General features: G+C 37.5%; 5 protein-coding genes and 1 long non-coding RNA gene across 8 annotated transcripts; 4 read left to right on the top strand and 2 right to left on the bottom strand.

The window, feature by feature from the left end:
- Positions 1–31,101: 31,101 nt before the first annotated feature.
- LOC126818127 (fanconi-associated nuclease 1) lies at positions 31,102–44,230 on the bottom strand (the record flags this gene model as incomplete). The annotated part of the gene is made up of 10 exons (XM_050545337.2): positions 31,102–31,884; positions 32,582–32,687; positions 34,031–34,159; positions 35,065–35,163; positions 36,879–37,075; positions 38,250–38,409; positions 40,874–41,035; positions 42,561–42,789; positions 43,223–43,351; positions 44,205–44,230. Coding segments are annotated over 10 exons (1,284 nt in total), but the record flags the coding sequence as incomplete, so codon positions are not given.
- A 9,565-nt stretch (positions 44,231–53,795) lies between these two features.
- On the top strand, positions 53,796–58,524 carry LOC126818817 (uncharacterized). 2 transcript variants are annotated; one of them, XR_007679338.1, is made up of 5 exons: positions 53,796–53,877; positions 55,096–55,203; positions 55,880–55,955; positions 58,125–58,204; positions 58,415–58,524. It is a non-coding gene; the product is annotated as an uncharacterized LOC126818817 (long non-coding RNA). The 2 variants fall into 2 exon arrangements; XR_008787921.1 differs by lacking the exons at positions 58,125–58,204; positions 58,415–58,524 and adding an exon at positions 58,048–58,080.
- Positions 58,525–66,044: 7,520 nt separating this feature from the next.
- LOC126818126 (dolichol kinase) lies at positions 66,045–95,663 on the top strand. Its single transcript, XM_050545336.2, has 10 exons — positions 66,045–66,144; positions 79,264–79,431; positions 85,137–85,300; positions 85,595–85,639; positions 86,674–86,862; positions 88,016–88,231; positions 89,472–89,631; positions 91,925–92,023; positions 93,091–93,168; positions 94,016–95,663. Exons 1-10 carry the CDS (start codon positions 66,045–66,047, stop codon positions 94,156–94,158), a joined length of 1,362 nt encoding a protein of 453 aa, XP_050401293.1. The 3' UTR covers positions 94,159–95,663.
- Positions 95,664–99,810: 4,147 nt separating this feature from the next.
- Positions 99,811–111,571, bottom strand: LOC126818813 (la-related protein 6). The gene has a single exon (XM_056100065.1). The coding sequence runs from the start codon at positions 111,394–111,396 to the stop codon at positions 109,888–109,890; it is 1,509 nt and encodes a 502-aa protein (XP_055956040.1). The 5' UTR covers positions 111,397–111,571; the 3' UTR covers positions 99,811–109,887.
- A 2,127-nt stretch (positions 111,572–113,698) lies between these two features.
- LOC126818816 (dynactin subunit 3) lies at positions 113,699–124,981 on the top strand. 2 transcript variants are annotated; one of them, XM_050546412.2, is made up of 8 exons: positions 113,699–113,825; positions 116,941–116,961; positions 119,221–119,305; positions 120,066–120,152; positions 120,722–120,805; positions 121,745–121,803; positions 123,174–123,233; positions 124,236–124,981. In XM_050546412.2, the coding sequence occupies exons 1-8, from the start codon at positions 113,727–113,729 to the stop codon at positions 124,314–124,316; spliced, it is 576 nt and encodes a 191-aa protein (XP_050402369.1). In that variant the 5' UTR covers positions 113,699–113,726; the 3' UTR covers positions 124,317–124,981. The 2 variants fall into 2 exon arrangements, with proteins under 2 accessions (XP_050402369.1, XP_050402370.1); XM_050546413.2 differs by lacking the exon at positions 116,941–116,961.
- A 2,309-nt stretch (positions 124,982–127,290) lies between these two features.
- On the top strand, positions 127,291–137,153 carry LOC126818125 (alpha-aminoadipic semialdehyde dehydrogenase). Its single transcript, XM_050545335.2, has 11 exons — positions 127,291–127,517; positions 129,444–129,497; positions 130,018–130,083; positions 130,732–130,812; positions 131,324–131,447; positions 131,829–131,961; positions 132,838–132,882; positions 133,601–133,678; positions 135,076–135,133; positions 135,726–135,769; positions 137,147–137,153. Exons 1-11 carry the CDS (start codon positions 127,323–127,325, stop codon positions 137,151–137,153), a joined length of 885 nt encoding a protein of 294 aa, XP_050401292.1. The 5' UTR covers positions 127,291–127,322.
- The last annotated feature ends 7,026 nt before the right edge of the window (positions 137,154–144,179 follow it).

Here is a 144,179-nt window from a genome sequence, read left to right as displayed (position 1 = left end):
AATGGGCGTGGCTCTGCCCCGGGGGTCGGGCATGCACCCCAAACGATAGAAATGTTCCTTAGGGTACAAAGAATAAGTATGCATAGTTTCAAGATGATACGTTAAGAATTGTGGCCTGTAGACGACAAACAAACAAATACAAAAACTGGGGATCATCTTTAGGATATAAGGAATAAGTATGTAAAGTTTCAAGATGATCACTTAAGAATTGTGGCCTGTAGGCGACACACACACCCACACACATACAGGGGCGACGGCAATATACGTCCACATTATGAATGTGGACGTATGAAAACTAAAGCGAAACCTGTTCTAGTTAAAATAGGAACATTTAAAATTTATCTTTAGGAGGTCTTAGCACCGAACTTTTACTTTGGAACGTCGAAAATGATCTTGCATAACAGAAACAACACACTTTGAAACCTGTTTCAAAAATTCGTAAAAACTGTCAAATCGAAATCTCTCCGATTTATTTTCACAACGATTGTTATACATAATGATACTAGTAGTTATTTGAAAAACAATTGAATAGTTTCAGTGTTGGACTCCAGTCTGCAGGCCGCGTGGATTTCCGAGAATCCCAGTCTAGGATAACCGACGTTAACCTGTGACGGGAAAACACGTATCTGACGACGAGATTAAAAGTTTGCAAATTTTTTACGAGTTTTTATGACTTTCGCCGGAACATGGACGCAGATAAAACCGACGAATGCATTGTACATAGTAGTTCACAGGATATATATGTCGTATTGGTAAATGTTAGCGGGGAAAATTTTGGCAGGCATTCGTTGTAAAACTAATTCTGAGAGATTTTGATTTAACATTTATTACGTATTTTTGAAACAGGCTCAAAATCTTATTGGTTCTGTTATGCAAGATCATTTTCGACGTTCCAAAGTAAAAGTTCGGTGCTAAGACCACCTAAAGATAAATTTTAAATGTTCCTATTATTAATTAGAACAGTTTGATTTGAATTGACAAATAATTCGCGTTTTAAACGGGTAAGACTCTGCATGATATTGAGTTAAGAGACTTGGCTACTTTAAACCAAAGGTGTGAATAAAATATGTAAGTTCAAAATTGGAAGTACAGAAGGCGAAAATGATGATTTTAGAGGTGTAACATAATCATTTCATTTCTTAATTCCAACTTTGAATTAATCATCAGTTACCAATGTCCGGAAGGTCTCAGTTTAATATATGACGTGTATGAAGCCTTATTAATAAACACACATTTTTCATATTCTTGAGACGTACCTGTAAATTGAATGCGATACGAGTGTATCACCACCATTTAAAACGCTTGGTTAATTCAATGAAGTTAAAAACAATTCGGAAGAGATCAATGTTTTCTCCATTTAGAAGATTTTTTGTATTTTTCGAGTCTGCGTCCAATGTGTCGATTGTGATTTGTCTTTGGGTCAAATACTTAGGACACTTGAAATAATTGTGGTCGCAATTTTCAAATAATTTCCCACAAAAGCAATAAGGATCATTATACTTATGTGCATTAGGAATTGATGATGGTAGAGATGGCTTTTTGAGTTTCGCATTTTACAATGTATATGCTCTTATAGTGCATTGATAGTAGGATATGTGAGTGAAAAACGAAAATGTTGGTACTACGAGGGCTGGCTGAACAATTATAAGCCAGTGAACAACATCTTGACGTTGCTAGATTACATTACAATTCCCGAACTTTTAGCCACGTTGTCTCCATTAACTGCACGCACGTGAACAGTAGCGTCCAGTCAGAGGTTGTGACACATACACGCTCAAATCAAATATAGCGACCTACACGGAAACCCTTACATTGAACGAACCTTGAACTTTGCTATTCGATTATCACAGGTAGACATTTTAGCTGGAAAGCGCGAGACTTAGTATTTGCGTTGATCGAGGAATACCCAATCGAAACTAGGGTATTACGGGATGGGCCTCGATAAGATGCACTGAGTAAAACTGAGATCACAAGCCTTCTATTGAAGATGATCTTTGAAAGAACTATACAATGTCGATGGTTTCCATTTATTTTTCTACGTAGTCCCACTCTAGGTGTACACAATTTTTCCAGCGATTTTGCAAGGCCTGGGTGGCGGTCAGGAAGAAACGTTCTTCGGTCACCCTAAAACGAAATCGTTCACAGCTGACATAACGTCATTATACTAGGACATTGATCGAATTTTTGATTCTGTTTGAAAGTGATAATCCAATCTCGCCCATGGCGCAGAATGTCAGGGGAGGTCAGTAATCTAACACGTTTCTGATCTGCATCAAAAGCTTTGGCACCCATCTTGCAGAAACTTCTGTCATTCCTACCTCGTTGGCGATAATGTGTTCAGCCATCTCAGGATAGAGGCCCACAACACTGGCAATATGTCGAGTGGCCAATAGTCGACCAGCCATAAACATGCCACTCACACTGGTGATGTTTTCTTGAATGGTTGCTGTTGATGACCTTCAAGGCGGCTGTCATTGTCAAGGCTCTCTCTGCCACGCTTAAATTCCGCAGCCCACTACTGTACTGTGGAAAATGAAGGGGAATTATGTCAGCATGTATCTGTGTTGAGATTAGTCCTTTCAGTTGCCGGTGTCTGCCCTATAGCCAGTTTTGTCAATGTCTGGTGATTTCAATGGGTAGGTCCACAGGATAGTCTGGTACGAAGACAATAATAAAACTACAGTTTATGATCCATTCAATGATACGTCCTTATTGGTGGCCAAAGTTTGTTTCAACCCAATTGATATATCTTTTCAGCCAGCCCTCGTATCATTAATTCGCGTACCGTCATGAGAATGATTCACATCGTACACCTGTTATCTCGTAACATAAATGTTTATTTCAAAAATATTACAAATGCATAAATATGGCGAATTGAAATTAATTTATAAAACAAAAACATTAAATACCTTTAAGTTATATAGAGACCACAGGCATATTTCAGCAAGTAATGGTTATTCCTTTGGGTACCAATTGTGCCCCAATACTTAATTTAAGACGGTGATTAAGGGGGCATTATGGGAGATTAGATAAAATGCTGGAATTTCTCACTATAATAGTTAAAAACAAGATAATGGAAAGGGAATATGCTGAAAGTTTCAGTCAAATTGATCCACTCTGAACCAAGATTTCAGCGATTGAATTTTAGTTGAAGATACATTATGGGAGATTAGATAAAGAGCTGGCAGTTCTCACAATAATAGTTAAAAACAAGATAATGGAAAGGCAATATGCTGAAAGTTTCAGTCAAATTGATCCACTCTGAACAAAGATTTCAGCGATTGAATTTTAGGCCTAGCCTCGATCATCATTACCAAAGTCGGTAAGATAAAAACATAGTCTCGTTTATCCGTTTTTGGATTTAATCATCAATGAGCGTTGAGCAACAGATCGGAATCAAATCCAGTAAATATCACAGGCTAGCGATGACATTGAGGGTTGATTACGGTCTGGATAAGTTAATTAATGTCTAATTAATAATTTAGATAACATTTCAGCCCTAAAGAAAGACCTGCAATTGGCAGATTTAGCTCTTGCATAATGTATGTTTAAATTAAACTCACGGTCCCTTTTAGAATAAAAAAAAAGAAGAAAAACGCTTGATTTGTGAATTTTTACGTACAATATTTGTATTGCTGGTGGAAGTATGATTGACGACCAGTTACTAATTAACTACATCTGCATTTATTGTTATTATTTATTTTAGAAAAAATGTCGATCCATTCAGTGTTACTCTAATAAGGTACTTCGAGATGGATATTGTCGGTATGATAATATAACAGCATTGGGAAATACCTATCAAATGATGATTAATTTAAAGATACCAACCAGAGATCGGGTTCCATTTTTTAAACAAATGATAGGAAACCTGATGACATCAATGTCGTTAAAAATGTACTCTACTGATTATACAGTCACTGTTTCCAAACCAGTGTTGATCGGGGATTCTTCCTATGTCTATATGAATGTGTGGTTTATCGTGAACAGCAACATCACAGTAAAGGACTTCGAAACTTATTTCTCCTGGAGATATGATAAATACTACGAAGCTTCAGCTTTATCACTGTATTTTGAAATAAATTATACATACGTATCTCACTCGCAGCCTATTATACGACATTTTGTCTCAAACAATACCACGAAGTTGTGTTGTTTAGAAAAGTCTATTTCACAAGTTGGAGAAATAATCGACACCAAATACAACTATGAACCAATAAGCAATCAGATGTTCTGTTCATTTATCGAATTTTATAACAAAGAGTTTGATGTCGATAATGCGTTTGCATCTGTGGAACATCTCAATCTTACCTTATCTGTTGACGAGCTTTCACTGTTTCAGCATGACCTTCGGGTATGTTTTCCAACGTTTCTCACTAAAACCAACTTTACGCACACTAACGAAACCGTAATGTTCTCTGAGACCCACACAAAGTTTGATTGGATTCTCCGGTATTTAACTACTGTTTTAATCACCATTTCTTTAGTATCTATATGTATTACGTTAATAACATATGGTATGTTCCCAGAAATGAGAACACAGGCAGGCATCAACAACATGGGGTTACTGCTTAATCTGTTTCTTGCCCATTTAATCTTAATTACGGGCCTGGGTCAATCACAAAATAAAATATTGTGCAGAAGTATTGGAATAAGCATGCATTACTTTTGGCTCAGTATGGCACTATGGATGAACGTGTGTTCATTTCACATGTTCAAGGTATTTGTTTTACAGAAACTGGTAAGAAATTCTACCCCGTTTCACGGTATTCAGACACTGAAATACATTGCTTATGCCAATGGGTTGCCAGTGATACTGATAGTTTGTATAGTTATTACAAATGTCACGTTGTCAGGGGGAATGGAGATAGGTTATGGGGGTAATGTGTGTTATCTATCCTCTAAACAACTTGTTGGCTATTGTTTTGTTTTACCCCTATGTCTCGTTATTGTCCTAAATATTGTTTTCTTTTTGTGGACAATTATCTCCATCTCTCGCGTTAAACAACAGGGAAAACAATCTGGAGAACGAAACAATATTGTAATTTATACAAAGCTTTCTGTTCTGACGGGTCTATTTTGGTTGCTAGCTATTTTATCAAATTTTATCACCAGTTGGGCTTTAGAATATCTGTCTGTAATTTTGAATGCTTCTCAAGGGGTCTTCATTATGTGGTCCTTCATTTTAAAGAAATCTGTGCTTTCTAAGTGGAAGCAAAAAATAATAAGTGCAAATGAATCTTGCCCAATTGAACAGGCGACAACATCTAGACAACTAAAGTCAGTGTAAATCTGGCCTATAGGATAGAGTCAGGGATTTCATCTATCGTTGAAACACTGAAAGCTCTGACATATCAGCTATATGTCGGTCTGATTGACGTAAACATTTAATTCCATACATGGGAGAACGCGTGTGGGCGTATTATGTCGTCGCCCATGTCCGTCCGTCCAAAATTTGTTTGTGACACTCTACAGATCACAATTGTTATCCGATTTTGACCGAACTTGAAATATATGTATATCTTCCAAAGATCTCGGTTCCGTTTGATATTGACTTGTATCGGACCATAACGCCATGGATTATGGCCCTGATTGTACGAAAAATCACGTTTTTAGCCCGTGGACACTCTAGAGGGCACAATTGTCATCTGATTTTGATGAAAGTTGACATGAATGTTTATAACCCAAAGATCTCGGTTCCTGTCGACACTCGCGCATACCGAACCTCAACTTCGTGGATTATGGACCCCGATTGTACGAAAATTCCGTGTTTAGCTTGTGGACCATCTAGAGGTCACAATTTTTATTCGATTTTAAAAACCGTTGAAATATATCCCCTTTACACCATAATGACTTTCGTATAAATCGGATCGAAACTGCCCGCTTCTTGTACGCGAATAGTGTGGACCCTCTAAAAGTCACAATTTCTATCTGTTTTTGATATATCCCAAGATCTAGGTTGCTGTAGATATTCACGCATATCGGACCATAACGTCCTGGATTATGGCCTCTGATTGTACAAAAAATCTTTCTTTTTTACCTGTTTTCACTTGTAAAATGTGGGGGTATCGTGCATGGCAACCGCTTCTGTACTCTTAAGAGGTCCATTGATCCATGCTTTGATTACTGTGTGCTAAAGCCTGTGGAATGCCATAACGTTTGACATTTAAAATCTGTATTATATTTATATGTAACGTTTCGCATTTTATCAATTTCATTACTTATTATTATCCTTGAGGAGCCTTTGTAATTATTATCCTTACATTAGACTTATAATAGTTGATATGCTGTTACTATTATTTTTTTATAGGCCAACATTTTCATGAGGACGTATATTGTTGTCGCCCTTGTCTGGTCGGGCAAGCCGTCCGTCTGCAATTTGTTTGTGGACACTCTACAGGTCACACTTTTGTTCGAAAAATCGCGTTTTTAGCTTGTGGTCCCTCTAGGGGTCTCAATTTTTATCCGATTTAAAAAAAGACAGTTCACATATATCACCATTACACCATAATGATGATCGAGTTCGAATTTTGTGAAAATCGGACTGAAACTGCGGGACAACAGAGTACATAGACTAATCCTGTTATGAAATCCTCTATACATTTAAAAACATGTGCTTAGAATTTAAATATTAAATTTATAAGGACAATAAAATGTGACGTAATATGAAATCATATTTTTTGACCAGTTCCTACCAGTCGTAAATGCTTAATTTTCCCTGGGTGTAGGGGCTGATAAGAATATACCCATCGTATGTCCTGCGTGTCGTAAAAGGCGACTAAAAGGATCCCTGTAATGGCGCAACATGTTTGCCGTGCGTTGCGACCCGTGTCGGTGGAGAGTTAAATCGTGGTAATTGAGTGAGTCAACTGGCGTGGTTTCGAATCCCCGGTTGTACGTGACAAGGAGTAGGGTCGCCTGTCCAACCTCGTGGGTTTTCTCCGGGTCCACCGGTTTCCTCCGACTGCTAAAGACCCCAACGCGCAAGCGAATTATTGAAATAAAATTAAACCATATGTTAGTCCCGAAATGACCTAGTTGTGTCGAGTGGACGTTAAACCCCATTTCTCTCTCTCTCTTTCTAATTGAGTGGGGATTTGACTTGCGAGCCCTTTCTCTGCAACACATTACTTTGGCCCATGGTTCGCCTAGACGGGGGGGGGGGGGGGCAGTGTGGCCCACTCTGATCAATCGGCTTTGGTCGTTTGTAGCTCTGTAGAATGTAGGTTTTTTTCCAATTTCATTGCTTTGATTTTTTCACTCAGCATGTTTACCTTTGTGTATGAGTACATTCTACAGACGGCGGCTTGGGTCAATCAAGTTGACTAAGTATTAATACTTACTGGTTTGAGTATACCCCTCGTCGAGCCCGGAGGACTGGTATTCCGTGATGGTAAGCCCTCAAAAAATAAAATTCCCTGACAATGTTTATTTCCATTATTCAATGGAATTGTCGTGGTTTAAAACCAAATTTGAATGAAGTCCAATTATTAATTCAAAGGCATAATCCTGTAGCTATTTGTTAACAGGAAACGTTTTTACGCAATTCTTACACTTTGTCTTTAAGACATTTTGTTAGCTATCATTAATATTCAAATAATGATAGTAGAGCTCATGGGGGTGTTTCTATTAGTCTTCATGGAGATATCCCTCAGAGTCTAGTCTCCTTCAACTCGCTTTTACGGGCAGTTGCGGTATATCTTCCACCAAGTTGACATCTTAATCCCAGAGATTTTGTTGACCTTATTGCACAACGTCCTCTCCCATTTATAATTATGGGAGATTTCATTTCTTCTGGAGTGGTCCAGATGATAACAGCAGAGGTAAACAAATAGCGGACTTCATTAACCTTAATAATTTGTGTTTATTAAATGATGACTCGCCTACTTATCTACATCCTGCCATAGCTTCTTCTCTTCCATTGATCTCACCATTTGCTTTCAGGTCCTGTTTCAGGATTTTACATGGAGGGTAATTGAACATCTATATGGTAGTGACCACTCTCATATCTTAATTGATAATAATGGTCCCTCTCCAGTCGAAAAAACCCTAGAGGTGGAAGCTGCATAAGGCCGATTGGGATCTGTTTGAATCTTAGTGTCTCTTCTCTTTTGATGCAAAAGAGTTAGAAGATGCTGATGAGCCCATGGCTTTATTCACTCCAATTCTTCAAGATGTTGCTGAGCAGGCGACTCCAAAAGCCACGACTGAACCACAACTTTTCAATAAACCATGGTATAATGACGATTGTAAATCTAACAACCTTTTTACTGACCTCAAATGTGGATTTCGGTCCCAATGGATCACTCTTGATCATCGCGTCAGATTTGAAACGTTTGTTAGGGACGCTTTTATCCAGAATCAACATTTAGTTGCAATATTTTTTGATTTGGAGAAAGCTTATGATACTACATGGAAACATGAAAGCCCTGAACATATTGATAGTCTTATCAATTACTGACTGGGGAGCAGATCGTAAGGTCTTGTTTCGATTATATCGAGCGTTAATCCTATCAAAACTCGATTATGAATGTATTGTGTATGGGTCTGCCCGCGAAGTCTTATCTCAAAGAGCTTGACACCATACATATCCAGGGACTTAGAATTAGTTTAGGAGCCTTTCGTACATCTCCAGTGGACAGTTCATACGTCGAGGCGCATGAACCTTCATTGCACAACCGACGTGATAAACTGGCCCTGCAGTATGTTACGAAAATAGCATCTTTACCAAATCATATTTTGTTTAACACCATATTTAGACTCTATCATGAGCATTTATATCTGCTTAAGACTAACGTTATTCCATCATTCGGTATACGCATAGAACCGCTTTTGTCGGTTTTGAACTTTGTCAGTATAATTAGAGAGATACTATATAGCTAGACAGTGTTCCAATCTCTCTTTAGAGAGATAAGGTCTAAGTATGGAGATTATGCTTCTATTTACACCGATGGTTCTAAGGATGGTGATCGGGTAGCTTCGGCTACCGTGACGCCATTCGAGACCATTTCTGTGTGTCTTCACATATTACTTCAATATTTACAGCTGAGTTCCAGGACATTCTTCAGGCTCCGGAGTTCATTCAATCATCGCATCAACTACAGTACATCATCTTTACTGATTCTCTGTCTTCACCCATTAGTAGCAGATGTTTATGGTCTGCTACTATCCTATGTTTTCATCAGCAAAAATTCACGTTGATATAATGGGGAATGATCAAGCATATTTTGCTGTCACAGCTGCTTTAGATCTTCCCAAATCACCATTTTTAATTCTATATAAGGATTTTAAATGTGCAATAAACCATTTAATTTATAGCCGTTGGCAACGGCTGGGGATCTTGCAAGCACTAACAAACTTCGTCACATTAAGCCTCTCTTAGGAGATTGGCCAAACTCCTACAGAACCAATATGAGAGATGAAGTTGTTTTGTGTTGCTCTCGTCTAGTTCATACTTTTTAAACTCACATTTTCATATTAAAGCGCGATCCTCATGTTCCTTTGACAGTATAGCACATTCTGATCGAGTGCAAGAATCTCAAAGATGTCAGATCGCATTTTTACCGTTGTTAATCAGTACATCAATTGTTTTCCCAACCGGGTTTATATGGTAAAGGGACAGGTTTTATCATAAATTTTAATTTGTATATATAGATTATAGCCACTATTTTCAAACCTCTATGTAACCACGTCATGAGCTACATACGAGATGATATAGGTTTCTTGTGTAATTTACCCAGTAAAGCTGAACCAAATAGCGTACATGTCACGTTTGATGTTGAAAGCTTGTATAGTAATATTGAAATAGAACTGGGCAGGTCTATACATTTCTGGCTGGATAGATTTCAGTCCGAAATACCCACACGCTTCTCCAATACTGTTATCATAATGCAGTCATGACGATAGTCACTTCTAATAATATTTGTTCTACTTTGATGAACACTATTATGAAGAAATTAAAGGCGTGGGAATGGGAACAAAAATAGGCCCAACATACGCGACTTTAACGCTGGGCTACCTTGAAGAAATTTGGTACGGCAATATTGGAGAACGATTCACGTTAGAATTAATGTTACAGATTGAACATTCATGGAAACATTTCTTAGATGATATTTTTTTCATACAGTAGAATCTGTAAAAGCAGCCACACCTGAAAATCGGTGACAAATTCAGCGATAGATTTTTGTGCATGTGCTTTTTTGATAAATAAAATTAATTCATGGATTTTCTTCATAAAAATGGATAAATATTATCGAATGCATCACAATGGTAGACAGTAGTATCGATGTTGTTACAAAATGACACGGTCACAGAATTTTCATTTCAGCGACGGCCAAATTTACCGATGCAAGTATTGATGTTTTCTTCCAATGCATCCAAGCGTAATATTTAATTGATGTCAGCACAAAACACTGAGATTTTATTAAGAGGCCACTCCCGTTAAGCGGTCAGTCATGAAAATTCCCTTGAGTGGTTGCTTAATACAGATTCTACTGTATTTGTTAAGGACAATGTTTTATTAAATGAGTTAGTTGTATGTTATGGTTGTAAAGGGAAATACACTGGTAAAACAGAAGGTCAACTAAACTTTCGAATGAACCATCATAGATCACAAATTAAGATTCCAAGTAATCGAACAATGCCATTAAGTTTAAGTGCACACATCGAAACGTGTGGAGATGGAAAAATCAAGTACGTATTTCCCTTGTACAAATTGATTTTTTTTAAATAATGATTAACTGGAATGTAAAGAAAATTATTTCATAAAAAGTACAAACCAGGATTAAATAAACGGATATTATAGTAAGAGATGAAATAATTCTCTTTTTATTGATTATTTACTAAATGTAGAAATATGTAAATATAATTATTATGATGTATTTGATATATTTATAGTAACGTCATGACGTTGCGTCTATTGTTCTACCCAATCTTTCATAAAAATGGCCTGAAAATGTTCAGTACGAACAGAAAGCGCTAGCCGTTAAATTAGTATTTTGGTGTCTTTCTTTAATTTCATTCTTTTATTTAATATTTATATGCACAAAAGATGTATTTTTTTTTTAATGTTACTTACTGGGATATTGTCGGTTTTTTGGGGGGATTTTTTTGTTTTTTGGGGTTTTCTTTCATGCATGAAAGTTTTCTGTGATATAATTTCGCCTGTGTCGGAATAATCACCATAGTTTGGTGCAATATGTCCCGAGTGGAACTGGCGTGCCATAAAACAGCATTTCTTTCTTAATTTGCACCAACCCCACCCTGTTAATATTCTAATAATATTTGAACAAATCTTAACATGTTTTTACACTTTTTACTTCGAAACTGTTGTGGAGATTTTAAACCCTGTAATTAAGTATAATTATTATCGGTTTATTAGCCAGATAACATTGGTCTATGGATATTTATGTCATCTCATTACCCCTGTATTGTACTATTGTTAGATTATACCAGGAAGACTATGTAAATTAATGTCGTATTATATATGTATTGTATACTTTATAACCTACCTGATATTATTTATAACCATGTTCATGTAAATCTATTATTCTACGAATGTATATATGTATGATAATCTTTTAGAGGCATTTAGTTATGGAATAACAGCTACTTATTTATTTGGGCGACGTTTCGAAGAGTGTTCTCTCAACGTTGTCAAGCTAATACAGTAATACAAGAATTATGAGATCAATATATACCGAAAACCTACACTCTTCGAAGTGTCGCCCAAATAACTAAGTAGCTGTTTTTCGATAGGTATGTGTTTTTGTATATTTATGTATGGTTAAATTTTAATTTTGGTATACATTATTAATAACTGAAGACCCCCATAGAGGGCAGACAGCTAGCTTATATGATTTAATGTATGTCAGAATGAAGTAAAGTGGTGATTTGTTTTATTCCAAAATATATGCTTTCCTTAAATCGGAAAATTAGATAACTGAATATTTGTGGCACTTAGGGGTAGATGTGAATATTCTGGTAACGTACTCCAAATAAGAGATAGGCTGTGACACTATCGTCTAGGACTTTCTTTGACTTCACGTTGTGGGATCAATTATTTCAATCATCAATAAACTGACTTTGGAACACCGTTTATGTTGTTACTAAGTTTATATAACAAATACAGTAAACTACAAAGGGTAAATACAGACAAACTACAACATCTATTATAGATACTTTAGGAGTTAATAAAATACCCACGGTCTGATTTTAACATCCTTTATAACTCTGACCCAACAGCTTAAATATTCCATTTTATCACTATCTCAGCCGAGGCGGCTGTGGTTATGACGTTCCCCTAGGAACTCGCGGGGTATATCTTCTCTACGGTCTCATCATGATGTCTGAGAGTAAATCAAACCCGCTATTAGGGCGGGACAATTACCAACTTTGGCTAAGTGTTTCGTATTGGCATCGTTTTACGTCAACACTATTCTAGTTAAATGTACTAATCTGTGCACGAGATGCCTGGACGATAGTAACCGCCTTCCAGAAATGGATACTGACATAATTGTCGGTGAATTAGTCTAAGAAAGTAGTAGAATAATACAAGCTACTTCATTACCCTAGTTTTCGTTAAACATCATACAGGTAACGAATTTCTATATGAAACAGAACACCTTTCTTCGAACTAAAATAACCCCTATAGTATTACATATTAATAATGTTAGATATTATATATTACTATCTGGAATTGTTAATTAGATATGTTTTCCTGTTTCGTAACTATTCACTGTCGTAACGTCCTTGTCTTATATATTGCATTATATTATACCAGTATGGCCTGAAGTGGTTCAAGAGAACTGAAAAAGTTAGCCATAAACATGTGTTTATTTTTATTTCAACGTAAATTTATATATGATAATCTTTCTCCTTTTGTCAATTAATGGCAAGGACACTGTCCTTTGCTGGCTCCCCAGTCATGTTGATATTAAAGGGAATGATCAAGCAGACTTAGCTGTCAAGTCTGCTTTAGATCTTCCCATATCACAATTTCTTTTACCTTTCACCGATTTTAAATCGTCCATTAACTGTTTTATGTATGACCGCTGGCAACGGTCTTGGGATCTTGCAGACACAAATAAACTTCATCACATTAAGCCTCTCTTAGGAGACTGGCCCAACTCCTATAGAACTAACAGGAGGGATGAAGTTGTTTTGTGTCGGTCTCGCATAGGTCATACTTTTTTAACTCATATTTTCATTTTAAAGCGAGAGCCTCAACCAGAATGTGAACACTGTCATGTTCCTTTGACAGTTAAGCACATTTTGATTGAGTGCAAGCATTTCAAGGATATTAGATCTAATTTTTACCGTTGTCAGTCACTACATCACATGTTTGCCCAACCGGGTTTATATGGTAAAGTGTTAGACGTTTTAAAGGAGACAGGTTTTTATAATAAATTTTATAATAAATTTTAATTGTGTGTATATATATATATATATATATATATCATTTCATTTTTGTATTTAATATTTATATGCATAAAAGTTGTATTTTATTTCTAATTCTATTAACTGTGATATTGTTTTTATTTATGCATATAATGTTTTTCTGTGATATAGTTTAGCCTGTCTTGTAATTTTCACCATATGTTTGGCGCAATATAGCCCGGTTGGAGCTGACGTGCCATTTCATTTCATTTCCTTTTGTCAATTCAATTACTTGTAATTATTATTATCTATTATATATTGATGTTAATTGTAATAAACTTTAATTCTAACCATAAGATACGAATGTCTTTTAGTAATAGTAGTACCTTGGAACTTTAACGATAGCTTCCACTAAAGTGAGGGGCGTGGATGGCTGAATGGTTAGCGTGCGCGCGCTGTATCATAAAGTCTGTCATTGAGTCGACTGGCCTGGTTTCGAATCCCCGGTTGTACGTGGCAAGGAGTAGGGTCGCCTTTCCAACCTCGTGGGTTTTCTCCGGGTCCTCCGGTTTCCTCCCACTGCTAAAGACCCCTACGCGCAAGCGAATTATTGAAATAAAATTAAACCATATGTTAGTCCCGAAATGACCTAGTTTGTGTCGAGTGGACATTAAACCCCATTTCTGTCTCTCTCTCTCCACTAAAGTGATCTCGCAGACAAGAACTAGGAGAGCCGAAGCTTAGAATATATTTAGAATATGATTTTGTAATCTTTCCATTTACGGCCGTAGGCCATGGAGTGGTTCAGTGGCGAGTTATCTTCCCTTTATGTAATAAAATGCATATTGTTTGGTATTTGATCTATAGAGACAGCGTTTGTACGGACATATATGCGTCTCTTCTTTGTGTGTTTAGGTGCCACGTCTTATCGTGACCACCCCTTACTCCACTATCCGACTCTGCAGGTTTGGTGTCTATTTAGCGGATTAGTGCTGACCATGACCTCCTCTGGTCTTACTCCACTATCCTGCTAATTTGTTATCTTGTCTTGGCTTCTGTGTAGTTTTGTGTTCAGATGCCGAGCCCGTCTAACTGTGACCCCCTCTTACTTCACTATTCTACTTATTCGTAGATTAGTTCGAAGATTCACAGTTTTAGGTCTGGTCTCGGAAAGAGTAGGTTCCTGGTGTTGAGAGGCATTCTGTTGTTCTCTATCATCTCCAGTAGTTCCCTGATCTCCTCCTTGTATACTTTAGTCTAACAGCACATGGCTGGCGGTACATTGTTCGCCGCACTGTAACATTATTTTAGTGATAACAGAGATCAATTTGGTAAATATATGATTTATTTACATCGGATCAGAATATCAAAGTTACATAGATACAACATGATCTAAACTACATCGGGAACTAGACTACAACAGGGACACATATGTATAACAATATTAAATCCACCATTCCGCCCCTCTGCCAAGGCGGTCATTCCTCTTCGTCTCTCCTCTGCTAACTGTCAGCAAACTTTTGCTTATATAGCGTACTGCAATTAGGAATTGAAATGAAATGGGGTTTAACGTCCTACTGTTCTGCTCCTATGCTGGGCTAATGAAGACGGGCATATGCCATACAGTGTGCTATGAGGGAAATTTTGCCCGGGCAGCGGCACTATCGCCTACTCTTATATCGAATTCCAAATGCTAAGGGATCTTTTACATGCATTCCAATGTATACACGGGACCTCGGTTTTTCGTCTCATCCGAAGGAATAGACAGCTGTCCTTGTCAGGCCTTCCGTCCTGCATCACTGACAAGGAGGGGCCACGCCGGAAAATCTGGATGAACTTTCTCGGCCAATGCAGGGATCGAACACCCGACCTCCAGGCTAGCGAGCCGGCGTCTTACCCACTTAGCCACGTGATCCCCACGACAATTCGGGAAAATGGTTAAGAATAATCATCATATATGATATTGTTAATTTATCAGATTATGGTATCTGTAATGGCACTGCGTATTGTCTTTGAAGTCAATAACAGTGGGATGAGGTTAAGCGTCCACTCGACACAGACTAGGTCTTTTTGGGACTAACATAATAATATGGTGGTTCCATTTTATATTAATAATTATGTATACAAGAGAGTGAGAGAGAGTTTAACGTCAGCTCGACACATGTTATGTCTTTTTGGGTGGCTAAAATGGAGTTCAATTTGCGCATAGAGCTCTTTAACAGTTGGGGACCCGAAGAAAACCCACGAGGATGGACAGGCGTTCCTAAGTAACTGTATTATGGCCTCAGCCTAATATTGGTTTCACTATATGACACTATGTAATGCTATGTAAATACATAATATATTTATATATATTAAAAAGACTCATGGTTTAACAAAATACAGAGATTGGCTAGTATTGTCATTTCAGATTTATAGGTACAATGTATATATATTTTATTAACTCGAAATGAATAAACTACAAGATACATCTAAATTTTATAAATGTTAAATAACTCTTTAAGAAAAGTAATTACAAAGATACAAATCAACCTCTTAGCCTCAAAGGGAACTAAACCCACAAACCCTAACACACTATCATACACCCACAAGCTCAAACAAGGTATTTACACACCCATACAACCACACAGCACCCAGACATCCACAATCACAGTTCAGACAAAACCACAAACACTATCACTCACCCACAAGCTCGACTAAGGTATCTACACAACACATACAACCACCCACACACACACCACCCAGACACACACAACACATATACATCCACTACCATAGACACACACACCACATAGACATTCACAACCATAGACACACACAACATCCACAACCACACAACACATAGACATCCACAACCACAGACACATACAACACATAGACATCCACTACCACACAACACAAAGACATCCACTACCACACACACACACAACACCTAGACATCAACAACCATAGACACACACAGCGCCCAGACATCCACAACCATTGATACACACAACACGCAGACATCCACAACACATAGAAAACCACAACCATAGACACACACAACACGCAGACATCCACAACCATAGACACACACAACACATAGACAACCACAGACACACTCAACCCGCAGACATCCACAGCCACAGACACACACAACACACAGACATCCACAACCAAAACTATTCAGACACACACAACACCCAGATATCCACAACCATAGACACACACAGCGCCCAGACATCCACAACCACAGACACACACAACACATAGACATCCACAACCAAAACTATTCAGACACACACAACACCCAGACATCCACAACCATAGACACACACAACACATAGACATCCACAACCACAGACACACACATCACCCAGACATCCACAACCATTCAGACTCACACACCACACAGATAAATCACTTATATATGGTACACAAAAGTAAGTATTAATTTAAGTCTCTGTCATTAATATATGGGCCCCTGGCTGCAGCCCAGCCCTCCACCCCTTTTTAATCCGTTACTGGTAGTCGTATATGGGTTTCAAGTTTTTACTTCATTAGTCTATTTTAAGAGCCACGAAAGCATGTTAAATTTGTGTATTTTTATGCATTTAATGAAAATAAACAATAACTATTTCTGTAGCAGTATTTATATCCAACATTTTCACATTTCAAAGGCAGATAAAAACAGATTTCGTTGTTTTTTGACTAATAATTGTTCTGTGTTATTGAACTGCTAATTTTAGAGGCAAACAAAAACAGATTGATTGATGATTTTTCTGTTTTATTGAACAACCTGTACTAATTATTAACAGGTATTTTTCGCTATCTAACAAAACACTGTTGATTGGGTCGAATGTCGAGAAAAAGAGATGACAATAGATAGAGTATTTAGCTTCAAGGTATCAGTAGTCACAGTGACTTGGTGAGTAAGACGTTGTTTCTCTAGCCCTGAGACCCTGTGTTCTTTCCCTGCGTTGGCCGAGAAAATGGCTACTCCTTGTCTGTGGTGCAGGGCGGAGGGCCTGGCAAGGGACAACGTATAGTCTTTCGGATGGGACGAAAAAACAGAGGTCCCGTGTAGACATTGGCGTGGGTTTTCTCGAGGTCCTTCGGTTTCCTCCCACTGCTAACGACACCTACGCGCAAGCGAATTATTGAAATGAAATTGAACCATGTGTTAGTCCCGAAATGACCTAGTTTATGTCGAGTGGGCGTTAAACCCCATTTCTCTCTTCTTCGGGTCCTAAGTATCCAGGTTAATTATCAATATACTGAACAGTGTCACGATTTGTCAATAACATGTTTGTAGTGACCGTAGACCCAGTGGTTAAAGTTACCGGCCTACCCTCGTGGGTTCTGTACCGACTGGGATAATGACGACGGGCACACGCCATGCAGTGTGCTATGAGGGAATTTTTGCTCGGGTAGCGCACTATGGCCTACTCTTATATCGAATTCCAACTGCCAAGCGATCTTTTACGTGCACGCTAATGTATACATGGGACCTCGATTTTTCGTCCCATCCGAACGAATAGACAGCTGTATGGCGTATGTCCGTCTTCATTAGCCCAGTTCGGAGCAGAACAGTAGGACGTTAAATCCCATTTCATTTCATTTTCTTTGATCGAGTCCGAAACCGAGACGGAAACGTCGCCAGACCGAGTCCGAAAAGTCGTCAATTAAGGCTGAACCGTTGTCAAACTGAGTCTTTAACGTCAATGTTTCGAGTCCGAAGGTCGCGGGACTGAAATGTCGTGATTCCATCAATGGTGCTGACACATTAACCAGGGTCCTGTTTCACGAAATTTTAACTAAGATAAAATCCAAATTTTAGTAACTTGATTGGATAATACTAGACTGATTTTTGTTAAGCCAATCAAAATTGAAGTATCTACTAAAATTTCGATTTTAACTTTAGTTAAGATTTCGAGAAACAGGGCCCAGGTTGTTCAGAGTTCGATCTCCGTGTCGACGAGAATGTAACTCGGGATTTCCCAGCTTAGTTCCCCCCTGCCTGTGTAGGTCGTAGACCAGGAAACGATTCAAATTGCCCTCATTACACACTTCAAGGGCGTATGCTCGTGTTCATTTTCCCGGTTAGTGCAGAAGGAGCCCCACTCCCCACTTACCGGTGCTTGGAGTTTTGACCCCCACCCCCCTCTATCGAATACAAAACTGCAAAGTTAAATTAAGAGCTGTTTTCATTGCAAATTTCAATTTTCTCTGACCTCGTCAACTTCCTATTGTCACGACATAAAAACAACTTTTTTTATTCTAATATTCTCTCATTAGATTATCGAGTGACTATAAACTAAAGAGAAATTCTATTAAAGGTGAATAGTCTTTAACTCAATATCATCCACAGTCTTCGACATTGAAAACACAACTTATTGGTCAATTTAAATCAACATTGTGATGTTATCTTACTGTGAAAGGTTCGGCTTCTGTTATTCAATATTTAAGACATAATGGAAATTTTAAAATTGGCACAATGCTCTCGGGCGCCATTTGTAATGAAGCGACTCGATGAACGGGGCTAAACGTACCTCACAGGAGAACACTACTGGTGTAGACTGGAATAACCGGAGGCCAAAAACTGCCATCCGATATGGACTAATCGCGTATTTCGCCGAACATTACCTTTTAGAAATTACAATAAAAACAGAAACGTTTATATACATTCGTATTACATTATTATATACGTTGGTACCCATTTGTGTCAATGTCTAGGTGCCAAAGAAAAAGGATTTAGTTCCTTTAAATCTTTAATTGTTATTCCATGATATCGATATATGTACATAAAGCACATGGTGATTATTTGGAATGATAATATTTACTTTTACGAGAATCTGGTTTTTGTGTCCTAAGATTCTAGAGACCTTTTCGTTCTGAAGGTATGCGTCATTCCATGCAAAAAAAAAAACAACAAACGTTATCGAATAAACAATAGTCTTCTTTTGCAGGTATGCTGATGACGGTTTTCCTTACGTTCAAATGGAAGAATAGCACTGAGATCAACGCTTGGTGATTTTATCTGGAAAGGTTTAAAATGATCGTGAATCATAAAAGTTGAAGCATATGTTAACCAAGATCTGTGACAGCAACCTCCGACCAGACACGTCAAGCAGGACGGGAAGGATGAATTTGTGTATCTGCTTCACGGTTTTATTCCTGTTCGTACCCGTCCATGCAAACATTGAGATGTTTTTCAGACCAAAATATTGTCCGAATTCGGTGCTCCATTTATACGAAGCCTACGAAATTCATCAAGCGCGAAGTCTGGTTGACTGTTCCATACGATGTTCTTGGAGCAAAAACTGTTTTTCTCTTACGTATATAAAAACCTCGATAACTTGTCGGTTGAATGAAGGAGTTATGTCGGAGATTTGTAGCAATGGTGAAACAGTAGCTGATGGCGCGTACATGGAAAAGATTCAAACTGCTCCGGTAAGTTCTTATGTTAACTTTAAATCAAATAAAATGTTTTTTAAATTTCTAATGTTCTGCCCCGACTGGACTATTGAAGATGGACAAACGCCTTGGGTTGTGCTATGAAGAAAGACTTGACCAGACAGCGGCACTATGACTTATTCTTATTTCGAAATCCAGCTGTAATGTGCACGCCAATGTGTAAGTGTGGTGTGGCTCGCAAAGTACGGGACGCTTGGGGGAAAGGGGGGGGGGGGCGATGCCGGTCTCAGTACATAAAGCCTTAATTCCCTTGTCCAAATGCTCCTGTAGAACCCGAATGTGTAAGTATGGTGTGACTCGCAAAGTACGGGTCGCTTGAGGGGAGGGGGGGCGATACCGGTCTAAGTACATAAAGCTCTTCGGCATTTTTCAGCCTTATTTCTCTTGTCCAAATGCTCCTGTAGGACCGACTGGTATCCCCTTCTGTTAATGATGCAAGACAGAGTAGTGTGACATTGTTATTGCTCTCTCTCTCTCTCTCTCTCTCTCTCTCTGTTGTATTTAGTTATCATACACACATAATTATTGAAGAGTTGATGAGAGACAAATTGATAAATACAAACATACGTTCTTAAACCGAATTGCTGTCATTTGTTATTTTATTTACCGTTACGCCCTTAAAGTCATTGCTTAAGATATCACTGTTTGTAATAGTTCGTGATTAACAGAAATACAATTTGATTATATGTTAAAATTGAAACTTCAAATATTTTCCAGACATTTTCGATACCAAAAGGGCTACGTATTGTTATTAATGAGGTAAATTGCATTCGGAGAACACCTCTATTTTCTTTTTGATTTTGAGTGAAGCCAGCATCATTGCATGTCTTTACTACAATAGGATCTGGAAGAGTTGTTATATAACCCGCGTTCTGGATGATGTGAGGGATTAGCCAATGAACCGTATATTACCGCGAGTTTTGGGCGTGAGGTGCACGGAACTGTTGGTAACACGCTAGAAACATCAACGCTGATTGGTTAATCAAATTTCTGACGTCGTGTGACCTCTGACGCGACTTTCCACTACAACCGATCAGATCTTCATGTAGTGTAAGCCATCGACAGTATAAAAACAAAACGAAATATAAATCTGTATTTTAATCAAATTGATATCAAAGTAGGGTTATTTGGGGCTGGAATTTAGGTTGGTTGTCCCAGCAATATATTCCAATATCTCAGTTTCAGCCATTTGTGAACTCTGGTGATATAGAACGGAGGAGTTACTCTTTGCAATTTTAACATTTCGTTTTAGGTATGTTTACATGGTGGACAGTACGCAGATGGCAGTTGTGTCTGTGTAGATGGATTTCTGGGAACACGATGTGAAAGATTAATGACGGGTAAGAAAAGGAAATGAAATGAAATGAAATGCAATTGGGTTTAACGTCCTACTGTTCTGTCCCGACTGGACTAATGAAGACGGGCATACGCCATACAGTGTGCTATGAGGGCAACTGTGCCCGGGCAGCGGCGATATGGTCTACTCTTTTCGAGTTCCGACTGTCAAGGGTCCTTTTACTTGCACGTCTATGTGTACACGGTTTGTCGTCCCATCCGAACGACTATACATTGTTTCTTGTCAGGCCCTGTCCTTGCACCACGGTTGAAAATCCAGATGAACTTTCTCAGTCGCCACCGGGATCGAACAGGGACCTTCCGGTTAACGAGCCAACGTCTTACTCACTGAACCACCGCGGCTCCAAGTGTCGGATTTAGACGAAGAGGATGTTGACTTGGCCTGTAACAGTCAGTTGCGTTCCGATGATCTCAATTCAGTGTTCGGATTTAGATAGAGACCTTAGGCTACTCCACTTATAAAGCCCCTACTCCAATCCACCCCTACTCCAATCCAACCCTACCCTACCCCAATCCTTGGCTATCCCACTTATATGAACAACTAGAGGAAGGTGAGTGTGTTTTAAACACTATAGAGCGAACCCGAGGATGATGACGGATGTTTAAGACTTCAGTGTTTGTCGGAAAGGCCTATGACAGTGCCAAATAGATTATACAGCTTGCCACCCCAGATAGGTAAATCGTGCTCTGCAAGTAAGTTGATCTCCACTGACTACACTTAGCTTTGACATAAGTTTGATTTTGTCCCACGCAAGACCTTTCATTGAAATAGAATTTGATCGATGTTCTCAGTCCTATCTAATTCAATAATTAGTTTGCGTTAGACGAGTTGCCTATTTCTGTTTCAGATTGTAGTGAGGGTTACAGAGAGCAATACACCGATCCAGAACTGAACTTGTATACCGTGTTCCCCCCTGGTGCCCAACAACCATTTACGGTTGCATGTACCATGATATCACCAGGATGGACCATCCTTATGCGGCATTTTCTGCCAGAATTCAAATTCAACCGAACCTGGGACGAATATCAAAATGGCTTTAAGTTCAGCAATTTCGAGTATTGGCTTGGGTTGGAAAATATTTATCTTCTAACTCAATCCAATGTTGTTAAATTTTACATGGAGTTTGTGAAATCAGCCGGTCAATCGTACATTATGAAGGGTTCTGATTTTAAAATAGGAAACTCCTCCACGGGATACATGCTTTCAAATTGGATTTACGACTCGATGACGTCGAGTTTAGCAGATTGCATGACGGAACTGTTAAACTACCAGTTTGTAACGGTTGACAGGGACAATGATCAGAACTGTTCAGCTAGTCATGGTGCTGGCTGGTGGTTTGGGTCTAGTTGTGCCACGTGTAATCCAGCCGGAGACTTGAACAATCCTACTGGCGGAAGTAAGAAGAACATCTCAAATACTGCCTCCGCTGGCTCCGAGTCCTGGAGTCCATTGGCTGTAAATATTTGGATAGAATACTGAAGTGACATATTATGTTGAAATTGAAATGTTCCATGAAACTAAAGCAGCATCAACATATTGTTGGGAAGATATTGAAATATTTCATATATTTCCAAGGAAAACAATGTATGGGTCAGAACTATTATGTATTCTAAATGAACCCTGTCTTGATAACACTGTTCGAAATAAAATATTACGAAGTCTTTTAATATAAATTGACAAATGAGAGTAATTGTGTGTACGACTAACCATTCTAACAAAGTAGTAGCCAGTATAATAGGATTCGTTCAATTTTAAATTTTAATATAAATTGACAAATTGGAGTAACAGTACGTAAGATTAACCACTGAAGCAAGGGGCTTTAACGTCCACTCGACACAAACTAGGTCATTTCTTGACTAACATCTGGCTCAATTTAATCTCAATAATTCGCTTGCGTGTAGGGGTCTTGAGCAGTGGGAGGAAACCGGAGGACCCGGAGAAAACTGACCGCGTTGGACAGGCGACCCTACTCCTTGCCACGCACAACCGCTCTAGCAAGGTAGTACCCAGTATCAGAGATGGGGCTTAGTTTGAAATCTTGTTGTAAAACCCTTGGCCAATATATATTAGGAAACAAAACGAAAGCTGCTGATAAATCCAAAAGGACCAACACTGTGATCTTTCCTGAATCAACAGATGATTTTATAGCATCCAGGACACAGTCTACTGTCCTAGATACGTTGTTTCCATCTTATACTTTCTAGTAAGATCGTTTGCAATATTCTTGCTAAATTATGTTTTGGCTAATTTTATCCTATTTGTACAATATAATGCCATACGTACAAATGGGCCTCTTTTATACAGATTGTGCATAGTTTCTATAATACTTCTGTGGTCAAAGCTTTTGAATTTTCAAATTTAGAATGTTTTTTTGATCTGTTCGCGATATTGGCACAAAATATAGACACTGTCAGTGCTGCAAAAACATGTTTTTACACGTGGGATATGGAATATTTAATTGTGCAATGGATTAAGTAATTTATACGTACCGGACGAAAACATTTATTTTATTTTTCAACATGGCTTCGACAGTAGTTTTTATACGCCCACATTTTCATGTGGACGTATATTGTCGTCGCCCCTGTCCGTCCGTCCGTCCGTCCACAATTGTTTGTGAACAGTCTACAGGTCACAATCTTTATCCGATTTCAATGAAACTTGAAATATAGGTTTATCACCCTAAGATCTTGGTTCCTTTCGATATTGGCATCTATCGGACCGTAACTTCATGGATTATGGCCCCTGATTGTACGAAAAATCATGTTTTTGGCTTGTGAACACTGTAGAGGTCACAATTTTTATCCGATTTTGTTGACACTTAAAATGTAAGTTTATAACACAAAGATCTCGGTTCCTTTCGATATTCGCGCATATCGGACTGTAACTTCCTGAATTATGGCCCCTGATTGTACGAAAAATCACGTTTTTAGCTTGTGGACCCTATAGAGGTCATAATTTTTATTCGATTTAAAAAATCATAATATTATATCACCGTTACACCCTAAGGACGACTGAGTTCAAATTTCGTGAAAATCGGCAATAACTGACAGATAAAATGGCCGCCCTTCGTTCTCAAATAGCATAAAAATATGGTATATCAAGGTTGTGGACCCTATAGAGGTTACAATTTTTATCCGATTTCGTTGAAACATGAAATATAAGTTTATATCCCAAAGATCTTGGTTCCTTTCGATATTCGCGCATATTGGACTGTAACTTACTGAATAATGGCCCCTGATTTTACGAAAAATCGTGTTTTTAGCTTGTGGACCCTATAGAGGTCATAATTTTTATCCGATTTAAAAAAAACGCATTATTATATCACCGTTACACCCTAAGGACGACTGATTTGGAATTTCGTGAAAATCGGCCCAAAACTGACAGACAAAATGGCCGCCCTCGTTCTCAAATTGCGTAAAAATATGGTATATCAAGGTTGTGGATCCTATAGAGATCACAATTTTTATCCGATTTTGTTGAAACTTGAAATGTAAGTTTATAACTCAAAGATCTTGGTTCCTGTCGATATTTGCGCATATCGAATTGTAATTTCCTGAATTATGGCCCTTGATTGTAGGAAAAATCACTTTCATTTTAGCTTGTTTTCTATCCATCTCTCGAAAATGTGGGCGTATCCTGCCTTGCAGCCGCTGGTTTTTAGCTCTGTAAACTAGTTGATATCCCCAATGTACAACACCTTTCGGGGACCTGAACTTTTAGGGTTACACTGCATAACATTAACTATATTAGGGAGGAAAATAAATATAAACTGACCCATAGTAAAAGTTTCTAATTTTTTTTTTTTTTTTTTTAATTCTGGAATTTGAACTCTTATGAATATAGGCACTTATAGGAAACTCCATTAGTTTTAAACTATTCTCTAAAATCATGAAACAAAGTGGAATTTGCCCCGATGGGTTTTAAGGTTGTGATTATAAATTTAACCAAAACAACCAAAATAGCTTTAATTACCCAAAACAACCTTTATTAAACTGCACTTTGTTATATTTATGTTTATATGATACACATATGTCTTGTAATTATTAATTTTAATATTATTTTGTGGTAAGTTGTCATAAATTTGCAATTAGTTGAGTGAAACAAGAATGATAACCCTTACAACAATCTGTGTTCTTCTTACTGTTGTGTTATTATTTTACATATATTAATTTTGATTTTATTATTTTGTTTTCAATACTTAAACAAAAGGCTTTTCTTTTCTTCTTGTTTTTTGGGTTTTTTTTTTTTAAATCGGGTGATGAATAACCGTGTCTTGACGAATTGGCTTATTGAAGTGAGTCACGTGCAACTGAAATAAGGGTTGTCTTTCTGGCTTTTATCTTCCATGTATTCACGTGTTTTTACTTCATACCTACTGATTTTTATCTTCATACCCATTGAGCCACCACGGCTTCCAGCCTTGCAGAAGTAATTATTCGCGATTGTAAAATCGACTGTAAACGTTGTGACAGTTTATAGAACGTGTACATCAGGCTGCCTATTGTCCGAGTCATCCACTTTTAAAATATAAGGCTTCTATTTGCTTTAAAACTAGTGGTTACTGTCTGATTCCATAAAAGTTTAGGTTGAATAATTGTTCCCCAGGGGGCACTAGAAAAAGCATTTCCGGTGGTCAAATTTAAAAAAAAATATTTAGGGGCAGACCCCCAACCATCACCCGGAGCCACCATGAGCGTTTCTAAATTTGATGAAGTAGTTATAATCATCATCTATCACACTTGGCAGGGATAGTGTCTGCGACTCTCACACGTAAAGCTGTCTTAGTTGTTGGGATGGGACGTAAAAACGAGAAACACCTGTGTACGCATTTCCAGGCTTGTAAAAGAACCTTGGCTGTTCTAATTCCGGACAAAATCCCCCTCCCTTGCATTGTATTCGTATTTTGTTGACTCGACGTTAAACCTCATTCCATTGCAGCTCATCAATCTTATGTCTCAAATCAGAAATGACACGGAAATATATTCAATGATTTATTACTTATATTTATATATATCACATTATATTTTTATAACAATTATAAAATCCAACATCCATGGTTCTGTTCATCACAAGTCAATCTCAATATTTGTATCGTACAAGATAGTCACTCAGGTGTTTTGTCCTCCTGCCTGAACTAATCAAATTTATGGAAAGAGATAAACATCTTTCTTGACTGATCACCAGCTTGACATTGAGATATTTGTTGAAAGTAGTCGCATTGTTCACTTATATATTAGGAAGGCATATCCATTAATCTGTAATAACACTGTAATACATAGGCCTACGAATCCATGTATATTGTTTATATAAAAGTAATAGGATTTCGGAAAAGCGTTCGCCCTGCCAGGAAACTTGGTTCAGTGATAAACATTTATGTTGTTTTAATTTGAATACTTTTCGTCTAAAGATTAATCAAAAAATTGATTGTTGTTTCGGAATCTGGGGTTAATGCCTTGATTGGGAAATCCAAATCCTTGGTTAGGAAATCCAAATCCTTGGGTGGGAATTCCAAATCCTCGGGTGGGAAATCCAAATCCTTGGTTGGGAAAACCAAATCCTTGGGTAGGAAATCCAAATCCGCTGTTTAAACCTGGGTTACCAAATCTACGCGAGCCTTGGTTGAAGGGTGATCCAAACCGGCCATTAAATCCTTGGTTGAATCCAAATCCTCCATTAAAACGTCGTCCACCATTACCATCATCAAAATCATTTCTGAAACCATTTCTACCTTGGTTGTTTTCATAGAAATCGTCAGCTAAAAACAAATGAAGCAAGGGTTTTACATTTGGGGATTTCGTTTGGTGAATATGTGCTTAGTTAAAAAGTCTAATAGTTGACTTAAGCCGTACTTTTTCTTTTAATTGTGGCGAATACAGTCTAAACATATCAATCCTGCTTGTTTTCAAATGAGATTCAAGACCACGGGATTATCCCAGTTCTCTGCAAAAATGCATGGTCTTATCAGATTCCATATCACGTGATTATCTGTAAATATACCTAACCTTACCTTTAATGGCTAAAATAACAGTTACTGTAACCAGGAATAAAGTCATCAGATTTCTACTAGATGCCATGTTTATCTCCTGCAACTTTAACCTGTATATAAAAGTTATCAGGTAAAACAAGTCTAAACCTTTAATTATAACCTGTAATATAAAAGTTATCTGGTAATACTAGTCTACAACTTTAACCTGTAATATAAAAGTTATCTGGTCCACCCCCCACCCCCTGCTCTGCTACATAAAATCTTTTATAAACCAACCTTTTTTATGAGAGAAGTGTCATAATTGTGCTTTATCCTTTATCGTCAGATGATGCGGCAGGGCAGGATGGGCACTCAAAGCGCGAGATAATGATATATATAGACATATGTGATATCACAATTAATGCTTTGCATCAATAAAATTGAATCACATTGTCATCGTATTAATTCATAATAAAAATTGACGTCAAACAGGATGTTGGATTTCTCTGTTTAAAAAGATCAATGTGTATGTATATACGCCAAAATGACGATAGAGACAATGTATTTCTCAAAAAATTTCAAGCCGAGCGGGGGGGGGGGGGGGTAGGAGGATACATTTTCTCAGGAACCGGGCAAACCCCCTCCTGCAAAAATTCCTGGATCCGTCCCTGTATCTGCACTAAAAGGCCGCGATATCCAATAATTAGTATACTGTTTTGTAATGCGGTTCTACTCCGTTTCAAATCAATCATACAAAGTAAAGGGAATCAGAATAAATACTTAACAAAATTCTTGAAGTATACTTAGTGTTTTCGACTAAAATCATCGATTTAGAACTTAAAATGTCGGTCAACTAGCTTAGTGTCTGTTCTGAAGCGGAGCTAACTGTATAGACAGATAACCTAAGTTTAATATTGTCGAAACGTCGTTTGATATATTATAGGAAATTGTTTCTAAAGACAAAATTATACGTAATTGCCTTCAAACACAAAATTATGAGAAATTTTAAAAGACAACAATACATGAAATTGTTTTAAATCGCAACCTTACCTGACAGAGGTAGAGAATAGAAACAGCTAGGGATGATAACTGTATAAAACTGATGAAGTTGTGTGTGATATGTACCTATATTTATAGTCTATATGTATATATACAGGTGTTATATACAGGTGGATGAATGAAATTAGTGATTATTTACTGTTAGGGTATTACGAGGTCATACGGTCGTGTTTATTTCATCTTGAATGACACATATTGATCGGCTAATGTTTTTTTTTTTTGTTTGTTTTGTTTATTGAATGATTTTAGATTTAAAGATGGTGTTGTTTATTTGTTATGGGAAGTTAGATGCCACATAGGGTCAATTTGTTTTTACCTCTACAATAACTTATTATTCACCTGCCCCCTTTTTTCTGTTTTGTGTTTTGTTGATTTTCAATTTGCGATTCTTTGACATATCTACTGAGAGAGAGAGAGAGAGAGAGAGAGAGAGAGAGAGAGATGGGGTTTAACGTACACTCGACACAAATTAGGTCATTTCGGGACTAACACATGGTTCAATTTTTATTTCAATAATTCGCTTGCGCGTGGGGGTCTTTAGCAGTGGGGGGGGGAGACTAATGAAGATGGCAATACGCATTCCTCCAACCTCGTGGGTTTTCTCCAGGTCCTCCGGTTTCCTCCCATTACTAAAGATCCCTACGCACAGACGAATTATTGAAATAAAATCAAACCATATGCCCGTGTAAACTCCAAAAGTATCCAATGATTTTTTAACCGAAATCCCACTCTGAATTCCAACCATCCAATCAGACTGCTGCAACTGCATTCACAAATAATAATCGATCCCCGAAAAATGTCGCACAAAGTAGAGTGGCTCCAGGCAACATATTTTAATCCATAGTCAACTCAGCACAAATTCGTGGTATTCAATTAAAAGAAAAGTAAAATTAGTGTTATATTAGGGCTCGATAACAGTAAGGGAAGCAAAAATAGAAATGCCCGAAAAAATTTCGGGTTTACAGACGACGGCGCCGATTTTCTTCAAGAGGCGAAAATGCGGAACTGACCTTGTATGGACCCCCCCCCCCCCCCCCAAGAAAATTTTGGAATATTTGACAGCAGCAAAGGCGTTTTCCTGCTATTCCAGCCCGTAAAATTAGTGTTTTATTAGATTTCGGGCACTTTATTTTGCCAAGTAGATGAAATAATTTTTTTTTTCACTTTACCCGTCTGCCCGAAAAGTCAGGCTGGCTCATCGCTGAGATATAGGCTACACGACTGAACTATAAAATGTGCGAGTACTGTTTAGTGGTTTTCAGGGCGTTTAACGAATACCCTAATTTATGTTTGAGTGGTTTTATTGAGTGATAGAAGATAGTCGAATGTAGGGGTGATGATTTTCCGTTTCAGAAAATTGCAAATTCCGTTTTAAATATTTTGAATTCCGTTATTTTCCGTTTCAGAGCTGACCATATTCCGTTTTTTTCTGGATAAAATGCTATTTCATGAATAAATGAATAAACATCTCAAAAAATACAAAACTGACCATTTTAAACTAATAATAACAAATTATAAATTGTGAATGACTTTTATTTTTTAATTTTCAATGACTTTAACACATTACTGTTAATCATCACCCCTACGAATGGTTGAACTCTTGCGCTTTAGTTTACAAAGTCTGGCATTGATTCAAGTGGTGTGGTTGCAATTCCCTACGTGACTTGGAGTAGGGTCCCCTGTCCAGCCTCGTGGGTGCTCTCCAGGTTCTCACTACGGTTAAAGACCCCTAAGGGTATGCGAATTATTGAAATGAAATTAATTGAACTATGTGTTAGTCCAGAAATGACCTGGTTTATGTCCGGTGGACGTTAAACCCCACCTATATCTATCTATGGCTAGCAGGCAGAGCTAGGAGGGTTGGATGGCCGAATGGTTAGTTCGTGCGCGCTGTATTATAAGGTCTGTCATTAAATCAACTGGTGTGGTTTCGATTCCTCGGTTGTACGTGGCAAGGAGTTGGGTGGGCTGTCCAACCTTGTGGGTTTTCCCCGGGTCCTCCCACTGCTAAACATTTTTATGAGCTCAGCCCCACCCCTGTTCATACAACAAGCATTACTCATAGCATGACCACCATAGATTGTCTGGGATCCAGTTTAATAATTTAAAATAAAATGAAATGGGGTTTAAATGATTTAGTGAAGACAGACATATGCCATGCAATGTGTTATGAGATAATTTTGCCCACTCATTGCCAAATTCCAACTGTCAAGGGTTATTTAGATGGCCGCCAAAATTAAACCCAGAACCCTGTTTGTCTGACTCATCCAGAAGATTTTCCTTGCATAACCTCCGTAGTACAACAATGACAGTGGAAACAACAGTAAAATAAAACCCTGAGGAACTTTCCCAGCCAAGTAGAACCCTAAACCTCTTGTTTCATGAGTCAGCCCCTTACACACTGAGCCAGCCCCTTACACACTGAGCCAGCCCCTTTCACACTGAGCCAGCTCCTTACACACTGAGCCAACTCCTTACACACTGAGCCAGCCCCTTGCACACTGAGCCAACCCCTTACACACTCGGCCAACCCCTTACACACTGAGCCAGCCCCTTGCACACTGAGCCACCCCCTTACACACTGAGCCAACCCCTTGTAGAACTCTAAACCTCTTGTTTCATGAGTCAGCCCCTTACACACTGAGCCAGCCCCTTACACACTGAGCCAGCCCCTTGCGCACTGAGCCAGCCCCTTCCACACTCAGCCAACCCCTTACACACTGAACCAGCCCCTTACACACTCAGCCAGTCCCTTGCACACTGAGCCAGACCCTTACACACTGAGCCAAAAAGCATTACAAGAATAATATTTATTCTACATTAAGTTTTTTAATAATAAAACTATTATTATATTTATTACAATAAAAATATTTAAAAAATGGAATTACAAAAGTATTTATAGAAATATAAACAGTAACGTTATACACTAACAAACAATATATTTTATACACCTGTAATAGTTTTTTGAGAAATTAGAATTATTTGTTCAAAATCCCTGAAATTGTTTCCTTTCTTTTTACAGTATTGAAAGTTTAAATGCGGGTACTTCATTAGGGTCCTATTAAAGATACATTATGGGAGATTAGATAAAGAGTTGACTGTTCTTGCTATAATAGTTAAAAATAGATAATGTAAATAGAATATATTGAAAATTTCAGTCAATTTGTTCCACTCTGAACCGAGATATTAGCTTTTGAATTTTAAGCATAGCCTCGATCATCATTGCTAAAGTTGGTAGGATAAAAAAACATAGTCTCGATTATCCATTTTTAGATTTAATCATCAATGAGCATTGAGCATTGAAAATCTAACACATAAGATGACATCGAGAGTTGATTATGGTCTGGATAAGTTAATTAATGTCTAATCAATAATTTAGATAACATTTCAGGCCTAAAGAAAGACATGCAATAGGCAGATTTACCTTGTGCATAATGTATGTTTAATCAACGAGAAGAGACGGGGGGGGGGGGGGGGGGGGAGGGGGTATTAAATAATAATAATAGTGAGTTCTTATATTGTGCACAGATCCATTAAAGTTAATTAATGCTCAAGGTGCATTCCACTTATAACAATATCATCTGAAGTAATGTAAAAAAATAACTGACAAGGATAGATATGAATTTTTAAGTTGCAGTTAAAGGTCTTGCTTTCAATTTCTTCACTCCAACAGCTGTAATAATAATAATAATAAATAATAATAATAATAATAAATCATAATAAATAATAATAATAAATCATAATAATAATAATAATAATAATAAATCATAATAATAAATCATAATAAATAATAAATCATAATAAATAATAATAATAATAATAAATAATAATAATAATAAATAATAAATCATTATAATAATAAATCATTATAATAATAAATCATTATAATAATAAATAATAATAATAATAATAATAAATCATTATAATAAATAATCATAATAAATATTAATAATAAATAATAATAATAAATCATAATAATAATAATAATAAATAATAATAATAATAATAATAATAAATCATTATAATAAATAATCATAATAAATCATAATAATAAATAATAAATCATAATAATAAATCATAATAAATAAAAAAATAAAAAAAATAATAATAATATTAAATCATAATCAATCAATCAATAAATAAATAAATAAAAATAAAAATAATAAATCATAATAAATAAATAAATAAAAATAATACAAATATTAGTCTGAGTAAAGGATATGTGTGAAATTCAGAAATAATCTTAATATAAGGCCATTTATACAAAATAATAAATATTCTGCTCCTCAGACAACTTTTTAAAGAAAATCTGTATGACGGAAGGTCAAAATTATGAGAAAGATTTTAAAACTTTGAATGAAATATCATACCTTTAACGTGACAGACTTCTGCATCTATGCCTAATTTACATAAATAACTCAACCATAGAATCTGTTTATGTGATAATCTATCACCGGGTCCTTTTACTTCAACAATCTGTTAAATATATACACAAGATACACAGAATTATACACAAGATGAACAGAATTATATACACAATATACACAATTATAATTAGACACAGAATTATATGGAATATACAGAATTATATGGAATATATAGAACTGTACAGATTATACACAGAATTATACACAATACAGAATTATAAGGAATATAAAGAATTATACACAATTATACGGAATATACAGAATTATACACAATATAAAGTATTATACAGAATTATACAATTTATACAGAATTATACTGAAATTACAAAATGTAATGTTCATTCAACACAAACTAGGTCATTATGAGACTAACATATGGTTCAACTTTATAACAATAATTCACTACAAAACAGTAGTCTTTAGTAATGGGGTAAACCAGAGAAAACCCACAAAGTTAGGCAGGCGACATTATTCATTTTCAGGTACACGTTTGGGATTAAAACCCCGCCTCTTGGCTCAATGACAGACTGATGCTCTAAAGAGCAGGTGTTAGACCACTCAGTAGTAAACATGAGTTAGGCAGGCGACTTTATTCATTTTCAGGTACACGTTTGGGATTAAAACCATGCCACTTGACAGACATTAAACCATTTGGCCACCTTGGGGGATCACGGTGGCTAAGTGGGTAAGGCGCTGGCTCGCTAGCCTGGAGGTCGGGTGTTCGATCCCTGCATTGGCCGAGAAAGTTCATCCCGATTTTCCGGCGTGGTTCCCCCTTGTCAATGATGCAGGACAGAGGGCCTGACAAGGACAGCTGTCTAGTCCTTCGGATGGGACAAAAAACCGAGGTCCCTTGTATACATTGGAATGCACGTAAAAGATAACTTGGCAGTTGGAATTCGATATATAAGAGTAGGCCATAGTGCCGCTGCCCGGGCAAAATTTCCCTCATAGCACACTGTATGGCATATGCCCATCTCCATTAGCTCAGTATAGGAGCAGAACAGTAGGACGTTGAACCCCATTTCATTTCATTTCATGGCCACCTAACAACCCCAAACTTAATGACAGACCTGATGATTTAAAAAGCATATGTTAGACCACTCTAACACTCCAGAAAAAAAAAAAGAAGAGTTGAAGATCAGAAGAAGTCTTATGCAAGCAGTTGGAAATGGGGGTTTAACATCCACTCAACACAAACCAGGTCATTTTGGGACTATCATATGGTTCAATTTTATTTCAATAACTCGTTTGCACTTAGGAGTCTCTAGCTGTGGGAGGTAACCCACAAGGTTAGATAGGCAACCCTACTTCTTGCCAGACCATATTATCTAACCATATCGTTAAATTTTTTGCCAAATCCCTCTATCATTATGCAAGAAGATTATTTACCTTAAATGTTTTATTTTCTGTGTTCCAGAGAGTGAGGTCTGGGAATCCACTCCGTGTATGACGGGGATCTTTAGCATAGCGAGATAAAAGCCCACACAGTAACTTTCCTCCTATACATTGGATTAAACCCTGGAAATAGATCGGAGGAAATAAATATAATCTTACATCCAATGAAATTAAAGTGTGAGGGTGTTATTATTGAGATGGGTTCTGTCAGTGCTTCTGTGTCAGTAATTGGTTACTGGAACATATCTCATAAATCGTTCAGTTCAAGCTATTTCTAAACATGTATCCATCAGCCTATTATAGTATTTGTGCCCCTTGCTAATTAGAAATTTCTTGGATTTCATAATATTTGCAACAAATTTGCAAGAATTTCACACAGAAATTTCATTTGGATGGGAAAGAACAAATTTCTAATATTTTGATTGGATCATAAAGAGACAAATTCCAATTGTCAGGTACAGATTTTAGAAAATCGAGCAGCAGCAAGTAAATAACATAATATACAAGAACTAGGTCATTTCGGGACTAACATATGGTTCAATTTTATTTCAATAATTCGCTTGGGCGTAGTGGTCTTTAGCAATGGGAGGAAACAGGAGGACGCAGAGGAAACCCATGAGGTTTGACAGGCAACCCTATTCTTTGTCACGCACAACCAGGAATCAAAACCATGCCAGTTGACTCAATAACAGACCTTATGATACAACGCGCATGCACACACTAACCATTCGGCCATCCAAAACCCCTATATACAAGAATTGTTTTTATTTTTGATTGAATTGTATGTAACACAGGTAGCGTAGGTAAGACAGGGTGAGGGATGAGGAATGAGGTGCGGGTCAGTGTGTAACAATACCTGAATATTTAACAAAGGTAGCTAGGGCAGGGGGAGGTGGGGATGAAGGTTGGGAATGAGGGGTGTAACCCTACCTGAATATATTGCATAGATTGTCTAACACAGGTACCTCAGATGTGACGACAAGGGAATGAGGTCAAGGGGATGAGGGGGGGGGGGGGGGTAACAATACCTGAATATATTCTAGAGATTGTAATCGTTCCCAGTTTATACCAGCACAAGTTGTTTCATTATATTTATTCCATGTATCACTACTTCTTTCTTCTAAATCCTGAAAATACAAATAAACACACAGCTTCACCATCAGATGTTCTAGAAACAGAGAGTAAGAAAGATAAATCATTTTTATTTTGGGACTAACATAGGTTTGATTTTATTTCAATAATTTGTTTGCACATAGCAGAGTCTTTATTAGCAGTGGGAGGAAACTGCTGGATCCGGAGAATATCCACTAGGTTGGACAGGTGACGTTACTCCTTGTTACTACATATGTGGGATCGAAACACTGTCATTTGACTCAATGACAGACCTTATGATCTAAAGCCCACGTTAGACCAATCGACCGCCCAAACCCCATATTCCAGAAAGAATAATTACTAAGAAATAACCATATATCAGTGATAAACATCTAATAAAACATGATTTTCATCCAAATTAAACTCTTTAACTTTTCAAAAAGTTAGGTGCTAAGAGGAGATAACTGACATCAGAGGCGTAGTCGTGAAATATATATTGGGGGGGTCCGCAACCCTAATCCCTAACCCTAACCCTATTTCAAAACCCCTAAAAAATATAAACAAACACCATATGGCCATGCTGTCTACACAACTCGTTTGCTGATTGGCCCACCGCGTGCAAAGTATTATGGTTACGTGGCTGGCTGAGCGGGCGATAAATATTTGGTTTAGGCGATAATGTTTTTGGGTACCTACATGCGATTCACTCTGATAAGTGGCAGAAAAAAATTAACTTGACCCAATTTTATGGAACACAGTTACTTTTCACTTCACACATGTTTCAAGGATGATTTTCTCTTTGTTTTATTTTAGCAATGAAAACCATATTGGGATATGTACAGGTTTTATACAGATAGAATCTTAACTTATCCTAATAATTGTTGTAAATAAATAGGAGTTAGGGTCTACTATGTAAATTTGAGAGGGGGGGGTCCAAGTATATTCAGACCCCCCCAGAAAAACAATTGGGGGGGGGGTCGGACCCCCCCCCCCCCCGGAACCCCCAAGTGTGACGCCCATGACTGACATGCTTGAACAGCTTTGGGCATCCATTTTAATTTTCTTATTTGAAATTATCATTGTTGTATTATTTTGCACACACTGCGCTACAGACCCAGAAACTGATTGGACCTGTGTCTTAATAATCAACACCAGAGTAAAGAATCTGAAAAAATGAAATGAAATGGGGTTTAACGTCCTACTGTTCTGCTCCTAACCTGGGCTAATGAAGACGGCCTACTCTTATATCGAATTCCAACTGCCAAGGGGTCTTTTACGTGCATGCCAATGTGTACACGGGACCTCAGTTTTTCGTCCCATCCGAACAACTAGACAGATGTTCTTGTCAGGCCCTCCATCCTGCATCACTGACAAGGGGAAACCACGCGGGAAAATCTGAATGAACTTTCTCGGCCAATGCAGGTATCGAACACCCGACCTCCAGGCTAGCAAGCCAGCGTCTTACCCACTTAGCCACGTGATCCCCCCTGTAAAAATGAAGTGTTTTCGGCCAGAAGATCTCATTTGGAAGAACTATATATAATTTGAAAAAAAAGTTTATTTCATCTCTTTTTTACATCCATATATCTTCCTTTCTCACATTTCCCAGAACTGGACCCTATAATTGATTCTCCAGGGCATACGATCAAGGAGTTGTTCCCAGGAACCATCAAACCTGTGCATGCCACCGCTAACTGGTTAGAGTTAGTAGCTGAGTAAAAAACTTCTGTGAATAATTCATAATTCCTACCTCAATAGAACTATTATCCAGCCATTGCAATCTTTCATCAATCTCATCTTTCCGTCTACGATAAAATTCTTCACTCATCTTATCAAGCGGGTTTGTTTGATATAAACTATGAAAAGCGTCTGGTACGTCCATGAATAAAATATCCCAGAAAAATAACGTAAATAATGTGGAGATGATCGAACCTTCGGCATGGATACCTGAAATACACAAACAAATATAGAGACAGACTGACACAAACTAGGACATTTTGAGACTAACATATGGTTCAATGTTATTTCAATAAATCTTTAGCAGTGGGAGGAAACAGGCGGAACTGTGTAAAATCCAATAGGTTGAGCAGGTGACCCTACTCCTTGTCACGTACAACCGGGGATTCGAAACTACGCTGCTTGGATTTTTTGGGATTAAATGAGGCCCATTTGAGCAAAAATCATAAATGGCGCTGGCTTGTTATAAACACATCCCAATTATATCAACAACAGAGGATATCAATTATATACTCATCATCACATCTTTCAATAATATAAAACACACACCCTCTCTGATCCTGGTAATTCAGGAAAAATTGATATTCCCCTATATAAAACAGAGGAGTAATATTTTTATAAATTATGATAACTAGTTTTTATATAGGCAGTGGCTATTGTTACGACGAGTCGTAAAAATAGTCCTCAGGCTATTGTTACGACAATGCTTTCACAGCCCTCCATCGGCAAAGTTAAAAACTGAATAGTCGTAAAAATAGTCCAAACCCTAACCCTAGCCCTTCCCATCTATTAATTGCTGCCTTCAATGCTGAAAACGTTGAAAATACTGCTCCTGTTTCAAAGCTCGTGTTGGGGAGATTGGCAGCCATTTTGGAATTTGTTCTAAACTTGGCTCAGACTCGTGGTAACAATAGCCACTTACTTTTATATAAGCTGTCTGTTAAACTAAATTCATCATATCTTTCAATAAAATTAAAACATACATTATACAAGAGCTAAATCTGCCTATTGCAGGTCTTTCTTTAGGCCTGGATTGTTTTCTAAATTATTAATTAAACACTAATTAACTTATCCAGGCCATAATCAACTCTCGATGGAACCGGATTTCTCCGATATTAAATAGATTAGAACAGTTCAGCCATATTTTGAATTAAGCTAAAAATAGAGGAGCGAGACTTAGCTTCGAACAACAAGTACGGTGTTTGAAATTATTGCACACTTCTTGTCAAACCTTCAAAGGCTAATATCTTCGCTCGTAATAGAGTAATTTGAATGAAATTTTCAAATTATTCATTTTACATTATGTATTTTCGAACTATTATAGCACGAATGGCTAGCTCTTTATCTAAATCTTACATAATGTATCTTTAATAGTTATTCTTACCTTCTGGATAATCATGATCTTTATAGTAGTCTAGAACGACCTGTTCTACATTACACATGGTAACATCCTCCGGTTTATCAGTAGAATAAGAATCTTGTGTCATAAACTTGTATTTTATACCAGGAACAGCGTATGGTATAGTTCTACCTTCAATTGTTGTCTTAAAATAAAAACAGTAAAAAAAATGAAATGGCATTAAACTCCCACCAAAACATTACTCGTAACACACTGCTTGGCGTATGCCTTTTTTCATAAGCCCAGTCAATACAGAAAAGTAAACCTATGTAGGGCTGTTTAATCATGATATTGATAGTTGTTTATTACGTTGTTTCGGACCTTCGGTCGAAACCCACATTGTTTTCGTAAGTGTTTTTATTATTACGTGTTTCGGACCTTCATCATTTTTTCGACATTCAAGATGGCGTATCTCCATCACTATTTAATGTATCATGTTAAAACTTAGTAGGAATAAGGAACACATCGATGCCTTCAAAATGGCATATTAAATTAATTTACCAAGGCCTTCCGATTTTCCCCACCATCAATAGTTCTCTCCATTTAAACAATAGACAAAAAATGACATGTGGTGGTGTTAGCCCCAGATATTATCTTTCATTTTCAACCGCTTGGCCGCCATATTGGATTTTACAAAAAAACATACAAATCGATATTCAGCTGCCATTTTAATTCTGATTTCCAAAATCCAAAAACTTTGTTTTGTATTGAACCTATTCCAAATGGCAACAATCTTTAGGGAGCCGATTTTTGAATTTTGATTTTGTTTACTTCCAGTTTCAATTTGAAGTTTGTTTGACTTTTCACCATCTAGATAGTGACCTAATCTTTCCATGACCCTTGACCTTTGTATTTATGCTGACCCTGATGTCAACTAACAGTTAATATAAAAAAGTTTGGTCATGAAGTATAACTTCTGGTTTTATTAAGAATGATGGGTTTTTCCACTTTAATAGGTATTGGATCTTACTATACTCTATAATACATGGTGTAACTTGATTGTTGACTTGACAAAGTGTGACATGATGTGACGTGACATACCGAAACATGTCAGAGAGAGAGAGAGAAACGGGTTTAACGTCCACTCGACAAAAAAAGGTCATTTCGGGACTAACATATGGTTCAATTTTATTTCCATAATTTGCTTGCACGTAGGGGTCTTTAGCAGTGGGAGGAAACCAGAGGACCTGGAGAAAACCCACGAGGTTGGACAGGCGACCCTACTTCTTGTCACGTACAACCAGGGAATCGAAACCACGCCCGTTGACTTAATGACAGACTTTATGATACAGCGCGCACGTGCTAACCATTCAGCCATCCAACCCCCCGAAACATGTCAGTACTCCGTAGGAGTTCTAGTTTAGGTTTGTGACTGAAGCAAATAAATTCATGAACAGATAATCTTTAACCCGTTAACTGCGTAGGGCGTTATATAACATCCTGGACAACTGCCACTCACTGTGTGTAGGACATATTATAATGCCCTGGAGGTATTTTCCCCAACCTATTCTTCGAACACAATCGCAGCATGTGTAGGACGTTATATTACGCCTGGTCGAGGAAATATAATTGAAGGGAGACAACTCTATTTACCGTTAGTTTTAATATGGTTTCAGGTCCAAAAATGACGTTTTTCGTCAAATTAATTACACAATAGGGGGTAGTTAACGTTTTAAAAACTACGCAGTTAAGGGGTTAAGAAATGAAATGGTGTAAATGTCCGAATTTCTGCACCAACTGGGTAATGATGTGGAACTACGCCATACAGTGTCCTATGGGAGAATCTTGCCCGAACAGCAGCACTACAGTCTACTCTTATTCCAACTGTTGAGGGATCTTTTACATTCAAGCCAACATATACAGAACCTTTGGCTAATAAAGACTGGTATAGGCCATACAGTGTGCCATGGGTGAAATTTTGCCCGGACAGTTTCACTATGGCCTACTCTAATATCGAATTACAGTTGTCACAGGGTTTTTTATGTGCACGCCAATATGTACACAGGACCTCGGTAATTCGTCCCTTGCGAATGGCTATACATTGACCCTTGCCAGGCCGTCCTGCATAACTGACAAGGGGGGAACAAAACCGGAAAATTCCAATGAACTTTCTCGGCCAGCACCAGGATCAAACATGGAACGAAATGAAATGAAGTGAAATGGAGTTTAAGGTCCTACTTTTCTGCTCCTAACCTGGGCTAATGAAGACGGGCATACGCCATACAGTGTGCTATGAGGGAAATTTTGCCCGGACAGCGGCACTACGGCCTACTCTTATATCGAATTCCAACTGCCAAGGGATCTTTTACGTGCACGCCAATGTGTACACGGGACCTCGGTTTTTCGTCCCATCCGAACGACTAGACAGCTTTCCTTGTCAGCCCCTCCGTCCTGCATCACTGACAAGGGAGAACCACGCCGGAAAATCTGGATGAACTTTCTCAGCCAATGCAGGGATCGAACATCCGACCTCCAGACTAGCGAGCCAGCGTCTTACCCACTTAGCCACGAGATTCCCCCAAACATGAAACCTCCTGGTTAGCAAACCTATGTCTTAATTACTGAGTCACCGCTGCTCCCAGAATATTTAAGAGAAATAAGACTTGTACCTTGGGGGCCTCTATAACTTCATCATGATAAAAGTCTGTTAATTTATATTTGAGTTCAAGACATGCTATTTGGCAGATTTTTTCCGCTCTCTGATATAATGCTAGGCGATGTCCCACTCGTACATTTTCATCATCTAAACCTTCCTTCACTGTCTCTAAAGCCTGGAGGAAAAGAAAGTAAATAATTTTAAAAATGTTAAGTGAGAAATGCTTACACTTAAACATACATTATGCAAGAGCTAAATCTGATTATTGCAAGTCTTTATTTAGGCTTCAGATGTCATGGAAATTATAAATTAGATCTTTATTTACACAACAAGCACAAAATCAACTCTGTAGATCCACGGATGGTTTGGATTTAAACAGGATTTCGTTGATTGATTAAATTTTTAAAGATAAGAAGTCAGCTATAATTATGCCTCATTGATTTGGTCCATTCCTTTAAAACTTTCACTTCTTATCTATATATTAAAAGTCTTATTTTCAATTTGTAGTAAAAATAAATGTGATACAAATTGAATTGCAACCCCGTCTCAAACCACAGCCATTGAAAACGTTACTTGATAATCAAGATTATGTAGGTGGAGTTAATGTCTGTCCATCAAACGATCGGCCATTCTCGGAGACAGTGAAGAGGGAGTTGACTCCTATTTCTAGTCAAAAATTACAATAGTGATAACTTTGTTCAGAATAAAGTAATTTGACTGAAATTTTCAATATATTCTTCTTTTATCATCTATTTTTGAATTGTTATAGCAAGAATGGCCAACTCTCTATTAAAATCTCCCATAATGTATCTTTAAGTAAAATAAAATTTGGTATTTTTCTGCACCGACTGTGCTAATGAAGATGGCCACTGATCCACCAGCCTTCGACCTATTTTTAGTTTCATTATTAGCCAATCACCACTCGAGAAGTCACATGATTGTTTGAAGACATGTTCACTGTCACGTTTAATCATATGACGTGACAGTTAATGTAATCGACTGGTGAATTGTACGTGAATTCGCCTATTTTTTCCACTAATTCAGCGATCGGATTTGGCTGGAATTCTGCGCAATTGATTCGGCGGTTGAATTTTTCAGCCGAATAATACAGCTAGTGTGTCCACCGCTTTACACAAATCAGGATAGTCTGAATGTCGAGACAAATAAAACTGTACAAATAAAGAGAGGTGGAACAAACTTTACAAGAGAGGGAGAGAAATGTGCTTAATGGCGACTGGAGGTAAATTAGGTCATTTCAGAGAGAGAGAGAGAGAGAAATGGGGTTTAACGTCCACTCGACACAACTAGGTCATTTCGGGACCAACATATGGTTTAATTTTATTTCAATAATTCGCTTGCACATAGGGGTCTTTAGCAGTGGGAGGAAACCGGAGGACCCGGAGAAAACCCACGAGGTTGGACAGGCGACCCTACTCCTTGTCACGTACAACCGGGGATTCGAAACCACGCCAGTCGACTCAATGACAGACTTTATGATACAGCGCGCGCACGCTAACCATTCAGCCATCCAACCCCCCCAGGTCATTTCAGAGAGATGGTACAAACAATACAGAAAGACAAAACATACAGCACAAGTGTAATATACCGTTTACCTATTCTCAGAGCACCTGTAAAACATATAATATAATACATAATACTGTACATCTATTCTCAGAGTATTTGAAAATCGTTGTAATTACCACAAAAGGATTTTTCAAATGAGCGTCTAAATTCAACGCCAGTCGTTCCCACCAGTAACCATGGTAATCAAAACAGTAGACATCTTGTTTTAGTAATAATCGAATCAGATCATTGGCTCTGTGGTAATCTTTACGACGTTGAAAGATTTCTATACCCTGACTTAGCATCCTAACGTATAAATGACCCGTAGTATAACGACGTAAAAAGTCTGGCAGCTTCGCATCATACCTGTAAAAACAAATGTCACAAATTGGAAAAGCAACCCATATTGTTAGTTTATAAGTGAAATGAAATGAAATAAAATAGGGTTTAACGTCCCACTGTTCTGCTCCGAACTGGGCTAATGAAGACGGGCATACGCCATACAGTATGCTATGAGGGAAATTTGGCCCGGACAGCGGCACTACAACCTACTCTTATGTCGAATTCCAACTGTCAATGGATCTTTTACGTGTATGCCAATATGTACACGGGACATTGGTTTTTCATCCCATCCGAATGACTAGAAAGCTGTTCTTGTCAGGTCCTCTGTCCTTCATTACTGACAAGGGGAACCACCCCAGAAAATCTGGATGAACTTTCTCGGCCAATGCATGGATTGAACACCCGAACTCCAGGCTAGCGAGCCAGCGTCTTACCCACCTTCGATATATAAACTCACCTGATGTTTTCCACAGGTAAATCATGATATTCTCGTTTAACAACCAGGTATAATTGATAAGCCTCTTCCCATTTGGATCTCTCAATACATGAAATAAAATCAGCTTCTAGTTGTAATGCCTTCTCATATCTACAATAAAAATTATATATATTTAATAAACAGTGTCCTTCTCATATCAATGATATAAATTATATATATATTTTAATAAAATTAAATGAAATGAAATGGGGTTTAACGTCCTACTGTTTTGCTCCAAGACTGACATATGCCATACAGTGTGCCATGAAGGAAATTTTGCCCAGACAGCGGGATCTTTTACGTGCAAGCCAATGTGTACACGGTACCTTGGTTTTTCGTCCCATCCAAATGACTATACGTTGTCTCTTGCCAGTTCCTTGTTCCTGCACCACTGACAATGAGGAATCACGGCAGAAATCCTGATATTGTACTTTCTCAGCCAATGCTGGGATCGAACACGGGGCCGCCAGCTCAGCGAGCCAACATCTCATTCACTTAGCCACATACTAACAATAAAACACTGTATCTATGTAGATATGGTTATTTATAGAATAATTTCAGCGTGTATATGTCTATTTATAAAATATACTTACAATAAAACACTGTGTCTATCTGTGTATATGATACTGATAGAACATACAATAAAACATAGTGTCTATCTGTGTATATATGTCTATTTATAGAACATACTTACAATAAGACACTGTCTCTATCTGTGTATATGATAGGACATACTTACAATAAAACACTGTCTCTATCTGTGTATATGATAGGACATACTTACAATAAGACACTGTCTCTATCTGTGTATATGATAGAACATACTTACAATAAGACACTGTCTCTATCTGTGTATATGATAGAACATACTTACAATAAGACACTGTCTCTATCTGTGTATATGATAGAACATACTTACAATAAGACACTGTCTCTATCTGTGTATATGATAGAACATACTTACAATAAAACACTATCTCTATCTGTGTATATGATAGAACATACTTACAATAAAACACTATCTCTATCTGTGTATATATGTGTTTGTTTATTTATAGAATAAGTTGGATAAACAACACGACCAATATTCACCATCAACATCTGAAACCTGAAATAAATAAATCTAAATCTTTATCAACATATATAGACATGAAAAATATCATTCTTATCACACATAATTTCAACCAGAAGGGTACATTACTTCATAGACAGAATTGAGAGAGAGAGAGAGAGAGAGAGAGAGAAAGAGAGAGAGAGAGAGAAATGAGGTTTAAGTCCACTCACAAACTAGGTCATTTCCGAACTAACATATAGTTTAATTTTATTTCAATAATTCGCTTGCGCGTAAGGGTCTTTTGCCAGTGGGAGGAAACCAGAGGACCCGGAGAAAACCCATGCGGTTGGATCCTTGACCGAGAAGGTTCCTCGTGATTTGCCAGTAATTACAACAATTACATAAAATATAAGCCCTGTTTACACTTGGCCGCAATTCACGATAAATTTCAAGAAATTGACCCGTTTACAGCACCCAAATGTGGAACTCTTCACAGAAAAGTTAATTTCAGTCCCTATGCAAATTGAAAACAATTATGAGGGTTGGTTTAGTTTGAGCAGCCATTTTGACAGAACTGATGACAGAACTGTCAAAATTTGCGGGGGGGGAAAAAATGTCAAGGTTTGTTTCGCGCATGCCTAGTGACACCTTGCTCAGACCAGATAGCGTTTACACTACGAAAATTTAACCATGCAATGCCTGGTACCGTGCTGAGACTACCTCACTTCAGTGGGCCAGATTGGCACGGTACTCAGTACGACACGCTTATGTTTGACCCGTTTACACTACAAAAAAATTAACCGTGCCTGGTACTGTTCCTAGCACGCTTACAATTTGTAATGTAAACGGGGTTTAAGATCGTGAGTAGACCACTGACAGAACATTAAAGATCCCTTGACAGTTTGTAATCGAACAAGAAAATGCCATCAGAGCAAAATGTCCCTCATAGCACACTGCAGGTGTATGTCCTTTTTCATTCTCGGTATCCCCTAACCTCTTGGTCCATCTACAAGGGGGGATCACGTGGCTAAGTGGGTAAGACGCTGGCTCGCTAGCCTGGAGATCGGGTGTTCGATCCCTGCATTGGCCGAGAAAGTTCATCCAGATTTTCCGGCGTGGTTCCCCCTTGTCAGTGATGCAGGACGGAGGGCCTGACAAGGACAGCTGTCTAGTCGTTCGGATGGGACGAAAAACCGAGGTCCCGTGTACATATTGGCGTGCACGTAAAAGATCCCTTGGCAGTTGGAATTCGATATAAGAGTAGGCCGTAACGCCGCTGCCCGGGCAAAATTTCCCTCATAGCACACTGTATGGCGTATGCCCGTCTTCATTAGCCCAGCATAGGAGCAGAACAGTAGGACGTTAAACCCCATTTCATTTCATTTCATTTCCATCTACAGGGTTTTCATGAATTCAAATTATCTGCCCTTGACCATAGCTTGATTCTATGAACTAATCCGTATCACCAGTGGTATCGTTCCGTTCCACATCACTAACCCCTGGGTCCATCGACAGGGTTTCCCCAAATTCAAGTCTAATCATCTGCCCTGGACACTGCTGCTATTTTCATCGATCAATCGAGTGGGCCAAGGGAAGTAACTCACATTTTATTGTAACTAAGATTATTGTGGTGATCGTAAACAGTGAAGCTAAGACTGGTATGTAAACTGTTCTTGATTGGTTTAATTTTGTAGAATAAAGCTACGATCAAGGGTAAATAATTTGACTATGTGACTCCTCCGAAGATGGACCCAGAGGTTAGTGAAGTAGAACGGAACAATACCACTGGTGATACCGAGAATGGTCATTTTAAATTTTCCAGGTTGATGTAGACATGTAGGATATAATTATATACCCATTTCATTTGCCACTATCCCCTCAGATGAGAATTATTTATAAATAACATACAATTGATTTTGTCCTGAGATCGTACCCTCTTCATCTAGTGAGAACGTTGTGGTAGAGAACAACAGAAGAACACGAACAAACACGCCCCTTTCTTCACCTCGTAGTTTTATACATCGACCAGCATGTTTCTTAGCCCTACAAATATATATCATACATTCCATATTAAACACCTATACATTTTATATTAAACACTTATACATTCTACATCAAACATTTATTACGAAGAGGAAACCCACGTTGTCTTGGTGAAGCCTAAGGTTTGATCCATGTGTTGGTCAAGAAAGTTTCTCAGCTGTACAAATATATTTAATTAATCCTATATTAAACACTTATTTTGAATTGAAGAGCTTGGTGGGTATGATGCTGACTCAATAACCAGATTTCATCCCAGTGTTGACTGAGAAAGTTCCCTAGAATTTCCTAGTCCCCGTATCACAAAGCATTCTCAGATAAATTGTGTAAGATTTAGATAAAGAGCTGGTCGTTCTTGCTATAATAGTTCAAAAATAGATAATATTAAATGAATATATTGAAAATTCATTCAAATTACTTTATTCTGAGCAAAGATATTCGCCTTTGAAGGTTTGACAAGATGTGTGCACTGATTGTAACAACCATACTGGTTGTTCGAAGAATAGCCTCTCTTCACCATTATTAAATTAAATCATTAGATGGGCAAACCGTTCTAATATACTTAAAATCGAAGGCATCCGATGGCATCGAGAGTTGATTATGATCTGGATAAGTTACTTAATGTCTAATTAATAATTTATATAACATTTGAGGCCTAAAGAAAGACCTACAATAGACAGATTTAGCTCTTACATAATAGAGAGGTTCCGCAACCAGTACGAAGTACGAACTACGACGTACGAAGTACGAACACGGCTTCATACTTCGCTTTTGACAGGTTCCGCAACCAGTACGAACTACGAACAGGGCTTCGTACTTCATAAAAAAATATCAAATTAATTTAAATTTTAGTCTCCAAAAAGTCCATTGCAATGTGTTCTTATCAAATTCGAGATGATTCGTCCTTGTGGCCGAGTGTCAAAAAAAAAAAAAAATTTCACAGCCCGAAAATTTGTCCAAAATCAAAACAATTGCCGATCACTTTGACGCTTATCAACCATATACTGAACTGTAAATGTTCAGGCTTTCTATAATACCGTAAAAAAAACGAATTTCATCCACAAATCAGTGAGAAAATCACGATTTCGTACCTTGTTTTTTAACCCCGAACTTTTCCAGAAATCTTCGTAGAAAAATAACGAACCGAAGGTCGCTTATGTCAATGAGAACACACGAAGTGATGACGTCAGCACAAAAAAACTTCGTAGTTCGTAGTTCGTACTGGTTGCGGAACCTCTCTAATGGATGTTTAATCAAGTGTTTAATAAATAATTTTGTGTGGATTAAGCCATGAAAAAATAGATGTTATCCAAAACTAATGTAAATGACAATCAGAAATTTTCCAGTGAGAAAAAAGAACATAATGCATCATTTAGTGAAAGAGACAAGCTCGTCAAGAATATATGAACTTACTTGTTAAGCATTGCTTGAGTTATCCCCCCTTTACCACCAAATAAGGATGTAATGGTGTTCTGCTTCGTTTTTTTCAGTAAAATATCAATAATGTCTGGCTTCTGTAGACCAGCGGTTGAAACATGATAAGACTTCGCCAAGGTTTTCAAATCAGGAGCAGCTAAAGTCTTCAAAGTTTCTTCAAGATCGTTCAAATCGGACTCTGAAAGAAAATACAATTCTATTTCTGCTATCATCAAACATTAACTTGGTTGATCTTGATGCTTTAAGCTATATCTATGGTTGCTATGTTAACCAATCTCCAATCTGATTAACATACAGATCTATATTTTGTTTCGTTTTTTATACAGAGTACTTTCAATGGCCTACACTACATGAAGATATGACAAGTTAAAGTGTGAGTTCAAACAAGTGGCTTTTGACCCTATGACCCTGATTAATCAATCAGCGCTGACGTTTCTAGTGGTTTACCAACAGTTTCGTGCATCAAAATACCAAGAACTCGCCGTAACAGACCGTTTCATTGGCTAATCTCCCACGTCAACCAAAACGCCGGTAATATATAAACAATTCTTCCAGATCCCAGTGTAGTAAAGACAAGTAAAATGAAATTTTGAACTATAAAAAACGAAACGAAATAAGATCTGTGTTTTAATCAGATTGACTAATCTCTGGCACATTATAAGTAGCACATTGCATCATTCCAAGTAGAACATTGCATCATTCTAAGTAGCACATTAGATCATTCTAAGTAGCACATTGTACCATTCCAAGTAGCACATTGTGCCATTCCAAGTAGCACATTGTACCATTCCAAGTAGCACATTGTACCATTCCAAGTAGCACATTGTACCATTCCAAGTAGCACATTGCACCATTCCAAGTAGCACATTGCACCATTCCAAGTAGCACATTGTACCATTCCAAGATAATAATGAATTGAATGAATAATAATGAATAAAAGAAACAGTGTGCCAATAATAGTTTTTCAGTGTATTAACTGTTCAGTCACAAAGGTTTAGCGGGTTCTAATAGGAGAGGGGGTTGGATGGCAGAATCGTCCAATGCTTTAGATCATGAGGTCTGTCCTGCCATTGAGTCAACTGGCAAGGTTTTGATTTCTGGCTTTTACGTGACAACCTCATGGTTTTTTATGGGTCCTCCAGTTTCCTCCCACTGTTAAAGACCCCAAAGCACAAGCAAATTATTGAAACACAATTGAACCATATGTTAGTCCCAACATGACCTGCCTTGTGTCGAGTTCAATTTAAACCACATTTCGCTCTCTCTAATAGGAGAGATGATGTACAGATAATTCTTGACTCATGAAACGTAAACGGTCAGCCACCCCTGAATCAAAATATCCTATACTAGCAGATGATCCGACACTGTACAGGGTTTGCCTATAACTGCGAAACTGGAAGCAGTAGGCCAACAACAGTCACAGATATTAGAGAGAGAGAGAGAGAAATGGGGTTTAATGTCCATTCGACACAAACTAGGTCATTTCGGGAATAACATATGGTTTAATTCTATTTCAATATAATTCGCTTGCGGGTAGGGGTCTTTAGCAGTAGGTGGAAACCGGAGGACCCGGAGAAAACCCACAAAGTTAGACAGGCGATCCTACTCCTTGTCACGTACAACCGGGGATTCAAAACCATGCCAATTGACTCAATGACAGGCTTTATGATACAGCGCGTACGTGCTAACCATTCGGCCATCCCCCCCCCCCACAGATATTAGTATAGATGATATGTCAAATGTTGTTAGTGTAAGGACTCATTACCTGAAGGGCGGGTTGGAGATGACCGAATGGTTAGTATGTGCGCGCTGTACCATAAAGTCTGTCATTTAGTCAACTGGCATGGTCTCGATTCCCCGGTTGTACGTGACAAGGAGTAGGGTCGTCTGTCCAACCTTGTGGGTTTTTCCGGGTCTTCCGGTTTCCTCCCACCGCTAAAGACCACTTCGCGCAAGCGAATTATTGAAATAAAATTAATCCATATGCTAGTCCCGAGATGACCTAGTTTGTGTCGAGTGGACTTAAAACCCATTTCTCTCTCTCTCTCATTACCTGAAGAAAGAAAACCAACATTAACAAGTTCTTGTATGACATCCGTCAAATCTTCAGCTATTTTAGGATATTTTAACTTCTCACAAACAATCCACTGTAACTTCCTAGAAAATAACCGCACAAACAATTTCTGACCTTCTTCTGAAATTAATAAATAAAATTATAATTAAACGTGGTCTCTGATCAAAAGTTATTGAAATAAAATTGAACCATGTTAGTCCCTAAATGACCTAGTTTGTGTCAAGTGGACGTTAAACCCCATTTCTCTTTCAATTTGTTCCAATGGTATTTAATAATTGAAATAGAATATTATACAGGTGACAATTCTATGGAATACAATTACTGCTTGTTACTGAGCAATGTTTCAACTAGGCTTCTGTAGTCTTTAGCAAAAAGACAGGTGACAATTCCACAGAAAACTATTACTGTTTTTTACTGAGCTATGTGTCAACTAGGCTTCTCTAGTCTTTTATCAAGTACATCCTCGGTATCAAATTCCGAGATCAAATTATGTAAAATGTGGAGACAGAAGCTTTTCTGTTGCTGCTCCTAAACTGTGGAACAGGCTACCATCACATATTAAGGATGCGAAATCATTGTGTACATTCAAATCAATGCTCAAAGCATACCTATTCAGTGCAGATGATGGGAAGCTGTAGTAAATGTGGGAAGCTGTAGTAAATGTGACAGACTAACTCAGCGCCAGTGAGCAAACTTTTGGATACGAGGCGCTATAGAAATCCATTATTATTATTATTATTATTTATCCAGTGGTCTCATTCTGTTCCACTCCACTAACCCCTGGGTTCATCCATGGGGGAGACATGTATTCAAATTATCTGCCCTTGCCCCTTGATGACTGTACTATTTTCATCGATCAATCAAAAAAATTGTTAAATACAAAGGAAATTGGCAAAGGGAAGTAACTCTCATCTTGTTGCAACAAACAAGCTGCCATATTGTTGTAAACGTCGGTAATGAGGCTAAGACTGGTTTGTAAACTATTTTTTGATTGGTTCGTAGAATTTAGCTATGATCAAGGGCAGATAAGTTGAATATGTGTCTACCCCCATGGATGAACCCTGGGTATAGTGGAGTGAGACCACTGTAGATACCCTGGATGCATCAAGCAATGATGTATTGTTTATTACGGAGCAACATTTCGACATAGACTTTCAAGTCTTTTTCATCAGAACTGTCACTCTGTGTACATCTAATTTATGGTTCAAGGTTAACAATAAAGTACAGCCATTCATGTATCAAGGGACTGCTGCAAAATTTCAACACTTTGCGTCCAAGGGAATAACCCGAGGAACTGAGTGGGTGGGTTGAACGCCATCGTGGACAGACATGATCAATCAAATGTCGGTTACCCAGTAGTTAGTCTTAAACTTGCAAAGACCATCTGCATCAACATTATTTTGCTCCGTCAGCACAGATGGGCTGGTGGGTATGAGGGCTGAGATCTATCCTCTGGTATTCATTTGGATGCAAGTGTCGGAATTTTGATACGTTTCCTGAATTAAGTTTGTTCATAAAATGTTTACCTGATAAATGCAAGTGTCGGAATTTTGATACGTTTCCTGAATTAAGTTTGTTCATAAAATTTTTACCTGATAAATTATTAAACAATTCGATGATTTTCAGATCTTTTTCGTTAAAAAGTTTAAGATAACTCTCATCTTCCAAAACAGATTTTAGAATCGTCTGAAAGTTTTCTAAATAATATGGTATCTTGTATTCAGTTTCTTCTGTGTCTTCTTCTGGTGATCCATCGTCTTCACCGTCTGATTCTTTTCCTTTAACATTCCCAGTGTCAGGATTATCTTCCCTTGATTTTTTATTTCTTTTGCCGTCAGAATTTCTTTTTTTATTTTCAGTTGATTTTTTTCCGTCATCTTCTGGATTTTCCGCTCCGGATAACTGGTCTGTTTTATCATAGAGTCGTTTATTTGGACACGTTCCACCGTCAATAATTCCAACTGTAGATTTTAAACTTTGTTTCTTTGGAACAGAATTTATTTTGGATAATTTACATGTAGTGAGTTCAGACGATACGGAATTCGACTCATCTTTGTCTACTTTTGATTTGAAAGGTTCTTCCTTCGTAGAATAATTTATTTTGGTTGAATCAAAGAGTTTAGATTCCTTAGAATTTGATTTCTTTTTATCTAATTCTGCGGCAGGTTTCTGAAATTCTGTTTTTGAATTTTTCTTAACTTTTTGTCGTGGTGATTCATCTACTAAACTAGTAACAATATCATTATTTTCGACAATTGGTAAACTATTGTTAGATTTTAAATCACTTTTATATCTAAAATTTTTTGTTTTTAAATTTTCTGTGATATTGGTGTTGCCGCTTTCTAACGTATCGATTAATTTCCTTGATTTATTTACCCGTTTTGAAGAATTATCGCTTTCACAGTCTATTGAAGTTTTAGCATTTAATTTTCGCTTGTTTTTGTTGCTGTCTTTTAATGGAGAATCGGTTAAAACTATAACTTGGCTATTATTTAACGTGGAAGAAGAAGATAATTCACCTTCAGTTTTCTCGTGTATTTTTGACGACAATTTTCTTAAGCTCAATCGCCGACTCTTTGATTTATTTTCAGGTTCGGAACATCTATCATCCAAACGATTTTCTTCAGATTTTTCATTTTTCTGAAAAAACTTTGATTTTGATTCAACTTTTGTAATTTCAACAAAATCATCATCATCGCTGTCAACAAATGCTAATTTCGCTTTGGCACTGTTTAATAATTTCTGCTTAGCAAATAAAGACATTAAAGTATGGGCATGTTTAGTTTTAATTGGAGAGGTTTTCTTGATCTCTTTTTTCTTTCCTTTGGAACTTGGCGGCATCCTGTAATCGGCGTAATCTACAAGAGCAATAATAAACCATTTTAAAACTATCAATTTATTAAAAATGATTGAGGATTTAAAGGAGACCTAGATGCGGTAGATATAATTGTTTCTATGTTGATAAAGGTGGGTTGAAATATTTGTAAGCAAAACATCAATGGTACAAATCATCAAGGTTACAAATCGTTGAATCACTTCAAGACAATATTTAAGCTACATGTACATGTACCATGATAGTCGCCATAGCTTAATGATCTTACAGCTTGGTTTTCCCTTGTCAGCGGTGTAGGATGGAGGGACTGCCAATTATAGTGTCTACAAGTTCGGATGGTATGAAAAACCGAGGTATGTCAGGTGCACATAAAAGAGCCCTTGACAGCTGGAATTTGATATTTAAGAGTAGACTGTAGGGCTGCTGTCTGGGCGTAAGGTCTTCATTAACTCAGTTGGTGGAGTAGTACGATTTATCAAATCCACCCAAATGTAGACAAATCCCATAATGGTGGATCTGGGTAGATTTGGCTGGATATATTATGGGTAAATCATGATGCCGCAGAAAAGTAGGACATTAAACCCCAATTCATTTCTTTATAAAGACATATTTGGTATTTTTAGAATGTCAATAAAATGGAGGTTTGAAAGATATAAATATTAATTAACTACATCAAATCTCAATAAACTTTGCACATTTTTGCTAAAAACATTGATATTTTTTGTTGGATTTGATTGGAATAATATATTAAGTCTGATCTATTAATAAAAATTAGAAATTATCAAAATGGCCTAAACTCTAGGCCTACATATAAGTATCCTCAACATGAATTATCTGATTGATATCTTTATTTATTGATAACAATAACCTACTAAGAGTAAGAATTTTCTCTCCTCACATATCGCCAATACTTTGACTAAATTATATTGCTGACAATCATTATTTTTTCTGTCCAAGGGTAATTACAAATTTATCTCCCCTGAAATACCAAACTAAAATGTAAAGTCGCAAAATTTTAAAACTATTTATTTTCTTATAACTAAGACTTCAAATACTTCTCTAAATACTAGCATCTTCATGTGGTTAATAGATTTCTGAAATAGTACTCACAAATGAAGGAATTCATCGAAAAATTATTAAAGTACGAAACTAATTTTACAGTTTCACATCAATTTCCAAGATGTCAGCGCCCATGAAAGGTAAACAAGCCTTTTAACCGTGACTTGAAAATTCTGCTTTTAACCATTGTAAAATCCGCTAATGTTATTCAATTACTTAAAATAATGTTTGGTAACATGATTTTTGAAAAAATTATACAGCTGTCAATAGTTGAATAATTCTTACATAATCATTCTGGACTTTTCTGTTACTTAGCTGGGAGGTCACGGTGGCTAAGCGAATAAGACGCTGGCTCGCTAGCCAGGAGGTCGGGTGTTCGACCCCTGCATTGGCCGAGAAAGTTCATCTAGATTTTCCAGCATAGTTCCCCTTCTCAATCATGCAGGGCAGAGGGCCTGTCAAGGACAGCTGTCTAGTCGTTTGGATGGGATGAAAAACCGAGGTCCCGTGTATACATTGGAATGCACGCAAAAGATCCCTTGGCAGTTGGAATTCGATATAAGAGTAGGCCGTAGTAGGATGTTAAACCCCATTTCATTTCATTTCATTTTGTTAATTGTCTGGCTACGGATCACTTTGACGAGGGCCTTGCTTGGAACAAGTCAATAGATAATGATGCTACATACTACATGTATTTTATTGTATATCTACCACTCACATGCTGACAGATATCTTCCGCACACTCGATACTAAGTTCACCTCATCACTACTGCGACCGTATAATAAAAAAACATACTACATTCTAGCAGAGCTTTTACATTTAACACATTTAACAGGTTGCATGATTTACCCGAATCTACTCAAAAGCACCATAATTGTTGATTGAAAAATCTTATGTTTTCTGTCTCCAAAATATCTTGCAAAATGCAGTTTTCAAGCAAGTTTGGAAGTTGTAATCAAGGGACCTAAGTTATATGTCATATGACTCGTAAAATACCCGAAATCACTGGCTTGGAAATTGCATTCTTATGGGAATTTTTAAAATAATACCACTAGATTTTAAATTAAAAATGACAATTTGGCATAGTGTCAAGTATAAATATAAATTGTATAAGCTGAAATTTTGTAGAATCGTGCTACCCTATTTAAAGTAAGGGTTTTATTCGGACACCATAGAGCTTGTTTGCACTTTAGATCATAAGGTCTGTACCATATGTTAGTCCCGAAATGGCCTAGCTAGTGTTAAGTGAAAATTTCATTTTTCGGTCTCTCTCTTTCATTTGACATTTAAAATACTTGTAAACAATCTGGATTGTTGGGTTTTTAATGATTTTGTTTTATCCTTTTTTTTTGTTCAGGTTTAAAACAAGAGAATATACTGTTGGGATTAGAAGGATGTGTTTTCATATTTTCTGTATCTGTTGTTGTCTGTCAAATCTTCTCCAACCAAAGTTATCTCCTGACAGGTAATAAAATTACTACTAATATACCACACCTTGAATACATTATATACAATACCAATATACCACACTTGTTATACTTATATACAATACCAATATACCACACTTGGTATACTTATATACCCACACCACAAGATATGATATACCACACCTTGTGTACTGATACTCTTTGTATGCTAATATACATGAACCACATCTGGTAATATCACACCTTCACCATATATACTAATATGCCACACTTTGTCTACTAATATATCACACCTTGTCTACTAATATACCACAAATTAAATACTATTAAACCACACTTCATATACTAATATACCACACTTACACTTTGTATACTAATATACCACACTTCGTATACTAATATACCACAAATTGAATACTAACATACCAAACCTTGAATATTCAGACCTCAATACTAATATACCACACCTAACATACTACACCTTGAATACTAATAAACCATACCTGATATACTAATATACCACATCTTGTATGCCAATATACCACACTCCTAGTACTAATATACCACAATCCTAAAACTAATATACCATACCTTGAATACTTATTTAGAGTTTATACACATTAAATCATGACATCATCAGGTTAAATGATTTTAAAATAGAATAAATTTAGTTGTTATTGTAAGATTATTGATAATCTTGTTTTGATGTTACAGGATTTTTGATTGGTCAGTTGTCAACTCTACTATTTTATCATTTAAATTATAAAACAACAGAAAACTCGATTTACAGGTTGGTGTGGTGTTTATTTTATCAGATTATATCAAATAGCCTACTAGGTGGGTTTGGGTGGCCAAATGGTTAACGCATGCGCGTTGGATCATAAGGTCTGTCATTGAGTCAAGTGGTGTGGTTCCGATTCCCTGCTTGTATGTGACAAGGAGTATGGAGGTCTGTACAACCTCTTGGGTTTCTCCGGGTCCTCCCACTGTTAAAGACCCCTATGCAAAAGCAAATTATTGAAATAAAATTAAACCATGTGTTAGTCCTGAAATGACCTAGTTTGTGTTGAGATGACATTAAACCCATTTCTGTCTCTCTCTCCTTTCCCCCACTATATTTACAGTCAAATATTTGTAATGAGTCTTTATGTTATACAAAGAGATTTCATATACCCTCGGAAGCAACGGTGGCTAAGTGAGTAAGACGCTGGCTCGCTAGCCTGGAGGTCGTGTTTTTGATCCCGGTGTTGGTCGCGTGGACGTTGAATCTGATTTATCTCTCTCATGAATAGCTGACTAAATATTCAGGAAAATTGTTATGAACAATCTCCGGGCTTTCCTATTGCGCAATAAGACCCCATTAAATGGGACGTGCAGGTAAAAGATTCCTTGACAGTTGGAATTCGAGATAAGAGTAGGCCGTAGTGCCGCTGTCCAGGCAAAATTTCCCTCATAGCACACTGTATATGGCGTATGCCCGTCTTCAGTAGCCCAGTTTGGAGCAAAACAGTAGGGCGTTAAACCTCATTTCATTTCATTTCATTTCATTTTCATTTCCTTTTAAATGTCACAATATGTGTTAATGGTAAAAGTACTGCTGGAATGTAGTGTTGTTTTTTATTATGCGGTTGCCGCGGTGGCTCAGTGAATAAAATGCTGGCTCGCTAACAGCGGTCTCGGGTTGGCTATCGGTGTTGGCAGAGAAAGATCATTAGGATTTTCCGTCATGGACGTTTCCCCGTGTCAGTGGTACAGGACAGAGGGCCTGGCAATGAGCATTTGGTCCTTCAGATGGAACAAAAAAATTGATTTTTTAAAATTGATGAATTATTCTATAGTCGACAAAAGAAGAAAAATATATTTTCGGGCTTCTCAGTTCTATGATCATCAGGCTGGGTTCTATGATCATCTGGCTGGGTCTATGATCATCTGGCTGGGTTCTGTGATCATCAGGCTGGGTTCTATGATCTTCTGGCTGGGCTCTATGATCTTCTGGCTGGGCTCTATGATCATCTGGCTGGGTTCTATGACCATCTGGCTGGGTTCTATGATCATCTGGCTGGGTTCTATGATCTTCTGGCTGGGCTCTATGATCTTCTGGCTGGGTTCTATGATCATCTGGCTGGGCTCTGTGATCATCTGGCTGGGTTCTGTGATCATCAGGCTGGGTTCTATGATCTTCTGGCTGGGTTCTATGATCTTCTGGCTGGGTTCTATGATCATCTGGCTGGGTTCTATGATCTTCTGGCTGGGCTCTATGATCTTCTGGCTGGGCTCTATGATCTGGCTGGGCTCTATGATCATCTGGCTGGGTTCTATGATCATCTGGCTGGGTTCTATGATCTTCTGGCTGGGCTCTATGATCTTCTGGCTGGGTTCTATGATCTTCTGGCTGGGCTCTATGATCTTCTGGCTGGGCTCTATGATCATCTGGCTGGGCTAGTACAGAAGACCATTAATCCCCATTTAATTTTTTAAATTCATTGATATTTTTCACTGTAAGCTTTTCTAATGTGCTTAAAAAAAGAATTAGTCCAGGTGTGTGAATTAGTCCAGGTGTATGACGAATTAGTCCAGGTGTGTGAGTTAGTCCAGGTGTGTGAATTAGTCCAGGTGTGTGAGTTAGTCCAGGTGTGTGAATTAGTCCAGGTGTGTGAATTAGTCCAGGTGTATGATGAATTAGTCCAGGTGTATAATGAATTAGTCCAGGTGTATGATGAATTAGTCCAGGTGTATGAATTAGTCCAGGTGTGTGCGTTAGTCCAGGTGTGTGAATTAGTCCAGGTGTATGAATAAGAGATGTGTGTATTTCTCTCAGGGTAGGATGGTAGAGGTGCAGAAAACTAGGACGTTAAACCCCATTTAATTTCATTTTGTTTCAGGGTAGGGGCTGATAATGGTGTATTATGTTGTATGTTTCAGGGTAGGGGCTGATAATGGTGTATGTTGTATGTTTCAGGGTAGGGGCTGATAATGGTGTATTATGTTGTATGTTGATACCTATTGCTGTTATTGCTGACGTTAATTCATCCAGTACAGGTAACATTTTATTTATTTTTACCATAATGCCCATCCTCCTTCAGGTGCTGGAGATCATAAAGTCTGTCATTGAGTCAACTGGCGTGGTCTCGATTCCCCGGTTGTACGTTTTCATCCGTACACTTAAGCAAATTATTGAAATAAAATTGAACCATAAGTTAGTCCCAAAATGACTAAATGGACCTTAATACTATTTCTCTTCCATCATAGATCAGCCAGGATGTATAATTTTACTGTATGTATTAAGCAGTGGTGGACTGGGTCTGAAAATATTGGTTGCTAGGAGACAAAGGAGGCTCACCCACCAATACAATTCTATGATTTAATTTTTCAAATGAATAAATTAAATTTTCCAAAAATATGTAAATGGAAACAAAAATATGTTATTAGAATTTTCCCGATTTTGTTTTCTTTATATTTTTTGATAATTTATATTTTAAGTATATTTCCTAATCTCTAAGGGGGCCCACTTCCTCAGGGACCCACTTGCCATTAGGCAAGCTGACAACCTGGCCAGTCCGCCACTGGTAGTGAGCCGCACTACTGTCTTGTAGAGGGTTTTAATGTATTTAGGTACTAAGTGTATTATGGGATTAATTGACTGTACACTATAATTTCCAAATTGTACGTGACAAGGAGTAGGGTCGCCTGTCCAACCTCGTGGGATTTCTCCAGGTCCTCCGGTTTCCTCCCACTGCTAAAGACCCCTATGCACAATCGAATTGTTGAAATAAAATTGAACCATATGTTACTCTCAAAATGACCTAGTTTGTGTGGAGTTGACATTAAACCCATTTCTCTCTCTCCTTCCCCCCCCCCACTATTTACAGTCAAATATTTGTAATGAGCCTTTATTAAGAGATTTATTATACCCAGGGAAGCCACGGTGGCTAAGTGAGTAAGATGCTGGCTCGCTAGCCTGGAGGTCGCAGACTTGATCTTGGTGTTGGCTGTAAAAGTTCATCTGGATTTTCCGGCGTGGTTTCCCCTGGTAAGTGGTGCAGGGCGGAGGGCCTGACAAGGACAGCTGTATAGTCTTTTGGATGGGACAAAAAACTGAGCTCCCGTCTACACATTGGCCTGCACATGAAAATGCCTTGGCTGTTAAAATGCGATATAAGAGTAGGCCGTAGCATCAATGTCCAAACAAAATTACCCTCATAGCACACTGTATGGCGTACATCCGTCTTCATTAGCCCACTTGGAGAAGAACAGTGGGACGTTAAACCCCATTTCATTTCATTTCATATACGGACCCCAGTTTTGGTCATCTCAGAAGCACAAGTTTAACAGTTTTAAAATCACTGGTGACCGTTAAACCAAAGGTTGGGACAAATAAACCAGCATAAAAACCCTAACTCTGTACCTGTCTCGAGAAAACTTTCTTAAAAGTTGTCTTATCTTGGCTTTTTTTTTTTTACTGGTCGACTTGAAATCGCCGTGAGTTATCTTCCTGGCAAAATGACGACATGTACCCATGTGTAATTAACTCTAACCGTTAACCAACGAGGTCAAAAAAGTTTAACTGATTTGACTTATACTATCGTGTACATGACAAGGAGTAGGGTCACCTGTCCAACCTCGTGGGTTTTCTTCGGGTCCTCCGGTTTCCTCCCACTGCTAAAGACCCTACGTTTAAGCGAATTATTGAAATAAAATTAAACTGTATGTTAGTCCCGAAATGACCTAGTTTGTGTCGAGTGGACGTTAAACCCCATTTCTCTCTCTCTCTGTCTTATACTATGGGTTTTCTCAGGGTCCTACGGTTAACTTCCACAGCTAAACATCACTACGAGCAAGTGAATTATTGAAATAAAATTGAACCCAAAATGACCTGTTTTTTTTGTGTTGAGTGGACATTAAACCCTATTTCTCTCTCTCTGAAAATATCTACAATATTGTTTTCACAAAGAGTTCTATTAAATATATATATATATTATATCTATTTTATTATTCCATATTCACATTGCTACTTGGGGATGTGAGTCAAGTGGTTTAATGCATACACTTCAGGTCATAAGGTTTGTCATAATGGGGATGCTCGATTGAACGTTCAGGAATTGAATTCTCTCAATTCCGAAAATAGTGTCAATCGAGTGAACAGGAGAATTTCGGAGTACAACGCATGTGCCGACTGCACAAAAAATATCTCAACCAATCATGGCAGCTGAAAGATATTTGCTATTTAAAATACGTCACGATTCTACTCACACCACCTCAGCTGTTGGGACTGGCAGAACTGTGACAGGACTGAATTCTGTATCACTTGATTGCGATTCTGTTAATTCAGGACGTTCCGGACTGACAATCGAGCATCCCCTTAGTCAACTGGCGTGGTTTCGACTCCCCACTTGTACATGACAAGCTTTAAGTCAAAACCCTTACCGTAGCACAGATATGCTACAAATCGACTCTAGCATAATTCCATATAGCCCGCAAATTCCCCAAAAGAATCCCCAGACACCTCCCCTTCTTCTTTATTAATATTGGATTTTTATGGACCCGTAGGATTTTGTTCCGCATGCAAAACCAGTTGTCACCACTGACCACGCCCCTTTCGGAATTGAGCCACCAGTAATCAGGAAATAGGGTCAATAAACTTCCGTTTCCTTTAAAAGTCTTCAACAAAAATATTTGTTGATAATTTTTTATGTAGCATAATGATATTCTCCAAATGCCATGAATTTACAACAGTTATACAAAAAATGTTTTTATTTTCAAAGGAATAATCTGTGTCTTGTATTTCCTTTAAGGTCAACCAAAATATTTTTTAGTTCTTCAGTGTAGTAATAAATAAAAATCCACTTGGATTCTGTAAACATTTTGTTTTTTGTTTAAAATTTTAAAATTTCAAAATGTGAACCGGAAATCCTAGGTGTTTCCGATCAACATTTCCGAATTATTGTTTGGTATAATTGTTGTGTTGTTTGGTATAATTGTTGTGTTGTGTGGTATAATTGTTGTGTTATGTGGTATAATTATTGTGTTATGTGGTATAATTGTTGTGTTGTGTGGTATAGTGGTATAATTGTTGTGTTGTGTGGTATAATTGTTGTGTTGTGTAGTATAATTGTTGTGTTGTATAATTGTTGTGTTGTGTGGTATAATTGTTGTGTTGTGTAGTATAATTGTTGTGTGGTATAATTGTTGTGTTATGTGGTACAATTGTTGTGTTGTGTGGTATAATTGTTGTGTTGTGTGGTATGATTGTTAAATATTAATTTGATAAACTTTAAATACAGTAAGTTTTTAACAGTTTTTATTTTTAAAATGATTTTTCTGGTTGTTTCTCCGGTTCAGAATGAGCGTAACTTTTGGCTGTTGACATAAATCTATCAAAATGTCCGTTGATGGGGCTGAACAAATTTCCAAATATCCTCGATACAACAGACCACCACATTAGTCCAAGTAATAAAAATAATCTCGTCACATGACGAATAATTCCGTGAAGAGAAATGTCCGATTCTGGCACTTTCCTTGTTTCAGACGCTATCGGCTCCATTGGTGTCAATATCGCATTCTTTACCTTTTTGAAATAAGCCACCAAAATCAAAACGGCCAGAAAAAAATATTTTAGTGCAAGATTTGCAGCATATGTCAAGAAAGCAAACATCTTTGCCTGAAAATAGAAAAAAAAAGAGTTTTATATAAAAAAAGAAAAAAATTTTATTTAGGAAACTGACTTCAATTGATGTTGACGTTTCATTGTGGTTTGTCTGATTTATGTCACACAAATGAATGAAATGAAGTTTAACGTCCTACTTTTTATCACTGGTTTATCGCAGTCAGGGATTCTTTTACGTGCACACCAATGTGTACAAAGGTATTAAGTTTATCATCCCATCCAAATAACTGGGGGATCACGTGGTTAAGTGGGTAAGACGCTGGCTCGCTAGCCAGGAGGTGGTTCCCCCTTGTCAGTGATGCAGGATGAAGGGCCTGACAAGGACAGCTGTCTAGTCCTTCGGATGAGATGAAAAACAGAGGTCCCGTGTATATATTGGAATGCACATAAAAGATCCCCTGTCAGTTGGAATTCGATATAAGAGTAGGCGATAGTGCCGCTGCTCGGGCAAAATTTCCCTCATAGCAAACTGTATGGCCTATGCCCGTCTTCATTAGCCCAGTATAGGAGCAGAACAGTAGGACGTTAAACTCCATTTCATTTCATTTCATTTCCAAATAACTAGATACTGTTCTTGCCGGGCTGGCAACTGATAGTGGGAAATTAAGGTGGAAAATCCTGATAAACTTTCTCGGTCAACACCCGGGGCTAACGCGCGATCTCCATGACCAGCGAGCCAGCGTCTTAGTTATATAGTCACCGTGGCCCCATTTTAGCGTGGATTATGCCGTTAAAAATGAGATATTATCCGAAAAATGGTGACCAACTCAATGACGGCTACCCGTCTATGTCAAGCAAATAATGATAACACATAGTTAAAAAACTGACATGGCCGACATGAAAAATGTGTGTAACATGGATTAAGCCGTGAAAAATTGTCCAGGAAAATACAAACGATCCTCTCATCTTTTTCTTGCCAACAATGAAAACATGCTGCATTAAAATCGAAACCTTTTTAAATGGTGATCTTATTAAGTGTCAAATAATGAAACTGAGTACTGGTACATTTTAACATGGATTTAGCTGTTAAAAATGAAAAGCCAAAGGGTGATCAGAAGCTTCTACAATTGGTGTTTCGTCACCAGTGGGGAAAGTCCTCATGCCATCAAATAAGCTTACGCCTTACGGTAAATGATGAATTTGGACATAAACCATTTATGTTAAATTCAAGAAATACTGTTACATGATCAATATGTCCAAATTGCTTCCCAGATTTAAATATGTCAGTTATATAACACCTTGAGGCAAAAATAAAATTGGAATTTGAACTCATGTTATCTCCCAATAAACATTGAATTTATTTAAAGGAACTTTGAATTTGAAATCTACACTTCTTATTTAAAGATACATTATGCAAGAGCTAAATCTGCCTATTACAGGTCTTTCTGTAGACCTGAAGTGTTATCTAAATTATTAATTAGACATTTATTAACATGAAAAGACCTTAATCAACTCTCGATACCATTGGATGGCTCCAATTGTTTGTAGATTAGAATGGAGAAGAGAGGCTAAGCCTAAAAAACCCAGCACCGTGGTCACAATAATAAACAATCAGTGCACACATCTTGTCAAAATTACAAATATTGATAACTTTGCTCAGAATAAAGTAATTTGACTCATATCTATTCTTATATCTATTTTTACGGCGTGGTTTCCCCTTGTCAGTGATGCAGGATGGAGGGCCTGACAAGGACAGCTGTCTAGTCGTTCGGATGGAACGAAAAACCGAGGTCCCGTGTACACATTGGCATGCACATAAAAGATCCCTTGGCAGTTGGAATTCGATATAAGAGTAGGCTGTAGCGCCGCTGCCCGGGCAAAATTTCCCTCATAGCACACTGTATGGTGTATGCCCGTCTTCATTAGCCCAGTATAGGAGCAGAACAGTAGTACGTTAAACCCCATTTCATTTCATTTCATTTTAAGAGTTCCAAGACAATTACAGCTATACTGCTACGTTCTCAGATTTTTAACCCTAATGCGAAAAAAAATCATAGTCTCCAGATAAAACTCTCCAGTTATTACACGGGAGTTCCAAGACTAACACAAGAGAAAAACAGAAATGGGGTTTAACGTCCCCTCAATACAAACTAGGTCATTTCGGGACTAACACATGGTTCATTTTTATTTCAATAATTTGCTTGTGCCTAGGGGTCTTTAGCAGTGGGAGGAAACCGGAGGACCCGGAGAAAACCCACAAGGTTGGATTGTCAAGTACAAGCCTAGAATCGAAACCACACTTGACACAATGACAGACCTTATGGTCAAAAAAACACATGTTAGATCATTCGGTCAAACACCCCTCTGTAACAATATAAAGGTATTACGGTATCTCATTCGGTCACCCAACAGCCTGTTACTACATCAAGGTATTATGACATAGATGACACAAACTAGGTCATTTCGGGGCTAACATATGGTTCATTTTTATTTCAATAATTCGCTTGTGCCTAGGGGTCTTTAGCAGTGGGAGGAAACCAGAGGAACCCGGAGAAAACCCCTGAGGTTAGACAGGCGACCCTACTCCTTGTCACATACAACCGGGGAATCAAAACCGAGCCAGTTGACTCAATGACAGACCTTATGATACAGTGCGCACATGCTAACCATTCAGCCATCCAACCCCCAGACAAACACAACAGCTATTATATATACTTACACAGTTTTAGAATCTCAACTGCTATATTATCTAATGTTGACAGGTTATGAATTATCTTAAGTTGATAGTAACCGGTTTTATATTATCTTATGAGTTGCGTATTTAGTGTAACAAGTTTATATACGAAATGTCAGTAGGATAGGTGGTCTATAAAGGGTCAGGCCGTCAAGATATGTGACTATAGTCAGGTTGACATTGTTCAGTTTCTAACAAATTTTACAAACAACTTTCTGACGTCATATTTACGCTTAATCTATTCACTATACTGGTTTATTGACCTATCAACTGTTCACCTTATACAATGGATGACTCGCCTCAAATCTGAAGCCATAAAATTTACACGTCGGTATGCATGTAAAAAAAACCCTTGACAATTGAAATTGGAAATCAGAATCTGTCTTAGCAATGGTGGGAAGGGTGGGGGTAAATGGTCTAATGCATGCACATTAGTTTATAAGGTCTGCCACTGAGTCAAGTAGCATGAGTTCGATTGCACACTTGGTTACCTTCCTAACCACATGGGTTCACTCTGGGTCCTCTGGTTTCCCCCCACTGCCAAAGACCCCTACTTGCAGGCAAATTATTGAAATAAAATTGTACCATAATTCAGTCCCAAAGTTTATGTCAAGTGGACGTTAAAGCCCATTTTTAAACAGCTATATGTTAGGCCATGCATAAAATATATTCTGCTTCTCAGACAATCTCTATGAAAAAGTCTGATGTGGGACGGAGGTTTTTGAATTTGTGTTTTTATTTTGTCCAAGTATCACTACTGGGCTAAATGAAGTCTCATAAACATCAGATTTCAAGTCACTACATTTATCAAATTGTTTATAGGAATGTATGATTATCCAGTATCTTTTATGATTGTCATAACATATATCAGGGTTGAATATTTGATAATTGAGACTACAATACAATTACCACATTGTTGTTTATAGGATTATCCAGTATCTTTTATGATTGTCATAACATTATCAGGGTTTCATTGATAATTGAGACTACAATACATTTCCGGATTCATGTAATCTTTGAAAAACATTTACGTGCGGTAATTAAATGAGACCTTTTTTATTTTTTGAAATAAAAATGGGTATGTAGGGGTGTTTTTATAAAGATGCATTATGTAAGATTTAGATAAAGAGCTAGCCATTCTTGTTATCATAGTTCGAAAATAGATAATGTAAAATGAATAATTTGAAAATTTCATTCAAATTACTCTATTGGCCTTTGAAGGTTTGACAGGATATGTGCAATAATTTCAACCACCGCACTGGTTGTTCGAAGCTAAGTCTCGCTCCTCCATTTTTAGCTTAAATCAAAATATGGCTGAACTGTTCTAATCTATTTAATATTGGAGAAATCTGATGCCATCGACAGTTGATTATGGTCTGGATAGGTTAATTAATGTGTAATTAATAATTTAGATAACATTTTAGGCCTAAAGAAAGACCTGCAACAGGCAGAATTAGCTCTTGTATAATGTATGTTTAAGTGAAGCAGGAGTAGGCCTATATTGAGAAATAGGCTATTTGTTTAATTTGGCCTTACTATCAATGAATGAATGCCTAGACCCGAGTCTATCTGTAACTCAGGGTGTAGTTGAAACAGGAAGTAATATATACCGGTCTATTACACAACACGTACAGTACAAAGGTTATATTTGATAGGATATTATTTATTTATTTTTCGTGTTTAGGTGTAAGCAAGTCAAGATACTTAAGACGCACAGAGTACAAAGTTCATCATGATTTGTAAAATATGACATGGATAAGACACTGGGTTCACACATGAACTTTCAGTTCACTACGATTTATCAAGGAGGAGCGGGTGGCCAAATAGTGTAACGCATGCATGTTAGATCACAAGGTCTGTCATTGAGTCTAGTGGCGTGGTTTCAATTCCCCCACTTGTAGGTGACAAGGAGTACAGTCACCTATCTAACCTCATGGGTGACCAAATAGTGTAACGCATGCATGTTAGATCACAAGATCATTCAATGAGTCTAGTGGCGTGGTTTAAATTCCCCACTTGTAGGTGACAAGGAGTACGGTCACGTGTCCATCCTGATGGTTTTTCTCTGGGTCCTCCATTTTCTTCCCACTGCCAAAAACTGTTGTGGTTTCGATTCCCCTGTTGTACGTGACAAGGAGTAGGGTCGCCTGTCCAACCTCGTGGGTTTTCTCCGGGTCCTCTAATTTCCTCCCACTGCTAAAGACCCCTACGCGCAAGCGAATTATTGAAATAAAATTGAACCATATGTTAGCCCCAAAATGACCTAGTTTGTGTCGAGTGGATGTTAAACCCCATTTCTCTCCCTCTCATATTTATCGATTTGATTGACAGTGAAACTTGCCTGTCAATCAATCTACATGGCAAGAAATTAAAAATTTCAATAAATTTAACCTAAAAACCCAATACATCACAGTTTTTACGCCATTTGCATTTTTTTGCAAAAATGTACTAAGATTAATTGTTTAAACAAACGATGCATCATTAGTATTTTGTGCTAAAATATCCAAATTCTCACAGCTTAATCCAAGCTAATACATACTCAGCTTGATGATTTAACATTTAATTAAGAAAACAAAATAAAAATAAAAATACCAGTTCAAGATAACTATGTCATTTTGGGACTAACACATGTTTCAACTTTTTTTCAATAATTCACTTGCGCGCAGTGGGAGGAAACTAGAGGACCCGGAGAATGGACAGGCGACACTACTCCCCAGCCTCTGGACTGCCCTATTGTAGCCGCCAACCCCGAACATAGAGACAGACAGACAAACAAATGACAGTCACAAATGTTAGTATAGATAGCTCAACAACCTCAGTGGTTCAGTGAGTAAGAAGCTGGTTCGCTAACCTGGACATTCCTTTTTCGATCCTGGTGTTGGCCAAGACAATATCGCAAATATCCGGCCTGGTTTCCACTTGTCAGTGGCGTAGGATTGAGGGCCTGGCGAGAGTCAACGTATAGTCATTTGGATGGGAGGAAAACCTTAGGTCCCCTGTACACAGTGAATTCCATGTGAAAGATCCCTTGGCAGTTGGAATTCAATATAAGAGTAGCACACTGTATGGCATATGCCCGTCTTCATTAGCCCAGTCGATGCTGAACAGTTGGACGTTGAACCCGATTTCATTTCATTTATTGTGAGATAACAACTATTATTATATATAGGACATTAACCTTATTAGTTCCCGTTAGTACTCAGTTAACCTCTATGACCTTTAACTGCTGTGATTTACTAGTATATCAGCTAGTGGCCATGCTGACTACTATCCATGTCTTTCAACAAAACATGTAATACTGATGTGATTGTTTTAAAAATATACACGGTCGGCTGCCCAACCTCGTGGGTTTCCTCCGTGCCCCAGTTTCCTCCCACTGCGCAAATGAATTATTGAAATAAGATTAATCTATATGTTAGTCCTGATATGACACCGTTTGTGTCAAGTGGACGTTAAACCCCATTTATCTCTCTCTTTTAGATATACACAGTACAAAGTTTCAATTTCATCAGACAATAATTCATGGTTTTATTTATAGTTATTCTTTGTGTTCTAATTTTTATAAATTCTCCAATTGGTCTTGGGAGCCGCAGAGGCTCGGTGAGTAAGGAGAGAGAGAGAGAGTTTTCTCTGGGTCCTCCGGTTTCCTCACACTGCTAAAGACCCATACGCGCAAGCGAATTATTGAAATAAAATTAAACCATATGTTAGTCCAGAAATGACCTAGTTTGTGTCGAGTGGACGTTAAACCCCATTTCTTTCTCTCTCTTTCCAAAAAAGTTCATCAGGATTTTCCAGTGTGGTTTCATGGTTTCACCTTGGGACAAAAACCAAGGTCCCATGTACACCTTGCTGTGTACTTCAAGGACCCCCTGGCAGTCAGAATCGATAAAAGAGTTGACCATAGCGCTGCTGTCCGAGGAAAATTTCCCACCTAGCACAATGTATTGCATATGGCCGTTTTCATTAGCCCAGTAGGAGCAGAATAGTAGGACGTTAAAAACACAGCAGTGACGTGGATTTTGATGATAATTATATTACCTCTTGAAGTTTGCGGACATCTTTTTTATTATTGTCGGCTGTTATTTCTTCGTGATTTTCTTCCATTATTTCTCGATTGTGTAACTTAAACAACTCAAATCTGAAAAATAAAACCAGAAACACTGTAGATTGAATTTTTAATGTATTGACTCAGTTAAAGGGCCAATCTCAATTATATTTTGGAGAATAAAACTTCTTAATTTTGTGTTAAAAGCCCTTAACCCTTGTCGGTTCACGTTGTGAGAATCACATAGCAGGTATCAAGGGGTCCATGTGGACCCCAGTTATAATTCAAAGTTTTTACGTACAGATATATTTGAATAAAAAGGCAGCGGTTTAGTTTTTATTTGCATTCATATTTGACAACTGAAAAAAAACTAAATTATTATACAAAAACATTTTAGTGACATATGGAAAAGATTTAATAATTCTCACAAAATTGCTACTTTGTGTACTATGTGATAAAGAGGTTAAATGGCAATTCACGCTTGATACAAAACCATTGAATATTTGGAATTCATGGTTTAGTTTTTGGTATTTGTAACATTTAGATGTTAAAAGAGAGAATACTCTGGCGTACGTAATATGGTATCAGGCAGCAAAAACATTAGCAAAATCCCTAATGTGAGTTGAAAGTTAGGGGTCCAATCGGATCCCTTGTTCCCTTCAAGCATTGGGCCTGATTTGCATGTAACAGAACTCTGCATGTGGGAAGCAGATGAATACCAAACTCTTCGCTACGTGTAAAAATGTATAGGAGACAAAGGCACTAAATTTCAGAAAGCAGTGCCCAGTAGTTATTACAAAACACTATAAAACATGTGCATGGGGTCCACGGAGACCCCACGTGCACCGACAAGGGTTAAAATTGTCTATCTTAGGGCTGAGCAACTAACTCAATATACATGATACGTTTTCAAACTATTTAAACCGTCAGTATTCATCTGGAAATGGCGACCGGTGTCTGTAGCTGTATTATATGGTGTCTGGATAAAACCACAGGTCATTCAATGTATAGACCTCTAAAGCTAAAGGAACGGCAATCGATTATCAGGTCACCTAATGAAAAAATTGACCCAAAATCTTAAGCAGAGACAGACAATCATGTCTGTAGCCGTAGAGACAGGCTATCATGGCTGTAGCCGTAGAGACAGGCTATCATGGCTGTGCCGTAGAGACAGGCTATCATGGCTGTAGCTGTAGAGACAGCCTATCTTGATTTAGCGTAGAAACATCTTATATATATAATATGTCTGTAGCCATATTATGGCATAGAGGAAGAAGACCAATGAATATTTCTCTATATAGAAATAACCAAAATATTCTTAAGATGGTAAATTAGATAATACAAAATGGTAAAAGTTAGGGATGCCCAAGTTCAGATTTTGTAGGTCGAAAGGTTTATAGTCTAATAACCTTTCTACTGTATGGTATCTATAACAAAATCTGAACTTGGACATCCCTAATTTTTACCCTTTTGTTATACAACCCTCTCTCACTGGGTGTTCCAACTTTGGATTTTATTTTTAAGCCTTTCAAGGTTCTCAGATGCTCACTATGTCTCAATCATGCACCTGATGTTATAGTTAACATTCCTTAATTATGGACACCTGCCACAATTGTGAGAAAACTTTCTCAAAAAGGTGCCACTTTTTAAGGCATCAAGGAACCACATTTCCCGAATCTATTTGAATGGCAAGACTGCGGAAAAAAAATATCGCCGTAAGGAGTACCTAACGAAGCATAAATGAAATAAAACTAAACCGGTGGCCACTGTAGCTGACAAAATCCTTCATTCAGACCCCATCAGAGAACTGGGAGAGAGATAATAACACTACCTACACTCCACAGATACTATTCTGACAGATGTAGAACAGTAATTTGTGAAAGCGCCTTACTGCTTCCTTTCACCAGCCTGAGATGGCCCATACATATGGGCGCCCCTTTTGCAGTATTTTCCAAAATTGGAATTATTTATCCTCCCACAGCCAACTGGAAGTGGAAACCGTTCCCTTAATCAGGAGCAACATCTTGCGAGACAGAGATTGTGTCTCCGATCTACTTTTTCGAGTCCAAACGGAGGTGACAGAGTCAATTCACCAAGACCCCCACCTCAAATCTCAGCTGTCGGGAATTTATTATTTTTATTCTACTTTGTTTCATGTGCTCAGCCATTTCTAAATAAATTATTATTTCTTGTTCTTCCTTGCTTCCCTGTTTTATTGTCTACGCATCCTAACACCTTCTGCTTCTTTCATTGCTACCATCTAGAGCAACCTAGATGGCCATCCCAGTAAACCCTGCCAAATTCCAAACTTGGTAAAAGACAAACCCAGTAACCTGGCCACCCATTAAAGTCTTACCAGGGTTTCAAGATGATATATATCGAACCTTGCTATGTTAGTATTATCAATCTGAAGTATTCAAATACGAGAGAGAGACAGTGTGAAAGACCACTACACACAAGAGAGATAAATTGGATTTAACATCCACTCAACACAAACTAGGTCATTTCGGGACCAACACACGGTTCAATTTTATTTCAATAATTCGCTTGCTCATAGGGGTTGTTATCGGTGGAAGGAAACTAGAGGACCCGGAGAAAACCCACAAGGTTGGACAGGTAACCCTACTCCTTGTCACGTACTACCGGGTAATCGAAACCACGCCAGTTGACTAAATGACAAGCCTTATGATACAGCGCGCACGTACTAGTTACTGTAAATAGAGACAACTGATCGCCTTGCCCATTTTGTCTCGAATATGGTACATTAGATAAGTAAGACTATATTTGGCGTTTAGTAGTTATTGGGCCTTAATTAAATTAACATGAGCTTCTGAAAGGATTAGTTTCATTCAATGCCCATAAATCTTTCCCTCCCCTCCCGCGAGTACCTAACAACATTATTAGGCCCTCTCACCACTCCCCACCCTCGTCATCTCTCCCCTCCCCCCAGAACCTCCCAAACACACACATGACAACCTCAACTGAAGCCAGCAGAGATATCATCCCCTTCACCCGAACTGACATCAGTATTAGCCTCCCCCTCCCCTCCCCTCCCCCTGCCTAACTAACTAGCAACACCCCTATATCTCTAGGCCTCCCCCTCTCTGTGCCATCCCCTTACATCACCCCTTACTCTCCACCCACCATAACGGTATTAGCCGAATACAAATTACTTCAACTCATCTACCCCTACCCACACCTCATCTACCACAATAGATTTAGCTCAACACTTTACCCCTCTTCCCCAACCTCCTCACCCCTCGACCCCTCACCCACCACAACAGTATCAGCCCCATACCCTATACTTTAACCCTCTTCCGGAACCTTCTCACCTACCTCACCCGTCATAACAGCATTAGCCCCGTAGCCATTACTTTACCCCTCTTCCCCACCACCACCCCCTCACCTGCCATAACAGTATTAACCCCATACCCTACCTCCCCGCCACCAACCCCTCACCCGTCATAACAGTATTAGCCCCATACCCTATACTTTACCCCTCTTCCCCTATCTCCCCACCACCAACCCCTCACCTGCCACAACAGTATTAACCCCATACCCTATACCAACCCCTCACCTGCCACAACAGAATTAGCCCTATACCCTGTACTTCACCCCCAATCTCCCTGACCTCCCCCTCCCCACCTGACAGGTCTAGCGATCAGATTATAATAATTAGTCAGACTTACATGTAAATAAGCTGTTGACAGAAATTGTGAAATGAGCATCAAGTCTGTCTCATTGTTATTTATATAGCCTACTCCTGACACAGACACGGACTGCCCCTTACCCCTGGTCTGTTGAAGATAAGATAATTACGAGCATAACAAAGTCTAGACTAATCTACGTCCCATTGACCATGACTCGAAACTCTATTTGTTCTTCAAGTTCCACTTGATCTGCTTCTGACCTTGAACTTTTTCTAACCTTGACCTTGGGTTGAGTGTGTATATCAATTACAAGATTTATGATCAAGAGATAGAAATTCAGTTCTGAGAGGTTCCATCAAGCGCCTTTTAATTTCTGCTATTCCAAAATATGAAAGAGCTGCAGTGACAAGCTAGAGTCTTACCCACTTAGCCACAGTGGCTCCCAGCTGAATGAGTAAGGCGCTGGCTCGCAATCCAGGAAGCAGGGGCGGATTAGGCCATCAGCCGATCGCCCAAAGGGCTGGTCGGACAAAAAATGAAAAACCCCTTTTATTTTAAAAAATATAAAGAAATAACTTCAAGGGGTTTTATAAAACGGCAGCACATGTAACCCATATACCACAGATCGGTTATCTATGCATGTCATGGGTTCAATGCCAGGTTTGTCGACCTAGTGGGTTCTTCCTGGGTATTTTAGTTTCTTCCCCACATAGACATTCTCTCTCTCTCTCTCTCTTTCTCTCTCTCTCTCTCAATATAAACCCTTCTCTCTATTTCTCTGACCCTCTCTCTCTCTCCCCCCCCTCTATGCCCGCTCTTGCCCCTCTCTCACTCCTTTATTGCCCCTCTCTCGCTCCTTTCTTGTTCCTCGCTCGCTCCTCTCTCGCTCCTCTCTCACTCCTCTCTCACTCCTCTCTTACTAACCTCTCTCTCCCTCCCTCCCCGTCTTGTCTCTCTCTCTCCCTCCTCCCGTCTTGTCTCTCTCTCACTCCTCTCTCACTCCTCTCTTACTAACCTCTCTCTCCCTGCTCCCGTCTTGTCTCTCTCTCACTCCTCTCTTACTAACCTCTCTCTCTCTCCCTCCCCCGTCTTGTCTCTCTCTCCCTCCCCCGTCTTGTCTCTCTCTCACTCCTCTCTCACTCCTCTCTTACTAACCTCTCTCTCCCTCCCTCCCCCGCCTTGTCTCTCTCTCCCTCCTCTCTTACTAACCTCTCTCTCCCTCCCTCCCGTCTTGTCTCTCTCTCACTCCTCTCTTACTAACCTCTCTCTCCCTCCCTCCCGTCTTGTCTCTCTCTCACTCCTCTCTTACTAACCTCTCTCTCTCCCTCCTCCCGTCTTGTCTTCTCTCACTCCTCTCTTACTAACCTCTCTCTCCCTCCCTCCCCCGTCTTGTCTCTCTCTCCCTCCTCTCTTACTAACCTCTCTCTCTCCCTCCTCCCGTCTTGTCTTCTCTCACTCCTCTCTCCCTCCTCCCGTCTTGTCTCTCTCTCACTCCTCTCTTACTAACCTCTCTCTCCCTCCTCCCGTCTTGTCTCTCTCTCTCTCCCTCCTCTCTTACTAACCTCTCTCCCTCCTCTCTTACTAACCTCTCTCTCCCTCCCCCGTCTTGTCTCTCTCTCACTCCCTCCCCCGTCTTGTCTCTCTCTCCCTCCTCTCTTACTAACCTCTCTCTCTCCCTCCTCCCGTCTTGTCTTCTCTCACTCCTCTCTCCCTCCTCCCGTCTTGTCTCTCTCTCACTCCTCTCTTACTAACCTCTCTCTCCCTCCTCCCGTCTTGTCTCTCTCTCACTCCTCTCTTACTAACCTCTCTCTCCCTCCTCCCGTCTTGTCTCTCTCTCCCTCCCCCGTGTCTTGTCTCTCTCTCCCTCCTCCCGTCTTGTCTTCTCTCACTCCTCTCTCCCTCCTCCCGTCTTGTCTCTCTCTAACTCCTCTCTTACTAACCTCTCTCTCCCTCCTCCCGTCTTGTCTCTCTCTCACTCCTCTCTTACTAACCTCCCCACTCTCCCTCCTCCCGTCTTGTCTCTCTCTCACTCCTCTCTTACTAACCTCTCTCTCCCTCCTCCCGTCTTGTCTCTCTCTCACTCCTCTCTCACAAACTAGATCATTTCGGGACTAACATATGGTTCAATTTAATTTCAGTGATTCGCAAGCTTGTAGGGACCTTTAACAGTGGGAGGAAACATGAGGACCAGGAGAAAACCCACGAGGTTGGACAGGCAACCCTACTCTTTTTCACATACAATGGCGGACTGAAACCACGCCACTTGACTCAATGACAGACCTTCTGATCCAAACCACACACGTTAACTATTTGGCCATAATCAATAGAGAAGAAGAGAAGTGTTATGTGTTTCCTGGCAGCCTTCCCTGTCTCCCTGAATCTACCATCCCCCCTCTCTCACTCTCTCTCACTCTCTCTCTCTCTCTCTGAAAAACATAATCAATAGAGAAGGGAAGTGTTATGTGTTTCCTGGCAACTCTGATTTGTTAGTGACACACAACAAAAATCCCACAATCAACATGTCAAGTACATGTTTATATTCAATTTGATCTAGATTATGGCTGAGTACAGAGAGATCAGATATAAAAACGGGAAAAACTGAAAAACTTGTCACGTTGCAGTTTTAAGGGCAGTTGTTTTTAACGTGATAGATAAAAGATATCACTTAAAGATCACGCATACAATCATAAACATCACTACAGACATCCGTCTATTATACATCTACTTGTACGGACAACAGGCTACTTTACACCCACTTGTCAAATTTACAAAAATAGATTAAACATTTGGCTAGTCTAAAGTCTCTTTCCCTCGGCCTAAAACTTCACCATTATTTGTAAAATTCCACTACTATTCTCCAGTGTGCTTTAATCCTATTGATAATGAGGTATTCCTATGGAGACTTAGCTTTAAAACACTAGATATAAATATAAAGAATGTGCAAAAGTTCTTAAGTGATCCATTTCGATTTAAAATGGTTCAAATATTATCCAACGTGACATATCATTTATGTCTCAGTCGGGATCAGTCATGGAAAGCCCAATTATTTGTATCGTAACATTTCTACTTGCATATCAGCCTTCTAAATGATTTGATTGGCTTTTTGGAGGGTGCACGGCATGGACTATTTCCGAATGGGATAATAGATGCCATTTCTCTTGGGAGGGCTTAATAGATTTAACAATGGTGGGGTCATAAACCGTTATATATTAATCATAATAATATATTCTTATAGAGCCCCCGCTTAAAGATACATTATCTGAGAGCTAAATTTCTCTAACGCTGGGAGTTTTTCTGGCTTCAAATGTTATATAAATTATTTTTTAGACGTGTAGTTATGTAAGTCCATAGTCAACTCTCTAGACAATTGGATGGCCCAGATTTTGAGTGACTTAATCAATGCTCGCAGTATCTCTTTAAATGCTATTATTGTCTGCCGATAAAAAGGCTGATAATCAAAACTTTCATCAAGTCTGTCATCATGGCGATGAAACTTGACAATTAAGACTTGATTTTTCATCATGGCACTTGACAATCAAGAATATGAACTAATATTAACTAAAGATAAAATCCAAATTTTAATAGATACTTCAATTTTGATTGGCTAAGAACTAAAATCAGTCTAATATTATCCAATCAAATTACTAAAATTTGAATTTTGTCTTAGTTAAAATTTCGTGAAAAAGGTCCCAGCTCTTTATCTAAATCTTACATAATGCCCCTTTAAAGTTACAATTTCATATTTTCTAAGAAAGTGAAAACAAAATTATTTCTATGTCTTTTGCTCATTAGGTTGTAAACTCACTATTATACGATCATAGGCGTCATTCTCACACTTAAAACTCATTTACACCGGAAATAATAACACAATTACCTCCCTTGTTTTCTATTCTCCACCATGGAGTAGTTATCTTCAAACGTTTGAATTTGAAGTTGAAAATGATATTTTTGCCAATTTGTCAACTGGCAATAGTGAATTATGGTATTAATAGGATTATTCTTTAACAAGGTAGGACTGTTTATAGATACCATCTTTTTAAGGCTTTATTTTAATAAATTTTAAAAATATAACTTAAAAATATGAAATTGCAACTTTAATTAACTTTTTTGTCAACAGGTTTAATATGACCTAATTCTAGTGAGGGTTTGACCTAAATCAAAGCAGGTTCACTTGATTTAAAGATCAATTTCTTTTATCTTATCCAAGTGCAAAATTGTTTGGATAATGGACGAGTTCAAGTGTTTATAAAAAGGGAAGATAGTTGAATGAAATGATCTTAGACTTTAGTCTTGTGAAGATTATCACCCTACGATTGTAGATTAATTATAAATCAAGCAAGTTTTAAGATGTCTGGGGTTAGATGACATGTACTATTGTTATATATCATGTGCATTTTGTCATGTACTCATTTTTTATGTAATTTAAAGTTATGTTAAAGGGAGAGAGAGAGAGAGAGTTAATGTCCACTCGACACAAACTAGGTTATTTAGTTAACTTCCACTCGACACAAACTAGGTTATTTCGGGACTAACACATTGTTCAGTTTTATTTCAATAATTCACTTGCACGAAGGGGTCTTTAGGGCGTTATCGGTCTTTGGGGGCCCCGCCACCAAATGACATTATTAGAGATTCTCGTTCTGGTCCCCCTATCCACATCGCCTTATTGGTGTTTCGGACTAGTTCTAGTGTAGAGGACAAGAAGTTTCTTATTTTGGTGTGTTTAACATCAAAATGAGAAATAGCGCCACCGAAATTGACACACGGGAGCGACTGATTTAATTATCAATAGCCGTTAACGGCATATAGGAATCTAATCCAATCAACATCAAAGGCTAGCCTTGACATCGAGAGTTTATTATGGTCTGGATAAGTTAATTAATGTCTAATTGATAATTTAGATAACATTTCAGGCCTAAAGAAAGACTTGTAATAAGCAGATTTTGCTCTTGCATAATGCATGTTTAAAGGAGCTAAACCTCTACCTCAATATTTTCCACAATATGATTATATTTGAAAATACAAATACAAGATAGAATTCATTATTGGTCCATTTCAATCAATATTGATGTTGTTATCTTGCTTTGAAAACATGGCATAATCGATATTTAAAGGAGCTAAATCGCAAATATTTGGGACCTACAAATTGACACAAATGGGTCGCAACGTATATAATAATGTAATATGAATGTAAATAAACTGATTTACATTCAATCGTTTTTTTTTTTACTCTAATTTCAAAGCAGTTATGTTCGCCGAAATACGCCAGAAGTCTAAATCGAATGGCAATCTCTAGTGTCTGGTTATTCCAGTCTACACCGATAGTATTTATTGTGCATGCCCTCCAGATAAGAATATGATGTCGCCGTTTGACATGACTTGTGGAATGTATCTAACCTCGTTCTTCGAGTCGCTTGTTACAAATTGCGCTGAAACGCATTATGGTACACGATTTGTGTACCAATGGTAAAATGTTTATATTGTCTTAAATTATTGGATATCAGAAGCCCATCTTTTCCTGGTAAGATCACAACACCAATGTTGATTAAAATTGACAAATAATTTGCGTTTTCATTATCAAAGGTTTTGGATGATATTGAGTTAGAGACTTAGCTACTTTAAGACCAAATGAAGATTTTAAAATCAGTACACGAGTTGTATAATCTATGGTTTGGGGTGCCATTTGTAATAAACAAAGAAAAACATATTCTACAAGACACTAGTAATGGTTGATGACCAAATGGCAAAATGATAATAAAAAAATGTGTAAAATGGACAAAGTGAGCGTAAACGACTGTTGTTCAAATTGGAGCAACATATAACTGATTAGAAACTGATTTAAAATTCAATATAAATCACTTTATATGCATTCATATTACATTAATATGTGCTTTTAGATCAATTTCCGTCTATATTAAGATTCCAAAGAATAGAGACATAAAATTATGTTAAGTAATGTAAAGCTACATTAAGTATTGTTAAGCTATGTTAGACAATGCAAAGCTACGTTAAACAATGTAAAGCTATATTAAGTAATGTAAAGCTAATTAAGTAATGTAAAGCTATGTTAAGCAATGTAAAACTATATTAAGTAATGTAAAGCTATGTTAAGCAATGTAAAACTATATTAAGTAATGTAAAGCTAATTAAGTAATGTAAAGTTATGTTAGGCAATGTAAAGAGCTATATATTATGATGTAAAGTTATGTTAAATAATGTAAAGTTACATTAAGTGGTGTAAAGTTATGTTAAGGTATATTAAGTAAGTTTATTTTTAAGTTAAGTAATGCTCAGTAACAATATGTTAAGTAATGAAGAGTTATGTTAAATATTGCAGGGTTATGTTAAGTAATGTTCAGTAACATTATGCTAACTAATGAAGAGTTATGCTAAGTAATGCAGATTTATGTTAAGTAATGCAAGGAATGTTAATTTTTATTAAACATACATTATGACGTCACATTAATAATGATGTCATTGTACTAATCATATAAAACATACATTATGCAAGAGCTAAATCTGCCTATTGCAGGTCTTTCTTTAGGCCTGAAATGTTTTCTAAATTATTAATTAGACATTAATTTACTTACCCAGGCCATAATCAACTCTGGATGGCATCGGATTTCTCCGATATTAAATAGATTAGAACAGTTCAGCCATATTTTGATTTAAGCTAAAAATGGAGGAGTGAGACTTAGCTTCGAACAACCAGTACGGTGGTTGAAATTATTGCACACGTCTTGTCAAAACTTCAAAGGCTAATATCTTCGCTCGCAATAGAGTAATTTGAATGAAAACTTATAATCTTTCAGATGGGATGAAAAAAACGGGGTCCCATGTATATATTTGGCATGTACATAAAAGATCCCTTGGCAGTTGTAATTTGATATACGAGTAGGATGTAGCTCTGCTGTTCAGGCAAAATTTTCCTCTTAGCACACTGTATGGCGTATGCCCGTCTTCATTAGGCCAGTCAGAGAAGATATTAAAACCATGTCATGATTTTATTTATAGATAGTTTTCTTATTTCATTCATTTCTTTTCTCGTTTTTATTTTTACAGATTTCCATGCAAACAGTAGATGGGAGAAGGATGGTATTTTGGTTTCCGTAGTAACAGCTGTAACTTTGTTGCTGACATTTCTAAACTGCTCAACCGAATCATCGAATACCGGGAAAATATTACAAGGGCTAACAACCCTAACTCTCCTACCGTTACTCTCATCTTCAAGTAAGTGACCCTGAGCCCTTTTCCAGGAGTGTAAGGGCTAACAACCCTAAATGTCCTACTTGTACGCTCATCTTCAAGTAAGTGACCATGAACCCCCGTTTCCCAGAGCGTAAGGGCTGACAATCCTGACAACAGTCTTAAAGTAGCTAAGTCCTTAACTCAATATCATCCAAAATCTTCGACATTGAAAACACAAATTTTTTTGCAATTTAAATCAACATTGATGTTGTGATCTTACCTAGAAAGATGGGCTTCTGATATCCAGTATTTAAGACAAAAAACCCCAACATTTTACCATTGGTACACGAATCATGTACCATAATGCGTTTCAGCGCCATATGTAACAAGGTGCTCAAAGAATGAGGCTAGACATATTCCACAAGTCATGTCAAACGGTGATATCATGTTTTTATTTGGAGAGCATGCGCAATAAATAATATCGGTATTGACTGGAATAACCAGACGCTAGAAACTGACTTGCGGTTGAGACTTCAGGCGTATTTCGCTGAACATAACTGATGACAATTCACAGTAAAACGGACATGATTGAATGTAAAACAGTTTATATAAATTCATATTACATTATTATATGTGTTGCGACCAATTTGTACCAATTTCTAGGTCCAAAATATTAGCGATTTAGCTCCTTTAAGTGATCTTGAACCCCTGTTGCTCGCATCCACTTGAAACCAAACTCAGAACAAGGGAGACAATCCAAGAAAAAAGTGGAGAATATTTCCCAAGCATTTGCAGTCTGATTGGTTGATACTTTAAAACACAAAAACATTTGCTTCTAATGAGAGAGAGAGATGGGGTTTAACTTCCACTCGACACATACTAGGTCATTTTGGGACTAATATATGGTTCAATTTTATTTCAATAATTCGCCTGCGCGTAGGGGTCTTTAACAGTGGGAGGAAACCGGAGGATCCGGAGAAAACCCACGAGGTTGGACAGGCGACCCTACTCCTTGTCACGTACATCCGGGAATCGAAACCCCGCCAGTTGACCCAATGACAGACTTTATGATACAGCACACACGTGCTAAGCATTCAACCATCCAACCCCCCTAGCTTCATAACAGTACACTCATACTACAGCCAAACAACATTATAAATTAACCTACAGTAATCTACCTAATTGGCCGTTTCTTAGAAATACAGGGAATGAATGTTATAAAAAACTTGGAATATCACTCACTGAGATTTTGCAGCGTGGTTCCCCCTGGTCAACAGTGTAGGAGTCCTGTGTACACATTGGCGTGCACATAAAACAACCCTTGAAAACAAAGGAGGCCGTAGTGCCGCTGTCGGGGCAAAATTTCCCTTATAACACACTGTATGGCGAATGCCCGTCTTCATTAGCCCAGTCGGTGCAGAACAGTAGGACAAATTAAACCCCATTTCATTTCAGTCACTCATGTACAGACAAATGTCAACGCCATCCATGCATATTTGATTAGCCTACTACTGCAGTCTATTTGGCGGATTCTTCAAACCACAATAATTTGACTTGATGCCTTTAGATCAAACTTTGAATATATATATTCATTTTCACAATCAATCACAACATCTAAAACATCAACACCATCCGCAGTCTGATTGGTACCTTTATTTCCTGGATGACTTATTCTATATGTTCCATTTCTTCCTGACAATCCCAGAGTTTCGTATTTTTAGGGGGTTCCGAGGTCTTTTCCCCTGGGCAAAGCAAATTTTGGAGATTTCGAACGGCCGTAGGTAGGAAGAAGATAACGGCTGCGTTGGGTTTATGGGCTTATTAGTCCAGAAATGTACATACCAATTTTTAAGGTGGGTACATTTTCTTCCTGACTGGTTTCAGAATATATTCATCATGTACCTTTTTATCCTGGATAAATATAGGCAGAAAAAGTACTCCTGTCAATTCTTTGAACTACAACTATATGTACTTAACTTTTAATGAAAGCATTTTGATAAATTTGAAATGCGTACATCTGATGCAAAAATATCAATTAAATTCAAACTGAATAACAGCGTTTACCCTTACATCAATACCAACTGCAGTGCCGGATTTACCTTGGCAGACGGGAGTTTTAGGGCTGGAAGAACGACAGGGACTTCTTACACACACTGTAGTCTTACACACACTGTCATCATCCACGGCTTTGCTCAATTGGCCTATTTAGAAAACTCTTTTCTTTCTCTAGTCGTGAGGGTTGGGGATTGGGAGAGACCTCATAAGTGGAATAGCCCCTGGCCCCTATCCAGCTAAATCCGACCCTGCCCACCTGCACTTATTACAATAACTTACTGAAGTCTGATCACTTTAAAATAAATAAGTCTACTAAATAACTTCTAACATCAATACCACCTGCACACATTACAAACTTACTGTAGTCTGATCACTTGAAAATAAATAACTCGACTTCTACTTGGCTGATTTGGATGAAACTTGAAATAAACCTTCATTATTACAGTCTTTCAATGAATGTTATATAATAGACCATCGCATACTATTGTACAGTCTTTCAGTGAATGTTATGTAATAGACCATCTGGTGTACTAGTAGGCCTATACAGTCTGATTGGTTAAACTTGTTGAACCTCAGTAACAGATATCAATAGATTTATTATAATATATCATCATATTTAAAGGAGCTACATAATGTAAACCTCTAACTCAATTTTTCCATAATACTTGAAATTTAAAATAAGAATTAGAACTTCTATCAATATTGATGTTTTTATCATGGGTTCCTAATATCTAATATTTAAAGATACATTATGGGAGATTAGATAAAGATCTGGTAGTTCTCATTATAATAGTTAAAAACTAGATAATGTAAAGGCAAATTGCTGAAAATTTCCATCAAATTTATCCACCTTGAACCAAAAATTTAGCGATTGAATTTTGGGTCTAGCCTTGATCATCATTAATAAAGTCGGTACGATAAAAAATATAGTCTCGATAATCCATTTTTTGTTTTAATCAGAAGCAGCAGCTTGGGTTCTAATCCAGTAAATATATCGCAGGCTAGCAATGCCATCGCGAGTTGATTATGGTCTGGATAAGTTAATTAATGTCTAATTAATAATTTAGATAACATTTCAAACCTAAAGAAAGACCTGCAATAGGCAGATTTAGCTCTTGCATAATGTATATTTAAGATACAATAAACATTTTATAATCAATACACAAGTTGTGTATTTATGCCTTCAGGAGACATTTGTAATGAACAAAGAAAACCATATTCTACAAGACAAGTAGTTAGCAATAGCTGATTCACAAACAACAAAATAATAATAATAAAAAAACCACATGTAAACGTCGAATGACTGTCGTCCAATTTGGACTGTTCGCATATTTCACCAAACATAGTTGATTCAAATTTTTTTTTTTTTTAAATGGATATAAATCATTAATAAGTGCTTTTAGACCCACTTTCGTCTATTTTGAGGTTCCAATGAATTGAGCTATACGCCCTTTAAACTCTAAATACAGACGTAATTAAACTATCCTAATCTAATTGTTAAATTTGGTTATATCATGTAGTTCTTCCATTGTCAAAACACAATTCATTGATAAAGTTTTTGGCTGGGGACCAAAACATAATCGGCTTGTTGTTGAGATGACTCCAAATCACAAGTCAGTCATACAGGTACATAAAGATCATAGCCACTAATTATTGGTACAATATGAAGAGAAAGAGAGAAATGAAATAAAATGAAATGGGTTTAACGTCCTACTGTTCTGCTCCGAACTGGGCTAATGAAGACGGGCATACACCATACAGAGTGCTATGAGGGAAATTTTGCCCGGACAGCGGCACTACGGCCTACTCTTATATCAAATTACAACTGTCAAGGGATCTTTTACGTGCACGCCAATGTGTACGTGGGATCTTGGTTTTTCATCCCATCCGAACGACTAGACAGCTGTCCTTATCAGGGCCTCCTTCCTGCATCACTGACAAGGGGGAAACCACGCCGGAAAATCTGGATGAACTTTCTCGGTCAATGCACGGATCGAACACCCGACCTCCAGGCTAGCGAGCCAGCATCTTACCCACTTAGCCACCGTGATCCCCAGAGAGAGAGAGAGAGAGAGTTTAACATCCACTCTACACAAACTAGGTCATTTCGGGACTAACACACTGGTTAATTGTATTTCAGCATCTTACCCACTTAGCCACCGTGATCCCCAGAGAGAGAGAGAGAGAGAGAGAGAGAGAGAGAGAGAGTTTAACATCCACTCTACACAAACTAGGTCATTTCGGGACTAACACACTGGTTAATTGTATTTCAATAATTTGCTTGCGTGTAGGGGTCTTTAGCTGTGGAAAGACATCAGAGGACCCAGAGAAAACCCACGAGGTTGGACAGGCGACCCTACTCCTTGTCACGTACAGGTGGGGAATCGAAACCACGCCATTTGACTCAATGACAGACCTTATGATATAATGAACACAGTTTAAAGCATTGTAACACTATTAGTGATAACAGAGATCAGTTTCATAAATATAGGATTTATTTACATCAGGAACAGAATATGAAACAGCTACATAAATATAACAGGAACATGAATCAAATATGGACTAAACTACATCAGGGGCCTGTTTCATGAAATTTTAACTAAGATAAAATCCAAATTTTAATAACTTGATTGAATAATATTAGATTGAGTTTAGTGCTTAGCCAATCAAAATTGAAGTATCTACTAAAATTTGGATTTTATCTTTATTTAAGATTTCGAGAAACAGAGCCCAGGAACATGAACAATAAGATTTAAGACAGAACATGACTATATTACAACTATTCCGCCCTTCTGCCACGGCAGCGACTGAACTCGAGTGAGTCCATATGCCCATTTCTGCCCCACCCCTGCTCCTCAAACCGCAAGTCTCTCGCCTCAGGGTCTTATATACTTTTGTATAGCCGACTGTTCGAATTCTATTTAATCAAGGGCATTATCACTACATGTGGAAATTATTACGTCCGTAATTAAATACATGTATATATGTAGTGGGCAGTATAGTTTATATCGTAGGTTAATAATGCAGGGTCCAATGGGTTCACACATGTGGGGGTTCAAAATGGTTTGATGCATCTAAATAAATATTTTACATGTATAAAATATAGTCTTAATATTATTGAGCACTTTGTCTTCGACATTGCAAACAAGACTTATGGGTCAATTCAATATTGGTCCATTTCAATCGACATTGATGTTGTAATCTTACCTTGAAAAGATGGGCTTCTGATATCCAATATTTAAGACAAAATGAAAACCTTAAAATTAGCACATAAATCGCATGCCTAAATGCTTTCGAGCGCCATTTGCAATGAAGCAACTAGATACAAGAGGCTCAACATATTCCACAGGAGAATACTACCGGTGTAGACTGGAATAACCAGATGCCAAAGACTGCCATGTAATTTGGACACTTGGCATATTTCACCGAACATAACTGATTAGAAATTAAAGTAAAAACAGAAACGATTGAATGTATATCAGTTTATATTCATATTACATTATTATATGCGTTGCGACCAATTTGTGTCCCTTTCTAGGTGCCAAAGAATAGAGATTTAGCTCCTTTAATAAATTGATATTATGTTTTACGACAGATGAAATTGGCTTCTATCTTAATTACGTGGTATTACACGTTTAAAAACCTTGCATTATGGAATCAACAACAACTATATTCTGTTATTTTTGTTCCAGGTTACGGTGAAATTGCCTTGTGTTTATTTCTAACGTCAATAAGTGTTTTTATCAACAAGAAACTACCATATATTTTACCACGATGTTTTACATTCGGAGAATTGTTTACGACATCACAGCTACTCATTCTCATCAGTTGGAGAATTATTCATACAGTTTTATTGGTAAATATAGTTATAATAATCCAACACAATTTTCAAATAGAATTATTCGATTAAAAGACCACAAGCTGCGTAGGCAGTCAACGTAATGACAGGCCAGTTCAAACGTATTTTATTTATGTTTTTTTCATAATTACATTGAAAAATAGATGGTAAGGATTCAAAAATAACTGCAGAACAGCTGTGGGGGTAGAGCATTACTGACATTAATTTCATATTACTTGTTAATAGGAATGGTCCGAGGATTCCGTCCATTCCGAAAGGAACTAATAAATGATATGTTTTAATATTTTTCAGACATCAGAAACACCGTCTGCATCTTCTGCTGATATTTTCTGTTCAGTAAGTAAATTATAAAATAAAGGTGGGGACTCAATATGGTGTAGGCCTTATCGTTGATGGAGAGTGATAGGTCAAATATTCAAGCAAACCTTTCTAGATTCAGTTCTATATGGTCTAGCTCACATACTCATGCAAACCTTTCTATATGGTCTAGGCCTTTTATATGGATGCTCACGTAAACCTTTCTATATGGTGTAGGCCTTATATATGGGTGAGAATGACAGCCCAAATACTCACGCAAACCTTTCTATATGGTCTAGGCCTTCTCATTGGTGGAGAGCGATAGCTCATGCAAACCTTTCTAAATTCAGTTCCAATTGTAGTTTTAATCGCTCATCTGAAACCTGAAATAAGTGCTCTTCTTGTAAATCTCCAATGTATGTAGAGTGTAGGTCCATACTCTTCGATCTACTTGTGTTTGCGAGGTTTCACCATGTCAGTTGAAGGGCCTGGCAAGTAAAACCCTGAAGTCATGTGTATACCATTGGCCACACGTTAAAGATCCACCAAGAGACAACTGTACCACCACTGTCCAGACAAAAGTTACCTCATAGTACCTTGCATGGCGTATGCCCTTCTTTCATTCAATTTTTATACACCCACATTTTCATGTGGACATATATTGTCTTTGCCCCCCGTCCGACGGTTAATATTTTGTTAGTTGATATTCTACTGGTCACAATTTTTATTCCATTTTGACGAAACGAGAGCTCACCATTTTTATCCAATTTAAAGAAATGGTTAAATATGGCACTGTTACACCATAATGCCAGTTGGACTGAAACTGCCCACCGTTCCCCTTACGTAAATAGTGTAAACATATGTAAAACTAAGGCTGTGGTGAAACCCCCTAAAGGTCACAGTTTTTATCCGATTTTAATAAAACTTAAAATATATATTTTCTTTCAATACTTGTGCGTCTCAGACCCTAACTTTCTGGTATGTAAAATTGTTTTTTTCAGCATGTTTTCTGTCCATCTCTTGCAAGATGTGGGCATACCTTGCATGGCAACTGCTTGTTTTTTGTTTTTTAGGTTGGCGTAACAGGATTATTGATAGCCACCATACTTTCCTACCTCCTTAATACATCTTTACATCCCATAATATTCTACATTATATACAGCGCATTAACAGTAGTCTTCATCGTACCAGTACTTTATATATACCTACAGGAGTTTCCACTTGTCTGGTTAATCAAGTTTATATTCAAGTCATATTCTAGGGTGAGTCATTTTAAAGCTGTTGTAACAAGATGACATACAACATGATACATTTATTAGCCATGTTCAGTTCACTGTCATATTTAAAAAGTTGCTAAGACACTGGCCTAGAAAGTTCATCAGGATTTTCCGACATGGTTTCTCCTTGTCAGTGGTACATGCAAAAAGCCTGACAAGGACATCTGGGATGAAAAAACAAGGCCCCATGTATACATTGCCATGCACATAAAAGATCCCTTGGCAGTTGGAATTCGAAATAAGAGTAGACCATAGTGCCGCTGCTTGGGCAAAATTTCCCTCATTGCACACTGTATGGCGAACGCCTGTCTTCATTAGCCCAGTCGGAGCAGAACAGTAGGACGTTTTAAGTTTTTCATTTCATATTGCAAACTTCTTTAGAATTTATGTGCATGGCATACTGTAAAAAGTCAGGCATAACTAACCAAACACCCTAGATATTTAATCGACTAAAAGTTTTACAAAATATGTCTTATGGTCAAAAATACACCATGAATTTAGAACTAGAGATAAACAATTAAAAAACCATTACTTTAAAATGGTTGTCATTTCTCTCTCTCTTTGCACACGAAGATTATCTGATCCCTCAGCGTGAGTAAGCACTTGATGTATATGTCGATAAACTTGATGAAGAGCATAAATGTACAACATTTTCTGAGATAAAAACCACAGAAAAAGACGTGGGCAGTGGATGATCCGAGAATTTGATAAAGCTTCGATATTTATGATAAATTGACAGCGATTAAAGACAACATCATCTTGAATATGCAATGAATTCTCCTCTGGATTCATAGCCGTTGCTAGGTACCATGTCAGCCAAATCACATGACACAAACATGACTTCTTTTAATAGATTTTTTTATAGCAGGGGTATTCCCTGGCCAATACAATGTTTTGAGAAGGGAATGAAGTAAATTTTGATAGATTGATTAGTTTGAATATGTTTTTAATCTAAATACATCATCAAATCACCCAGTTTGTACACAGGAACGTATCTTTAAAAAATGCAATAAAAACAATATAAATATTGAATTCAACAAAATACTTAAAAAAATTGAGCAAATATTGAAATTTTAAAGCGAATGGTGAAATTTTAAAGCGAAAGCCATGAGTCAAGTCTTTGGTGAATATTTTCCAGGTTTTATTACTGTGTTATTGGATTGGTTGTTCGGTTTTAGCAGGGAGCATTGTGGGATACTATAACACAACACGAGAAGGATGTCAGATATCAACGATTGTACGTAAATATTTCCATCTGGTTGTAGTGGCGGTGTATATACCTGGTCTCGCTGTCGATGTTGAGTTTCTATATTTATCATCAGTGGTTGCCATGGCATTCCTTATTATACTGGAGGTAAGATCCTCTGACGCAGGTCGTCAGCCATTTTGAAACATGCAGCAGTGAATGACAATCTGATTAAAATACAGATCGATATTTCGTTTTTTTCTTTCGATGGCCTACACTACATGATTTTCTGACCAGTTGTAGCGAGACGTCGTGTCAGGGGGTCATGACGTCAGACATTTGATTAACCAATTAGCGTTGATGTTTCTAGTGGGTTACTCACAGTTCCATGCACCTCATGCCAAAAACTTACCATAACAGACCGTTTCATTGGCTAATATCTCACACTATTAAGAAAACGTCAATGTTAATAACTCTTCATGATCCTAGTGTAGTAAAGACAAGTAAAACGAAATTTCAAAATATAAAAACGAAACGAAATAGGATCTGTGTTTTAATCAGATTTCAGTGAATGACATGCTAGGTTGATTAGCTGAAGGAACTTTAGACTATAAGGTCTGTAATGGAGTCAAGTAGCTTGATTTCAAACAGACACTTGTATGTGGTAAAGAGTAGGGTTGTCTGACTAACCTCGTGGGTTTTCTCTGGGTCCTCCCACTGCTAATAAAGACTCCTACATGTAAGCAAATTACTGAAAAGAAATTGTACTAAGTGTTAATCCCCAGATGACCTGGTTTGTGTTGAGTGGAGGTTAACCTCTCTCTCTCTCTCTCTCTCTCTCTCTCTCTCTCTCAGAAGCCAGTTATCATCCATTTGAAACATGCTAGTGAGTGAGATGTTTAGCCATGAGTTTGATTTTACACTAATAAAGGAGGCATTTTCACCCCACTTTAAATAGCCCAGCCATCATTTGAAAAACTATTACAATATAAAAAATCAAAGAGAATCTAAACATCGAAATGGGATGTCTCCTCCAGCACATCTGTATTAATCTGATTTTACAATTCGTGTGGCATACACTTTTCATGTTAAAGAACCGGGGTACCCTTGACAGTTGGAATTCATTGAAAGGTAGGTGTATGCCCATCTTAACCCAGTTCATTCAGAAAAGTATGACATTAAACCCCATTTCATTTCATTTACCTCTCTCGTCTTCATTAGCCCAATTGGTGCAGAAAAGTATGACATTAAACCTCATCTCTCTCTCTCTCTCTCTCTCTCTCTCTCTCTCTCTATCTCTCTCTCTCTAATCAAAGGCCAAAATTGTTAATATAATCACAGAAAGGTGTTCAAAATTTTCACAGTTGAAAACTACATAAATTCATCGTGATGTCAAATTTTCTTACAGACGGTTCGTGTATGTAACATTCCACCATTCGGTAATCTAATCGACCAATCATTTGATGTATTTACGGATGAACGAGATCAAGGCGTTATTGTTTTAACACATCTCTACCTTCTCATTGGTTTATCTCTGCCATTATGGATTTCAGAATCATTGTCAACTGGTGGGTATTTAACTTTTGATATCTTTGTAATAGGTTTCTGTTGCTACACCATGCCATCTGCACCATGTTGCTATAGTGATTCTATCAAAGGTAACATACTGACGTGATTACTATGAAGTTACCAGATTTTTCAGTAAACAGGAAATGCTCACAAACTTGCAACTGTGTTAATCCCCCTTTAAAAATACGTTCCCAGAAAAATATTTATCGGGTGGTTATTTCCAATAAAAGTATGGTAATTTTGGTATATATGGAAAGTAGAAATATCCAATCTTACTAGAAAAATACCGGATTCCCTGAAAAACACTCATGGAGCGTATACAGGACAAAAATGTAAGGGTTTCCCTAATTGGCAGCCCGACGATTAGGAATATCTGCACGCGTGACATCAAAGGTTGCACGTGGAGATTGAGCGCTTGATGTACAAGTTGATAAACTTTATGAAGAGTTAGATGTACAACACTTTCTGAGATAAAAATCACGGAAAAAGACGCGGGTATAATCCGAGAATTTAATTAGGATTCGATATTTGTAATAATAAACAGTCATAGCGATTAAAGACAACATCGTCTGGTGTATGCAATGTATTCTCCCATGACTTTGTACCCGTTGCTAGGTACCGAGAGAGGTAAGTCACGTGACACAAACATGACCTCTTTTGATCGATTTTTTATAGCAGGGGTATTCCTTGGCAATTACAATGTTTAGAGAAGGATTTGAAGCAAAATTATGATAAATTGATTAGTTTGAATATGTTTTTAGTCCAAATATATCATCAAATCACCCAGTTTGTATGCAGGAATGTATCTTTAAAGAATTCCGACTTTTTTTCCTTCGCCTAAGTCGGATTGGCAGTACGTTCAGATGGTCTAAAACGTGGTTAGGTATTCCATGATTCCATGCACAGAGCATCAAAATACCTTCCTCTATTATTTTGACTCAAATCAGCTTGGGACATTTTTCAAAGATGGCAACAAAACGGAAGTTATCTAGTCGCACTCGCACCAAAATGAAAGTTATCTACTCGCACATACGAACAAAAGTTTGAAATGTGCCTTTGAATCAATTACTATCTGGCTCTTGAAGTTTATTTCTAATCGAGCTAATATTGAATTTCGGTCTAAGTCGGCTAACTCAGATCTTCACTTAACTCAGATAAAATTAGTCAGTACACTTAGATCTGACTTATGTGTAGTTTACTGTACGTTTCTTCCATTTTCAATCTGACAAATATACAGGATAATGTTCAAACATTCAAATAAAAATACACATGAAATTTTAAATGTTTTGAAAGGTTTAAACAAGAAAGTATTAAGGGTTATCTCCCATTAAAATTTAGGAATGGCTAAATTATAAAGATATATATTTTATGATATAATTTCAGGGTATAATATGTGTCTATATAGAGTTATATATATAATTTCAGTGTGTGATACATGTCTATATAGAGTTGTAGTTAGGGTATATATAATTTCAGGTTGTGATATATGTATCGATATAGAATTATTGTTAGGGTATATATGTCTATATATGGTGTGTTATTTGTTAAGGTATATATATAATTTCAGGGTGTAATATGGTGTATTATTGTTAGGTATATATATAATTTCAGGGTGTAATATATGTCTATATAGTGGTGTATTATAGTTAGGGTATATATGTCTATAAATAGGCGTACGAGGCGGGGGGGCCGGGAGGGCACCGCCCCCCCCCCCCAATATTTTCATGAAAAAAAGTAGAAATCTGAAAAGAGCTCAGAATTGTGAGATCAGTCATTAGCCGAGGAGTTTTTGAAAATGGGGTGGGGGTAGGGGTATGGCCTTGTCGGGGAAGGCTATGGTCTTGTCGGGAATGAATGCTCAGTTTGTCGGGAAGTGTCGCGCCGTCTGTCGGGTTTTGAATATTTTTAATAATATGGAAGCGGAAAGAAAGCAGTCCAGTCAATGATGAACACGTACGCCATCTGAATAGAACTAGCACGTACACATGGCCTTTCTCAGTTCTTGAGTACTGTGTTCCTGTATACTGGCATCTAACTCCATGCACCGGACGAGCCCAGTGATTACTAGAAAGTATTCGAAATGCCTGGAAATCACGTCTACGGCCGTCTGGTTTTCAAAATGTTCCGCTTCGCGCCTACAGCGCTCGTGTGCGGACGTCTTCGCCACCCGCGGCTCCGCGGACTCTAAAGAAATATATTTGTCGGGAAAATATGCTGGCCCCCGCAAACAAGTTCGGCCACGTATGTGTCTATATATGGTGTATTATAGTTAGTGTATATATATAATTTCAGGATGTAATATATGTCTATATAGTGGTGTATTATCGTTAGGTATTGGAGATACAGTAGCATCATTAGCTGGTTCAACAATTGGTAGATTAAAATGGCCAGGTAACTATGACGAAAATATATATAAATGTTATTGAATATGTTAAAATAAACTGATGTAGCAATGATCCTCCTCTCTGAGGAGGGAACTAAAGCTTCCAATATTCTGCATAGTTTTGGTTTGCTTAATCCTGTGGCCACCCCCTTATGGGCACCCTTTGAGGGGCTCTTTGAGTAGGACGTTGCCATGCTAACCTGGAAGTCCCATGTTCGAACCCTGCCTTGTCCGAGAAAGTTCATGATTTTCCGGCATGGTTCCAACTTGTCGTTGATGTAGGATGGAGGGCCTGACAAGGGACAACGTATAGTTGTATGAATGGGACAAAAATCATTGGCGTGCACTTAAAAGAACCGTTGACAGAGTAAGCCGTCTTCATTAAACCCCATTTCATTTCATGCTAAACCCCATTTCATTTCATGCTAAACCCCATTTCATTTCATCATCCCCATATGGTTATTGCCTCTTTAGCTATGCCCTCTGTTGTCATCCCCCTATGGTCATCGCCCTATATTTATAGAAATACAATAATTAATTATGTAGTTTTGTATATAGAACATATCCTTATTAAACATCCAAACTAAATAGATAAAATATAGAAGTCAAGTTAAACTTACCAAGTGATATGTTGGGGTACTTCTTGTAGTAAAGCCAGCTTGCATGTCAAGTTTGAGTTATGATTAGGTTAGTGAGTTAAAAGTGAGTCCTGATTCCATGTGCTGTTTTAAGACATTAGTAACCAGGTTAAAGATATAACCTTAAAGGGACAATACAACAAATATATTAAAGGGACAATACAACAAATACCAGATATATTAAAGGGACAATACAACAAATACCAAATATACAGTGCTATAGATTTTCAAGTCTCATACTCATTTGTGATGGGTGATCCCTGCGAGACCCAAAAAAGTGAGTAGAATTTGATTAAGAGTAAGCAGAAACTGTAGGGGCACAATTCTCAATTACACCCCACCCACTTGCATTGAAATAGAAATTAAAATACAGTTACTAAATGCCTTAAAAAATGATTAGAGATATAAGATTGCCATGATTTGTTTGTTTATTTCAGGAACAATGAAGACTGTAGAAGGAACAGTTTGTTCGATTGTTATTCAGTGTTTGGTTGTTTATATTTCTTATTATCTAGGTTCGTTCAATAATAATTTATTCTTTTTTTTTTAACAAAACAAAATCCAGTCAATGGCTGATCTAAGGTTGATTTGCAAAGCTTCATCATAGAAGCAGAGTTAATGTTACTTTTTAAAAAATAACGATAAATTTTAATGTGCCGAGTTACGCAAGTTACAGTAGAAATACATAGAACTGTCACTGACCAGAACAAACCCACAACTTAAGGCAAGCGATCCTATTCCTAACCAAAATCGAGCTTGGGATCTAAACCACGCCCCCATCTTCATTAGCCCAGTCGAAGGAGGACAGTAGAACGCTAAACCCCATTTTGGGGGATCACGTTGTCTAAATGGGTAAGGTGCTGGTTGGCTAGCCTGGAGGTTGCGGGTTCGATCCATGCATTGGCAGAGAAAGTTCATCCAGATTTTCCGGTGTGGTTCCCCCTTGTCAGTGATGCAGGACGGAGTGCCTGACAAGGACAGCTGTCTAGTTGGAATTCGATATAAGAGTAGGCCATAGTGCCGTTGTCCGGGCAAAATTTCCCTTATAGCACACTGTATGGTGTACGCCCGTCTTCATTAACACAGTTCAGAGCAGAACAGTAGGACGTAAAACCCCATTTCATTTCATTTCATACCCCATTTCATTTCATTTCTAAACCACACCACTTGACTCAGTGACAGACATTTTAATCTAAACCATTTGACCACGCAACCCCCAGTATTCATGGTACTGCCACTGTAAAAAAATGGTTATTATAGAAAGTAGGTTGCATTACAGTGTAGTGTAAAAAATTAACGGAAACTATATTGTAATTGTGTATTTTAATTTGATGACCGTTAACCTGTATTTCTGTATTTCAGGTATTTTTGTGATTATCAATCAGTGGAATGTATTGGCAGCCATTTTATTAACATCTTTATTAGAAGCATTTACCACGCAGATAGATAATCTAGTTTTACCTATAGCGATGTTCGCTTTGTTATCAGTATCGGAAAACCCATAAAATATTGTTACCTGTATCAGAACACCTATAAATTGTTGTGGCCAGTATCAGAACACTCGTAACATATTGTTGTCAGTATCAGAACACTCGCAAGATATTTTAGTCAGTATCAGAACACCCATAAGATATTTTTGTCAGTATCAGAACACCCGTAAGATATTTTTGTCAGTATCAGAACACACATAAGATATTGTTGTCAGTATCAGAACACATAAGATATTGTTGCCAGTATCGGAACCAGGGATCTTAATCGGCTGTTTTTTGTCGGCTTTAGCCGATTGATCTTTAATCGGAACATACATAAGATATGATTCGGAACATACATAAGATATGGTTGTCAGTATCAGAACACCCATAAGATGTCAGTATCAGAACACCTATCAAATATTGTTGTCAGCATCAGAACACTCGTAAGATATTGTGGCCAGTATCAGAACACCAATAAGATATTGTTGCCAGTATCGGAACACACATAAGATATTGTTGTCAGTATCAGAACACTGTAAGATATTGTTGCCAGTATCAGAACACCCATAAGATAGTGTTGCCAGTATTGGAACACATATAAGATATTGTTGTCAGTATCAGAACACACATAAGATATTGTTGCCAGTATCGGAACACACATAAAATATTGTTGTCGGTATCAGAACACCAATCAAATATTGTTGTCAGTATCGGAACACTCGTAAAATATTGTTGTCAGTATCAGAACACACATAGGATATTGTTGTCAGTATCAGAACACTTATAAGATATTGTTTTCAGTATCGGAACAATCAGAAGATAGTGTTGTCAGTATCACCCATAACATAGTTTTATTGTGGCTCAATTTGATTACTGTGATATTTTGACTTCCTGCGTGGGTTGAAGTAAAATCATTCCACTGTAATTACTTCCTATCATTTTTTGAAGGGCCAGTGTTTGTAAATATTTACAAGAACCAATATTGTCTTTCATGACAGAGCCACTGTGGCTCCGAGAGTGAGGCCCGGGCTCACAAATCAGGAGGTCCAGGATTCGGTCCCGGTTGTGGCTGAGAGAGAAAGTGCCCTGGGATGTTCCAACATGGATTTCCCATGTTTGAGGATCTGATAAGGAACAGTGGCTAGTCATTCAGATGGGACGAAAAACCAAAGTCTTGTATTGGCATTCCTGTGAGTGGTTGTGATGGTAGGGGCCACAGTACACTGCTATTGTCAGGGGGCTTGGTTTAGTGTAAGATTCATTGATAGTGTGAATAAACAATGTTATGTAATTTATAAACTATGATATAACTCTATTATTTGATAATTTTATATATTATTTTAGGAACGTATAAACAGTATATACAGAAACTCAGACTAAAGCTACAGTATATCTGAGTTGTAGTGAAAGAGATCTTTGTATTAAATACAGAGACTCAGACTAATGCTACAGTATACCCGAGTTGTAGTCAACGAGATCATTGTATTATATTTTAGTAACATATCTGAATAAAACTCTGTGATATTTATATATATATATATAAACTTGTATATTAAAATAAAGTATTGAAATAGATACTAGTTTATTATTTATATTTACCAAAGGCTTATGTCATAGCCACTGTCTGTTGTACGTTCATATGGGGGTTGTGGGGGGGGGGAGGATGAATGGTTAGCACGTGCGCGCTGTAACATAAGGCCTGTCATTGAGTCTACTGGCATGGTTTCGATTCCCAGTTGTACGTGACAAGGAGTAGGGTAGCCTGTCCAACATCATGGGTTTTCTCCGGGTCCTCCGGTTTCCTTCCACTGCTTAAGACCCCTACGCGCAAGCGAATTATTGAAAATAAAAAATTAAAACATATGTTAGTCCCAAAATCGAAATGAGCTAGTTTGTGTCAAGTGAAGGTCGGGTGTTCGATCCCTGCATTGGCCGAGAAAGTTCATTCAGATTTTCCGGCGTGATTTCCCCTTGTCAGTTATGCAGTATGGAGGGCCTGACAAGGACAGCTGTTTTTTTTATCGTACTGACTTTAATAATGATGATCGAGGCTAGCCTAAACTTCAAAAACTATATTCTATTTACGTTATCTATTTTTTAAATATTAAAGCGAGAACTGTCAACTCTTTATCTAATCTCCCATAATGTATCTTTAAATAATCAATTTGGGTATACGTTAGCTTAGAAAATTTGATGTTTTCCAAAAAAGATTTTAACTTTTACATTTTTAAAATGTTAACTACCCCCTATTGTGTAATTAATTTGAAAAAGTGACGAAGAACTATGTACTATGTTCTAAGAATAGGTTGGAGAAAATACCTCCAAGGTGTTATATTACGCCCTACACACAGTGAGTGGCAGTTGTCCAGGACATTATATAACAACCTACGCACTTAACGGGTTAACTAAACTTGTTGTGGGTGTTTCTTGGGTCGTTCATAAGTGGCATAGTTACCATAAAGCGTCAATATTGGATTTGTTCACACACTTTCAATTATTTTTTTCAAAACCATTTGATAGATTTCAACCAAATTTAATGGGTATGATGCTTAGACGGTACTCAATTTTGGTATGCAATTTCATAGAGAGAGAGAGAGAGAAATGGGGTTTAACGTCCACTCGACACAAACAAGGTCATTTCGGGACTAACATATGGTTTTAATTTTATTTCAATAATTCGCTTGCGCTTAGGGGTCTTTAGCAGTGGGAGGAAACCGGAGGACCCGGAGAAAACCCACAAGATTGGACAGGCGACCCTACTCCTTGTCACGTACAACCGGGGATTCGAAACCACGCCAGTTGACTCAATGACAGGCTTTATGATACAGCACGCACGTGCTAACCATTCGGCCATCCAACCCCCCAATTTTCATAGAGATGTTAATAATATTGATAGCCTAGCCAATCCCAGCCATGGTATTTAATCCCACTTGAGCCCTTGTGATATAGGATAATGAAAACAGACTGGGGGTCGGGAAATTAGTGGGCGTCTGCAGGCCTGTTGCTGGTGGGGGTGGAGCAAGGGGAGCAGCTGCCATTAGACGCAATTCGAAGCCAACGACCAACGTGCCCATATCAGTATGGGTGCCCCATAAAGCCGAGTGACATTGGTTGGGCTGCCTCTCTGTCAGCCACGAGCCTGGGTGTCTGTCAGTTGTCTAAGTGGACACGTTTTTGGGGGCTGAACTTTTAGAAGACTGTATGACGTATTCCTATCTTCACCAGTCTAGTTGGTGTAGAAAAGTATTTAATTTGATTACATTTATCATTACTAGATGTTTGGTGGGTTTAGACTAACTGAATTGTCTCCCTTGACACAGCTGTCAATAGCAAGTATTAAGTTCAATCAATCTGAAATGAAATGGGGTTTAACATCCCACTATTCTGCATTAACTGGGCTAATATGAAGAGGGGCATACGCTGTACAGTGTGCAATGAGGGAAATTTTGCCTGCACTACGGCACTGCAGCCTAATCTTATATCAAATTCCAACTGCCAAGGTATCTTTTACGTGCACTCTAATGTGTACACAGAACTTCAGTTTTGTCAGGGTCTATGTCCTGCACCACTGATAAGGGGAAACCACGCCTAACACTGGGATTTTTTCTCAGATAACATCATATATTATGGCCTTCTACTCTGCTATTGAATTCCAACTGTCAAGGGTTCTTTTACATAAAAACTGATGTGTACACAGGACCTCGTTTTGTAGTGCAGGGGGGCTGGGGGTTGGCAGCTATGCATTATCTCATTAGGTCTGTAATTAAATCGAATGGCATTGTTTCGATTCCCCGGTTATATGTGACAAGGAGTAGGGTCACCAGTCCAAACTTGTGGGTTTCCTCCGTGTCCTGCGGTTTCCTCCCACTGCTAAGGACCCCTAAGCGCAAACGAATTATTGAAATAAAATTGAATCATGTTTTAGTCCCGAGATGACCTGCTCTGTGTCTAGTGGATGTTAAACCCCATTTCTCTCTTTCTCTCACTCTCTCTCTATCATTTTGTTGTCCCATCCAAACAACTATTTGTTATTCCTTTCCAGGCCCTGATCCACTAACAAGCAGAAACCACGGCAGAAAATCCTGATGAAATTTCTCTGTCAACCCACGGGACTTCCAGGTTAGCAAGGCCAACGTCTTGCTCACTGATTCACCGTGGCTCCCTCAATCTGTCAGTGTAACAGTCCGATCTGTATTAAATTTATGTGCATTATTTAGATTAGGCATAATAAGAAGCCTATTGATTTTCAGCAATAATATGATCTCTATTGTCTAGAGATTTTGTCTTTTTGAACTCTCTAACACAAAAGTTATCAAAGTTTGCTTTGTGGACTGCTTGGAGCCATGTGTCATTGCCTGGCAACCCAGGACTGTGCCTGCTAGTGATAAAACTTTTGATTCACCCGGAAACTTATGAAATAATTAAACTTGAAATGACATTATTTACTGTATATTACTGGCCTATTTAAAGATTTGATAGGATTGTTTGGTTTTCACATCCATGTTATAGTTAGGCTATTCCTTTCACTCCCTCTTGCCTCAGGCATAGATTGTATTGTTAAAGGAGGAACTTGAATAATAGATATGTCTTAGATTAGTGTTAATAAACACAATACAATAAATAAATAGATATAAAAGTAGACCTCCAGCAGTGGGTGGCTATGGCCCCTCCAAATAACAATATAAAAAGTTACTTATTATTCTTTTTCTATGAAACATGTAAATTTTGGCTTTGACACCCTGACTTTTCAAAATTATCTGGAAGGAGCAAAGAGGGGGTCCCCTCCCCTCTGAAAAACTGATCAGAGATTTTAATGAATGATCATTCTGATTGACGTCATATGTATTGTTTTTGATTAATGATTAACAGGTTGTGTACGTCATCTGTCATTCTTTGATCCACCCATCATAATATTCAGTCAATCATGTTGTATATTATTGGTAGGGGTAATTATTTGATAAATTATCTTTGTTCAGTTTGTCTCGTCCGATCACTTAAGTTAAGCAGCGTCATGGGCTAGGCTAGTACTTGGATGAGTGACCATCTGGGAACTACTGGTGTTGTAGACTCATCTTTTCTGTCTTCATTAGCAATGTTGGTGCAGAAAAGTTGGACCTGGCAATGACAGGGTCTAAACATTCGGATGGGACAAAAATCTGAGGTCCCAAGCATGTACAAGAACCCTTGATCGTTGGAAATCGAAATAAAAGTAGGCCAAATTTCCCTCATAGCACACTGTTTGGCATATGTCCATCTTCATTAGACCAGTCGGAGCTGAATGGCAGGATGTTAAATCCCATTTCTTTTCATTAACCTTTTAGATCAAAACATCCGTCCACCAGTTAGTGAGCCAGTGTCTCTCCCATCTCAATTGGGTGGTTAGAGACTCAGTGCCTCTCCCACCATGGTTAGAGCCCCAGTATCTCTCCCACCATGGTTAGAGACCCAGTATCTCTCCCACCCTGGTTAGGGGACTTAGTATCTCTGCCATCTCAACCTGCTGGTTAGTGACCCAGTGTCTCTCCCACCTCAATGAGACGCGTTATTGGGTTTCAAAAGGTGTGACAAAGGAGAGACGGATGAACCTCCATCAACAGACGATAGTTTTGTCCGTAAGATGGGTGATAATTATTTATCCGCTTTTCCATCATTATTTCAATAAAAAAATTTAAATAAACAAAGATGTTATTTTCTGTACAGTTTATTGATCAAATTGCATTTTAAGAAATTTTAACATCCTAGTCAGCTTAAAAATTAGCACAAAAATAGAACAAGGAAGAAGAAAAAATCTCAGTAAATTCTGAAAATTACTTTTTCAAAAAGCATTTTCCATGATCAGGATTAAGATGTTACATTATCAGAGCTGTCTTAACAGCATTATCTCGTGCAATGCAGTGCATCGGGGCCCCTCCCAAAACAAACACTCATAGAAATACAGTGGTTAGCATGGGACTACTATTGTACTTGGAAGCCCCCCGGCAACTGCCCAGCATGCCCATACATTAAGACGCCCCTGTACAATCTAGTGTAGTTAAAGGTGACTGGGGGGGGAGGGGAGAGAACATGCCCCATTTTGATGGGCAAACACAGCGAGGTTACCCTTTTTACCAGGACCAAGAATTACATCTTTAGTCTTAAGACTATCAGGTATGGGGACAACTCACTGTACCCATACCACTGTCAAGTGTCACATGGTCAGTGATTGGGGGGGGGGGAGGGAATTAGAACCTGTCCCATTTCAATGAGAAGACACAGAGGTTAAACCAAAATTATGTGTCACTTATTTTCCTCAGCCCTACACCCTGTCAAAAAGATGTTGTGAGGAGTCTAGAATTCAAGGTCCAAGGTAGATTAATACCCTTTTGAGTGAATTCTAGCCATTTTAACATCCAGGTAAAATACTTTTTTTTTTTCATATAAATTACAATAATCTATTTCAATTATAAATTAATCAACAATAACCATCTCCACTCTCCTGGAGGTTTTTTTTCACTGACAATACTACATGTACATTGTTAATTTTATTATAAATCATAAGCGCGAGGGACAATAAAATAAAATGGAATGATTCAAACTTTAAAGGTAAACTTAAAATTAATGCCTAAAACAAGGACAAAAAAAAAATCATCAAAAAATTTACTTTATTAAACATGCAATCTGTAAGAGCTAAATCTGCCTATTGCAGGCATTTCTCTGGCATTAAATGTTATATAAATTATTAATTAGACATTAATTAGACATTAATTAACATTAATTAGACATTAATTAACATTAATTAGACATTAATTAACATTAATTAACATGACAAGATGCAAGGCCTAAGTAGATTGGCCATTTAATGATTTAATTTTAAAAAAGGAGAATCTAGGCTATGGCCCGAATGACCAGTACAGTGGTTACAATCAATGCACACATCTTGTGCTCAAAATAAAACGACCAGATCTTTATATAGATCTAACATAATGCCCCTTTATTGAAAAACAAACAGAATTTCTTTACAAACAAAACGCTTTAACTTAATATAATCAACTAAAGGTATTAAAAAAAAACTGGTTAATATATTCTTTTGACATTTTCTCTTTAACCTGACTAAAAGTCGAAAGATATGATGGACATCTATAAGTACAGATTATCTGGTTTCAATGGCATTATGGCCAGTTCCTCATTTTTTGTTTATTTCGTTTTTTGTTTATAAAACGTTAGTGGGATATTTGTTTTAAACAGGATGTACATGTAACATATTACACAGGATGTACATGTAACATTTAACACAGGTTGTACATGTAACATATTACACAGGATGTACAAGTAACATATTACACAGGATGTACATGTAACATATTACACAGAATATACAAGTAACATATTACACAGGTTGTACATGTAACACATTACACAGGATGTACATGTAGATGTACATCGTCAGTGAAGTGTCAAAAGGGTGTATCTCGGGAAATTAGTCAAATACACTTTCTTGCATTTTTAAAATCTCCCAATTAATAAGCTGTGTATCTCTACGCCAATTAGAACTGTTCTGGGTATCATGTTTCTAAATGTTGTATCTTTATTTGTGGAAATTTTGAAATGCAAAAGGTTCTATTTCTTAATCTTTAGAAACACCCTTTTGACACTTCACTGACGACATGTAACATGTTAGACTGGATGTACATGTAACATATTTAAAAGCATTCTTTTATCTTATAAATCAATTTTAAAGCGTTTTTTTTACCCATAAAATATGATTGACATATTAAGTAATAAACAACCTATAAAAGTAATTCATAAAAGTAGCTTAATAGTGCTTCATAGATTCATGACAGGTTCACTAAACCCAGGTACCCATACAGGTAAACAACAGGTTTCCTAATGACAGGTAAACAACAGGTTTCCTAATGACAGGTAATCAACAGGTTTCCTAATGACAGGTAAACAATTGCAAGTTCCCTAATGACAAGTAGGACGTTAAACCCCAATTTCATTTCATTTTCCTAATGACAGGTAGCCATACAGGTAAACAAGTTCCCTAAAGACAGGTAAACAAGTTCCTGAAAGACAGGTAAACGAGTTCCATAACGACAGGTAGCTGTACATGATGACAGGTAAACAAATGACAGGTAGCTGCACAGGTAAACAAGTTCCCTAATGACAGGTAGCTAATACAGGTACACAGTTTTTATAATAAAAGTACACAATTGTTTATATACTGAGTGCACAACATATAACTGTTCAATCACCCGTGACTAACACTTTAAATGTCTCCACCCTATTTATTTCTTTTATGGTAAAAATCTTCAAACTTTGTGGCAAGAATAATGACATGACCTTGAAAGCTTCACCCCACACAAATAATTCAACTGATCTAGACAAGATTTAATTCATACATCTTGAGGCTGTAAAATAGATTTTTATTGTTATGGTTGAGTGAACTTCTGACCACATTTTACATATCAATAGATATCTACAGCGGGCCTTGAATATTACACTGTTATCGGGACCAATCTGATCAAAATACAGATCTATATTTCTTTTTGTTTTTTTTGTACTTTCAATGGTCTCTACTACATAAAGATCTGACCAGTTGTAGTGAAAGGTGGAGTCAGGGATCATATGAGCTGCTTCTGACCCTACATGTATGACGTCAGACATTTGATTAACCATCAACTTTGATGTTTCTAGTGGGTTACCCACAGTTCCGTGCACCTCACGTCAAAAGCTCGCTGTAACAGACTGTTTCACTGGCTTATCCCTCACATCATCCAGAATGTGGGTTATATAACAACTCTTCCAGATCCTAGTGTAGTAAAGTAAAACGAAATTTTGAACTATAAAAAAAAAATGAAATGAAATAGGATCTGTGTTTTTAATCAGATTGTTATTGCCGCAATAAGGCACATGTCACAAGACATCGTCCGGCACAACCCTCTGGTTGGGCACCTGTCACAAGACATCGTCCGGCACAACCCTCTGGTTGGGCACCTGTCACAAGACATAGTCAGGCACAACCCTCTGGTTGGGCACCTGTCACAAGACATAGTCAGACACAACCCTCTGGTTGGGCACCTGTCACAAGACATAGTCAGACACAACCCTCTGGTTATTTATATATTCAAAGAGAGAGAGAAATGGGTTTAACGTCCACTCGACACAAACTAGGTTTTTTCGGGATTAACACATGGTTTAATTTTTTTATTTCAATAATTCGCTTGCGCGTAGGGGTTTTTAGCAGTGGGAGGAAACCGGAGTACCCGGGGAAAACCCACGAGGTTGGACAGGCAACCCTACTCCTTGTCACGTACATCCAGGGAATCAAAACCCCGCCAGTTGACTCAATGACAGACCGTATGATACAGCGCGCGTGCTAACCATTCGGCCATCCAACCCCCCCTATATATTCAAAACACAAGGTATTTTAAATTTTAGGCTAGCCTCGATCATCATTACTAGTCGCCACGATTAGATACAAGAGCTGACAGTTCTCATTATAATAGTTAAAATCTAGATAATGTAAAGGGAATATGCTGAAAATTTCAGTCAAATTGCTCCACTCTGAACTGAGATATTAGTGACTGAAATTTAGGCCTAGCCTCGATCATCATTACCAAAGTCAGTAGGATAAAAAAAAAAACAGCATAGTCTCGATTATCCATTTTAGCATTTAATCATCAATGAGCGTTGAGCAGCAGATGGATTAAAATCCAGTGAAAATCAAACACATAAGATGGCATCGAGAGTTGATTATGGTCTTTTCATGTTAATAAATGTCTAATAAAGACCTGCAATAGACAGATTAAGCTCTTGCATAATGTATGTTTAATAAAGTATGACATTGTCTTGAACAATTAAAATCATTATGTCTGAATTCACATCTAAACATGTATCTGATCTTTTTCTTAGTTTTATACATGCATCGTTCGGTTTTATACACCTTACTGACAGATTTTATATCCTTCATTACAACCATACAGTCGTAAATACAAATACTTTTCTTTCTGAAAATGTGACGTTTAAATGTAGGTAAACAATGTAAAACAATGCAGACATTAAATACTATCCATGCATGAAAATAGGGGAGGGGTCCGAGGTCATAAATATCATGAATTTAGATCAAGATCTAGAAATTTCTGAAGCTTTAAATACCTTTATAAATGTACTTTAATACATATATTCATAAGAGAGACATGGGGTTTGACTAAGTTGTTTTAGGACTAAATATCTCCTGAAAAGACGATTTACAAATCTAAAAGTTTACAAAACAAAACTAGACGCAAACTTAATAGTAGTTAGCCAGAAATGCTGGACATTTTCCCACATCTTTTGGGTAATTTTATTTTAAGACAGAAAAATTCTTAAACTCCATTTCTTTTTATGTATTAGGATATAATTACTTAGTGGTGGTTACGCAAAATCCCTAGCTCTGCCTTATAGTACATCAAATGTTAAATTTGCACTTAGGAAATAGTCAGTCATCACTTTAGGCCTACAGCCAAACCAATACATAGAACAGTACAAGAATACAGAAGAGACTATCCAAACTATTTAAGTCAAATGAACATGTTAAAGTTTCAAAGTTGATTGTCAAATGAACACAATAACGTATCAAAGCCTTTAGTTTGACTTAGTCAAATGAACATGTTAAAGTTTCAAAGCCCTCAGTCTGACTTAGTCAAATGAATATGATATCATATCAACGCCCTCAATCTGACTTTGTCAGAGAGACAGAGAAATGGACTAAGGTAAGTAAGAGTTGTGCCTTCTCGCCGTGACTCGAGTCCTAAGCTCTTTCAAGTCATGAATCGTCACAGTCTTACAGGTAGACAATAAACCAGGTGTCCGACACCAAACATAACAAAACACCTGTAAATCTATCAATTTCAAAACAACCAGAATGATTTTCCTTAAAAAAATAAGACAACAAAATGTTTATTTTAACTAAAGGAAAAGGAAACTTTTCTACATCCTCAAAACAAAGCCTTGGGCCATTTTTACCTCTATAATATACCACATGTACACGTGTAAATCTATAAAAATATTATTTGTAAAATTGACGACCATAATACAATCAAGTTTTATCTTTTATTTGTTTGTACGTCCATTTATCATGAATTGTCAACATAATGGTTCATCACTGTCAATCAAATTGTCCTACTTAGTATTAAGAGTAGAGTTGGGGTTGAAAAAAAAAAACCCACAAGACATGGAGATTTAAAGTCCACTCAATCATGTCGGGACTAACATATGGTTTGAAATTCAAAAATTCACTTGAATGTGGAGTTCTTTAGCATTGCAAGGGAACCAGAAGATCAGGCAATCGACCCTATTCTTTGTCACATGACAAAAGCCTGGGATCAAAACCTCAACACTTGCCTCTATGACAGATGATATTATTTGAAGTGCTGATGTAAGACCACTTGGCCATCCAACCCTAAAAGTAAACAGTGTCAATGGTATACTGCATTTATGAAATGAAATGGAGTTTAACGTCCTACTTCGTCTGGTGTTGGGCTAATGAAGAAAAGCATACACCATACAGCATGCTATAAGGGAAATTTTGCCCCGACACAGGCAACTCTTAATTCCAACTTCAACAGCATTTTGTACATAGGACCTAGGGTTTCCGACCCATCCGAACAACTACACGTTGTCTTGCATCACCGACAAGACGGAACCACGGCGGAAAGAATCCCAATAAACTTTCTCAGCTAACACGAGGATCGAACACGAGGATCGAACACGGGAACTCCAGATTAACGAGCCAAAATCTCACTCATTTGGTCACCGCAGCTCCCTGGGGGTAAAAAAACACTGGTCATCAAGTGTGCACCATCCTCCACCAGCATGGTCTGCTCCTGTGAACCAATAAGCTCAAGGTTACAGATTAGATCAGGTCGCCCAGTCATTGAATTAACTGTTTTGTAGTATGGCACAATTGGGTATTTCACTTCATCCAAATATTGCATACTTTATCAAACACTTGAAATAATATCTGATATTGTACAATGAAATGGGGTTTAACATCCACCCGACACAAACTTAGGTCATTTCAGGATTAATACATGGTTCAAATTTATTTCTATAATTCGCTTGCGTGTAGGGGTCTTTAGGTGGGAGAAAACCAGAGGTCCCGGAGAAAACCCTTGAGGTTGGACAAGCGACCCTACTCCTTGTCATGTACAACCGGGGTATCAAAACACGCCAGTTGACTCAATGACAGACCTTATGATACAGCACGCGCGTGCTAACCAATCGGCCATCCAACCCCCCCGTACAATAGAATATGATGCTGTACACAACCGTTACCGTTTGTTACTCCTTACTAGAATCATTGGATGTGCAGTGGTCTAAGACATGCCCTTTAGATCATAAGGTCTGGTATTGAGTTAAGTGGTGTGGTTTCATTCCTAAAACACGTATGCGACATAGAATAGGGTCATCTGCCAACCTCATGTCCTCCCACTGCCACCATTAAGTTAAGATTGTACCATATGTCAGTCCCAAATTAACCTACTTTGTGTCAAGTTGATGTTAAACCCCATTTCTCTGTCTATTCGAAAATTTTACAATCTTTTAACTAAGAGACCTCTCAAATTACATAAATTTCAACAGGTATATGTCAAGAACATAAAAACAATTTATCTCCTATTTCTTGCTGACACAACAATAAACCGTTTTAAATACCCAGATCCATAACTTATCATATTCACTTGATATTTATATCAACTCTTACAATCTCCATTTTTATTATTCATCTAGTTGAAGGCTTGACACACACTTGCATTTTCTCACAGCTAAATATGTAGTCCAGATTAAAGGCTCAATGCCACTCTTGTTGTAACAGAATAATATGCCCCAAATTGTACTATTTTACAGTATTCCAATTAATTGATGATACAAATTTCATCTTAACATACCTAATTTAAAAAATTGGAAAAATTCAACTAAATGATTTGAAAAGCCTAATGTATACCTTTTCAAATGTGAATTGGATTTAAAAATATTTTCGAACCCTCTGGACAAGTAAAATAGGATGTGATGGATATTTTACACAACAGGTAGGACACTTAAACATCTAATACTTAGAATAAGGCTAATATTTATTTACTGGAGCTGTCAAGCCAGCAAGAGTGTTATTATCCCTTTAAGTGTTTAACATTTAAACAGGCATTATGTAAGAGCTAAATCTGCCTATTGCAGGTCTTTATTTGGGCCTTAAATGTTATATAAACTATTAATTAGACATTTATTAACATGACAAGACCATAACGTCGGTGAAGTGTCAAAAGGGTGTATCTCGGGAAATTAGTCAAATACACTTTTTTGCATTTTTAACATCTCCCAATTAATATGCACATTTCTGTCTAAGCTGTGTATCTCTACGCCAATTAGAACTGTTCTGAGTATCATGTGTCCAAATGTTGTATCTTGATTTGTGGAAATTTTGAAATGCAAAAGGTTCTATTTCTTAATCTTTAGAAATTCTTAGATACACCCTTTTGACACTTCACCGACGATAATCAACTCTCGATGCCATTGGGTAGGTCTGATTTTAAGTAGATTTGAACAGTTCGGCTATCAAATGAGTTAAATTAAAAATGGAGAAGTGAGGCTAAGAATCGAATGACTAGTATGGTAGCTACAATCAATGCACACATCTTGTCAAAAACTACAACCATTGATAACTTTGATAAAAATAAAGTAATTTGAAAGAAATTTTTAATACTGGTATATATTTATTTTGCATTGTCTATTTTTGAAACATTATAGCAAGAACGGACAGCTATTTATCTAAATCTTATATGTTATCCCTTTAATAAAGAAAACCAAAAATATCAACACTAGATAATTTCCAGGCCTAGATTCAATCAGATTTCAACTAGGCCTGTTAGGTTTCTGCTACCAGTAAAAGATAGCAACGGAACCGTGCAGCATAGATCAATGAAAATTCAATTTAACATAACTCTGTAAATAATGAACAGAACTGAACCTTTTTTCGACTTTTACTATTAGAAATTAAACTTTCAGAATGTTGCTGTTTACAAGTGGTTCCTATATCTCTAAATGACGCATAGAGCTTTTAATTCTGTATCTCTATTGTATTGACCTTTCAATATACATAATTTAAATAATGTATGTTTTAATCTGATAGTTCCCATGTCTATTTGGTATCCATCGTCCCCCTGGGATATTTAGTTACATATCTTAATACAGTGCACAAATGTATAATCTCAAAATATTTACATACGTAATATATTTTTAATTTTTGATGACTATGTTCCATTTCATTGGTCAATATACAATATTACCTACTAATATATACACAAAGTGCTGCAGAGGCAAATTTCTCCTTGTTTTGTACTACTGTGTATTTACATGTATACGTGTATATCCTACATCCCCCTGCCTTGATTTTATAATATTAACTACTAATAAATACATAAAAGTACTGCATTGGCAAAATTCTCCTGTACGACTGTATATATAGATAAATATTCTACATACACATGCCCTTCCATATACAATAATGCCTACTAAATATATACACAAAGTACAGGTATAATTAAATGCACTGATTATATGCCGTGGCAAAATTCTCCTTTTCTTGTAAAAAGTACATTGTACCTATATAAATATACATCTACATGCCCTAACCCTTGCATCTCCTTTCCTTTATAATTTGCATATCAACATACCATGTAAAGAGCCATAACAAAACAATAGCATATTCATATGCGGGGAGTTCAGCATATTGGGTAATAAATTTAATGAAAACTTAATTGTTGAGATCTATTATCATGTTGACTGTAAAATTTAATTCTGTGAGCTGTACAAAATATAGACATATAATAAATATTGTGTTATAACATAAAATTACGAAAACGTCTTAAAATAAATAAACAAACATATATATCGTTAATTGTCATTTAATCAAACATATTATCATCTAAACTCATTCATTCATTAACACATTTAACACCAACTGATGTAACACTTGTGATTCCGGTTAATACCAAACCCAAGCCTGGAAATAAGGCACCTGTCACAGACAATGTCCGGCAAAGATTCAGGCTTTGTCAGGCACTAAACCTCTGGTGCCTGTCAGTTAGTCCGATACTGATTTTTCTTTTTTATTGATATTATAAATACATGTCCGGCACTAAGTTGAAAATGTCAGGTACTATTTCATTAGTGCCTGACATTTTGTTAGGTGCAACTAAAACCGTTATTTCCAGGCCTGCAAACCGTTATAAATATACTGTATTCTCCTACAAACAGCTTGCTTATTTCCTCAGCAAGCTTCGCACCATGTATAGACATTAAAAAAAAAGCTGATGTTTAACAGCAAATTTTGGCTGTGTGAGTGTACAAAATAACCTTTCATACCAAGAAATTTAGTAAAAATTAATACAAATTTCAACACATCAAGACACTAGAGCATGGGAGAAGACTTCTCAATGCCCTTTAAATTTTCAATCCATACACTGGGTATCGAACATTCTTTTTCAACACCTCAAGTAAAAGCGAATTTCAGCAGTTTCGCTGTCCATGTAAAACCCTACCCCAGCTCTCAGCCTTGGTAGTTCATATAAAACAAAAAAAACACCAAAAAAATGTCTGAAGCACATAAAATATGTAAACTGGAGAGAGAAAAAAAATAAATTCACTCCAAAATCTTGATATGATTTAAACCATAATAAAATATTTTGATTTAAATAGTAAATGTCGATAATAATTATCCATTTCTTAAACAAAGTTAATAACGATTGTTTATGCAACCGTGTGGCTTCGTGGTTTACCACGCCCAATTCCCCCATAAAATCCTTTTGTTCCATTGGGTCCCTTGGGTTGCCGAACCACGTTCATCATGTCAAGCATCCTGGGTGACATCCCCGTTATGACAGTTCCGTCCACGTTTCGTCTACTGAGCAGTGGACTTGCAGTCGGGCTGCCATTTTCTTGTGCAGCTTGAGCAGCTTGTAATCGTCGCTGGACCCACGGACTTGAGGGCGTACTTCCCGATTTCCCAGCATCGCTGTCCTTACGACCCATTTCCGGACTGCTCCGTGGACTAAGTTTATTTTTATCAGCCAGTGGAGACTTGCCATGACCAACTTTTCGTCTATGTGCTAATGGGCTGTTTCTTGGACTGTTTCGTGGCGATGATTTCGGGGTCGTCGCAGGGCTCAATCGATTTGAATCTATTTCTGGAGTTCTTGGACTTAACGTCGCTATTTTGACACTATCACATTCAGATCCACTACTACAATTTGATGAATCATTTTCTTTCGCCAATTCATCAATACGAAACTTCTTCTTTCGGCCCCCGCGACGTTTTTGTCGTTTCTGTTCGTCACCGGTTTCCTCGTTCGAGCCATCTCCTTTATCTTTATCCTCATCCTTCTCCTTTTTCTTCTTCACGGCAAGAACCATAACTCTCATACCATTCCTCCAATCATTTTTATCCGTCATCTCATCCGCCGTTTTCTTCGCCTGCTCGTGTTTTTCAAATTCGATAACAGCACAAACGGCAGTTCCGATTTCAGGATGCTTGCTTGAATGTTTTTTAATATCAGGAGGAATTGTCTTATCCGGTTTAAGAATTCGAATCAAAACAATGTCACCGCATTTTGAGAAAAGTTCAGCCACAGTTTCAATCGTGGGATTTTCCATTGGTAAGTTAACGGCAACGACAGTTCTAGAGGGTGTAGTCTCGTCGTAGTCCGGCAGCGGATCACGACGTCTAACCTTAGTCCCCTCTTCGTTTACTTCTAGTTTTTCGGAATGACTGAGACTGTGAGCAACTACGCGATAATCTTTGGTGAGCGTTTTGACTTTTTTGAAAGAGGTAATCAACTTGATGCTGACATATCCCATTTTATTCCTACGGATGTGTTTCAATAAGAACGCATCTTTTAAGACGTTGGCATCAGAGAAATAAAACTCAACTTGGGCAATAATTTTGTCTCTAATCTCATCAGTAGGAGGCACAAAATCTGGCACAACTTTCTCGGGATTTCTGGGACTGTTTCTACCCGACCCGTCATCAGACAATTCATGCGAATCATGGCTGCCAGCATCTTCTTCACTTGTGTAAATCAAACCGTCATCTTTCAATTTTTCCACTCGTAACTTTGGAGCTGTCAAATATGATGAAACTTCCGAATTTGATTTGTTTTCCTCGTGGTCATGCTTGTCGCGTGCTGTGGCATGGTCATCACCATCCCGTGTGTTTTCGGACAGCGATGTGTCCGACACAATCACTTCGACTTCACTCATTTTGTGTTAAAAAGAATCTAAGATCGAAGTTCTTCTCAAAAAATCACCTTCGACCAGAAATGTCGTCCCAGCTTGTATATCAATCAAAGCTGTTTTCCTCACCGACTTCGCTCCCAAAACAAACGACAAGCACATCACCACACGAGACTCGTTCTCACCCAGCTATATTTAGCACAGCGTGACGTCACCAACCAATAGGGCGTTTGGTGACGTGTTTCGAGGATTGCGTGAGCCGGAACAATTATTCGGTCTCGATTGTCACGCCGTGTCAATGAATTCAAATAGTTAACCAACGTCTGGGTAACCGATTAATTGATGTATTACTTTATGAAAAGGTGGACATAAATGTTTTCCCCAAAAGAATTGTTGACTTTGTTGACAGTAATGACATTGAGTCAGATATTCACCTCGTTCTCATAAAACGGATCTATCTCCAATTTCACTCAACATAAAAAGAAAATTACAATCCATGTTATCCTATGGAATTTTAGGTAGCCTAACAAATTCGATTTTTTTCCCCATTACACATTGAACACCCAAACATAAAAATAACATAAAAAAAAAAAAAAAAATCACAATAGTACTGCCCTGAATTAGCAAGTAAAGGTATAGATCTACTCATCTAGAATGCGGTAAGAAAGATCGAAATGAATGAGTCATATATGTCTAATTGGGGATTTGAATGTCACCATGGCGGAAATATTTATATAATATATAAGAGGTAATTCTCTATGTATTATTAGGAATAGAGGAAATATTTATATTCGATCTTGTCAAGATCTTTAATTTGCACGCCCACGCGACAGATCGCCGTGTCGACCGTGGTGAGACTGGGTGATCAAAACTACACTTCGCTCCGCCAACCAAACTGCACAGCAGTAAATATTCGCTTGGCCGCTACTATCACTGGGAGATATAACTCTATACATAAGACGTAAGGCCCCCCCCCCCCCACGAAGCCTTACAAGACGAAATAACCATAAAATCAAAGTAAGATCAAATACTCTCTCTTCTCTAGCTTTCCTTTTCAGGTGCTGGATTCTTCCTTCAGAGAACCAACAATAAAAGGAATGAATAACAGAAATAAAGATGTAACAACGCCACCATACCGGACAACATACCCAAATGGAAGGAAGAATGGACCAGGACTCATACTCACCAACAAAGCCCCAAGGTAGAGTTGCACCGCCCTGCCATTCTACCGGACAGAACGACCAGACCAACCCAAACGACCCAAAATATATATATATGTACATATTATGTCTTTGTCTGTGAAAATATCCGTCTTTGTCCATGTCTGTTGCGTCAAATCGCATGCTTGTAAATGTCTACTAACACCTGTTTCGTCCTTTGCACATGTTATCCTACTGTTGTTTATTATCCTGTGTACATATATATGAAAACCTAACCATCCTAATATTTCTCACTAACCACATTGTAAATTAATGCACCTTGAACACATAACATGTAATTGTCTGCGATATCACCTCGGTGGAAGCGGACGTAAAACACAACTAACAAGTAGTAGTTTATCGACTTGCCAAATCGATTTGAATATAGTGGAGATGTCATGTGACAGTATAGTCGATTTTAAAGTTCTTTGGCGAGTTCGTTAAATGCTCCGATTAGCTGTAAACAATTGTTGTGGCTGGACACAGTTGAAAAAAACACGTACGTGATCACCCGATCAAATCGCCAAATCGCACCCTGAAGTGATTTGGCGATTTGATGTAATCGCTTCGGAAATCGGTAAATTCGTTGATTAGGGTAACCAATTTGAATTAGATGGACGTTAAAGATGAAAATTTGATTGAATGCAAATCACTTTGGGTAATCAGTGGTCGATAAAAACCACCTGTGGCTGTAGTGGCGTAAAACTGGCCTGGGAAGAATGGTGCCTTTTACTCATTTTATATATATACCCATTTACCCGAAATAGGAAATATCTTTTATCCAAATATACTTTAAACATTTTTATTTATTTTTCTAATACTTCAAAAAAATGCTCTAGGATTTTATTTGCAGAAGGAAAAGGGTTAATAACCCGCACCGATGTCATCCCTTACTGTGATATTAGCAGCCTAGCGAATATTTACAAACTATGTCATGACAGTCAGGACTACACGCACCTGTTTCATCGTGATGCACCGTATTAGTAATTTTTATAACCTTTAATTATTCGAATAAATTACTTGTTAACGCGGTGTAAATAAATTATGACCCCATAGTCATCTAAAAATATGTGTTCTTTAAATTTATGTAATTTGAAAAAAAATAATTATTTTCTGATTTCATTTGACAGTGTTGCATCACGTGAATCTTATCCCAAAATGGCAGACTCTGAACAGCTTGACGTTTTGGAAAAAAGAATTGAAGGCTTAGAACAAATTGTTTTCGGTTGTGCAGAAAAAGATGCACTGTATCCAAAGGTAAAATAAGCACTATAGATCTACACTAATGCGGGGATATAACTGCTGTGCAGTCAAGCCTAGAAAACACACAAGCCAGACCTTGTGCTAGTCATTCAATTGATTTTTTTGACAATTAAAACTGAAGTTTATGAGAAATAATTTATTATTATTACATGTAAACAATGGATGTTATTTTTATAAAATGATTGTTAATAATCAAATGATTGACCGTGATAATGGAACTTTGTGGATCATTGCAATGGATAGATGGTGACTAATCAATGACTAAATGAGTCAGTCCCATTTGGAATTTTGTTTCGAACTCGAAGATTGTCTTTTTGACCTCCACTAAATCCAATCACCACAGCCCTTCTTAACAGCATTCAAGAATTTTTTGGGTAATACCTCTCACCCGTTCCGAACCATATTTCTCTATGAAATATAACACAATATTCTATTAATCTACATGTAATTTGTTGCCTTTTTTCATGAGTACGGATGATAATCCCATGCAGCCCGCTGTCATTAAGTCTAACAAGCGAACAAATGAGATTTTACTATTCAGGATATTGTTATACTTGGTACTATTTAAACCATTCACTATTTAAATGTATGTGGATTCATACAAACTGAATGTCAAATATACATGTAAATAAATAGGCCTAGTCTGGTATTCAAATAGATTCAGCTCCAAATATTTATACATAAAGAAATGATCATGAAACTTACGCCAAGGGGGACATAACTTAGATTTATATTTAGGCAATGTAAAGCAATAAATAATGTATATTTTGGACAGAACCTTTGATATTTGAAGAGTGAACAAATTACTTTGATTTACTCAAAGTTTATATTTTAAATTAATGCAAATGTTATTGGTCATGAGGTAATTGTATTACGATACTTTCTGATTTCTGACTCTATCATTATTCTGCTGTTTGTTATTTACCTGTACTCTTAAGATTTCTTCCGCCCAACATGCATGTCTGTAGATTAAATTCCAGTCAACACGTCTCTTTCTGATTTGCATGGCAAGCAATCGAGGAGGAGGTCTATTTAAAGATTATAAATTTGTTAATGATAGTAATATAATGGTTTGAAAAGGTTTTAATGAAAAATACAGATTAACTAAGTACAGTACAGATAATAGTAAATGGCCCGTAAATACAAACATACTGTGAAGAATATACAAACATATAGTGAATATTATACAAAAAGGGTGTGAATATACGAACAGGCAATGAATAATAAGCAAACAGGTGGTGAATGATATACATATATACTGTGAATATTATACAAACAGGTAGTGGATATTATACATACATACATGTACATACAGTGCATTAAATATACAATGTACAGGCAGTAAATATTATAGAAACAGGTAGTGAATAATATACATGTACATAGAGTATTAAGACTGACCCACTATTCAGACCAATTTATGTCAGTCCCTGAAACTGATCATCATAGGAATTTATTTTTTCCTTTCGAGACTGAAACTATTAATGTTTCAAAATCATAACACATGACTTTCACTTTATGCTATTTTTTTTAATGGAACAAACTTCTTGATATTAATTGACACAATTTTTAACAAAGTAAAAAAATAAGAAATTTATTGCTATATAATAATTATAATAACAGACAGCTTTATTGTTGTTAATACAAAAGATATTATTGGTAAATGAACTGAACTAATGCTGGAAAGAAATAACTGTGATGTATAAAATCAGAGATCCAGAACAACATTTTGGACTAGAATAACCCTGCTGTATATCCTGAACAGGTGGGGTTGAGGGCCTAATGGTTAGCATGTGTGCGCTGTATCATAAAGTCTGTCATTGAGTCAACTGGCATGGTTTCGATTCCCCGGTTGTACGTGACAAGGAGTAAGGTCTCCTGTCCAACCTCGTGGGTTTTCACAGGGTCCTCCGGTTTCCTCCAACTGCTAAAGACCCCTACGCGCAAGCAAATTATGGAAATAAAGTTAAACCATATGTTAGTCCCAAAATGACCTAGTTTGTGTCGAGTGGACGTTAAACCCCATTTTTCTCTCTCATATCCTGAACAGTATTTTGGACTAGAAGTTACTGATTTATATTTTATATTTTGTCCTGTTAGAAATATTAAGCTGGAATGTCACCTTCATCTGATATAGATGCTATATATCGTATCCCTCAAAGGTACATGTAGGGTGGCGATTGGCTCCCCATGGTCCGTGTACATATTCATGATTACAGATTGATTGACAGTTGTGAGCTAGGGTTAGGGAGTGGTATGCTTCTTACATGTAATTTATGCCTAACTAATACATTAGTTTAGATCTCCTGATGGCAAATGATAAGCTCCACCCCTTTTCCGTATAAGGTCTGCGATATAGCATCGACTTTTCCTCTGATTGACAGCCGTGAGCTAGGGTTAGGGAGTGGTTTTCCTGTTACATGTAATTTAAGCCAAACTAATATATTAGATCTCTTGAGTGCCAATTATAAGCTCCACCCCCTTTTCCGAATAATGAGGGCTGCGATATAGCATCAATCTTTCTGATTGTAATTGAATGTCATTCGTATCTTTGTATTATTTTTGCATATTTGATACCATGTTGTTAATGAAATGTGTTTGTAATGGTTACTGTAAAACAAGAAATTTAATGTCGGTATGAAACAGCTCAAAATATTCTGTTTGTAGTTTTGACAAGATGTGTGTATTAATTGTTTAGTATCGTAACCACAGTCCTTGTTATTAGAGACTTAGCCTCGCTTCTCCATTTTTAAATTAAATCACTAAATGGCTGACCCGTTCTAATCTACCTAAAGTCGGAGATATCCGATGGCATCGAGAGTTGATTATTGTCTTGTCATATTAATAAATGTGTAATTAATGATTTATATAACATTTAAGGCCTAAAAAAAACCTGCAATAGGAAGATTTAGCTCTTGCATATTGCCTGTTTAATTCATTAGTGGCTGATATTTAGTCATGTACTATTAGAATTCCTATTTATAATATGCCTACATAAATTCCTTGTTTTACAGTACAACATGGTTTGTCATGAATTGATCGTTTGAATGCTCTTTTATTTTCTGCATGTTTTATCATTTAATTCATTTTACATATTATTTTTTAACAGGTGTCTGAGAGTGATATAAAGGTAATTTATTTCATGAAAGTTGTTTTTCTTTATAAAATTCACAAAAAGTGTAGGTATAACAGGCCAATTAATTAGTGATTCACCTGTAGTTAAGAATATGTTCATGTACGACGGGCCTAATAATTAGTGATTCACCTAAAGTCACAATTAGTCCTGGTAGTGATTCACCTATAGTCACAATAAGTTCAGGTATGCTAGGCCTAGTGATGTACCTGTAGCTACAATAAGTTCAGGTACAATAGGCCTAATGATTCACCTGTAGTCAAAATAAATTCAGGTACAATAGGCATAGTAATTAGTTCTTCACCTGTAGTTTAAGTATCTTAGATTCACGAAAATTATCACTTTATTTAAGTGATGAACATACGAAGCTGCATCAGCTGTAGTCTCATTTATTCCAGACCTTTTTTTATGTCTCCTAGCACACTGTGCCGCATATACCAGTCTACATTAGCCCAGTTGGAGCTGATGTAGGACATTAAACTCCATTTCATTTCATTCAATTTTTTGTCAAATATGTTTTCAAGCATGCTTGATCGTTTTATTGTTTTATCCAGTTGAAACTAAACATTGTCCGGTAAAGCAGTGAATATTTTTTAAAGCATGCATTTTCCGTTTTTAAAATGTAAATTTATTTATTAGTTGTCACATTCTATTTAAATTTATCTTCTTTTAAGACTGTTTCAATTGAAGTTTACTAATATTTTAATTTAAAATCATAAAGTAGAGGCATGAATGTCACAAATACACTGATATATAAACTAACTATGCCCTTGACCTTGCTGGCATGTAATCTTTAGAAACGCTAGTAGTGTTGATCAGTCAGTATCCATAGTGATGGGAACTTTATTCTTCAAATCTAAAACTTTAAATTGATTTTATTGTTATAACAACGAGACGATAAAACTATTATCTTGAATTCTTGAACAGCGGATGGTGTAAAAAGATAGAACAATATACCGTGTTGGCCTTAAACAGGCGGGGATCACGGTGGCTAAGTGGGTAAGATGCTGGCTCACTAGCCTGGAGGGCGGGTGTTCGATCCCTGCATTGGCCGAGAAAGTTCATCCCAATTTTCCAGCATGGTTCCCCCTTGTCAGTGATGCAGGACGGAGGGCCTGACAAGGACAGCTGTCTAGTCGTTCAGATGGGATGAAAAACTGAGGTCCCATGTACACATTGGCGTGCACATAAAAGATCCCTTGACAGTTGGATATAAGAGTAGGCCGTAGTGCCGCTGTACGGGCAAAATTTCCCTCATTGCACAACACTGTATGGCGTATGCCCGTCTTCATTAGCCCAGTTTGGAGAAAAACAGTAGGACGTTTCGACAGTTATATCAATCGGATTTCATTACATAACACGGCTGTCGTTTTTATCCCTTTACTTTTACTGGACTTTTAGTTAACACCTTGCAAGTTTTATCATTGTGCCGCGACCATACTGTATGGCGTAAATGGACCATGAAAACTCAACTTTTCTAATCACACCAAAATCTTGTCCACAGATCTATTCATGAACCTGCAACTACAGTCTCGTGCTACGTGCATAACACTAGACATGTCGATCGGCAGCTATTCTGAAATATAGATGAGATCTATTCATGAACCAACTACAGCCTCGTGCTGGGTGCATAACACTAGACTTTTCAATCGGCAGCTATACTGAATTATATATTAGATCCATCCATGAACCAACTTCAGGCTCCTCCATAACACAATACTGTTGATTAGCCGTCATTAGATCTGTTTATAAAACAGCAGCCTTGTCCATAACACAATACTGTTGATCAGCCATCATTCAGAAGCCAATGTGATTAAAACAAAGATCCTATTTCGTTTCATTTTTTATAGTTCAAAATTTTGTTTTACTTCTCTTCACAACACTAGGATCTGGAAGAGTTAGGAATTAGCCAATGAAACTGTCTGTTACGGTGAGTTCTTGCCATACTCTGCACAGAACTGTGGATAAACCCCTAGAAATGTCAACGCTGATTGATTAATCAATGTCTGGCGTCGTAGGGTCAAAAGCCGTGTGTATGACCCCTGACATGACCTCCCACTCCAACTGGTCAGATCTTCATGTAGTGTAGGCCATCGAAATGAAGATCTGTATTGTAATCAGATTGGTAAGAAGAAGCGTAGATAATCCAAACCATAAAATGATGTTAAAATCAATTGAAGTATTGATGATTTGAAGAATAAGTTTAGTTGTAGAAGCGTGGGATATCGATGATTTTATATTTATTTATGTTTTCAGTGTATTGAGAGTCTAGTTGAAATAAATAATAAATTATCAGCGGCCATTACGGGCAAAAAGAGAATACCTAAAACATTCAGTAAAGGTAAATAAACAGGTTATGTCACCTCTCTCTCACTCACTCGCTCTCTCAATAAATGTATAATTCCCACTGTTAAACACTCCGGGGAGCCACGGTGGCTAGGTGGTTAAGACGCTGGCTCGCTAGCCTGGAGGTCGGGTGTTCGATCCCTGCATTGGCCGAGAAAGTTCATCTGGATTTTCCGACGTGGTGCAGAACGGAGGGCATGACAAGGACAGCTGTCTGGTCCTTCGGATGATACGAAAAACCAAGGTCCTGTGTATACATTGGAATGCACGTAAAAGATCCCTTGGCAGTTGGAATTCAATATAAGAGTAGGCGATAGTGCCGCTGCCCAGGCAAAATTTCCCTCATAGCACACTGTATGGCGTATGCCCGTCTTCATTAGCCCAGTATAGGAGCAGAACAGTAGGACGTTAAACCCCATTTCATTTCATTTCATTTCTCTGTATTTGTCTCATGTACATCAAGATCAAAAGAGAGATTGAAATGGAGTTATACACTTGTGTGCAGTGGTCTTTGGCCGTATCTTTGCTGGCTAGAACAACAATATTTCAATTTTACTTGATCAGACCATCCAGTTACATGTACTTAGGGCCTAGCCATTGATGGAATGTACATGTTTAGCTCTTGCATAATGTATGTTTAAGTTTACTATGTTTTGTTGTCTGGCAACCTATCTTTAAGTATGATAAGATTGTTATGTTTTGTTGTCTGGCAACCTATCTTTATGTATGATAAGATTATTATATTTTGTTTATAGTTGGTGATTTAAAGATGTGTTTAGATCCAGCCTACTCGGACGAGATAACTCTATCGGAATCAGCGAAAACTGACACAGTTCTAGCAGGTAATGTGACCGGTATATTCGAACCTGGGATTTAAAAGCCAGGGAATAAAAAAAATGTCTGAGGAGTATTCGATTGTCCCTTAGGAATGTTTCAAATTGACAGAATTACTGGCTGAATCTGGAAAATTTTCTAACATTTTTCTGTTTACATTATAAATACTTTCTTGAGATCTTTAAACTTGTATCTTATATTAATTGTGTGTTATTATTGTTGTAGAAGAATCTGGAACATTTTGTAACACGCATGCTGAAAATGTGATTTTGATAGAAAATATCTTCCCACATACAAACTGTGATTTGATGATATACATGTATTTGCACTAAAAAGAAGTGCTCCTAACATCACTCAAGCAGGCAGGCTTTCTATACATTTTTGTTTTGTGGGTGCCCAATGGGTGTGGTTCAGGAATCCAGTATTTTTCTTGTAAGAATGTATCAAATATGTCATTCTTTTATTAGAAATAACAATATGTAAATACTTTCTCGGGATCTTTAAACTTGCCTTGAGTCATAGATCACATGTAAGGTAAGAAAATAACTGAGTTAATTGTGTGTGATTATTGTTGTAGAAGAAGAGTTTTTGAAACAACAAGCAGCTAGACTTGATACCATGCAACAACTAGAAGAAATGATACACAGTGAACATATTAAAGGTAACTTGTACATTATTAGTTATTCCTGCCGCAAACTTCAACAGACAAAACAATCTTTTCACTTTGCAGTGCCCATAAATTTTAACCCTTCGCACTGCAGAATGTTCTTGTTGTCGGGTTTTGCTCCTGTTTGCTCACTACACTTATTATTTTAGCGTTTTCCGAGATTCTATCCGGATTATTGTTAAAATTGTTTGACGTTCTAGCTCTTGACGTCAACTGGCAGACTATCGCCATTGAGGAGACGACCACTGTCAAGATTGGTCGCATTATTTCTGTTGTTACGTCTTTTTTGTATTCCTGATTGTTTTCAAATTTGAGTGAAGTCTGTGTCACTACAGGCCCGGGACTGTACAGCGCAGTGGATGCTTACGGCTGGCCCACGGATCCATTCATTTGATTTGATATTTGTTTATTTGGTGCAATGTCTATTTTCTGTATTGTCCGCAGGTCTATCTTGTAGATTTTTGTTTTATGTGTAGTGCGGTCCTCCTGCACTTACTATTAGAATACAGGACTGTACACTAGAATTTCCCATTATGATCTCATAGAACACAGAATTTAAATGCCCCGGAATAATAAATACAGGAATCTGATTGTTAAGATAGAAGAATACGGTGGTCACACGTATCTAGAATGCCCCAGGTTTAAATCCCCTTGTAAGCAGAGTATGCAGTGGTTTAAAAATCTTGTCAAGGGCAACACCTGCAGGTCTGAAAAGAAAATTAAATCTGTTTTCATAATATTTACCCCTTAAAAATTGTTATGACTCTCCTTTTAGGAAGCCTGAGGTCACTGTCAGCTGGAACAGAATAAGGTTTCACTACAGCAGGTTTTGGTATAAGAGTGACCTCCATTTTAAATAATGAAATCCATTCTGTATTACACTTGTATAATGGAGTAATGTAATTTAAAGAAAATATTTGTTTATAATTTCAGCTGTTCCTAAATTTTCCAGTAAACTTCATGAATTGAGTCAAATTCACATAAACCAACAGGTACTTAAATAAAACAATTTTTAGGGGCCAGTGTAACATCTTAATTTACAAAAATAAGCCAACTTCAACTTAATCTTTTGAAACATATTGAGGTTTCCCCATCCTCGGTATCTCCGGTGATATCCTTCCGTTTTACTTCGCAAACCCCTAGGTCTATTCACGGAATATTCACGAATTCAAATTATCTGCCCTTGACGATTTCATTGATCACATAGGTTGTTTCTACAAACCAATCAAAAACATACACTAGGGACGGGTATCATTCAGATTTGATGAAAAAAGGAAAGAAACTGAGCTTACAATCTAGAATCTAATACTCGTATCCAGTTAATAGATTGCCATCCAGAAAGTGTTAAATGCCGTCGTCAAGATTCATCAAAAAACATCCAGTTTGTGCTACGTGTAGTTTAAGAAACACTGTTTAGTTTTGACATCGGTTTTCTAGTTTATGAAACTAAATGGTCATAAACCAGACGACCAATATCAAAACTAAACTAAATGGTCATAAACTAGACAACCAATGTCAAAACTAAACGGTGTTTCTTAAACTACATGGTAGCAGAAACTAGGCATTTTTTTGATGAATCTTGATTTCACAAGTGCAGCATTACATTGACACTATCAAAACTTGATTTGTTTACTTTTAGGGTTGGGTGACCAAGTAGTCTTACATCTGCACCTCAAATAATAATATCTGTCATAGAGTCAAGTGTTGAGGGTTTTTTTTTTCCCAGGCTTTTGTCATGTGACAAAGAGTAGGGTCGCTTACCAAACCACATTGGTGTTTTTCCTGATCTTCTGGTTCCCTTTCAATGCTAAAGACCTCCACATTCAAGTGAATTATTGAATTTCATACCATATGTTAGTCCTACCCATAGACGTACGGGGAAATTTTTGACTGGGGGTGGTGGTTGGTGCCCCAAAAATGTAGTTAGGTTCTTAGTATGTTACATAATAATAATAATACCTCTTTTGCGATGAATAAGTTCTTAATTTCTAAATCATCAATAAAAGAGAACTAAATTTTATTTACTTGTAATATACACAACTAAAAACAGTTGTTTATGTAACTGTAATTAGTGGCTTACTGTACTCCAAACAATAGAGGGTACGAGTCTTAAGATTTCTATTTAATTGCCTAACTATAGACACTCTGAATTTAAATTCGCTGTTGGACACATTCAAGAACACAATATTCTTTTATACAACTTTTACAAAGTACAATTGTGTGCCCAAATTTTCCCAGCATTTGGAGCCCAAAATGGGGGGGCGGCCGCCCCCCAGCCCCCCCAGCTCGTACGCCTATGGTCCCACCATGACCTAGTTTATGAGCGAGTGGACTTTAAATCTCTATGTTTTGTATTTTTTAGGATCAAGCTGCATTAGTAACAGAAGATGTACAGAAATTATTAGATTCCTACAATACCATTGTATCCTTCATATAAACAACACAAAAACTTTGACATCAATAACAATCCAGTTTTTATCCACCCAACAACCATTCTTGAAATTGGGTGGAGAATTTTATTTGTCTTGCCAAACATGACTGGTTTGATTGGAGAAATTTTATCCTGCTGACAAGCATGGCATAAAGAGTAGTGATCCACCCAAACAAAATGACTCAAACTGGGTAAAGAGAGTTGTCCACCTGATAAACTTGACTCAAACTGGGTAAATTGTTTTATCCACCTAACATGAATCAAACTGGGTAAAGTGTGTTATCCAATGGCTCAGTGTTTAAGGTGCTGTTTCAATAACCAGGTCTCAAGGTGGATCAAGGTTTTTGTGGAATTTTACATGGGTGCAGGACAGAGAGCCTTACAAGAACAGTGTCTATATGTTCGAATGGGACAAACAATTGAAGCCCTGTATGCACTTTGGTACATGCTCATAAAAAATCCCTTGACATTTGGAATTAGTATAAGCCAAAGCGCCGCTGTCCAATTTTACCTCATAGCACACTGTGTTGTTGAGAAAAGTAGGCAATTAAACCCCCATATCATTTCCAATCATAATGACAAGTCTCCCCCTCCACCAACGTATAGTGTTTTATCCACCCACTAACAACAACCCTGGCTTATTAACACCTGAACATTATATCGGTGGTTTGGATGGCCAAATGGTTAGTGCATGCGCGCTGTTTCATAAAGCCTGTCATTGAGTCAACTGGCATAGTTTCGAATCCCTGGTTGTACGTGACAAGGAGTAGGGTCCAACCGCATGGGTTTTCTCTGGGTCCTCCGGTTTCCTCCCACTGCTAAAGACCCCTACGCGCAAGCAAATTATTGAAATAAAATTAAACCATATGTTAGTCCCGAAATGACCTAGTCTGTGTTGAGTGGATGTTAAACCCCATTTCTCTCTCTCTCTCTGAACCTTATATCAGTACATAAACTTGTAAGTTTGCTCTAATTTCCTTAACCCAGATGTAGGTAACTCTACTGTCAAAACAGTTTGTCAAATGGGATGAGACAGTCACAAATCTAGAAATAGCTTCACAGGGGAAGAAATAAACAAACAGAACAATTATACCAGTCATTCTCGTGGGTTTCTTGGTTCTTTAGACTGTATCCTAGTTATGTTGGAGCATTTTTATTTTACGAACAATTATATCTTTAGAATATAGCCAAGTGAGAATGGAGATATTCAGACTTGTGTATATTTGTGTATCTAGTAAAACAATATTCTGAATGGGATACAACTTAGTCCTGAAAAGTAGAAGATGATTGAAATGGTCATTTAATTGGTGGGGATGAGATTTTACAGCCAATTCCCCCTTATCAAGGGTTTGTGGTAGTGATGGTCGTCTGAAAATTTCAAAAGTCCTGCAGACACTTTTGGATTTCTGTTAATAAAATCTACTAGTATGCCTTGCTTTTTGAACTAGGCCTATAAAATATCAGGACAGGCCTTGAAAGACCCTTGATTGAGTTTAAATTTCTGTATGGATCTTTTAGTGAAAAGCGATGTGACTGAACGATTGTTAACAGGCCCACATACTTTGTTCAACATATTTTACCTTCTTGCTTAAAATAGCAACAAATTCTACGCTGTGTATTTTTTGTGCCTGATTTTGTGTTGATGTATATTACGTTTATTTATTATGTATATATATATATTATTGTTTACAATCCAGTGCTGTAAAAGACATGAAATAAAAAAACTATATGTAAATCTTCACATGTTTTATTTCTTCATTTATTTAAAAGTTGGAAATGCTTACCATCTCTATTACTAAATTCAACTGGCATGGTTTCGATTCCCTGGTTGTATGTGACAAGGAGTAGAGTCGTCTGTCCAACCACGTGGGTTTTCTCCGGGTCCTTAGGTTTCCTCCCACTGCTATAGACCCATACGCGCAAGCGAATTATTGAAATAAAATTAAACCATATGTTAGTCCCGAAATGACCTAGTTTGTGTCGAGTGGACGTTAAACCCCATTTCTCCCTCTCTCTCTATTACTAATTTATACAAACAAGACGCATTTTGATTTCTTAAAATCCTGATGCACCATTCGTATTTGTCGATAAAATATGAAATTTCTCATGTCTAATATGTATTCAGATTGATTATGTAAGAAAGAAAAAATCAAAATACCAATATCCCCCTTGTCGGTGATGCAGGACGTAGGGCCTGACAAGGACAGCTGTCTAGTCGTGTGCACTTAAAAGATCCCTTGACAATTGGAATTCGATATAAGAGTAGGCCGTAGTGTCGCTGTCCGGGCAAAATTTCCCTCATAGCACACTGTATGGCGTATGCCTGTCTTCATTAGCCCAGTTTGGAGCAGAACAGTGGGACGTTAAACTCCATTTCATTTCATTTATATCTAATACTGAACAGAATTGAACCATTAGAGATTCATCTTTCACAATATTGTAGTTTGCATCAAGATTTAAATAAAGAAAATGTTGATTTGGGGCTATGAGCAGGAGGGGGATTAATGGAGAAATTTGGAATGCAAGTTAACGTTCTGCTGGGTAGGGCTTTTTGTCAATTTATTCGGTGAAATAGCTAATCGCTTGGGCCCCCAATGTCATAGATTCACTAAAACATGACACCTTATTGCTGGAGCCTCGATTTAATGTCATAGATTCATTATGTGTAGTTTAATGGTCGAGTAATATATAGATTTTGTACGAGGGCTATCTATCTATATATATATTTGTGACTGTCGTTTGTCTGTCTGTCTGTTCGGGGTTGGCGACTACACTAGGTCTGCCCCAAGTCTGAAATTTGGGGTATAGGGGTAGCTCGGACCAGGGAGTAACATAGGTCAGGTGGCGTTAGTCTACCACTTCCGGTTTCGGAGTTATGACCCCCGAGTCGGAGTTATGACCCCCGAGCGAAGTCGGTCTGTTCGGGGTTGTTGGCTACACTACGTCTGCCCCGAGTCTGAAATTTGGGGTATAGGGGTAGCTCGGACCGGGGAGTAACATAGGACAGGTGGCGTTAGTCTACCACTTCCGGTTTCGGAGTTATGACCCTCGAACGAAGCCGGTCTATTCGGGGTTGGCGGCTACACTAGGTCTGCCCTGAGTCTGAAATTTGGGGTATAGGGGTAGCTCGGACCAGGGAGTAACATAGGCCAGGTGGCGTTAGTCTACCACTTACGGTTTCGGAGTTATGATCCCCGAGCGAAGCCGGATATCCTGCTAGTATCTATATATTACGCAATGTCTTGCACGAGACAATTAAACAACTTAAAATACAGACACTATCCAGCATGTTCATTTTAATGAAATACGTCATGCGGGTCCAATATTTCAACTAGTATAAATAATGTACGCTTGGCACATTGCCCTACCATTTATATTTGAAATAATGGTACGCCAAAAGCAGAGGATGACGTTACATCTGTACTTTAAACATGAATATGATACACATAATTGCTGTATTCCAATCTAGCCATTTGTATCTGTCGCCAGTCCAACCATGGGTTTTTTCTGGGTCTTCCAGTTTCCTCCCAAGTTGCTCTAACACCAAAAGTTATCTGCCGATCTGTATGAAATTTATATGCATTACATGTATTTAAATTAGTAAAACGAAAAATCCTGTCCAATTTCAAAATTTTCTGTAAATTACTTCCAGAGTTAATTTTAAGGCCCTTGTTTCAGTTTGTAGAACCCTTATCGGACGATTTAACTGCTGTGGGCGTATATTTCATTGCCTGGCAACCTATTTTTTTGTGTAAAAATAACATTCTAAAAATTGGAACTATGGAGATTTTGTTGGAAAACATTTGCTTCTGTCAGAACGATTATGACGCACAGTGACTTTAAAGGGTCATGGTAATCGGGGAAAGATTTTGGACAAGTTCATTTTTCCCAAGGGGGGTTAAAGAGGTACATATCATGTAAGCTGTTGCGGTTGGTTGAGACATTCCCGTGGAAGAAATAAATTCATACCACTGTTGTGAAAACAAGGCAGAGCTTTTAAATAAATGTTAGAATAGAAATGCCATCGTAACTTTGCGGCAATCTTATCGAGCATCACACCCGCAATTAGGAACGTTCCCAATGGCGACCATTGTAAGAGTTGCAAACTGTCTTCGCTTCAGTAGTATTAGAATTTCTTCAATTTTACAAACAAGAAATTATTCCGCGATGTCAGGCTTTCTCATTGATGATCCAAAATACTCGTTCTTAAAAGATCTGGGGCTGTCGACAACTAATCCAGGAGTTTACACCGGAACTTGGTTCGGAAATGGCGAGGTTAGCATTTGTCAATTTTTAATCGAACAACTCGGGCATTTCTAAGTCCCAAAGGCTGAAATGTTTGTTAATCGTTGTCATGCGTCATGTACTTGAAGGTGAAAGGTCAATTGTGTAAAATTGATAAGAAATGTTATTGTCAGCGATTGTTATCAGTTTTACCAGGTCATGAATGGAAAATTGACCACATTTTCCTTTCAGCAAGAGGTCAAGGACTTGTGGAGGTGTGACTTATTGTAAGGTCTGTGATTGGTTGAAATGTTTTATTGACATGTTATTTCAACACGTGGTGGCAGTGTTATTGTTTTAATAATATTATGTAAACAATGATTATATTAATTATTGATAGTTTAAATTATGTAATAATTATTGTACAGTCTCTAATCATAAATTGATTTTCCGACGTGGTTTTCCCCTTGTCAGCGGCACAGGATGCAGGGGCCTGACAAGGATAGCTGTCTAGTCATTTGGACGGGATGAAAAACAGAGGTCCTATATGTATACATTGACATGCTCATAAAAGATCCCTTGGCGGTTGGAATTCAATATAAGAGTAGGCCATAGTGCTGCTGCCTGGTCAAAATTTTCCTTATAGCACACTGTATGGCGTAGGCCTGTCTTCATTAGCCCAGTCAGAGCAGAACAGTAGGACCTTTTAAACACCATTTCATTTTATTTCTAATCATAAATTGACATAACTCACTTGTCTCCCCTTGTGTCACCAGTGCTGGACAGGGCCTGGCAAAGGAAAAATGTCTAGTGATTTGGATGGGACAATATACCAAGATCCTGTGACATGCACCTTAAAGATGCCCTGACAGTTGAAAATCAAAAAAGTAGAGACGACCATTAATAGTGATGCTGTCTGAGTAATATTTCCCTCATATCACACTGAATGGCAATTCATACTGTCTTCATTATCGTAGGTTGCGGTGGTCACAAATTTTGGAAAATGTTTCTTTTACAATCCGGAAAGTAATATACTTAACAAACATTAATATTTAGGGGTCAGCCCAATTTAAAAGAATTAAAAAAATATGTGATGATATATTTATCATTGATAGCTTTACAGTTGTTGATTAGTTTAAAGGACCTAAGTCCGTAACTCAAAATCCTCCAAAATCTTCGACATCGAAAACACGAATTATTGGTCAACTTAAATCAACATTGATGATGTAAACTTACCGGGAAAAGATGAGCTTCTGATATCCGATATTTAAGATAAAATAATTTTTTTAACATTGGTACACGAATCGTGTACCATAATGCGCTTCAGCCCCAGTTGTATTGAGAGACTCGAGGGACGAGGCTAGACACATTGCACCAAATCAAATGGAGTTATGTAGACTAGAATAACTAGACGCTAGAAATTTGCACTCGATGAGCTTGCTGACTTATTTCGCCGAACATAACTGATTTTAAATTGGAGTAAAAACGGAAACCATTAAATGTAAATCAGTTTATATACATTCATATTACAGTATTATATGCGTTGCGACCCACTTTTGTGAATTTCTAGGTCCCAAATGTTAGCGATTTCGCTCCTTTAAGTATGACGTGTTCGATCTGTGTTCGATCTACATTCGTATAAATTAAAGTACAGTATGAACGGCTATCATATGTCTATGTTAAGTATAATATTATTTTCCTTAATATTGTTTATCTGTATTTGGTGGAAATTGTTGTTTTGCAGGTAATTTAAGATCATATATTTATTATATTGAGTACCGGTAACCTGAAATAAAGAAGCTTGCCTGTCTTTGGCGTGTTCTTCATAACGACCCTGTGACATGTATTTATTGGTTAATAAAGAACCTTGCCTGCCTTTGGCATGTTCTTCATAACGACCCTGTGACATGTATTTATTGGTTAATAAAGTCAAACATTAATCCCTCCGTTTCATGTATTATTATGTTTTATTTACAGGAAATTACATCATATTCACCAGCCAATAATCAACCAATAGCTAAAGTTACACAGGTTGGTAAATATAGTATACTATTAATATATTACCTTCTATTACCGTATGTTAATGTCTCACTCTTGAAAATCAAAATGGGACTGGGAGCGAATGGCTTAATATCTGCACGTTGGATCATAAGGTCCGTCAAGTGGCAGGATTTCGATTCCCCACAAGGAGTAAGGTCCCCTGTCCAACCTTGTGAGTTTTCTCCGGGTCCTCATTTTTTTTTTCCCCCAAAGCTAAAAAACCCTACGTGCAAGCAAATTATTGAAATAAAATTAAGTCATATGTTAGTCCCGAAATGACCTAGTTTGTGTCTAGTGGACATTAAAACCCGCCTCTCTCTCTCTCTCTCTCTCTCTCTCTCTCTCTCTCTCAGTGACCTTCCCAAGCCGATTTGTCTCAGACTTGGGTACAGTTATAATTGAACAGACATGTAATAATGTATTCAAATAACATGGAATTGATCAGAATTTATAACACTAAGATAAATATTGACCTACATCACATCACTTAAAAGTTGTTTTTTTATTCCAGGGGAATGTCAGTGATTATGAAAAAGCCATCAAATCAGCAGAAGAAGCCTGGAATATTTGGGTTGATGTAAGTTGAAATATTTTACACCATAAAAAATATATTATTTGAAAACTGTATCTAATTAACACAAGACTCTAATCAACATTTGAGGACCTTTTAATACCATGTAAACTACAATACTGTGAAAGTTGAATTTCTAAATGGAATACCCTTCCCAAAAATGGTTCAATTCTGTTCAGTATTTACAAAGATAAAAATGATGAATTAAAACTTGTTAACATTCAGCCTCCTCTGCAGATGGGGTGGGGGGGGGGGGTGGATGGCTGAATGGTTAGCACGCGCATGCTGTATCATACGGTCTGTCATTGAGTCAACTGGCGGGGTTTCGATTCCCTGGTTGTACGTGACAAGGAGTAGGGTGACCTGTCCAGCCTTGTGGTTTTTCTCTGGGTCCTCTGGTTTCCTCCCACTGCTAAATAATCCTACGTGCAAGCGAATTATTGAAATAAAATTGAACCATATGTTAATCCCGAAATGACCTGGTTTGTGTCGAGTGGATGTTAAACCCCATTTCTCTCTCTTGCTTTTTGATCTGCTTGAATCGAAGCCATGAGATCATTTTGAGTAACCAATTTGAGTAGATTTTATTGTGGATTAACGATGAATTTAACAATTTGATTTAACCAATTGATGTATTGTTTTTGTTTTGTTCAGATTCCTGGCCCGAAAAGAGGTGAAATAGTTCGACAGATGGGAGAAGCCTTGCGTCATCACCTTAAACCACTGGGAAAATTGGTAAATACACATAATTTGGAGAATTACTCTTTCATTTTTCCTCTTTGAAGAATATATTTTGTAATTGTTAGAGCATCGATGTGTGAGACTCTTTGAATCAAATTCCATTAACCAAGAGGTTTCTAGCCCTGCACAGCAATGTGTACACAGGACCTGTTTTGTCCATCCCATTCAAATGACCTTTTTCCATTCCAGTAACCAGAGTGATGTATATTATGTTTAGGTTATGTTAGAGGTATTACCATGGTAACAGTAACCACAGTGATATATTATGTTTAGGTTGTGTTAGAGATATTGCCATGGTAACAGTAACCAAAGTGTGATATATTATGTTTAGGTTGCATTAGAGATATTACCATGATAACAGTAACCACAGTGATATTTTATGTTAAGGTTGTGTTAGAGATATTGCCATGGTAACAGTAACCACAGTAATATATTATTTTTAGGTTGCATTATAGATATTACCATGGTAATAGTAACCACAGTGATATATTATGTTTATGTTTAGGTTGCGTTAGAGATGGGTAAGATATTACCAGAGGGTATAGGAGAAGTACAAGAATATGTAGATATAGCAGACTATGCCGTGGGATTGTCCAGAATGTTTGCTGGTTCGATATTTCCTTCAGAAAGTAAGTTCTTATCAAATCATCATACTCTCGGACCACTCGTTGCCGTTAGTTTTTGTAATAATTATACTTCACTATGATTAATCTGACCATACTGAGTGCTGTATTCTAAATTTATCTGGAGGTTTGAGTGGCCGAATGGTTAATGATTTGTCATTGAGTCCAGTGGTGTGGTTTCGATTCCCCGCTTGTACGTGACAAGGAGTAAGGTCACCGTTCGAACCTCATGGTTTTTTTCGGGCTCCTCCGCTTTCCTCCGACTAATAAAGACCCCTATGTTAAGTGCATTATTGAAATGAAATTGAACTATGTGTTAGTTTGTGTCAAGTGGACATTAAACCCTATCTCTCTCTATTTACATGAATTGATAACTCTATATTTTAGGACCCGGTCATGCGTTAATGGAACAATGGAACCCACTAGGTGTTGTAGGATGTATTACAGCTTTTAACTTTCCTGTTGCTCCGTACGGATGGAATTCAGCCATCGCTCTTGTCTGTGGTAATGTTATGTTATGGTGAGTTACCTTTCTTAGCCATGTCAACTTCTCATCAAGCAGTGTAGCAGACCAGTGTATCTGACCATTATAGTCCAGTGGTTGAAGGGGGGAGGGGAGAATCGCCACCCGAGCTGTGAATTTATGAGACCCAAGTTTTTCTAGACCAGTTTTTTGCGTAGATTCCAAATCTGGGTGGTGATCAGGCGTTTGAGGGGGCGTTTCGAGATATGCGGGGTCCAATGTCTACAATATTACCCCACTCCCCCTCCACACACCTGCAACCACCCAACCCACCTCGCCACAAATCAAAACAGTCCTAGAAACTTATCAATATATAACATGAACATTGCACCCCTTCCCCCCCCACCCATATCTTGAAAATGCCCCCACAAACGCCTAATCACCACACAGATATAGAATCTATGCAATAAATTGGTCTAGAAAAACTTGGTCTCATAAATTCACAACCACCAGACCATTAACACCTTGAGCACTTGTACTGTATGAAACTGCCCAATACTACTGCATGAACTGCCCTATTTCAAGTGAATATCTGTTGACTATTAGATGAATGTATCCTAGTTCTGTGAAACAGATGGGTTGAGACAGGCTACAGAGCAGGAGTTTCTGGCAATTTTAAAAAATAGCTTTAAATTCAGTTTAAAAAAACATCAGTTTTCTCTGCTTTTTTAAGGGAACCTTGGTCATCAATATTAACAAGTATCATTTGCTAAAGGTTTAAGAAGATAAATCTATTTTTATTTTAGTGAAAATGTGTAATATTATAATCGTAAAAATCGGTAACCTGAAATTTTTCTTCAATATTTTTATGAAGTCCATTAAATTCTTCTCCTTATTATTCTAAGTTTTAATTTTTGATTTTATTTTTGATAGGAAAGGAGCACCATCTACTCCATTGACCAGTGTAGCTGTTACAAGGTAGGATAACTCCTTTAGTTTATAAATTGACTTGATGGCTAAATCTAATAATAAATATTTCATTTAATGGTTAATGAGCCATACTCACTGAGTAACGTGGCCAATTTAAAGACGTCAAAAAACAACGAAAATGGATCTGAAATTCATAGATTTATTTCATGCTGGTGGTCTCATGTTTTATGTTATGTTTAGTATTGTTGATCATCGTAGTCCATGGGGAGGATGGTGTCATGTTGGGCGGTGGTTGGGGAGGATGATGTCATGTTCAGTGGGGAAGATGGTGTCATGTTGGTTGGGATAGATGTCGTCATGTTGGGTGGGGTAGATGACATGTTCATGAGAAAGATGGAATCATGTTGGCTGGGGTAAATGGCATCATGTTGAGTGGGGTAGATGGCATCATGTTTGCTGGGATAGATTGTGTCATGTTGGGTGGGATGCATGTTCAGTGGGGAAGATGGCATCATGTTGGTTGGGGGATGAATGTAGATGGAGTCATGTTGGATGGGAATCGGAATTTAAATCTCCACATAGGCACTGTCTAAAGCAAGGCGTACATCGACAAAGTGACTGGAAGTAACGCAACTGATCGGTTGCAGTCAATGAACCTTAGGCTTTGCTTTGCTCGTCAGTATTTCCCAACTCCACAAGCTTATAAATAGACCAACTCACATTTTGACAGCAGAAATATAAATGATTTATGCGATGTGTGTTTCAGAATATTAGCGTCTGTATTAGAAAAGAATAATTTACCAGGAAGTGTTTGTGCTATGGTATGTGGAGGAGTGGATGTGGGGTAAGATATATTTCTAGTACAGATTTAACTCTTTATCACTAATTGATACATGTTAATATTGACTACCCCTGTTCCTTAAAGAACGGGGGTCACGGTGGGTAAGATGTTGGCTCGCTAGCCTGGAGGTCGGGTGTTCGATCCCTGCATTGGCCAAGAAAGTTCATCCAGATTTTCCGGCATGGTTCCCCCTTGTCAGTGATTCAGGACGGAGGGCCTGACAAGGACAGCTGTCTAGTCATTCGGATGGGACGAAAAACCGAGGTCCCATGTACTCATTGTCGTGCACGTAAAAGATCCCTTGGCAGGTAAAATTCGATATAAGAGTAGGCCGTAGTGCCACTGTCCGGGTAAAATTTACCTTATAGCACACTGTATGGTGTATGCCCATCTTCATTAGCCCAGTTTGGAGCAGAACAGTAGGGCGTTTAACCCCATTTCATTTCATTTCCTTGAAGAAATTTTCAGTCAAATATATCCACTCTGAACCGAGAATTTAGCATTTGAATTTTAGGCCTAGCCTCGATCATCATTATTAAAGTCAGTATGATAAAAAAACATAGTCTTGATTATCCATTTTTTGATTTAATCATCAATGAGTGTTGAGCAGTAGGTCGGATTCCAGGCTAACGATGACATCTAGAGTTGATTATGGTCTGGATAAGTTAATTAATGTCTAATTAATGATTTAGATAACATTTCAGGCCTAAAGAAAGACCTGAAATAGGCAGATTTAGCTCTTGTATAATGTATGTTTAATACTGTTACATTACCAAAACCGCTGTTCCTTAGACCAACTCAAACTGCTCAAGATATGTGAATAGTTTTAAGCGTTATAGAATCATTTTGCATGCACTGCAACTGTGCATATGACCAGGTGGTTTAAGTTAGAGTGATTTGAGGCATGTCTAAGGAGCCCTATTTAGGGCAGTTTGAAGTGTTGCGGTTTAAGTGCGTAATTAGTAAAGGAGATGGTCTTTCTGTTTCTTTATTCTAACATGAGCTAGGCAGGTGATATTATCATTTGTTTTGGATTTGTGATCCTTACATCTTGTGATTTTAGCATCATTCCAAACTCAATTTGTAAAACACTCTTATTATTAACTAAAAAACAACAAAAACCTTTCACAATCTCAATCTAATTAAAATATAGATCTATATTTCGTTTTTTATACTTTCGATGGCCTACACTACACCGTAACAGACCGTTTCATTGGCTAATCCCCCACATCATCCTGAACACGTCAATGATAACAACTCCTCCAGATCCTAGTGTAGTTAAGACTAGTAAAACAAAATTTTGAACTATAAAAAAAGAAACGAAATAATATCTGTCACAATCTTGTTATTTTCCCAATAACAAACATGGGGATATTTACATTTATTTTTTTTGATTGTAGGTCAGCCATGGCTAAAGATGAACGAGTGAAATTATTATCTTTTACTGGAAGTTGTCAGGTAAAATTATTTCTCGTCTTCTTCCTTCAACTCCTGTTGAATTTAGGTCATTTTGGGACTAACATATTTATTTTAATAATTTGCTTGCACGGTGGGGTCTTTAGCAGTTAAAGGTAACAAGAGGACCCTATGGGAAACCCACATGGTTAAGAAAGTGACCCATATCGGGGAGTTGGGTGGTGGTGGGGGGGTCGAATGGCTTAACGTCCACTCAACACAAACCAGGTCATTTCGAGACTAACATATGGTTCAGTTTTATTTCATGATTCGCTAGCGCATAGGGGTCTTCAGCAGTGGGAGAAAACCCACAAGGTTGGACAGACGACCCTACTCCTTGTCACGTACAACCGGGGAATAGAAACCACATCAGTTGACTCAATGACAGACCTTATGATACAACGCACACGCGCTAACCATTCGGCCGTCAAACCCCCCACAGACTTTATGATCTAAAGCGTACATGTTATACCATGTGACCACCCAGTCTCGCTATCTTTCATTGAATCAAGTACTTTACTTTTCCAAACTGCAGATCTGATATAAGTTTCATAGGGATATATACAAATAAAGTTTATAATTTCTATTCATACAGGCTGGCCATGCTGTTTCTAAACTAGTCAATGAAAGATATGGTAGGTACTATTTATTTTCTGATTGGTTTTTGACCTTAAATGATATGTACTCTGTTAGGTTTGAGGGCAAAATCCAGAAAGTTCTTTTAGGTTTGACGGCAAAATCTCCCCAAGTTCTTTTTTGGTTTGAGTGCAAATCCCAAAATTTCTTTTTGGTCTGTCTGAAAAATGCCAAGAGTTCTTTCTTTCCTTGATTTAATAGAAATATTCTGAGAGGTCTTTTGACCATAGGACATTCTATAGGTACTATTCCTTTAGTCTGTGAGCCGTGAGGTCTTCTGCGTGTGTGTTTTTATCACCAACATATACCGATCAGATTTGTAACATTTTTCACGTCCATCCAGCCATGTTACATAAAGTTATTTAATGTGTATAAATTATTTAGATGAGTTAATGTAACAATCTCGAATATACAATGGTTTTGTTTTTATTTGTAGGAAAATATTTATTAGAATTAGGAGGAAATAACGCCATAGTAGGTAAGATTCACTTATATTTATCTCTCTATACAAGGCCTTCTCTATTAGCGGATGGCCGAATGGTTAGCACATGCATGCTGTATCATAAGGTCTGTCATTGAGTCAACTGGTGTGGTTTTGATTCCCCGGTTGTACGTGACAAGGAGTAGGGTCGCCTGTCCAACCCTGTGAGTTTTTTTCAGGGTCCTCCGGTTTCCTCCCACTGCTAAAGATCACTACGCGCAAGCAAATTATTGAAATAAAATTGAACCATATGTTAGTCCCGAAATGACCTAGTTTGTGTCAACATTAAACCTCTCTCTCTCTCTCTCTCTCTCTCTCTGTATCTCTCTCTTAAATGGTGCCGAGGGGGATTTATAACAGCATACTTTATTTCTTGTATAATAATCTGACTGAAGGAAATTTTGCCCTGGACAATGGCGCTACAGCTTCCTCTTACTTTAAATTTCGACCTTCAAGGGCTCTTTTACAGGCACTACTAATATGCACAAGGGACCTTGATTTTTAGGGGGTTGGGTGGCTGAATGGTTTCAGGTGTGCGTGTTAATTCTGTCGTTGATTCAAGTGGTGTGATTTCAACTTCCCGCTTGTAACTGACAAGGAGTAAAATTGCTGTCCAACTTCGTGGTTTTTCTAAATGTATGCAGGTTTCCTCGCACTGCTAAAGACCCCTACGCCCAAGTGAATTATTGGAAAAAATTGAACTGTATGTTAGTCCCGAAATGACTTGGTAGAAATTTACATTATATGTAGAAATTTACATTAAATGTAGAAATTTACATTAAATGTAGAAATTTACATTACATGTAGAAATTTACATTACATTAAATATAAAAATGAAAGTTTTTATGTCGTATCATTAGATTTATTATTTATGGTTGATATTGTTTGTATATTTACAGTAAATGAAGATGCTGATGTAGACATGGTCGTCAGGTCAGCTGTTTTTGCCTGCGCTGGTACGGCAGGTCAACGATGTACAACAACTAGACGATTGGTTTGTTCTTCAAATATTCTTTCTTATTTACTTTATCTATCATGTCTTGTTTTTATGTCTTATTATTTTTAATTTAATTTGGTCTCACTTAACATGGTCTCACTTAACATGGTCTCACTATAATGTGGTAATATATAAGGGTCTCACTATATCATGGTAATATATCATGGCTGCACTGTAACATGGTAATAGGGAGTGACTATAACGTGGTAGTATATAAGGTTCTCACTATACTATGGTAATATATAAGGGTCTCACTATAACATGGTAATATATAAGGGCCCCACTATAACATGATCTCACTATAACATGGTCTCACTATAAAATGGTAATATATAAGGGGCGCACTATAACATGTGTGTATCAATGGACATCATCATCGTCAATGGTAAAGAGTAGCGCTACTAATTTTCAAGAATTCATTAATTAATTATTTAGATGTTTAGTTATGTTTGTAGATATTACATGAGAAAGTCCATGATGATATTGTAGAAAAATTAAGGAAAGCCTATTCACAGTTACGTATGGGAGATCCACTAGAAGGTAAGTTGATAGAAACCTATACACCTTCTAAAACCCCATTTCTTTTCATTCTGTCTCTTTAAACAGGGGGGGTGGATGGCCAAATGGTTAACACGTGCACGCTGTATCATACGGCCTGTCATTGAGTCAACTGGCGTGGTTTCGAATCCTCAGTTGTACGTGACAAGGAGTAGGGTCGCCTGTCCAACCTCATGGGTTTTCTCCAGGTTCTCTGGTTTCCTCCCACTTCTAAAGACCCCATCGTGCAAACACATTATTGAAATAAAATTGAACCATATGTTAGTCCCAAAATGACCTAGTTTTGTCAAGTGGATGTTAAACCCATTTCTCTCTCTCTCTATTTTGTGTATTTCATTCGTCTACAAGTCTTTTCCGAGAAAGTTCGTCAGGTTTATCCCACGTGATTCCCCCCTTGTCACTAGCGCAGGACAGAGGGCCTGACAAGGGACAACATATAGTCAATCGATGGGACGAAAAATCAAGGTCCTGTATACACAATATTTGATAAAAAAGTAATCCATAGTGAAGCTCTCTGTGCGAAATTTCACCAATAGCATATTGCATGACGTATGCCCTTTTTCATTGGCCCAATCAGAGCAGACGACTTGGATGTTAAACCCTGTTTCATTTTCCATTTAATGTCTTTTATTTTATTCTATTTATAGAAGGGACATTGATTGGTCTATATTATTCTATTTATAGAAGGGACATTGATTGGTCTATTATATTGTTCTATTTATAGAAGGGACATTGATTGGTCTATATTATTCTATTTATAGAAGGGGCATTGATTGGTCTATTATATTGTTCTATTTATAGAAGGGACATTGATTGGTCTATATTATTCTATTTATAGAAGGGACATTGATTGGTCTATTATATTGTTCTATTTATAGAAGGGACATTGATTGGTCTGTTATATTCTATTTATAGAAGGGACATTGATTGGTCTGTTATATTCTATTTATAGAAGGGACATTGATTGGTCTGTTATATTCTATTTATAGAAGGGACATTGATTGGTCTATTATATTGTTCTATTTATAGAAGGAACATTGATTGGTCCGATGCACAACCAACAAGGTGTTGATATATTTAAATCGGCTGTGGCTGAGGCTCAAAAACTGGGTGGTAAAATAGAATGTGGGGGCAAGGTAGGAATTCATTTATTTATAATATATTGGTAAAATCCTGTCTTCACTATCCCAGTTGGGAGCAGAACAGTAGGACATTAAACCCCATTTCATTTTGGATGGGGGGGGGGGTTGGATGGCTGAATGGTTAGCAAGTGCGCGCTGTATCATAAGGTCTGTCATTGAGTCAACTGGCGTGGTTTCGATTCCCCAGTTGTACGTGACAAGGAGTATAGTCGCCTGTCCAACCTTTGGACGAGAGAATACTATTCGAAATGTCGCCCAAATAAGTAAGTATGTGTAAAGCTTGGTCGCTGGGGAGACATTCCTCACGGGGTCAATCACTTTGAATTGCACATGACGTCAGAATTTTTGGACCAAACCCCAATTTTTGGACCAAACCCAACCCTAACCCTAGCACGCGGTGCGTGTCAGTGGCGCTAAAAATAAACCATCATCTCGTTTATCAAAGCGAGATTTCGTCACCATGGCCGGTGTTGTGAGGAATGTCTCCCTTGTGCAAAATTTAACCTTATATGTGTTATAGGTTGTTGACTACAGCCATGTATAAATGTATTATTGTTTGATATGTTGACAGGTTGTAGATAGACCAGGTTTTTATGTAGAACCAACGATAGTAACAGGTTTACCTCATGATTCACCTATTGTACATAAAGAATCCTTCGCTCCTATTGTTTATGTTTTAAAATGTAAGGTAAGTTAACTCTGATTGTTTACGTTTTAAAATGTAAGGTAAGATAACTCCGATTGATTGTTAATATCTAAAATTAGAAATTTATATAATGGGGACTGATGAGTTACCATCCCAGATTTCTCTCAGAAAGCTAGCTAACAGTTTGTTTTTATGCTAACTCTCAAGGCTTGAGTGTGATTATACTGTTGTTTCGTATCCATAGAAACCGGCTTACAGTTGGAAGTCTCAGGTGTAATTCTGTTTCACCGGAGTAACTGCTTCCGTAATGTGTGAAAAGAATGTCGACGAAAGAATTGCCCTATAAAAATGAGTATTTGCATAGGTTCTACATTCCCAACCCTTTGACAACGTCATTTAGAATAAATAAATCCTGGAATTATTTGGATAACTAGGATAGGTTATTGAAGCAGGTTTACTAATTTTTTAACGATAGAAATTGTTGTGGGATAGCCACAGCTAACATAATGTGAAACTCATCCAGATATTTGTTCTAATTTTTTCTAGACTGATCCTAGTAGCAACAAAAATGATCCAACTGGGAAAGTAAATGAATCCAAATGGATTCACACTTTTAAGAATATTCGCACTGGATGGAATATAGATAAGATATTCAGAATGAAAAATCTGTTTATTTTTTTTCCAATTTCAAAGTAAGGGGGGTTGGGTGGCCGAATGGTTAGTGTGTGAGCGTTGTATCATAAGGTCTGTCGTATCAACTGGCTTGGTTTCGATTCCCCGGTTGTACGTGATAAGGAGTAGGGTTGCCTGTCCAACCTCGTGGGTTTTTTCGGGTCCTCCAGTTTCGTCCCACTGCTGTAGACCCCTACGCGCAAGTGAATTATTGAATTGAAATAAAATTGAACCATATGTTAGTCCTGAAATACCTAGTTTGTGTCGAGTGGAGTGGACGTTAAACCACATTTCTCTCTCTCTATCTCTCTCTATATCTCTCTCTCCCTCCAATTTCAAAGTAAGATGTATTTAATTTTAAGAATAAACCTTTATTTATATACAGAATGTAGATGAGGGTATCCAGTGGAATAATGAAGTGAAGCAAGGATTATCCAGTAGTTTATTTACCAAAGATTTAAATACTATATTTAGATGGATTGGGTGAGTTTTACCATGTTGTAAATTATGGGTTTATTGTTTACCTTTTTAGCCTTTTTGACACGGCATAAGTGGGAGGGAAGCAGTTTGTTTGAATTTCATTTTCAGCCATTTTAAAGATGGCGGACATCCTTGTTATTACCAGTTTGTGACAAAGCCTTGTTGTTATTAATATATCAGATTTAAGGGTGCTTTTCCTAACTTTGTGGGGGAGGGCTGGATGGCCGAATGGTTAGCACGTGTGCGCTGTATCATAAGGCCTGTCATTGAGTCAACTGGCGTGGTTTCGAATCCACGGTTGTACGTGACAATGAGTAGGGTCGCCTGTCCAACCTCGTGGGTTTTCTCCTGGTCCTCCGGTTTCCTCCCACTGCTAAAGACCCCTACGCACAAGCGAATTATTAAAATAAGATTAAAACCATATGTTAGTCCCGAAATGACCTAGTTTGTGTCGAGTGAACTTTAAATTCCATTTATCCCTCTCTCTCTCCCTAGCTTTGTGGCTCGCTAGCCTGCAGGTTGCGGGTTCGATCATGATGTTGGCGGATAAAGTTCATTGGGATTTTCCGATGTGGTTTCCCCCGTATCAGTGGTGCAGGACGACGGGCCTGACAAGGACAGCTGTCTAGTCGTTCAGATGTATATATTGGCATGCACTTAAAAGATCTCTTGGCAGTTGGAATTCGATGTAAGGTAGGCCATAGTGCCGCTGCTCGGGCAATATTTCCCTCATAGCACACTGTATGGTGTATACCTGTCTTCATTAGCCCAGTCGGAGTAGAACAGTAGGACGTTACACAAAGTTTCATATCATTTCCGTTACGTTTAGCTACTCTAATGAGCAAGATATTTTTTCTAATGAGTATTTAGCCTTATTCCAATTTTTATATACATAAAAACAAGAATGTAAGTGATTTATTGTGTTTTAAATTCATGGAAATTCTAATTTTATGACATTGTATAAATGTCACGATAACACAATACTTATCTAAACTCTTATATGACTACAACCCTATCAGATTACTTCGCTCTCAAAATGGGGGGTTGGATGGCTGAATGGTTAGCATGTGCGTGCTGTATCATAAAGTCTGTCATTGAGTCAACTGGCGTGGTTTTGAATCCCCGGTTGTATGTGACAAGGAGTAGGGTTGCCTGTCCAACTTCTTGGGTTTTCTGAAATTTACGGAAATGAAATTGAACCATATGTTAGTCCCGAAATGACCTAGTTTGTGTTGAGTGGACGTTAAACCCCATTTTTCTCTCTCTTGCTCTCAAAATAAACAGTCACTAGTTATTCCAAGATATAATTTAAAGTCATATGGGTATAGGTCTTTCAGTTCAACTGGTCCTAGATTATGGAACGAACTTCCACATAAGATCAAGAATTAACAGACTTTTAATCAATTTAAATCCGCATTAAAGACTTTCCTGTTTCGACAATTTTACCAGTAGAGCCATTACTAAAAGCGTTTTGAGCATGTGTCAACATGGAGAAGACGCTATATAAAACCTCATTATTATTATTTGCTCGACCGGTCATTTCACTGCCAGTCAGTCAGACGGGCAATTATGTTCGAAATGAAATCCCTGGTATGAAATAAACATAACTTAAACTTTTATTCCAGACCAAAAGGCTCTGATTGTGGTGTTGTAAATGTGAATATACCTACGTCTGGTGCAGAGATTGGTGGAGCGTTCGGTGGGGAGAAACATACGGGTGGTGGCCGTGAATCCGGTAGTGATGCTTGGAAACAATACATGCGACGATCAACTTGGTAAATATATATTCTTTAACAGATAGGAGCCACAGTGACTCAGTGGGTAGGACGTTGGCTCACTTACCTGGAGGTCCCGTGTTCGATCTGTGGATCTGTGCGTTCACTGATACAGTTCATCAGATTTTCCTGCTTGGTTCCTCCTTGTCAGTGGTGCAGGACAGAGGGCCTGACAAGGACATCTGTCTAGTTGTTCAGATGGGACAAAACACATAGGTTCCGTGTATACATTGGCATGCATGTAAAAGATCCCTTGACAATTGTAATTCGATATAATACACTGTATGGCGTGTGTCCGTCTTCATTAGCCCAGCCGAATCAGAACAGTGAGATTTTAAAGGTCACCGGAAAAGGTTCATAAATTTTTTAAATAATGCAAGTAATTATGTCAACACATCCTTTCCATAAGTATAACACGAACCCGAATGTCAATATTACCTGCAACAGGTAAATTTCAACATAATTAATTTCCGCCATTCTCCGTGGGTAGTCGTAACTTTCCGTAAATGTGACGTCATTTTAGTCCTTCTGCTCATATTCTAGTCTATATTTCTATGTGCAGAAGGACTAAAATGAGGTCACGGATTGCTTATTGACGGAAAGTTCCGACTACCCACGGAAATTACTAATGTTGAAATTAGTATAATGTTATACTTATGGAAAGGGTATGTTGACATAATTACTTGCATTATTTAGAAAAAAATTGATGCTTTTCCGGTGACCTTCAAACCCCGTTACAATTCTATTTTTTAACTATTATAGCAAGAACTGTGGGCTCTTTATCTAAATCCTACATAAATTTATTTTTTCCTCTTTTTATTTCAGTACGATCAACTATAGTAAAGAACTTCCTCTAGCTCAGGGAATTAAATTTGAATAGAATATCGACTCACTGACCATACTTTGTGATTTACAACGACTGTGACCAAAAGTGCTTTAAGATTGTCTGACTGAGTGTAATATATAATTAGTGCTAAATTTGTGTTCATAATTACTTGTAAACGATATTAAAATCTTGAAAGCTAATCCTGGTGATGGGAAACATTACAGCGCTTACCTCAAAAGGATTTGAATTCATGAAAACTTAGTATAATACACTTGAAATTAATCGTGGAATTTGTGCCAATTAGTCACATGGATGGGATTATAGGAAATGATGTAATTACATCATATCAACGTTTATTAATTTGGTACTTTCATTATTGGTAAATTTGGAAGGAACATTATTTCTTATCAAAAATTCCAAATATTATAGATTATATACTGTCAATATTGGTAAATTTAGAAGGGGCATTATCTTTCATAAAAACTTGAAATATTAAGGACTGTCTTTATTTGTAGATTTGAAAGGGGCGTAAGATAATTGTTAGTTGTTTCTTGGATATGGTTTGTTTTAGTAGGCCTATTGATCTAAACTTACAATACGTTTGATTTACTGGAGTAGTGATAGTCGAAATCCCCACCCAAATTATCTCCCCTTTGATTACAACGAATATTGGCCTGTCTCTATGGTAACTTGTTGTTCATGTGTAATGTTCACACACGGACCCAGAGGAAGGGTTTGTCAGGATCAACCAGTAAACTTACATCATGTACTCTGCTGACAAGTCATCAGCCGGAGATCTGAGTTTTATATTTGTGATTTTGTGAGTTTGATTACTC

The sequence above is a fragment of the Patella vulgata genome, chromosome 4 (genome assembly GCF_932274485.2).
Source record: "Patella vulgata chromosome 4, xgPatVulg1.2, whole genome shotgun sequence".
In the NCBI taxonomy this organism is placed as follows: domain Eukaryota; kingdom Metazoa; phylum Mollusca; class Gastropoda; family Patellidae; genus Patella; species Patella vulgata.
The sequence above is the reverse complement of the archived record's forward strand: the minus strand, read 5'-3'. Positions and strand labels throughout refer to the sequence as shown.

Coding starts and splice junctions, on each gene's coding strand:
- LOC126818816 (XM_050546412.2), top strand. CDS start 113,727: ATGGCAGACTCTGAACAGCTTGACGTTTTGGAAAAAAGAATTGAAGGC. Junction 116,962..119,220: donor TGTCTGAGAGTGATATAAAG/GTAATTTATTTC, acceptor TTATGTTTTCAG/TGTATTGAGAGTCTAGTTGA. Junction 123,234..124,235: donor TAGATTCCTACAATACCATT/GTATCCTTCATA, acceptor ACCCAGATGTAG/GTAACTCTACTGTCAAAACA.
- LOC126818126 (XM_050545336.2), top strand. CDS start 66,045: ATGAATGAATGCCTAGACCCGAGTCTATCTGTAACTCAGGGTGTAGTT. Junction 66,145..79,263: donor ACAACACGTACAGTACAAAG/GTTATATTTGAT, acceptor TTATTTTTACAG/ATTTCCATGCAAACAGTAGA. Junction 92,024..93,090: donor TGGTAGATTAAAATGGCCAG/GTAACTATGACG, acceptor TGTTTATTTCAG/GAACAATGAAGACTGTAGAA.
- LOC126818813 (XM_056100065.1), bottom strand. CDS start 111,396: ATGAGTGAAGTCGAAGTGATTGTGTCGGACACATCGCTGTCCGAAAAC.
- LOC126818125 (XM_050545335.2), top strand. CDS start 127,323: ATGGCGACCATTGTAAGAGTTGCAAACTGTCTTCGCTTCAGTAGTATT. Junction 130,084..130,731: donor CCTGGAATATTTGGGTTGAT/GTAAGTTGAAAT, acceptor TGTTTTGTTCAG/ATTCCTGGCCCGAAAAGAGG. Junction 130,813..131,323: donor TTAAACCACTGGGAAAATTG/GTAAATACACAT, acceptor GTTTATGTTTAG/GTTGCGTTAGAGATGGGTAA.